We start from the raw sequence: 122,701 nt of genomic DNA, 5'->3' as shown, positions 1-122,701 counted from the left end.
ACTGTATTGCATCTGTCACCCGATTATTCCGCCACCGGTTACTTGTATATTTATGTACAGGGTACAAGTGTTTCGCTGGGCATTCTAAGAAACGGAAGCAATGTGCATGCCATGCCTGGAAATCATGTTTCGTACAACCAAGCAGGAGCTTCGTTGCAGAGTGTGTGCATTGACTAAAATCAAAATCAAGATAGTGGCCATTGAAGACATTACTATAGTGTTCATTTCCCAGTCCATGTTATGTGTCATGTCTCACAAGGATGTGAAGATACAGCCATGGATTGCTAACATTCAACCTTGCCAACAATAGCATCAGTGTGTTTTAAAGACTGCCCAATTAAAAACTCTCAGCAAAAATCTGCTACATTTTCCCCTCTCTTGCACACAGATGATTGATATGAATTTGCTGCACAAAAATAACTTTTCCACATCAGTTGCTGCACAGTGTTTAATCCTCTCTTTTTTGTTGTTCTTTTAGTTTGTTGTGTATCATACACAGTTGTGCTTTCCTCCATTTTTGAGGGATGCAACTTAATCTTTTCTAGTCAATTGAATCTTCTGATACCTCAGATAATGAAATCATTTTAGAGTAACTGCCAAGCACAATAATTGAGCTACTGAAAATATTCACAAACTTCAATATCTAGTTACAATCTTGGATTAGCACATTGCACCACAGGATGTAGTTAATGTATATTTTATATCCGGTTTTTGTTTGTTATTTTTGTTTTTACTTTTTGAGAACCATCACCATCCTATTGGAATCGGAACAGCAGCATAAGATGTCAGAGACATGGTTTCCAGCCTAGACACAAGGAAATCTGATCAGTAGGCAAAAGTCACATGACAGAATCATGTGACTTAGATTTATCATGGAAAGGTGTTCAAGTCACCAGATCCAAGAGAACAGCATCCAGATGGAACAAGATGGTTTGTGCTGTTTGATGATGCTTTGGAAACAAGTATAAGTAATGGTGTGATGCCGTTTGCTAAATTTGCCTTTGAAATCTTGTGCATTATATGATGGGAAGTTTGTTGTTCTTTTTTTTTTTGTAAATAAATGTTGTGACAATGAAATTCTATGAAAATTATGAGGTGTAAACAACTCTTGCCAAATGTAGACAATGATTTTCCAGTTGTGATTTGATATGTCCATCACGTGCACTCTTGAAATATTTCTTATTTTTGTGCCACCAGTTTAAAATTTGTTACGTGCGATGAACACCTATCCTTTGTTTCCTTGTTTCTTGTGACAAATTTATTTTCCCATTTATCGATGGTGTTGTTTCTTCAGCGACACGTCATGCATTTGTAAAATATATCACTGCAGTGTCCAGACAAAAGCGAAAAAGAAGGATGTACTATGTAAATGCAATGTACTTACGCATGTGTGAATGATTTTTATGCTTTTTATACAGTCTTGTGGTAGAAAATCGCTGTAATTTATTCACTGTTGTTTTTAAGTGGTCGGTACTTTGTTGCCTACAACGAGGTAGTGGATAGATATCTCCCGAGCAGGATATTTTATCAAGGGAGTTGTGACATTACAGAATTCAAACTTTTGCCCTTTAAAGGGATCGTACAGTTTTGGTTGAGACCTAATTTCAGGTTTCTAACATTTTTGGTGAGATAATGAGAAACCTCTTATGAAATATGAAAGAGGATGTAATTTTATGAGGAATTCAACGTTTATTTGATGAAAATTGGTTTTGAAATGGCTGAGATATCTAAAAAAGAGCGATTCTAATAAAGTGTGGGACCCACACTTTATTACGATCGCTTTGTTTTACTTTGTTTTTGGATGTTACAGCTATTCCAAACCCGATTTTCATCAAATAAACTTTTAATTCCTCTTAAAATGATATGCTCTGTACTATATCATAAGTGTTTTCTTGGTATCTCGCAAAAAGTTAAAAGCCCAATTCTCATCTCCACCAATACTGTACTATCCCTTTAATAGTTGTTGCATCAGGTTGGCTCCATTTATGTGACCTTGCATGAAATAAGCATTATACAATATGATATGCTTTGAACATGCTATATCTCACTGTTAAAGGGACCGTACAGTACTGGTTGGGGTAAGGGATTCATGTTTTGAACATTTCTAAGTGAGATAATGAGAAACCTCTTATGAAATATGAAAGAGCATGTAATTTTAAGAAGGATTCAACGTTTATTTGATAAAAATTGGTTTTGAAATGGCTGAGATATTCAAAAAAGTGATTATAATAAAAGGCGACATGCCACAACTTTATTAGGATCTTTTTGTTTCACCTTATTTTTGGATATCTCAGCCATTTCAAAACCGATTTTCATCAAATAAACTTTTGATACCCTTTAGAATTGCATGCTCTCTGACATCTCATAGAGTGGTTTCTGAATATCTCGCAAAACGTTAAAAGCTAAATCCTTACCTCGACCAGAACTGTACACACCCTTTAATCAGCTGTCAGGATATGGTGATATTTGGGAGCTTTAGATTTTCGTGACGCGGACGTTCAGAGGAAAAAACACCCGTTGTGCGCATGCGCAAAATCGCTTATCAAAATTGATCTCGTGTCATCTGAGTGTTTACGGTTGGTTCTGAGCCATTTTAGCGTCCGCTCAAATTCATGACGCAGAGAGCTACTTGATGCAATGATCATATGGGGGTGTCATTTTACCTTGTATAGGCTGCATCCTTGCATAATCTAGCACTACTTGTAAGATGGCGCAGGGAGAGAGGAGAACGGCCAATGCAATGGTCATCCTAACATCCGTGTCGCAAATCTAAAGCTCCCTCAGATCAGCAAGTGATATATGCGTGGCTTTCTCTCATTTTCTTGAGTGGAAAATGTGTTCACATACCATTGTGCCCAACTGATATGGGATGACCCTCGGATAGTTGGATTCCTGACACCTGTATCACACTTTCTAGTGTGATGACAGAAATGGGATTAGTTGCCTAATGAAGGTGAATATGGATCTGGTCACTAATGTATGCAAATTTATGCATGCTGTTTGTCTCTAAAGTTGCATGTGGCAAAACCAACCAGATTGGTCAGAGACTTGCCCCTCCAAGCAGCAACTAGGACAGGCATGTCAACGCTGTCAACATGTCAAAGGTTTAACTAAAAGAAATATTCTTTTTGAACCAAATCGTCTATATTAGAGCGATTTAATTTATAAAATCCCAAGTTGAATTACATCTGTAGAACAGATGAATTCCAAAACAGCTGAAATGTCCATCTCATTCTGTTGCCCAGGGGTTTCTCCATGCTTAGCATTTGTATGCCTGGACACTGTGCCTACTGTCCACTGCCTACTGAGGCAGCATGCTACTATTGGACAATATGAAGTGTTGGTGATATTCTTTTTTCTTCTACACCCAGGGCCCCGTCTTATGAAGACTTGTGATTGATTCAAATCAATTGCAACTTTACGATTGAATGCAAATCCATCTTATAAAAAAGTTATGATTGAAATTAAGACGGAGAACTGCAATCAATCAATCACGGGTTGCGATTGATTGCAGCTTTCAAGAGATTTGTGATTGATTGATTTCTATCACAAGTTTTATAAGACAGGGCCCAGAAATTATCATGTTCTTCTTTTACTTCATACTAATTACCTGGATAAATGGTTTATACTTTCATTGACCTTGGAGTAATGCACTTAAGGTAAGATAAATCTGTAGTACTTGACATAACACTGCAAGCACACACACACAAATGATGCAGGAATACAGTTTTGTGTGTTGGTCAAGTATTTATAAAGATTGTCATACAACTTCAAAATCTATACTGATGTAGAACAGTTTGGATTTTATAATAGGTTAGGGCACTCGGGGCATCCAACTGGAATACTGCAAACCATGTTATAGTCAATCATAGATTATCTCATTTCAGAGTATACAAGATGAATTGATTTTGTGTAGATATTTCTCCTGTTCTATCCCTTTCTGCAGTTCTTTTTTATTTCTTCTGACTGTCTGTCTCTCTCTTTCTCTCTCTCTCTCTCTCTCTCTCTCTTACATACACACACACAAAAAAAACATACACACACAAACAGAACCTTTTGGCCTACAGCACCTACAAATCCATCTGATTTCATTCTGTACATATATTGCCACATACATTTTATGGTCAAAATTATTACGACACACGTCACCACACAGTATTTTGGATTTTACAGACACTATATTAAGAAAGCTGTTTTTATGTATACCTGGAAAGATCTATCTCATTAACTTTTTCATGTGAGTTGTCCTTAGAAAAAAGGAAAAATCTCCAATATGGCACTACTTCAAAAGTTTTCTTGAGCCTTGATTGCATAAACAAGTTAAGACTAAAAAAAGGACAAAATAAGGAAGAAAGAAATGAAGAAAACCCCAAAGCAACTACATTGTAGAAGAAAATCATTCTCATCATACATTTTGATTTCTCGAGCACTTGGACAATTGCAAAACTCCTCCCTCTCAAGCTGTATAAAGCATATTGAATCAGGAATATTTACTTGAATATTTGCACCGGCAAGACCAGAGAATAAAAACCAGAAATTGGCATCTTGGAGAGGATAGAATATTTAGTTGTTTTTGTACTGGTGTGACTGACCCCATTCAATGTTCCTAATGTACTTTCTATAGCTATTCAAGAAGCTGGTATTCATTTTGCCTATGTATTAGTTATTTGTGTGCGCTTTATTCTGGTCAGATGGCAAGGGCAGGTTAAAGGGGACCTCCGGATGATTTTCAGACTTTTACATTTAAACAACTATAAATTAGTTAAACTGAGTACAGAGTTTCAGAATTTATAGTGATTGGGATGAGGAATGAGAATGTTTTCAAAATTCATAACAAACTGCAATGAACAAGGATGATGACATGGCAGCCTCACCATAAGAGTGTATGAGTTGGGGCTCAAGGAAGCAGAACAAAAGAAGAAGGCATGCATAGATTTTTCACAGGTGAACTTGTTGAGCAAGTGGTATTATAATGGATTACACTGCTACATTTTTGAAATATATGAGGCTCTGATGTCATCAACACTGTTCAGTGTAATTTGTTTAAGATTTTAAAATCATTGGTTTCTCTGCTCAAGGGCCACAATAAATTCCACGAATCTACATATGGAGCTGTCGATTTATGTACTGCATGATGTGAAATTATGAAAATCGTCCGGAATGCCCCTTTAAGGTTAAGGTTAGTCTACAACAGTGACAGGTTACTGTGTTTCTCATTTAAGCCGAATGCCTGTTAACCTGTTGAGGACAAGTCCCGAGTATACTCAGGCAAGCGTCTATGGGAAATGCGTGTTGTGGCAAACCCAGCCCATCCTCAACAGGTTAAGTGTAAACTTAGGAAAGCATATTTTTTTGTTGTCTAGTTATTTCATACTCCCTTAGATCAAATTTCTCTGGGCCAATGCCTGATAATGCTGTCGCTAAGGTATAAGATACATTGTAGTCTTGCCTTCTGCCAAGACAGGGTTGATATCGAAGCCAAAACATATTGGGAGATATATTATATTTACCCAGTAGATAAAAATCTAATCAAGAGCCAACTGAAAACAAGAATAAGCAATTATACTCAGAAGAAGGGTGCATAATTTTGTCCCATATTTTGTTGTAAAAGTAGCAGTAAGGCCAAAAGTCTGGAATGGAAACAAGCATTTAAAGTAGTACATCACATTCTATTGTATGTTGTGTGATATGCAAAGCATTTAACTTCAGAGCAAGTGAAAAAGTAGCTATAATAGTGGATATTTTTTATCAATGCTCCTCCAGTGATGATCTAGTAAGGTATGCCTTTTTGATTTCAGAGTATATCGATAAAGTGTTGTAGCTGTATCTGCGCTCACACTGACGGCAGTATTAGCTCATTTGTACTTCAATCACTGTCTTGTACATTGTAATTATGCTGCCTCGTTCTTTTTTTTTTTTAAAGACTAAATTGTGAACTGCCGAGAAATTCTCGTTTGATTGTGACGTTGCGTTGCATGGCACTGTTCATCAGTCCAACCCGAGGCTGCTCTGTAGTGTGTACTGTACATATCATTTGTCAACGGTGGTGATCATTGTGTTTGAATTGTACAAAATCAAAAAAGAGTGAAATATATTCTGTAGGTTGGACCTTGTACGGATCGATTTGCGTCCCTGGACTTTGAGTGTGTGCGCGTGCATGGCATCGAGTGGTCAGTCGTGCTTGAGGGGGTGAGTGGATGATTAAGTGGAAGAACTAGCAGTGTTAAAGGGAACCCAAACCCGAAGAGCAATGTGGATTGAGTGAAAGTAACAACATTAGTAGAACGCATCAGTGAAAGTTTGAGGAAAATCAGACAATTGAAGCAAAAGTTATGAATTTTCAAAGTTCTGGTGTTGGAACTGCTGGATGAAGAGACTACTGGAGATTATGACGTATTAGTGGACAACAATTAAAAAGGAAATATAAAGGGAATTCCACAAAAAATTATTTTTCATGAAAATTACACATTTCATCGACTTGATACTGACATATATGAAGGGTAGCAATTATTCCCCTTGCTTTTTGAAAGCGGTTAGTCAAGTGCTCTTTCATTATGCTAGAAAAGTGAATTTTTGTTTAATTTTCTTTATATTTTCTCTATATTGTTGTCCTCACATACGTGATAACCTCTGGTAGTCTCCTCATCCAGCGGCTCCAACACCAAAACTTTAAAAATTCATAACTTTTGCATCGATTGTCCGATTTTCCTCAAACTTTCACGGATGTGTTCTACTAATGTTGCTGCTTTCACTCAATCCACATTGCTCTTTGGGTTTGGGTTCCCTTTAAGGGAGGAGAATGAAACCCAAATGATATATGTTGAGTGAGTGATCGAATGCAGCAGTGTTATAGTAAAACACATCAGTAAGTGTGAGGAAAATCGGTTGATCCGTTTAGAAGTTAAGTTTCAGTGCTGTCATTGCTTGGTTAGAAAACTGCGGCAGTTTTTGACGCCACTGCAGGACAACCCAAAAGGAAAGTATGAAGAGAATACAACATGCTTTCATTTTTGTAGCATAATGAAAGAGCACATAACTTGGCTCTTTCAGAAAATGGGGGGAATTATATTACCCTTGATATAGTCAGTATTGAGTTAGGAATGTGTAGCTTTCATTAAAAAAAGAAATGAAATTTTGTGGAATTCTCTCCATATTTTCTTTACATCCATGCATGACATGACAAACTTGTCCTCACATCCAGCGATGGAGTGTAATTCATACCTTTTGAACGGATGATTTGATTTTCCTCAAACTTCGCTGATATGTTCCATTAATATTTGGATGATTCACACAATTCACATATGCATGTATAATATATATATAATACACATATATGAATAAATATATATGTGTGTATATATATATATATATAGAGAGAGAGAGAGAGAGAGAGACATATAGATATCTACTATAGGGCTTGACATCAGTGTTGATCCGGGGCCACCAAAACAGTTATCTTTTGGGGGCCTGATCGGGCAGCTAAAGTTCGCATTGAATTGAATATTTTGAACGGATGATTTGATTTTCCTGAAATTTCGCTGATATGTTCCATTAATATTTGGATGATTCACTCAATTCACATATGCATGTATAATATATATATATAATACATATATATAAATAAATATATGCGTATAGAGAGAGAGACATACAGATATCTACTGCAGGGCTTGACATCAGTGTTGATCCGGGGCCACCAAAAAAGTTATCTTTTAGTGGCCTGATCGGGCAGCTAAAATTCGCATTGAATTGAATATTTTTGGCCACTACATTTCTTTTAGGAGCCACCAAAATTTCAGATTCAACAATTTTAGTGGCCCGAAGGAGGGCCACCAGAAAAAAAAAAGAAAAAAAGTTACTGTTGAGCCCATATATATATAATATACTAGTACACAGTGGCCACTAAAACCTGATGTCGAGCCACCAAAATTCCAAATTTTTAAGATTTTATGACGAACAGGTCACGAGAGAAAAAAGTTAGTGTCGAGCCCTGTTATCTCTATACATGTTGATGACAGAATGGGCCAGTACTCTTTGTTGATGCAAAATAGGTGAAATAATGATTATGTGCATACTATAGATTAATTCTGTTCAATATCATTTAAAATGATTTGGCTGACTCAGAGCTTGAACACTCCCTATAGAATACCCATTCTGTGTCGACAGTCTGCCAAGCACTGGATAACTTCTTGATGTGACGCGGTTATCATTCAAATACATTCATCTCGTGTCGGCATTGTGTCCAAGCGGTAGAGCCATCTTAACCTGTTAGTTCCTTTTGAAATGAATCTTTTTTTTTTCAGACATTAAATTATAGTCGGGTCAAACAACTGCAAGTATTTTTTTTTTTTTTTTTTTAGATATTGTCATGACCAGTTGCATGCAAAGACTTGATCAAGTATGCCTCAGTAACTTATCAGACAGCATTCAAACCATGCCCCTTTTCGACTTTTATTCAGAGTTGAAAGACATGGCTGAGGACAAACATATTACTTCAGCCAAATATGCTATACCAGAAATGTTGGACACATCTAGCGTTTGAAGATAACAATGAACTTTGGACAGCTGAATTACACTGAGCTATCAAATTTCCTCCAAGTGGTTAAAATCGCGCCCTTTTATTTGAAAATGATGTGTGATTGGATGAGGGATGATCCTTACCTGTATCAAAAATGGTGTAAATTAGCACTATGAAAGGTCTTCTCAGACACAAACACAGCGATGGATGTCGAAATGTGTTGTATAAACTAGAATGTTGTAAACAAAATGTGGGTTACGTATAAATTCATGCAGTGCTACAAAGAACCAGCCTTGGTATTCGATTGTAGTCTTTTTTTTTCTTTTTTTTTGTTAACACAAATGTTTGCTCTTTTTTTTTTCTACCTAAGAAAGTTCATGTTTTGATCTGCCAAAAGTCAGACATTTCATGAAGTCAATTCTGTCAAATTGACAGAAAGACCTGCTATGAAATTTGCCAATAACTGTATATAATTCTTGCTCTGTATCACAAATACACCCCCACATTTACATGAGTTGTGAAATTGAAGGCTATGGAAAAGACAGTCTATACCATACATTATTGTAAACCAATTAATTTGAGAACATTTGTTTCGTATAACCTCTAAGAAAATTTGCGGCGCACACAGCATATGCATGACTTGGGAGCAGTGTTATCAAATAAAAATTGGGCGGGGTTGAACAGATGTCGAAACAGAGGGAAGGAATACTAGTAATGGAAGAAAGGAAACTAAAATATACAGAGATGAAAGCCCAACAAGAAAGAAGTAGTTTGTAAAATGCCAGAGGTGATTGTACAAAGGGTTTTATCAGAATTTCTTGCAACTAGACAGAGCACCTGATGTTACCGTTGATCATGAATGGACACAATTACTGATTAAAAGCAGATCACTGACAACGGCATTGATGTATCGTCCGACCAATTTGTCAAACAAAAGACGCGTAATGCACAGCAAATTGTTAACAAGTTCGAATTACAATTAGGCCTATTCCCTTTATCTTTTGGTGTCCACTTTTGAAATCCTAGTGATTTCAAACACAGTTTTTGACGATAAATTCCACGCTTGTCACAAAAACCAATCAGCCGACACTATAACATTAACAAACGGGTTTCATGTCCTCTTGTCCGACGGACCATTTGAGCGTGTCAGAATCATGAGGTACGGGGCCTTCACATGAGCTTCTGAACCGAAACTGACGAGTTTCGAACCGAGTTTTCGTCATCATTTCGCTCGTCGCTCTTCTCCTGTGTGATACACGCTTGATCTTTGACGTCGGTTTGTCCAGTTTCCGACGGCGACTTTCTGCCGTCGTGCGATTTGCTGTTGATTTCATCGGAGGAGGCGGAGGGAAGAACCCCACACTGCCCCGATGGAGCCCCGATGAGGTCCGTACCCACGACGTCCCGCACGTGCTTTCGCATTCTTCCCGGGCACCCTTCCTCTGCGCACCAGTGGTGGCGTAGCTCCTCCATGCGTTCCGCTGGCCCCGTCTGCCGTTTCCACTTAGTTCTGAAAAGAAGAAACAGTTCAAGTAAAAACTAGAGACAATTCCACTTTCACTGTCATCATCAAAATCATCATCATCGTACAACCATTATAAAACAAAGTAGCCATGTTTTCTTTGATCCAAAATGAAATGCTTTCTCGTTTAATGCTTACATTGTTTATCTCCAGACGATTTCAGACTTGTGCATTTGGATAAATATAAATTGTTATACTATGTATAAAGTTTCAGAATTTATAGTAATTGGGATAAGGAGTGAATGTTTTCAAAATTCATAACAAATCACAATGAACAAGGATGATGACATGGCAGCTTGAGCACCTTAAGAATGCATGAGTGGGGACCAGGAAGCAGAACAAAAGAAGAAAGCGTTCGTAAATTCTACACAAGAAAACTTGTTAAGAAAGAGATACTGTAATGGCTGTTAATATATTGCTGCATTTCTGAAATATGTGAGCTCTTATTACATTGCTACATTTCTGAAATATGTGAGCTCCTATATTGTCATCATCCTTGTTCAGTCTAATTTGTTTTGGGATTTTCAGGTTATTGGTTTACGTGCTCAATTTTTGGACCACAATAAATTCCAAATATCTATACACGGAGTTGTCGATTTATGAACTACATGATCTCACATTATGAAAATCATCTGGACTTCGGATCGATCCCATTAACATAGTTTCTTTTCTCATAATAGGCAATATATTTCGCCTTCTGAATGTTATTTTTGTTTTGTTTTTGTTTTGTTTTCACGTACCAGTCGGTGTGCATTTTGTTTCATTGTTTCTCTTGGTTTGGTTTGTATAGTTGGTTCTTCGCGAATCTCCTTCAAGTGGGAAGGGGTCAGTTCTCGTCATCATTCACCTTTCCCCCCATTTTCCTCGTGGTCATCCCACGAGACCGACACCCACGAGTCATGCAGCCCGCGAATACGACACTATGGCCCGAATTCACAAAGGTGGTACAAATGAAACCATGGTTTAAACTATGGACAAAAACCATGGAGCGCCAAGTGTCGCACGGAATATTTCGTTACGAAATTGGTCATTTCGTCGACAAAATGACCGTTTCGTTAACGAAATGTTTATTTCGTTACAAAATGATGTCATTTCGTTACAAAATAATCATTTCATCGACGAAATGACTGATTTCGTAACGAAATATTCCATGCGACACTTGGCGCTCCACCGGGTTTTTGTCCATAGTTTAAACCATGGTTTCATTTGTACCACCTTTGTGAATTCGGGCCTATAGGTAAAAACAGCCCATGAATTCGACATGAGTGGGCCTTGTAATGTCAGCCTATCAGTGTCGAACTCATGGGCTGTATGATTCGTGGGTTCTATAACTCATGGGCTGTATGACTCATGGGCGCTATGACTGATCGTGGGCTGTATGACTCGTGGGTGTCGAACTCGTGACGTGCACCCGTTTTCCTGCATTGCATGGATGTTCTCTCTTTCTCCTTTCTTCTCCCGCTTGATCAACATTTACTGTTTTCACGGGGAGGGGTCGTTCTGTATGTTACTTGCTACGCACCCGTGACAAAAAAAAAAAAGAAATACGTCAAAAAGGGTCTGTTTCAGACATAAAATGGGGTCGTCGACGTTCTTCCTAAAAAAAAGGAGTGTTTTCGTCTTTTTATACTCCATTTAGGAGTCTTAAATTTCACATAATAGATTTTCGACATTCAGGGAGATAAATCTGGGGACCGTTTCATGAAACTTTTTGTCAGTGATTTACACTGACAAATGTTAAAAGCTACTGAAATCCATGCGTCTGATTGGCTGATAGCAAATTTGTCGGTGAAAACCTCCGACGAACTCGTTGATGAAACGCCCCCAGAAAGAGTAGTTTATATGAAGATCGCTCACTCAGTTTTATGGATTAAATCATTTAAACCTGACATCTGTTGAACTGAATTCCTTGTAGTATTTCAGGAAAGTATATCATTTTGTTATTTTCCAACTAGTATAAGAAGCATTTATTCAAAACGCCATATATAGGGCAGCCATTGCACTTGGTACTATTTTGTGGTCAAGATTATTGAGAAGATGATAGATATCAAGTCTCATGATATAAATAATGTCAGCCGGACATTATGACCGGACGAAGTAGATCTAGCTTTGATATGAAATGATATAATTTATCGCAAAAGGTGGATGAATTCAACACCTCAAACTTATTCCAACATTTAATTCAGTATACGTAGATCGTCCTACACCCGATCGTGATAATAATACATTACTCTTGGTTTCACATGCACCTTCACTGATACCCCATTGCACAAAGTTGGTATTCTCCGCAGGTTATCGCTCTCTATCAAAATGTGTCAAAAAAAGGAGCGAAAAGGAGACAATTAAGGTCAAGGGAGTAACCTTAGAGGACCACAAGCGGTCCGGGGTGGGGCAAGGGTGGGGTAGGAGCAATTCTCCCCAAAATGTTTCTGCCTGAATTGGATCTTGTTAATTTATTCTGTTGTGCTCCAAATAAGGACAACATTCCGACCACATAGAGAGGTTCCGGAGAGAGGTATGCTGAACTGAATGCTAATAGACTGTGCAAATAAACAAATTACTGGTGTTAAGGGACTGGCCCACACGTGAATGGACCAAAGTAGTCCTTTGACGGGCGAGGGCACACGCGCAGAGTGAAATACGACCATGAATGGAAAAAAAGAAAAGAAAGAAAGATGGCGCCCAAGAGACCGTCCGTCACGGAACATTCCCGCAAATTTTGGCGTCATTATCGAGCTGGCAGATTAACGCGCGACATTTATGGTTTGTTCTCCTGGCATGACTGATGAAAATTGTCGAGGGGGATACAGAAAACAGCTGGATGAGATGAGAGCTGGCTGGATGTAATTGTAGCACTCAACTCGCAAAGATGTGTCAAGGCAAAATGTGTGAACATTGATTCACCAACTCAATCTTGGGAAAGTTCTTGTCATTTATCTAATCTAGGATATTGTGTTTCTACCTACATCTTCTAAAACATAGATGCCAGTTCCTTCAAGCATTCATTGTAAAGGGGAAAGGGGGTGCTTTGAGTAAAGAAAAGCAACGGGCGGGGAATAGGGAGGGTTATGCATGAGGAGTAGGGACCTAATTGCTCAAACGACATAATACTTTGTTGATGACAAATAATTGTTTGATGACATTTATGTTTGTAATCTATATTTGTGTGTGCGTGTGTGTGTGTGTGTGCGGGGTTTTTTTATGCAGCGGTTTCAATTCAAATATAGGTTTTGTCTTTGCAGGGTTTCACTCTCAAAATGTAAAATCCGATGAACAAAATAGCTCATTGCGACTGAGAATAAAAACTTTAAACAATACGGTAGAATTGATAATGTGTATTGCAATTTCGATTTATCAGAAAGAAAATTCACAAGTGGAGATAATACTAATCTGCTACAGCTACCTGTCATAAGTCGAGCTTGAATATAATTGACATATATAATTTCTGATAACAGCAAAAGTAATTGTGGAACTTGAATAAATTTATCAATTAAATTAATAAATTAATGATTAACGAAAATATTTTACATTAATATTAGACGAAACGAAATGATAACTACAATAAAAGATAGCTAATCTGCACGTGAAATTAAGGAGATAAAGGGATGAATAACGTCTGGTCAAATGAATAGATGAATAGATTTGCATAGCTATGATTAATGATAATGATGAGGGGTTGCAGATGAAAAATTAACAGCCTTTATAAAAAGAGCGCCATCCTATATTATTCCTTTATCCCGCTATAACAGTCCTTTAGCATGGAAATAAATGGGAGTTAAAGCATGCAAAACTACAGGGTTTTGGACACCATGCATCATCACAATGATTTTCACCGCGAAAAATTGGTGTCATTAATATTCATAGTCATCTTTGTGTCCAGATATCGCAATGTATTGTTTCATTTATATTTTTATTGACATTGATCGTGTACAGAAAGATTGACGAAATTTCAATTTCTTCGCTAAAAATTATTTCAAGATATTATTCTTGGCTGAATAACTTCAAAATAAGGATCATTCTGTAATCATTCTGGGCATAATTGCACTTGTACAAACAAAAGAACCCCTACAAATGTCAAGATTTTGTGTACAAACTGTATATGGCACATTTCGAGATGACATCACCAAGTCAATTATTTGTAGTTCATACTGACCGTTCAAGAAATGTCCTGAGAAAATTAACGAAACTTCAGAATTTTATATAACTGCCTTAATTTTCATCCGATATTGATCAAATTGTTACCGTTGTGCATATAAAATTTTACTCTGTCTTATCAAGACGAACTTTTAACTGGTCCATAATTCCCCTATAACACTCAGGTTTCTGAGAAATCCGATGATACAAAGGGGGCCTACCTGCGGTTCTGGTACCATGTTTTGATTTGAGTTTCATTGAGACCAAGTCGATCGGCAAGCATCCCTCTCTCTGCGACGCTCAAGTACTTCTGACAGCGAAACTTGCGTTCCATGGCCGCCAGCTGCGTCGGCGTGAATGTCGTGCGCCTCCGACGAGGCCGCCGAGGTTTGATGGGTAGAGTGGCGGGTAGATGGGCCTCAGAGGCGGACACGGTCCGGCAGCCGGGCGGGAAAACGCTCGCCTCCACGGCTTTCCCTGGCGCCGCCCGCTGCAGAGACGGCGATGGGAAGACGCCACAGGTCGACGAGTGTTGCTTGATGGCGGGCGTGGTTTGGGCGTAGTCCGCTCCTGACGGCGAAACGATCGGAGGGCAAAATATCTTCACCGCTAAATTGGCTGCCAATCCTAGAAAAAAAACACCCCACAAAACAAAACATGGGGTTAACATTTTAATCAATACAGTATTTATGGAAACGGCTGGACTCTCGTTAAAAGACAATCTATAGACGTTATGCATTACTCAGCCATGTCAACTGAATGTCACCAGAATGTTATTTGGCTTACCTGACATAGCAACTATATTTGAAAATAATTCCAACTTCACGAATCAGGCAACAGGGATACTTCGTATACCATGGACAGGGATATTCATCACACAATGCAGTATGTGGGGCACAAACCTTTGCAAGGTTAAAAAGGGTATTGTGACGCTATGTTTATTTTTGACGCTATCAACGCCTCTGAAGTGTAAACTCAACGTCGTAACTTATTCAACAGCACAATGTTGCAGGTTCACATGCCTAAAAGTGCGAATTTATAACCCTCTCCATTGTGATGGACTGTTCTTTTATTCGCATTTTCAGTTTCTTTTTTTTTTTTACATTAGGATTTGCATTGCATTTATTAGCATATAATAGGAAGACTATGATTTCAATACGTTATGGGCAATATCCGAGTCTGTCATTGTGCTTCGTGCATTTTGTCTTTGCGACGTGAAAATAAAAACTCTCTCAAGTTTTATAGGCTTAATTTGATTTCTGTCTACATTTAGCAATATCAAAGATTAAGATTTTTCGGTTCATCACTCAAAACCTTTTGATCTATCTACATTGTGACATATAATCATCTGTGATTTTCTCATCCTCGTATTTCTTATATATATAGGCCTGTTTCTCTATGTATCTATTTTGTTCAGTGCTATCTTGATTTATTCTTTTATTTCCATGTTACTAAGTGTTTGAATGCAAAAAACAGGGGAAAAAATCCATTTTCAAATTCACTAGCCTTTATAGACCTAAATAATTTCTTTGCTTTTAAGCAGATTGAATCTCAAATTGATGAAAATGGATAAACATGTATCTGTCTTTGCCTCTAAACTTTTCATGATATATATTTCAAAATGAGACCATAATAATCTGCATTCTGAGGTATATCTCTCATCACTCTGCAAAGCTCATGTTATGCCTATGTCCGATTGGTAGGCCTCTTCCATTTCAAAACAGCAAGATCGTCTTACTTTTCAAGTTCAAGTCTAAGTTTAGTATTATTTTCTCCATTTCCAACATAATCAATAGCACATACGCAATATGTAAATAATAGAAACATATGTCAACATACACAATCCAAAAAGCAATGTTCATTATATACTTTTGATGTAAATTAAAGAAGTGAAACATTGAGTAATGAATAATTTTGGGGATGGAGATGGGAGACCCACTAAAACGCGAGGCTTGTATAGATTGTGGGTCCCATCAGTTATACGATATACACGTACATAAAAAAAAATGCGTTGTCACCAAATCCAGTATATTTCTTAATTGATCAAGTTAAATATAATCTGGTATATGTTCATGAATATAACAATATTATTGTTTAGGAGATTGGTAAAAGTATATAAAGTGTATAAAGACTTGTAATAAATAGGATACAAAAAGACTGTAACATGTAAATGAACTAAGTGTGAACAAGACAACCAATAAATATACAAAAGCAGCAATACAAAGAAAATTGGGACGCATGTTGAGAAAAGGGAGAAGAAGGAAGAATGGGAGAGAGGAAGGACAGAATGATGCAATGTCATTCAAATTCACGGAACAGAAAATGACTTAATGGTCGAAACAAATACTAACTTGTCATATAACTTTATACTTGTCTATGGAGTTATTACTCACGATTATGTTTCATTAAGATTGCAACAATACATTCACTTCAGTTTACTTTTACATACAGCAAGTGACGGGGCATTTTCAATAAGATCACTCAGTGCTGATTGATTTTGAAGTTGAACATCTTTTTTGTTTTTGGTTTTGTTTTTGGTTTTTTTATACCGTTATTGGCAACTCGTTTTTGTACAAGCTGACTTTTATTAGAAAAACAGGAGGAAAAAAAAATTTAGGAAAAGCTTAGTTAAGATCGGATGACAATTAATTTGTAAATTCTGGAATTTAAATCATCAATTGCGTTCACAAATCTGTACAATCACAATCACGATATTTACGTGTTTTAATTGGTAACATATATTTTCATACTAGTCAACTTCATCCATTCGATATGATCTTCTTCTTTGAATAAAAGTAAGATTAACAAACTGAGCAATCACACCATTTCTTGAGGGGGAAAAGCAAGAATTGAAATGTTTCATATAAGAGGAGACAAACATCTTTATAATACAAATATTAAAAGTATTTGCGCTTGAACTTTCACTTCCCATGGCGACGCGTAGTGTCGAAGCAATCTCACACGCTAGACAAAGTATATGTATACTTCTTCCGTCATGAATGAACAAAGGTGGCCATATTCGTCATAAAGGCCAAAATGTTCTCATCTCTCCCATCGGATCAGTTTGTTTTTGTAAGGATTTTTGTTCCTTCTTTCTCTTCACGTCGATGAAAGGGAAACCAAATCGATAAAGACTTGTACGTTTGTTAAGTCATATCATTTCAAGAAGTAGTTCCTTGTTTACAAATGAAAGAGGAAAATGGTTTCAGACATCGATTGTGCACGTGATTATTCATACCATATTTGATTTTGAAATGAACTTCGTAAAAAGAAAACAAAAATCACTTATCACGTGGGGCGCCTCCAACGAGCTGAAGAAACATGCCGTGTCTTCAGATGGATTATAGACACCGGATTAGACATAAATTCTACACGGACCACTTCCTTTGTTTCTAACTTTCAGAGTTAAATTGGTTACAGCTTATAATCAAATAAATCTCGCCACAGTTCCTCCATTTGTCGCTTCCATGATTTCCTTCTGTTTTCAATGGTGCATTATGGTTCCGAACTTACCCGTATCAAACTAATGATCCTGGTATATCTTGACTTTTAGGCGTCCAAATAGGCACACATTTAGAGCTCCGTGAAAAATGGCTGGCGAATGAAAGGGGGGATTGAGATGAATTGTGTGAAAACTATGCGTAGAAAATTTGATTAGAGGGGAAATAGAATGGTATGGAATACACTTTGACAGATTAATCCCTCAACACTGTTTGAATTTCTCACCGCCATTTCGCAAATCAGTCTCGATTATGTTTGTCTATTACGGGGCCCCGGTATCCGCGCAATAATTGAGTGTATCGGTGTCAGTACGATTGGCCGCCGTGTCTGGCGTCTGCGTGCCGCTTACCGCCGATACACGAATTAACGCGCCAAAATTGAATTAACTCGTTCGTAAGCGGGAAACGAAATTTGTGCACCATTACAAGAAAAACATTTGCGGACGTATAGTGAAAATAGCAATCTAAACCATTCAAACATGATGGAAACAGCTCGCTTTTTCAAAGATGCATCGTCTATTAGACGATGTGATTGAATAGGATCTCTAGAAAGCGAATGTAGTTTATTGTAGTTTTCGAAAGTGAGGTAAAAACGATACCAATCTGCAATATATTATATCGCTTGTTTATCATGTAAAATAATAAGTTTATTGAATTAGGAAAGGGGCAAAAGAGCAGATGTAAAGAAAAGTAATATATCAACTGGTTAGAGCAAAAACTGTCGAGGATTTGAAACGAAACATACGGAACGAGGAACGTTCAGAGGTTCAGATATTGAGAATGAATTAGTTAACATAATGTCAAACAGTACCTTCTGCACTATCATAATCTTGGAGACGAGTTTTAAGAGTAATATATATGTTTATATATATATATATATATATATATATATATATATTGTTTAATTTATCTATGTTATCTATGTTATCTATGTTATCTATATATATTGTGTAATGTATGGAAGTTATGAAATTGGTTGTGAATATATTCGATATTCGCAGCATTGTTGTATCTTCATTCGCTTTGGAAATCATATAATTCAAAGTGTGATAGCCTTCCGCTGTTGATTTAAATATTTTTTTTTTTACAATAAAGACGAATAAAGAAATAAATGAGGAATAAATGAATAATGAAAAATATTCATACCAACATTAGCAAATATAGATGAAAGCATAGGTAAATACAATGTAGATCAATAAATGAACAGACAAATAAAAGAAACTAATAAATGAATAAATAGTTCGCAATTAAAATCATAGGCCTACTTTACTTCATGACCACATGCAGATCTAGAAATGACCCTCTGAAAAATAGCAAAGATGTTAAGGATAATTGAGTATGAAACACATATAATGATAATAGCAGACACGGAAATCGAATAATCAAAGAGAGTTTCCCCATTTCATAATTTGTCTTGAAAAGATTACAAGAATTATTGATCTACCTACTTTAGAAGCCTATCTAACATGCCTATAACAACCTGCTTTGCTATCCCTTTGTTTTGCCTTTTCCCCCCATGCAAGATGTTGCCGTTTTTGGACTTTTTTTTAGCTGCAACAATGTTTCAATCATCTCTTGGACACGCAATACACTCAGCATGATAAATCGCTCATTACGCTGTAGATCTACATGGAAGTGGTATAAAAGGCGACATAGATCCGTACAACATGAAGTATTACTCTCTCATCGTCTGGTACAAAGTGGCTGCACCATTAAACCAACATCTCTTTTGGCTTTTTCTTTTTCTTTCTTTTTTAACAACGAAAATTGTGGATGACATTTTACGACCCCCTGGTAGAGACGCAAAACATGACGTCATAATATATTTTACAGAACCTTTTGCCCTTCTATGACGAGTACACAGATGTATTACTTTCAACCACGAACAAAGCAGCAATTTATCTTATTTACCTCGTTGTTGGACAATTACTGGTCAATCAGTTGCAATTTCCCTGAGGTCAAAGGTATCTCTTCCCACCATGTCTTGGTGCAGTTCTTTTTCCCCTCTCTTTTGTTATTGTTGATTTGTGGTTTGTTTGGTTTTTGTTTTTGTTTGTTTGGTTTTTTTTTTTAGAGATATGCCATATCAAATTGGCTGCAGCGAAAAGGAGGAAAGGACAAAGCTAAAGAAAATAATAAAAGCAACAAATGTATACAAAGAAAAGATGGTGGTGTTAGCAACTAATGAATGGTAGTGCCTCTCTCATTTTCAAAACAGCGGGGAAAGATGGTCTGTTCATGTTCAATATAGCTTTTGGAAATCACAAGAAAGCGTTGTAAATAAGATAAACGTGAAGTATAGTTTAGCCTCACGCTTATTAATTCACAGTGAGAGACGAAATCATGTTCCACATGAGTCTATATATACGTAACTACGTTTTTGACACGAAATCCGTTTGGATAACCTTGCACTTTCTCTTTTTTTTTTCTTTAATGTATGGCGATCGATGGATTGCTACATGCATGTTTTCAAGAAGAAGATAATTCATATCAGTTTAATTCAGTTATACTTTATTTCTATCCAATAAAAGGTAATATTACAAAGTGTACGTTAGACGAATCATATCGTTTAACTTTGAATTCATATAAGAAGTAGGCCTACTATATTATCAGGTATACGTAAGGTCACATCCAATACAAGGCCACACCACGGTATAGAAGACCACACCCAAAAATGCATACCCTCTCTCTCGATGCAGGAGTAGGCAGATGACATCATTTCCAGAACCCTGTCCCCTTTTCCTTCCTTTGTAAATATATCTCTTGTAAATATCAAAATAAATGTGATTAGTTTTTTTGTAAATAATTTGAAGTAGTATAGGTTTTGTAATTGAATTTAAAGGTATATTTGAATAATTATATTTTTTGGAGCAAATTGCCCACCCGGCAGAGAGTTCCATCAAATCTAAAACAACAACAACATACCCACGTGGTGATCTTCAGTCTTACAGTGTCCAATGCAAACGTCGATATTGTAACAATTGCATTAACCTTGATACTCAATAAGGTTTTAAAAAAAACAACCCAAGGCATTCGCATTTTTTACAGAAGAGTATGTCAGTCTCCCTTAAAATTGCTTTACCAGTGTGTACCAATATATACCTGCGTTATTGACTTCATCATTAACCAATGTGCCGATATTAGAGTGTAGATAATAGATTGCAATTCTTTCCAGTGGCCTTACTAAAAAATTTAATGTTTGTTTGCATTTTGTGCATTGCGCTTGGTAAAAGGCCTGGATATACAAAATGATCTGCGCGAAGCTTATGATAGGGACAGTAAATAGTCGTACTCGTGCATGCATCAATAATTTAATCAAATTTACAGAAGCCATGATGATGAAAGCTTACTCTTCATGATTACATTATCTTTCTTTATACAAGATTGATAGGGAGATTATTTGAACGGGCAAGCTTTCAGAATAGAATCATTCCCCCCCCCCCAAAAAAAAAAAAAAATATATATATATATATATATAGATGTTTCTTCTTTAACTCTTTACCAAAGATTCGAGCTGACCATTTATGACACGTGCTACTCCATTTACAAACAGGCCCTTTATACAATCTTCAGATTAAATCAACTGGAAAAAAAAAGACAGATATATTGTGAATATCTTCTGACATTGCAAAATTAAGTGGGTGTTTTTGTAAATAATTCAACAACCACTTCCCTTCAAGGTAATCATCGGGAAGATGTTGCAACGTTGAATGATGGGAAGAGTTTGATTTCTTCTTTTTGATAAAAAGATATAGGGCCTAAAGGAAATGGGTATATACTTGTCGAAGTGGTGCAGATTCGTATGCGGTTTGATGTGACGCTTGTGTGGTATTGACGTCATCACATGGTTCTCATCCGATACATGTAGGCCTATAATGTGATGTTAACACACACACACTTACACACACGCACACACACGCGCACACACGCACACACACACACACACGCATACACACACACACACACACACACACATACACACCAAAACCCTGTTTCGTGAAATCTGGGAATAAAATAACTTTTCTTTTTTTAAGATAGACAAGTTCACCTTCATAGACATGTGGATTGAATGAATGCAGCAATAAAAATAGAACGTATCAGTGAACTTTTGAGGGAAATCGGACAATCCTTTCAAAAGTTATGAATTTTTAAAGTTTCTGCTCAGTCACTGCTGGGTGAGAAAACTGCACAGATTGTGATGTCACATGTGTAGAACGGTATAAAGAAAATATAAACAAAATTCAACATATTTTCACTTTTCTCGCATAATAAAAGAACACTCGACTTACCTCTTTCAAAAGGCAGGGGGAATCAAGTCGAGAAAAAGAAATGTGCACTTTTTTCAATATCACTGTATTATAGTAACTCTCCCTGCAAACAGAGCTTTTCTTAAATTGCCCTAATCTACAACAACCGAGGTCCTCACGGTCATTTACTCCTATTCCGGTCATTTCATGGATACCCAACTAATGTTCCTCCAATGATTGGTCGTTTTTGGTATACGGCAATTAATCCTTCGCGTAGAACTTCACTCGACAGGTCACACATCACGATCCAGGACAATAGTTGGGAACACCGTGTCTACCCGGCCTTGTCCACTTTATTGCTGTAATTCCCTACTAGGACCAGAACCCACCCATCCCCTCACACTATACACCCACTCATCCACGTCTTGTGCAAGCTAGGAGGTTTCCCGTCTACTAAAGCTTTACACCTTTACACAGAATGGACCCGCCCGGTCACCATGATGTATCAAAAATATACTACAAGTAAGTTGGGATACTGTCATAAGACACGAGGAACATAATTTAACTCTTTCATCTTTAGGTACTAATCAGCTGTAGTTGATGAGGATGAATTCCTCTACAAAATGCATTCTATATTCGAATCATGGATAGGTTTCCCTTAAATTAAGAGGGACCATTATGTTTTTTGGTTTTTTTTTTGGTCTTTTTTATACCTCTTTCATCGAACTTTTTACCCAAGAAGGGTCCACACTATACAAGCTTTGTCTTTCAGTGGGTCCCTCCGTTTTTTCACACAGTGCATATTGACAATCATTTCACTTTCGTTACTTTAGCAACCATTGCAATGTATCCCTACTGTAAGTTTTCAATTATTGCTTTCTCTGTACAAATTTACATGCAATATTTCTGTCACTGAAGAAAGAGAGATTTATGTTTATGTATTATTTTACTGTGGAAAAACGAAATGAATTTGAACTTGAACTTGAACTTTGTCTATCTGTTTGTTTGTCTTGGTTATCGGGAAAGGAATATCGTTGTTTGCAAGAATCTAGCAATGGCGATATCTAACATCGTCGAGTGGGAAAGGGTTGTACATGTATTATTGCCACACAAAATACCCGAAAACTTTTGACATCTTTTGTGGACAAACAAACTAGTGAACTATAAATAGATGAAATCAATCAGCTATGTAGTGTAAGCATTGTACATAGTTAACATAGGGAACCATGATTATTGCATAACTTTGTTTTTGACGCCATGCCCGAGTCGGACCAAACTTTTCCCATTCTCGTCGTCTGATTTGACTCTCGTTACCATGGTTACTCGTTTCAATTTGAATATTGCACTTCATTGGACCTCTCAGAGGAGTTAGGGCCGAAAAAAATAAAACACGTATGATTATTTCAGAGACTGCTGACACAATACTTTCACACCAAACTTGAAATATTTTTGATTTAAAGATACATTTTAGAGGTATACCATTTATTGCTGAGGGACCTCACGTTTTGTAAAGCTATAGAAACCGGGGCATCTAAGATCCTGAATCTTTAAGCATTAATTAAGTTTTCTTCAAGGTGCACACAACCACGCAAAATCCAAGAAGAATTAGCTGTCTTCCTATAAAGGATAACAGGTTTAGTTTACACGTATAAAGGTAGAAGCTTTTTGGAAAAAGTACGTATACAGAATTGATCGAGGATATACGTCCCAATTCGAACTCGTGGCCTTGAGTATATACGGCAACTTAAAGGCGAGCATGACGCCAGTTTATAGGCCCTTTACCAAGTTCCAGATGAAAATAGCTCAGCGCGCCAATCTATGTAAATTTCTGATTGTAACTAGTTGAATTAAGTCATTGCTCTGTGTCTTTATCTAAGAATTCGTCATGGATTCTTTCTGTTTTTACATAAAAAAAGGTTGAGGGACAGGTACTATTAGCAAAGATCAAAGTTGATTTAACCGAAGGTCCCATTTTCAGAGTTATACATGTAACAGAAGAAATAGTAAAACGCGTCTATGATAATAAGCACTGCATAATAGGCATGGAAATTATCACTCATATATAAATCCGTAAAGAGCTATTTATAAGTTAAAAAATAACAGAACCGAGAAATGTCACAATAAAAAAAGACAGGTGATTTGCAAGTATATCCGAGAGGACGCGTAGAGTATTTCAGGCACATAATTACGGATAAGTTTTGAGGAGAAATCTTTAATATCAGTGACTCAACCCAATTCGTCGAACCAATTGCACTATATACCATAAACATTAATTTTTTCATGCAACTGATAACTGTAAAAATGTTAGAAATTCCAGAAAGATCAAAATAAATGCCATTATTACTTAAAACTTGTAAGATGTATGAAGACGTTTGCCCATTTGTAGAATGTTATCTATATCTTCTTGTGGAACATGTCGCCGCCTCCTTTTAAGGAGAATGAGTTGAATGGGTTTTTGGTTCTACAGAGGTAAACAATTATTGTGTCACACCGTGCACAATCATTAATTTTCATTGGATGAATATCGTTAAATTTTATTGCTTGGAGTATCAGTTTCTTTAAAGAAAAAAGAGAGAAACAACAGCAACAATAGCATCAAAACAAAAACAATCTCATCACGCCGGAAATGAACACACTGGGTTACAGCTTTTGTAAAGTGGTTGTAACAACTTCTTCACAAGCAATCCAGTATGCTCGCTTTTAGAACTCGTTTATCATCAAGATATCCTATAACACAATCAACAGCGTTCAGTGCATGCATTCATAATCATAACAGGAAATTGCTGCGTTTTCTGGAAGACTGCCATATTATCTTGCCGGTCATTAAACCCGGTTTTGCCGCAAATTTAACAGGTAATTCTTGCAAATGGACATTGAGGATGATGATATTTAGGCCTACATCTGGGATAAAGTTTCAAAATGAATACATATAGTAAGTTGAAATTATCATTTCTTATAGGTGAAGAATGTCCTTGTCTGATGATGAGACTAAAAAGAGACACCTTATTGCAAGAATTGGTTGTCGAGTAGCATGTTGTCCTCATACAATATACACACAAAGAATTGTGGCATCAGAAAACAAACAAAACAAAAACAAAACCTCAAAGCAAACACCTATCCTATTATAAAGGTATACACTGAACATATTACATGCTAAATCATTGATGTCAAATTCATATGACTGTCAGATTTTCATACCTGGGTACAGAAAAAGGATTTCGCTTTTACACTGGCAGCTTCAATAGCCCCTAAACACTACAAAGATGTGAATCTTGGAAAATTCCTACCACATTTTTCACTCTGGTCTGTAGGTGTTGAATTGCAGCTTCTGGTAAGACACTCAACAGAAGCTGTTAACAAGACATGGATAAAAAAAAGTAATAAATCTAAATTGAACTGAATTGAATTGAATTGAATTGAATGTATCATAGTCAGAATTAAATTCAAATGCTTGAATCTGTACCGTCCAAAGACCTTCACATATTAAAAAAAAAGAACCAAAAGAAAAGAAAAGAAGAGCATACATTGGTGAGAAATCGTCGTGATTACCTGCCGGAGTGTGGTATCCAGCGCACGTCTTCAGCCAAGAGAGACCCGCAGGTATCGGACCGACGTGAGCATGCCCGCCCGTCAGTCCCGGGAAGCTTTCACTCAGGATGTCGCAGATGAGGAAAGACTTACGTTTGACCTCCATCATCCGTCCTTATCCTGCTTTTTTTTTCCTCTCTTTTATTTTACAGCAGCAGGGATTCTGTTTTTGGGGAAGTCTTCTCCTTTAGATCATTCAGTCAGCTCTTTTGACTGATCAAAACTGTTGATTTCTTCTGTTTATTTCAAATTGTGCGTTTGCTAGCCATTGCAAACCTCAAAGAAACGCTATATTTGTGATTAGAGATGAGAATGGAAGTATTGTAAAGAGACAAGTTAAAAAAAGGGATGACAACTGCAGGTATACAAAGACGGATTAAGTGGCGTTTTGATAAAATTTAGAGGCACCAATCAGACGTAGAAGCACAACATGTGACTGAGTATGCGGAGTCCATTCGCCTTCGGGAGTATACTCCGGACAACTGTATTAGGAAGGTTTGCACGTGATGCAGACTTGGGCGACTGTAAGCCAATGGTCTCATTTGATCCGAAAGGAGACAGGCCTTGCAGAGGTGTTGAGTGAAGTCCAGAACACGTCCTCTTCTTGCGCCGATAATCGCCCAACTTTTGATCGATAATGCTCGCCCCGTTCTCTCCGACTTTCTTGAACAAGCGAGGGGAATTTTCATGCAACCTTGACTGATGTGGTTACCACGGCAACGGTGATCGGATACCACGTGATGCCTTGCTTATGTCGCTCATCAGCCGCATCAAAAATTTCCTTGGCCGATTCTTGCTCCAAGAAGTCGAGATTGGAGTCTGTGATGTCTCATCACGCTTCGTCCAGATAGAGACCCCAAAATCACTTTCTAAATGTCCATCAATACGAGCTTCGTAGCGGCACCTTTAATCTCTGTCATTAGATCTTATCATCAAAATGATAATAAATAAGGGTGGTCAATACGGGCTTTGTTTGTTTAATCTTTGATTCAGTTCACGACAAATTTGCAAAGTTCCCTTTCCGACGCTCTGAGGAGTGACGATATCGAATCTGCCTCCTCTCCACTGACTGACGAGTCATAATGTTTGTTTGTACTCCTGTTCTCGTTGGTGTAGACGTCGAGATTTTCGGCACAGATTTGACGCCGAATGTTGAATGTTGCCGCTTTTTTCCCCTTCTTTTCTGGGCACCGCGAATCACTCCCAGTCCCTCCCAGGCGGCGTGTGTCGTTCCTGGTATCACCTAGATGGGCAATTTGTCAGGATTTACGGGGCAAGAAGTCAAGAAGTTTAGCATGAAGGTCACCCTGACACTTAACCGAGCTCGCAGCGAGATTCCTCTCCAATGGAATGAAAGCTATCGCCCGTCAAAGCCCATACATTTTTTTTTTTTTTTTTGTGAAAGAGATCTCTCTAAACCACCCATTAATATTAGTTGATATTGTTTCGATGATTTTGAAAATTGACACACGAAAGCAGAGCTGTAATATTGTAAGATACGTAGGCTCTCCTTTGTTTATTGTTACAATACTTGTATTGATGAAACTCTATTGTGACAATTTCAACATTTCGTTTCATTTAAAAATGTCGAAACTTTGTTTTCATCACACAGCAGTGAATCGCTCGAAAGCTGTGTGACATCATACAGGACTGACAAATAAACTATAATTTCCGGAGAACCGGTTGCCAGGACAATCGCATTGTTAGGATTGGTTGAGAGAATTTTCATTAGTACAAAAAACAAACAAACAAACAAACAAACAAAGAGATTGGACCAGGAAAGAAGTAATTGAATAGCAAGATTGGAATTAAATTGACTTCAGGTTCGTAAGTAAACTGGTGTATCCTTTACTAGTATCTCACTCTTTACTTAGTTGTTTGCCAAATTTGTTTCATAATATACTCATGTGTGAGTGTGTGTGTGTGTGTGTATGTGTGTGTGTGTACCCATTATGTGTCTGTGTGTGCGTGAGTGTATGTGTGTGAATATGTGTGTACTCTTATAATGACGTCATCCATCTTGACTCTCCTATGCCACGCCTCATCCGCTCCTCCCTGGTTTAGAAGTTGTTATATCCCTGGGTCATTTTCATCATCAGCTATCACACACACATCAGTCCCGATGAGGTGCATCGGCCCAGTACTAGTTAACACATTTTACACACACACACACACACACACACACACACACACACACACACACACACACACACACATTCACTCACGTTACTTACTCACTCACTCACTCACCCACACCAAACAAGATGTTTAGCCTCCGCGCTGGATGCGAATCCGTACCTCCACCAGATAAACACCAGGGGTGGCGACTTTCCGACTGCCTCCATCGATCTTCGGCCGAGGAGAGCCGCGAATTTACGATCGCCGGAGTCTCGCCTCTTGGGACACTCCTTGATCTCACACCCCTCTGTGACAGCTTTATATTTGTCTCCCAGTTTTTGACACATGAGCTCGGAGGGCAAATTAATGAAAACTCCCTCCTGAAAGAGACGATTCTTCGCGCAAGTTCTCGTTCATTCAGCTCTATGGGAAGAGGCATGAGACACGCGGAGTGCTTTCTTGCAGTGCGGTGATAATTTGTTGACGGAGCGATCCCAAACCGCCTGCTCCGATTGTCACATCCCTCTCTCTAATGACACTGACTGAAGACATGAAAACGTTGACGTGGTCCGATGATGTTCGTTATGATGAATACATCGATGAGCGCGGAAACAAGTAAACGGTAGTCGTCACAAATTGCAAGAATTGGTTGATTCCTGACTTAATTTCCGAGCTGATAAATAGACATATAGTTCAATTCTATTCAATTCAATTTTTATTTCATTTTTCGACGAAAACATAAACATTTCACTTTCTTTGAGGACAGAGAATAAGGTTTCATAATAAAACAAGCAAACTGAGAAGAGAACATACAATAATACATACATACAATACAATGCAATAGATAGATAGATCGGTAGACAAATAGACAGAAAGATAGAAAAACATATAAATGCATGAATTGATAGATAAACGAATGAATAAAATGAATAGATGAATAGATAAATGCATCAATTAAATCAATAACAGTAAAAGTAAAATGTATGCCTATTGTTATTTCTTTTATTGTTCCATATTTCACATTTTAACAAATGAATAAATCATAAACATAACAATACTAAAGCATAGATGAATTGTCAAGCATTTAAGACGATTTAACATGTGAAATATGAGGAATCTATACATAGAAGCATTGCTTGTAGGGTGATTATTGATTACAGAGTCAAAGACTTGTAAGAACTAATGGTACTCGATATGCTTGTATTATGTACAAACCATTGGAAAAGATATGAGATGATGACATAATAACCACCTGATTGAGCTCGGATGATACAAATGCCGTTGTCCGTGTGACAAAAAATCTCACTATTTCATAAAACTAAAGGTCGTATATCCCTTTTACAAACGTCACGAATTCTGGCAGGTTGAAAAATAATGTATGTCTCGAAACAGAGTATGAAATCTTACGATAATACACCTCATAGTTTTAAAAAAAGAAAGAAATGAATAACTAACTTTGTGCCACTCGAAAATTATTATGCTCCCCTTTTCTATCGAGAAAAAAAAAAGTTTTGGAAACTTTTCGGGGTCCGTGTCCGAATGAATTTCTTGGAAATCTTAAATATTCCCCCCCCCCCCCCCCCCCCCGCTCCGCCATCATAAAGAAGTTTGCAATTTTCATATTCTGAGGCAAGGTGGACCAGGCTCTACAAAATTCCAGCTTATAAAAGAAATTACATCTGCAGGGTTGCAAAAGGGATACACAAACTTTAAAACACAATGCCAATTGAGCATGATTCTAATTACTATTAATCTTAATAGTACATAGCGTCTTGACATTCAAGTGTTTCCTGTTTTTTATGAGGAATTTGTTTGTTTCGTGGCCTTGGTTAATCGATTAATTCAGTTTAGTTTGCTTATTCGGTGTTCTTTTGGACGTGATTGCAATAACAGAAAAATTATTTAGTCGACTGTTTTGTTAACGATGGTGAAGAGGCATGGATGGATATATAGATGGATGAATATATAGATTGCATACACAGGTAGGGAGAAAGAAAGAAATTGAAATGTCTTTCGGGAAATATTTCGACAAGAGTGATTTCTTTTGATAAAATCAAAGGCATGTAAATTTCAAAATGATGCATTTTGATCACAGATATTGATACAATTCCGAGCATGATGTAACGATGCGTCTTACTTTTTGTGCGGAGAAGAACAAAAAAGACCAACAACCTACATACCAAGTTGGGTGAGTGACTTCAAAGGAAAATGATATTCTTCGCTAATACGCACACCGTAAATGTCCACCGTCGATCATAAACAAAAAGCATGACGGTGATTTATGGATCATAACAACTAAAATGCACAGAAAATGGATATATTGTCCCCAAAAATGAGAGCTTATACAGCTCGAGTGCGTGAGGAAATCTGGAAAAGCTGTCGGCCCTTTACAGGTCTTCGGTTGGGGTATGTTGATTACTCGGGAGGGGTGAAGGGTCAGATCTAAATAGTTCTATAAATCTTTCTCGCCTGTCTCGTGAAATATCGAGGTGAGAAAAAGGGGATATGAGTCACGAGTGAGAATGGCTAACTGAACATCATGATCATCCCGAAGTATACAGCTCCATCCGAGCGGAGTGAAAGTGTGTGCTAAAAACCACGGAAGATTTATTCTCACTGGTGTCGCGATGACAGAATCGAGGTGACATAGGGTACCACGGTGTAGTGGTTTGTACATTTTACCCCTATAGAGATAATGGTTCCGGAGGTTCAAATCATTGTCAGCACCAGAGAAATACCCGATGATTGAAAAGAAGTACGTGCTCCTCGAAGATTAGCGCTATTGAAGCAATGGAAAAACATGGGACTAATATGATCGGAACTAAATTAAACATTAGCAAGCAAGTGTGTGGGGAGGATCGGCAAAACTGAGCAGTTCTACCTCTTATTCAAAAGAGCTATACATGTCTTTGCTTATGTTATACCAAACACCAAAGTATACACATGTGCGAGTAAATTCAATGACTGAAAATACAACGCCCTGAATCATAATTGTGTACTCACTGTGTTATAAGCAGATCCACAAACTTCATTTTGGATAATCAAGTTTGCTTCAAAGTACTCTCTACAGTATTTGCTATCGATTAAACACGCGTATGAGCATGGATGTTGTTATCTGTGCCATTTTGTCTAATGTATGTGCTTATACTTGAATACTGCAGCAAGGAAAGAAAGTAGGGCATTCAAAAGATTTTCTCTAAGATTATGAAACAGTAATATCATTTCAAACGTTCTGATTTCGTTCTTAATATAATGCAAACAAGACGGAAGGGCGCTTTTGATCGCTTCCTAAAGTACTTCCTAGTAGAACTTCGGAACTATGGTGATGATGGTGATGATGATATTGATGATGATGACGATAATGATAAAATATATAGAACATAAAAAGACGTAAACGTGGCAATCCTTTGTTTGTTGCCTGTTGTTGGTGTTTTTCGTTTCGTGATTATTAATCAAGTACTATTATCACTATTGTAATTGTCAGTCTGTGGAAATATACAGATTATATCTTTTGAAGTACTACGTTTTGTTTGTTCGCATTCCCCCCTTGAAATGTCAATTTCTGTCATGCCTATTGTGACGGCGTTTACACTGGTAAAGATGATGTTGATGAGAGGGAAGATGGCCATAGTGATAATAATGACGATCACTGTATTGTGGATGACGTTGTTTTTGGTTTCTTTGCTGTGCATGATGGCAGTGATGATGATGGTTGCGGAATTGACATTTACCAGGGCAACGTTTGTGACGGGACGCAATTGAAAATCTCCGTATACTAGTAGTTGCAATGGTGATAATGACCCTGATTGTTTTCATTTACGATGCTATGAGAGTGCGCGATAACGGTGGTTTCCATGGAGATAACAACTAGACGCCGATATGTTTGTTACGGCACATTTTGGTAAATTGCACATTTTGGTAACTTTCTGCTCCTCCACAATCATCACAAAAACAAATTGTAAGTGCAGTTGTTTTTTTTTGTCCCCACCGAATGAGTTCGGCAGCCTAAAGGCCGTGTCACACCTGTCCGGGCAAACTACGCGGGCTTGTTGCGAGTAAGGTTTTTTAGCACGCAGGAAAATTTTCTGCTAGACGCGTGCTACTTACCTTCTACTTGCGTGTATTCCGTTTGACCTGCGTGAGAACTTTGAAACCGTTTTCTGTTACGAGCGACTTACGGGTACTGGGAAGTACCTGCGTTGGAGTTGTCTGCAAGGTGCTGCCGGTAAGGGTCTCCTACTGGTGTTCTGCGTGTACTCCCGCAACTCACTCGGAACATATTTTGAACATGCTCAAGGCCTTGTCATACCGTATCTGGGGAAGTGTGACTTGCGAGGAAGCAAATTTGCTACCCGGAGCTCTCCGCAGTTGGTCCGCACCTGACAGTACCTAGCGCGTATCTCGCCTGTATTTGCCCGGAGTTTACAGCATGACCAAAACTTTTTCCGGGTGAGTCGTGGGACTTGCCCGCAGAGGTACTCGCAGAACGCCAGTAGGAGGCCCTTAGCGGCAGCACCTCGCAAGCAACTCCCACGCATGTATTTCGCAGACCCCGTATGCGGCCAAATTAATGACATTCTATGGTACTTCTGCCATTCCTTCAGAGGAATTCCTTCACTGAGTTGTCAGACCCACGCACCTGACACGCAGGTCACACAGCATACCCGCACGAAAAGCAATCGCAATAGCTTACTCGAGCCTTCAGCTCGGGTGAGCTAAATAAGTGTCTTGCCTGTCTTTACTGCAGGACCATATCACCTTAACTCCTTGACCGTATTATAAGTCTCAAGCCCATCCATGGGTTTTAGTTCAGTAACCAAAATGTGCAGATTGTCCAAAATGTGCAGGCAAATCTACTTTTAACTGCACATTTTGGTAACAGTTGATCCCGTCAGGTATAGGTGCACTATCGGCACATTTTGGTAACTTACCAAAATGTGCAGGTACCAAAATGTGCCGTGACATAGTGACGGCACATTTTGGTAACTTGCACATTTTGGTAATTTACCAAAATGTGCCGATTTACCAAAATGTGCCGTAACATAATATGTTTTATGTTCAGGAAGTTTTCACTGCTGTGCGTCGATTTGGCTCAGCACGTGTATTGTCTGCAGGTACAAAGGACCCAGGCTCGATCCCGGGTTCTATTTCCGAGTCCAACTGTGTAATGTTGTGTGTAATCAATACCGTCTCCTCTTGAAAGACAAAAAAACTCTGTCCCTTTGGCGGATAGGACATAAGATGGAGGTTCCGAGAGCGAGAGAGCTCCAACTCACATACACGAAAAAATTGCAGAACAGGAATGCATATACTGTAACCCGTTGAAATGGTCCCGCCTAACATCTTTGCAGCTGGACCCCATTGAAGACCAACTAGTGCAGATGAATAATTATGTGCTATCCAACCATCTTCTTGTCTGATGGAAAAATAAAACAAACAAACCGCTAACATTTAACATCACCATCATTACCATATTTGTCGTCGTCAGTTCATCGTCATCAATGTCGCCACCTCCATCATCACCATCATCACCACCACCATCACCATCATCATGAATATCATCATTATCATCACCAGTGGATTGGTTCTTTCACAGTCTTATCTCAAGCAGTTATAATATAGCATGAAAGCACTTACTCAGAGTCCCTATATAATGCAAGGGACTGCACTCCCCTGCAAGCAACACTTCAGTCTCTCGACAACCACACATCGATGAAAACTTTCACATGGTGGAAAAGGGCGCCATCTCAGGCAATTGTTGAGCCATTGATTACAGAGGAGGAAGTCACTCTACGTGGACCTGCGAATAGCGTTCTTCTTGTATGTTTTTACGCCATAACATGTCAACCAATATCACTTATAGGCAATTAACGATATCATCAGTCAAGCGTCTCAATAATTAGTCTGTGGTGAAACAGTGCATAACAAACCAACGGATTTGTTTTCTCTTTTTGTTCTTTTTTTGTGCAAACTTAGGGTTATACATCACAAAAATCAATAATCCATCACCAGGTGTTGAAAGCGGTTATCATTACAATATTTAGACATTATGCTTTATTTTAGATCGCACAAATTCACAAAGGTCAACTAAATTTTGACCATGGTTTGGATTAAAAAAAACCATAGTTTGATTTTAGACGTACTTTTCTTGAATAAGTTTAGGTTCATTATAAACAAGAGTTTATAAAGGTCTGGAGGAAGAGGATAAAGATAGATAGATAGATAGATAGATAGATAGATAGATAGATAGATAGATAGATAGATATATGATAGATAGATAGATAGATAGATAGATAGATAGATAGATAGATATAGATAGATAGATAGATAGATAGATAGATAGATAGACAGACAGACAGATAGATAGATAGATATGTAGATAGAGAGGAGGGATAAAGATCAATTATAATTTCTTTATTCTATTTAGTCCTTTCAGGAATCATCATCATCATCATCATTTAAAAAAAAGTGACCGCGTCTTTTTTGCATTTCTGCGCATAACATAGCTATTCTAACGCCATATTCAGATTTTTTTTTGTTTTTGTTTTTAAATTTAGGTAATCTCTTAAAGACTAACTCACTTTCATATTCATATTCACATTCATATCCAACTCGCAATGCTAGAAATTTTCATCTTACAAATCCAAAATTGTTAGGTATTACGACATTATGGGCCTGACTTGTGGAAGAGTCTTCCTAATGGTATTGAAATATTTTCTAGTCAATTCTCAGTCAAGGCAAAAAAGAATATGAAACGACATTATTTTGTTATCGTTGTATAACGTAGGGTTAATGCCGATTCTCTTTGTTATTCCATGACAGTTATCAAGTTTGACAGTCTCCTGCTTTCCTCTACTGGATTGTTTTTATTTTCTGATGCGTTATATCACTTTGATTTGAAATTTATTCATGAACTAGTCCTGGATTGATATGTGAAGCCTTCTGAAGGGACCCATGTCTAACAAAACACAGTGTGCGGACACAGTTATAATTGCCAAGATATACTTTACTCTTTCCACCACAATGTTACCTATGACTCGTGTCAATACAGAATATGTATACATAAATATCATGTATATAATTTTTCTATATGAAAATTAATCTATACACAGATTAAAAAGATAGCATTAACAATACTAAAACAACAAAACTGCACTTATGCACTTACACCCTAGCTTACCCTTGCACTTATGCATTTTGTAGCTATATCCTATTCGGTTACACAATTTAATATGTATCAAATGATTTGTAAAGAAATATAAGCCATATACTTTTCCAGAGGCCGCCATCATACACTCAAGCTTCAGCTTAAGATGACGGCGGCTCCTGCATTTTGTATGTATACATTCGACTGAATAATCAATGATTTTCCAATTGTTCTTTTGTGATTATAATTCACCAATTTCATTATTGGTACGTTTACATGACTATAATTATATTCATTTTGTGTTGGATATTATAGGTGAATATAGTATTGGAAAATTGTTATGTTGTATATACTTTGTGAAAATGCAGAAATAAATCAAATTAAATCAAATCAAATCAAATCAAATCAAATCAAATCACTTCTTCTCGACTTAGGGCCTATACATTGAGTGAAGTAATGCGATCACATGCAGGTATAAAGTTTTCACTATAAAACTATACTGTATACGAAAGCATTATGTAAAATGTCACGTGATCATTATTATTAACATAATTTTGTGGTTACGGATGTAATTACCAATATCCCCGTTAAAATTCAAACTTGTTTATTATAGATTAGTTCGTCGGGACAAACATTCTTTTGCTGTTGAATGTATACTTGCTCAAGTTTACGCCTTTTCAAAATAAGTTTGATCATGTTGTTGAATGACGATTAAGTCACGTGATGATGCTTTGTCTTCTCATCTTAAAGGACAACTTCACCCAGTTACACTGTAAAAACATCGGTGTTAGATTTAACACCACAGGTGTTAAATCTAACACCGATCAAACTTCAATAAAGGACCACACCCACAGGTGTTAAAAATGCACTGTGATGGTGTTGAAAAGTGTTCACCTGACACTTCGTGGTGTTAATTTGACACTGTACCTGGTGTTATTTTGACACTGTACTGGTGTTAATTCAAAAATGACACCACATGGTGTTGATTTGATATTTATTGGTGTTGATATCAATGGTTTAACACCCGTCCAGCTTCAATAAGAGACAACACCAGCTGGTGTTACTTTGGTGTAAATTTATTTTCACATTTTTTCAAAAATCTAGTATTTTAATGTAAAATTCTTGATCGTTTTGTTTAAATTAAAAATCAACAAGAAGTGCAGTTATTAAGAAACTCTTCAAAAAACAGTTTAAAATTTGGAAATGACACCCGGAGGTGTTAATTTAACACCATAAATGAGCACCGAAAATTTAACACCAGCTCGGTGTTCACTATCTAACATCGGACTTTTTGCAGTGTAAGTGTGTGAATTGACTAAAGTGATTGCAGCAAAGAGTGGATGGTATAGTGAAGTTTGAAGAAAATTGGAGGATCAATTCCACACTTATATTACACTTCGTAACATAACAACGCTACAAAGCAAATCGAAAAAAATAATCAAAAATTCAATTAAATATTTTGAAAGAAAGTATATTCTCTCAACTTGTTATATCATTCCCCCTATGCTTTCTGAAAGAGATGACAATGATTTTAGGGAAAATGTGAAAATTAAATCTGTTCTCTACGTTTTCAAGTTATATCGTTGTACATACGTGACATTCGAAAGAGCTGTTGTAGTCTTCTCATCTAGCGACGGCAGCACCAAACAATTCATAAATTCAGAACCCATTGTCGATCCGATTTTCATAAAACTTTCACTGATAATGCGTTTTACTAATATTGCTGCATTCACTCAATCCACATAAATGTATTTGGGTGAACCTGTCCTCTAACATTATCACGAACTTTGTTTAAAGAACTGAAAATGAAAAAAAAAAATATTGTGTGTCTTCATTTGAGTTTCATTTTATCGTTTGGGCGTTTCTCCTCGCTTTCATGCAAACGATTCATTCAAATCTACTTCATGACACTCTATTTCCTGTTGTCAATTTAACGGCGATAACAAAAAACATAAAACTAAAAAAAAGTATATAAGATTACGGTTTAATGTTGACAATCATCATTATCATCATCACCTAAATGACAGTTCTTTTTTTTTGTCTTAAACACCGAAATGATTGATGATGATCAGAAATATACTGTATAGGCCTACTCTAATGGAAAGAAGGCAACGGTATAATAACGACGATTGAGGACAATCGTATACCGCATATTATTTTGTAGCAGTGGTATATTATGATAATGAGTTCTCGTCAACATTTTGGTGGTGATGCGAGAAGTTAAAATGGAAAATCGTTTATCATGACAGAATAACTATATAATAAAATTAGAAGTTACTTAGATTTGGTTGTTATCATGATTGATGGAGGAAATTGAATTTCACTCTTCTGTAGTGTGTCCGCAAAATAACAGAATTGCCATTCTTGAAGATTTCATTTTCACAGCAATCTGCCTCTGCATTGTTAAATACAGGACATGTCCCAAATGGAGACATCCCTGTGCATGGAATGAAAAGAAAACAGAAGTGAAATCAAAAGCTATGACTACAAGTCGGACTAATTGAGCAAAGTTGATAGCATAGCACAGAAGCTATGAAAGTGATCCGCCTATTTTGACGTAATTTTCTATGATACACATACTTATTTGGAGTAAATTTAGAACTGTGCTCACTTGTGGTTGTATGCTGTGGAAGAATCGAGTGATGTTATTAACTCAAACGCGCATGCGCAGGGGGAGGCGGCCATATTACATGGGCTCGTCTTATCGCCGAACCCACACCGTACACACACACAGTACGTTCAGGGATCGAACGACCAAATTGCATAGGAACTCATTGCAATTTTGATGAACAGGGAGGATACAGCTAGACAAAATGTCTGGAAATAGGGGAATGGAAGATCTTATTCCGGTTGTAAATCGGTTACAAGATGCATTCGCCGCTATTGGAGTAGGTGGATTACTAGATCTGCCACAAATCGCCGTCGTTGGTGGACAAAGTGCGGGCAAAAGTAGTGTTCTCGAAAATTTTGTTGGACGGTGAGTATCGACTCTCAGTTTACCAAACACTGCATTCGTTGATCGGACAATGTTTGAATGTGTGATTTTCGAACAGATTTTGGGACCCAATGACTTGACAAATGTTTCGATATTGATATCAAGTATATTATGTAAATGAATACGTAAGGTAGATGTGTATTGTACGAGGTGAAATTCATTTCTGAATGGGTAAAGTCATGTTATGTTCCAGACAGTGATCCTTCCTCCATTTGATATAAGGCCGCCGTGCGGTGTAACCGTGTAGTGACGTGTGTCGTACGGGGCGGTCTCGGGGTGCAAACAACGAAGCTACATATTGATCGGCGTGTGACATGCAGCATTCTTCCCCAGCGTATTACTTCCGGCTTCCGGGATTAGTAAACCCTTTACTATTTAGCGCAGTTATCCCGGCGTAATAGATGATTTGTGAAGAGTATTTGTAGTTTTTAGGCAAAGGTTGGATGACAGAGGAATTTGAAGCAAACCTTAAAACCAGGAAACAACTGTTCTGTTCTCTGTAAAGAAGTTCTTATTCTATGTTCCAGTATTTGTATGTAGGCCTACGATATGTACAGTGGCAGTACACAGTGCAGCCTACAAAAGTGCAGCTCCGGCCCCTCAGCTCAGCCTACCAGGGTCTACACAGACACAGTCTGTAGCCTTAATTAATGTGTAACACCATTTTCTCTGCTATGCCCTAATAATACATGTATGATGATGAAGCTAAATATACTAAAAGCTGTTGATAAGAAAATTAGGAGAAAAAATGAGATTATTCCAAAATGTGTAAAATTAAAAATGTCAAAATCAGAAAAAATTAGTAAGAATGGCCATAGCAAATACAATTGTACAGTAGTATAAAAGGACCTCCCACATAAAGTCTGAAGGAAAAACTACTTTCCTTTTTCTACTTGGCCTTTACTGAATATGAAATGTAGACTTCCAATGGCTGATTATTTTACAAGTATTCTGCAATCAGGAAAAGAATTCTGCAAGTGCTTGGTGCGTGGACTTTCTGTTTCTGTTCCGTTGGTATACTCAGAAATAGCTGAACTCCACCAATGTGTTTACAAATAGTATGATTGAGTTTATGTGCGAGGCAGAAGAGATGTTTTAAATTTTGAAGTCTCTGAAGACTGCACTGGAGGTAGACGTGACTGTTTTCTTTACCAAGTAGGTTCCTATGCAGTGCCGTCCTGTGGAAGAATAAGTACTTGTGTACGTCTTTCTTGGATTTCTTCCTACTTGTCATAGCAACAAATACTGGAGACATTTGCATGCGAGCAGGAAAAATACACACACACAAAATCTTGTGTAAAAAGGAGTGAAGAATACACATGTACTACAGGTGTAGCTTAAACTGCAGATCATGATTGTACCTACAATGTACACTGTATTCTTAATGTAAAAGAGTAGGTCTAAAATCGACTGATTTGTTGTAGTTTTTTTCCCATTTTAAACTGAGGAAAATAGTATACCAGGTAATTTAAGAAAGCGAAAAATCTCTTGATCATGAGGTCAATGTGGATATTAATTTACACGGAGAGGTCTAATGACAGAGTTCTAATGCTCTTTTAATGTCTCATGAGATGTGAATGTGAAATAAGACCCTAGAAGTTAAACCGAGTTGTGGGTCATTTAGTCCACCTCAGTGGGATATTAACAATGTTAGCGCTGGAAAAATGTGTCACAGTGAATGCATAAAGGAATTATTAATGCCTTGTAATTTGTTTTTGGACAGTTTGATTATGTTGTAGGTAAAGGCAGGAATTCACAAGGGTAGTTTGAATTTAGTCCGTGGTTTATGCGAATTTCTTCTGCGTAAATTTGTGTGACAGATCACATAAATGCTATTTAACAGACATCCAAGAATTACAGTGCACTGATAGTCGTGAGTAACAGTTACCTTGACATGCCTATTTTGCACTTTTTAGTCTGTTGACCATTCATTCATTCGTGGTATTTTATAAAAGCTACCTTTTTAGTTAGGTAATACCAATAACATTTCTTGCGACTATCAGACAATATCAAGAATGGCCATATCTGACAGTTCCAAGGAATTACGAATGCAATTTTGAAAGAAAAGTAGTTAATTTCGTCCCTGAAATTCAGATTTTTTTTTGTTCCAATCGCCACTGAATAAGGGATAATATCATGTCTGACAATGAGAGTAGCTTCACTACTCAATAGGACTCACAATTAGCCTGCAAACAATGCAATGCATTGTAGAAGGTACCTCGCTAACTGGTTTGTGAGCTGTGAAAATATACAAGTTTGAACTTTTATTGCCTCACTCACTAGTAGGATAGCCGATAGGGGTATACTCTAAAAGTAGAAATTTTTGTGGTGTTGAAATTTTCGTACATTTCGTGCAAGTAAAAAATAGCGCAAAAATAAAAGCATGCAAGTATTTTTGCTTGCCATATGTTCCAGTAGTTGATGTCTTGATTTTGTGGAATTAAAGATGTGCGAAAATCATCTTACATGTACCTTGCCCAATGAAAAATGTCTTGCACGAAAATATCCACTTTGACCGTACTAATGTAAAACAAGGAAGGTTTGTGTACACTTTAATTTTGCGAATTTCGCGAGAGACAAGATGCATGAAATTTAAGTGCACACGAAAGTTCTTGTCTACACTACCAAATATGTGCACAGGCCCGTAGCCAGGATTTTTCAAGGGGGGCTGCGGTCACTAAAAAAACGGACCTTCGGTACCAATACCAATGATGACACACATACACACACACACACACACACACACACACAATTATATATATATATATATATATATATATATATATATATAATTCTTTGGACGACCGAACTACAAAAGTTGTATAAGAATTTGCGCGCGAAGCGCGCCGCAAATTGTGAATTTTGACTGTTTTAATGACGTTTTAAAGTCTCGAGGAAATTTGTATTTTTGTCTGTTGCATGCAATCGCGTTACGGTATTTCATCTAGGAAATAGTAAAAACTCATTTTGCTAGGAAGTTGCAAGGTTTAATTGTGTTCGAGACTCTGCGCGCGTAGCGCGCCGCAAAATTGAGAATAGTGATTTTCCGGGTGTTGTTTTAACTTTTATTTTTTCTATTGTATACCCGCGTTAGCAGGCCTGAAGCCAGGATTTTTAAAGGAAGGGGGGATTGCGTTAATTAACAAAACGGTCCTTGGATACTGTCCCGGGAGGGGTAGCGACAATAAGGTGGACACCATGCTCATACATGGACTTTCAAAATGGCCCCTAAACGAGTAATGATCATATGATTTTTTCGGGCCTTAAAAACAAGTATTCCTTAAATGTTTCCTGCACCCTAAAGAAGTACTTCATCATGATTGAACAATATACCATTTTCCCAAATTTCGGCCTTTTTGATACCCTTTGATTATACGCTCGTACATCACACTTTCCATCTAATCCGTGAGAAAAAACGACCCCTATTACGCGTTTTCTTTAGCGAGTATGGTCACGGTGTCCACCTTTCAGTTGGAGTTTTCCATCCCATTGGATGCTGTTTGGAAGATGAAACATTCACTTTACTATACAGTATATCAGCCGTTGGTATGCGAGTTTGTCAAAAACGAAAATAAATAAGAAAATTTTTAAAACAAAATGAATTGTAAATGTGATGAACCATTTATATTTTGCCACCTTGTGGTAGGATATTTCCAGCATTTCCGAACTTTCAAATAATCATTTTAGATTTAATATTAAAGGTAGTAGATCCGATTCGCAAACATCTCCAATATCAGTCAAATGTCATATTAACCATCATGCTAAGAAGGTTTTCTTTGTGAAATTTGGAGGTCAGTGAAATTCAAAAATTAAACGTCCGTTAGCCATTGGAAGAAGTTGAGTGCAAATTCAGACCTCGGGCTTAGTGCTCAGATGTTTTCCTATTTGATTTGATCTGTCTTACTGTGCACACTAAGATACATACTGGAATGGTTATTTCTTATTTATTAAATTATAGTAGCATATTTGGTTACTAGCTGTCTCTAGGCATTTTCGAATTTGGGCTGCAAAGAGATCCACTACCTTTAAGTTAGAAGAGAGATTAGTAAATAATGATAAAATAAACAAACAAAAAAGAATGATTGCTCGTTTCTTTTGTAATACTATCTGACAAACTTTTTACTTTACCATTTTACTTCATAGCTCAGCACTTTCCATTCTCTCTCATACCCTCTTACCCATTACATTTAAATGAAATACAACTAAAATGAGTTTGCGTGCCTGCATAATACTCTTTGGAAATCATAAGTGAAAATGTTCTTAGGTTTTGGCTCACTTCAAAATGAGAACCAATAGAACTGTCACAACATGAGAAAATGTATAAGTAATAATCAACAGTACATTTCCGAATTTGGCCTGTAAAGAAATCCGCCACCTGTAAGTTAGAAAAGAGATAATGATAAAATAAACAATAAAAAAGAATGAGTTTCTACCGCCGTATCCAGAACAGAGCCTGAAACGGTGTAGGCTCAAGAAATCATTTGTACTATAATACGTCTTGAAGTACTGTGTGATACTGTTGACTCAGACTTCTACAAAGCTGTAAGTGAGAATTGTAATCCAATCCGACTCATTACCTGAGATATTTATGAAAATATATCAATAAAGAATGTAAATTGAATAACGATGCGTCACAATGCAGTCTAACGCTCTCACAATGCTATCATACATAGGGTTTTTCACTGACTGTTTTTACTCCGGAGCTCTTGCAATATTCAGGCTTTTGTAATACTATCTGACAAACTTTTTACTTTAGCATTTTACTTCATAGCTCAGCACTTTCCATTCTCTCTCATACCCTCTTACCCATTATATTTAAATGAAATACAACTAAAATGAGTTTGCGTGCCTGCATAATACTCTTTGGAAATTATATGGTCAAGTGAGAATGTTCTTAGGTTTTGGCTCACTTTAAAATGAGAACCAATAGAACTATCACAACATGAGAAAATGTATAAGTAATAATCAACAGTACATTTCCGAATTTGGCCTGTAAAGAAATCCGCCACCTGTAAGTTAGAAAAGAGATAATGATAAAATAAACAATAAAAAAGAATGAGTTTCTACCGCCGTATCCAGAACAGAGCCTGAAACGGTGTAGGCTCAAGAAATCATTTGTACTATAATACGTCTTGAAGTACTGTGTGATACTGTTGACTCAGACTTCTACAAAGCTGTAAGTGAGAACTTTAACCCAATCCGGCTCATTACCTGTGTTTTTTATGAAAAATATGAATAAAGAATGTAAATTAAATAACGACGCGTCACAATGCAGTCTATACGCTCTCACAATGTTATCATACATAGGGTTTTTCCCTGACTGTTTTTACTCCAGAGCTCTTGCAATATTCAGGCTTTTGTAATACTATCTGACAAACTTTTTACTTTACCCTTTTACTTCATAGCTCAGCATTCTCTCTCATACCCTCTTACCCATTACATTTAAATGAAATACAACTAAATTGAGTTTGCGTGCCTGCATAATACTCTTTGGAAATTATAAGTGAGAATGTTCTTAGGTTTTGGCTCACTTCAAAATGAGAACCAATCGAACTGTCACAACATGAGAAAATGTATAACTAATAATCAACAATATATTGAGACAGGCAAGTAATCATCCAAAATAGAAAATGATGATTACATAACAGGAGTTAGAGGGGAGCATTTGCCGGTCCTTTGAATGTGCACTTGTGCAGTGTGATCTTCGCTTAGTCTTTTTCTAGTCTTTAAGCATTGTTTGAAGTTCCAGTCTTCTGGGATGCTTTCTGGCGAACAATTTCACCACCCTCTCGTTATCAACGTCAAAGTTGTAATGGATATGCATGAGTGCCAAAGCAGACAGCCTGTCTTGTGTCATGCTGGCCCTCAGATAGGTGTGCAGTCTGCGTAAGGCACTGGCGCTTCTCTCGCATTCGCAGCTGGTTGTGGGGATGGTGCAGCATATTTTTAGCAATGTAAAAACATTTGGAAACATGTCTGCATCACACTGTTTTATTGTTTCCGCTGCAGTAGACGGACGTTCATTGGGGGGTTTTGTTTGGTACTTGTGCTTCCATCGGAACAACTCCTGCGGAAACACTTCCGCTGATGGCATAATGTGTGTGTAGGCGACAGAAATCGGGTTAAATCTACAGTTGAAATGATATAGTCTATGACCTTATCATTCCTTTACAACATTATTTCAGTTGATTACCTGTGTACAACACGTGTATATAAGCGCCCGATTGCAGACAGCAGGTGGCAAGGTGACCGTTGCAACTACTTACATTACTATACCACCTCCGAAGGAAATGCACCAGTCCGACTACAGCCATCATCGAAAAATGAGATGGAATGTGGAATGTATTTGGTCGTTTTTGCTCCCAAACTTAACAGTTATGTTGTCAATAAGGCTGCTACGTATCTAGATAATGTCTCACATACAACTGTATCTGGATATTGCATTGAAAATGATATTTGGCGAGAAACAAAAGCTTGAAATCACAGGAATTCACACTGCTGACAACGGCAGACAGTGAAGGTCAACGGCTCAAATTTTCGTTGGTAGTCTCGTCACGTGATAGTTCTGTATGGATTGTACACGTTCCCTATGACAGCAATTGTGAATGGGTAGTCTAGCTTTACTGCAAATTTGCGTCAGGACTGCTCAACCAATGGACAAGATTCTTATGTCACAAAAATGGGCAGAACCTCTACTTTCTGAAACCGTGCACCCCAATTTTGTGCGATCTTCCGTTCTCGAGATATCCCGTCTGGAAGAATTGCAAGACGGCAAAATATGCTCAAATTCGTCAAATTTTGACTGTTCGCCATAGACAATTCTACTCATAAGGTACTTTTCTGATCTAATTTGCGTCACTGCTACAAATGTTACAATAAAGATATATACACATAAATAATCCCTAAAGTGTCCACTTTCAGAATCCGGGCGCCCCAAGTTTGCTTCTTAAACAGTTTAAAAGTTATGGCAGATTTTGTGGAAAAAATGCGTCGATTTTTGACCCGTTTTACATGTTGTAGCGTTCGCGCGGAAGCGCGGCTTCGCAGATGACCGAAAGTTTTCAATATGTAATAGCTCGCACAAATTGATACATAACATTTGTGTTTGTGTGCATGGGGACGATCCGATGGTTCATACAACAAAAGGGTTTCGTACAATTATTTTTAACATTGTTAAACGTACTCTTCCACATTTACGTAGCATATAATGTGTCTTTATATTTATTTGGATTGTTATCTTGAGAATTGCTAAAAACCGTTATTATGAAAAAGTGGACCTTTCAGAATTTGGGGGGGTGCGTACGCACCCGACGCACCCCCCCTGGCTACGGGCCTGGTGCATCAAGTGTCAGTGACAATTCGTGAAAATTACATGCTGCGAAAATATCTTGCTTAATAGTACCTGATGTGTAAGAATGGCAAAACTTGACTTAGCTCATGTAATTTTATCATACAATTTTAAGGAAAGTTTTTGATTATTTTGTTTTTCTGATTAGCAACTTCTATAGATGGTTAGTGTTTTATGGTTTCTTATACAGAATTTATGTGTATCATGTTGTGGGTGGAAGAGCAAATTCCAAACTTAACCAAACCTTTTTTCATATATTGTAATGTAAGGTAGGCTTTCATGTAGTAGCAAGGTCAGTGCAGCTTCTAAAAAGCTTGCCAACTGATATTTGGCAACACTACACAGGGTATTCACTTAATACAGCATGCAATATTAAATGTATATCGTTGTAGTACTGAACGTAGCAGAGTGAGGTTTGCATGAGAAGCAGATGGGGGGGGGGGGGGGATCAACCATTCAGAACCAAAGCCACTCAGTTTCCCAAAGTAAGTTTTTCATCAAGCAAAACCATGCCATTGATTTTTAGGTCACTAGGTTACTGTTCTGTCATCTGACATGCCACTTGAAGTTTCATCCTCGTCTACACAAGTACTGTGTAGTGCCCAATTTTGTAGGGTTGTCCAGTAATTAAGCTTCAGAGCATGCTGCCTAACAATCACGCATGTGATTTGCCAGTGCCATGACGATTACAAAGTTGTGTCAAAGCTTTTCCTCCAAACTCTCTGCAGTCACCCTAATTGAATCAGTATCTTTTGCTGTGCATGCAGCAAGATAGTAATGTTAATGTTGGACGCCCAGCAATTGAATTAATTGTGCATACAATGATACAAACAAGTAAAAAGATTAAACATACAATATGGGATGTACTGTACATATGTATGTCTCCTAATACTCAATTCTGATTGGCTGATACATGATGTATGTTTGATTTTACTTCTTACATTTTCTTTATATTGTTGTCCAAAATGACATCATGAAGTGTGCTTGTATGTACATTGTAGTCTCCTTAATCCAGCAATGCCGGTACCAAAATTTTAGAAATTCATAACTTTTAAATTGATTGCCTGATTTTTCTCAAATGTTCACTGGTGTGTTCCAATGACATTGCTTTTACTCAGTTCACATTGATATTTGGACTTTGGTTTCCTTTAAATTCATGCTCAATGCATGGTGTTAACTGTAACCTGACTTCAGTGCACATTGAGTATGCGATAACTAAGCAAATCAGGTCAATGTCCATTGATTAGTATTGCACTTTGCGTATCAAGCATGAGTCATTTGACCATAGTCACAGGGATGCATGAACATGTAATCCCTCAAAATAGCATTGGCTAGAGGAGCTGTTAACAAGCAGTAAATTTACAGTCATTCAACAAGCGCTGTTTACATTATTTGCATGACGGAAAAGATACTATCGTAGGATAGATAGGATCTGCTTATGCTTACAATTTGTAAAATCGATTTTACTGTTTTTACAATTAAACACTTAGGCCCGGATTCATGAAGGTGGTGCAAATGAAACCATGGTTTAAACCATGGACAAAAACTATGGAGCTCAAGTGTCGTACGGAATATTTCGTTATGAAATTGGTCATTTTGTGAAAAAAATGACCGTTTCGTTAACGAAATTATCATTTAGTTACAAAATGTTGTCATTTTGTTACAAAATAATCATTTCATCGACGAAGTGACTGATTTCGTAACGAAATATTCTGTGCGACACTTGGCGCTCCATGGCTTTTGTCCATGGTTTAAACCATGGTTTCATTTGTACCACCTTCGTGAATTCGGGCCTTAAAGTCTGTCCACCCAACCAAGAAGACACAGTCACACAGTAATGGAGACTTTAAAATCCTTGTTAAACATGATTCCATGAACATACCATATTGTACATTGAAAATCCTACTAGAAAAAAAAATAGTCACTAGTGTGATTTTTTTGTATGATATTTGAAGAAATCATACTTTAATATCATGTGGGAGACATGCTTGTACTGCTGTATGTACTTTGTACAATATGATTTCTCTGCTTGTGGCTTCCACTGATATTTACCCACGCCGATGTAATCGGCAGGGGGTTATGTAAAGGGTTCCGTATGTTTGTTTGTTTGTTTGTTTGTTTGTTTGTTTGTATGTTTGTTTGTTTGTTTGTTTGTGTACAAGATAACAAGAGAACGGGTAAACGGATTTGCACGAAATGTTCAGGGAATGTTTGGATAGTGACAGGAAAGAATCGATTAGATTTTGGTGATAATCGGTTGACCCTTGCAAATTCTGTGTGACCTTGAAGTTTTGACCCCATGGTATAGTGACCACTCCGAACATTTTCCGTTTCTTTGCGATTTTCCGCTACCATACAAATATGGCGCGCCATTTGATCAATAATGCCGATTAACTGTTCATCGCCGAAAAACACTGTTTATCGGCGATAAACACTGAAAAAACACTGTTTATCGGCGATAAACACTGAAAAAACACTGTTTATCGGCGATAAACAGTGTTTATCGAACGAAAAACACTGTTTATCAAGTGATAAACAGTGTTTATCGAGAAAAACTATGTTTATCGACCAAGTGATAAACAATGTTTATCGAGGAAAAACTATGTTTATCGATCGACCGATAAACAGAGTTTTTTGTGATAAACACTGTTTATCGACCGCCGATAAACGGTGTTTATCGAGAAAAATTCAGTTTATCAGTTGATAAAGGTGTGATAAACAGAGCTTCATCTTGATAAACAGAGTTTATCGCTCGATAAACAGAGTTTATCGCTCGATAAAGTGTTTATCGCCGATAAACAGTGTTGTTGGTCGATCGGCGCGCCATATACAAAAGCGTATCTCCCAAACGATCCGACTTCGCTGCATGCAACTCTGTTCGTAAGACGATCCAACTTCGCTGCTCAACGCCATTCGTAAGAATTTCGAAATTTACGTTTATTTGAGGAACTGTGTCCTTCTTGATTTATGAAAGTTCGGGGTTCGCTCTCCGTCGTCACAAACTGTCCCGTATTTGGTGATTTTTCAAATTAACATTGATTCTTTTTTTGTTTGTTTGTTGGAGGAGCATTCCTCAATCATGAAATAATTTTGCTCGGTCCCAGTCACACTGCACGATATGCGCACTCATTGTCAATGCGTGTTCAAGGCCGGTGAAAATGCATCGCGCTCTACGCTGTTGGCGCAAAATTGCATCGCGGACGTTGCGGCGCTCGTTGGTGACCGAATACTGGTGCAGTAGATATTTGCATTCAACCCTTGCATTGAATAATTGCCGTAGGGGGGTAATTGCCCAGGGGGTACGTAAATTTTGTTTTTCTTTTTACCCACGCCGATGAAAATCGGCATGGGGTTATGTAAAGGGTTCCGTATGTTTGTTTGTTTGTTTGTTTGTTTGTTTGTTTGTTTGTTTTTTGTTTTTTTGTTTGTTTGTTTGTTTGTTTGTGTACAAGATAACAAGAGAACGGGTAAACGGATTTGCACGAAATGTTATGGGGATGTTTGGATAATGGCAGGAAAGAATCGATTAGATTTTGGTGATAATCGGTTGACCCTTGCAAATTCTGTGTGACCTTGAAGTTTTGACCCCATGGTATAGTGACCACTCCGAAAATTTCCCGTTTCTCACTTTGCGATTTTCCGCTACCATACGAAAACATTAACCCCGTAACGATCCGACTTCGCTGCTCAAATGTTCGTAAGAATTCCGAAATTTACGTTTAGGCCTATTTGAGGGACTATGTCCTTCTAGATTTATGAAAGTTCGTTCTCCGTCATCACAAACTGGCCCGTATTTTGATGATTTTTCAAATTAACATTGATTGTTTTTTTCGTTGGAGGAGCATTTGCTCGGTCGCTGTCATTCTGCACGATATGCGTGCTCAATGTCAATGCGTGTGCAAGGCCGCTGAAAATGCATCGCGCTCTACACTGTTGGTGCAAAATTGCATCGGGGACGTTGCGGCGCTCGTTGGTGGCCGAATACTGGTGCAGTAGACATTTGCATTCAACCCTTGCATTGAATAATTCCCGTACACACTAATCATAGGGGTAATTGCCTAGGGGGTACGTAAATTTTGTTTTTCTTTTGCGCTTTTGTGGATACAATCGTACCATCAAAGATCGTACACTCATACGACCTTTGATATCATCACACTCTCGGCTTGCTATAATCAAAATATCCCGCAAGAAAACGGCGTATTTCTCGATTTTTAGCGCTTTTTCGGCGACCCGTCGCGTAGACAATACTCTTAAAACTGGACTTAATTCGCGCGCGCTTGGAAAAGTTCCGATTCTGCACTTTTGACTGTGGAATTTGGGATTTTCGATGGATTTTTGGAGGAGACTTGAGGACTTTCCTGTACGTGAATGAGTGTTAATACCGTATGTGTAATGATGTGATTTGCGTGTGATGTGACTGTAGAACCAAAGATCGTACACTTCAGTGTACGATCTTTGGTAGAACTCACTGGCTGGTGATAAAGCACACTGGCAATTAAGTGGCCGAATTCTGGTAGATGACCGAATGCACATTATGTTTACCCCGACTTTGTACTTAGGCGTGGGTCTGCCGCCTTTGACGGCCCCTCTCTAGTTATTACAAATGAATTTGTTTTTTCCCTGAACGAAACATTTACAGTAACTCCTGATTCTACCCTAAACCTCTTTTAAATGCAGTAAGTTTCTGTCAGTTCTCAGTATTAAAGACTGAGCAAATTCAAGTCTGCCTCAAATATCAAAGAAAAAAAAAGTTGTGGTATTTCGGGGCATTTGTTTTTTCATTCATGCATAAACTGAGAAGCCATGCAGTGAGCTATGCTATGTAAAATCATGCAACCTGTAAGTAGCGATTGGATTCCACGTGAGGTAACACAACCTGTTGTCAACATTAAATACAACATACGACTGTACCATGTACAAGTGTAGGTCACATATTTTGTATCTGATTACACTTACAATGTACAGTGAGGCCTCCATCCATTTCAAGCTTAATCGCTTATGATGGTGGTCTCCTGCATTCAATGATCTCTGTTGTTTACTGAAAAATACTGTATATCTTATTTTATGTTTCTGTGTATCTACATTGCTCAATGCAATCACCTATGTGTATACTATTTATGTACTGTTATCGATTTATTTCACTGCAGTTGTTATTCTTTGTCTTTGTACTTTTTGAAGTTTGCATTCAAATTGCATCTGATTGAATGCAGAAATAAAAGCAAGCAAACAAACAAACAAACAGTATGCATTGTAATTTCCATTCCCTTTATTTGACAGACCCTAGAAAAGAAGAATGGAATGATAACACATCGTCTACAGTATATTGCCACGCTGAAGTATTCTTTTGTGTATCGAAGCAAATATAAACATAGCCCTCTCCAAATAAAAAATAAAAATAAATAAGGAGAAAGGAGGGGAAAAAAAGAACTTGTATAGTAATGATAGTATTGTAAAAGATCTCTGGTACCTGTCAATAGGATAGTGTTGATTCTGAGTTTTGAATGTCACTTTTGCCATGCTGTCACAGATAGCGCCTTTAACCCGTCGAGGACGAGTCCCTGAGTATGCTCGGGCGAGTGTCAATGGGACACTGCATGTTGCAGCAAAATCAGTCCATCCTCAACGGGTTGAATACATGGTTTAGCTCAGCACGCTTTCACTTCCTCTTGTCTCGTTGTTGCAGGGATTTCCTTCCTCGTGGGTCAGGAATCGTCACAAGGAGACCTCTGGTTCTTCAGCTTAATAATGCCAAAGCAGGTAAAATGAATATCTTCATGCTCATGTACAGTATCATTTCAGTGAGCACATTTATTGTTTCGTCTTCTTCTTCTTCTTCCTTTTTTGCCCCTTCCCTGTTTGACGGACTGAGATGTCTTTGCTCTTGTCATTGGTCTTATTTTGGGGTTTGTCTTGCTTTTACATAACAGAAGAGTTGAGTCAGAGAATCAAATGTTAAAAAGATATATGCCTGAGAGAACGTGTCAGAGTCAAATTTCAAGGGTGTTCCTGTGACAGTTGGCATGTTTGTATTTCAGTTCCCCTCGGGTGTATTCTTTTACAGCCTTTAGTTTGACAGTACTTGGCGTTCGAAGGCATGTTGTATTAAATGCTATTCAACTGTCTGAAGTGTTCGCTAAACAAACAACCAAATTTTGTTTTTACGCGATTAATAATGCAACTAAAATGTTACGAAGTAAGACTGAATATTCTCTGTGGTCCTGTCCTATGTATCGCATTTGAAAATGTTTTTATTTAATGTATAATTTCTCATTCAATCAGGTAATTAATCTCATGGGGGGGGGGAAGGTAATTGTCCTGGGAATACAATTGTAGTTGTCCTGAGGTGTAATTGTCCAGAGGGTTACTTGTCCTAAGGGGTACAGTGTAGTTGACTTGAGGGTAGTTGTTCAGACGAAGCTGTTGTCTTCGTATGAGCACATCAATGTACAATGTATGCAAAGTTGTGCAGAGCACACTGAAATGTCAGCACCAAACACAGAAATAATTGCACTCTTGTGTGACAAAGCTAGAGGATGCACAGGACTCCGGCAGTGCAAACTATTTCAAGACATTACAAGTGTTTCAACTTTTGTGGTGTTAAAACTGACAGGTGTACATGATTGTATGCATGTCAACCGTAGGACTATTCATACAGTGTAGATAATTGATTGCACATGTTTGTACTTTCATGCTCAATTACACTCAACAAGCTCAGAACTACTGTTTTATGAGTAATTCAGCTCATTCAATCACTTTCTATGAGGTTGATTGTTATGATAATCAGAATTATGATGTGAATCAGAACCAGAACCAGAGCGTTTGAGAAAATAGCAATGATTTAAGTACTCATATCAGTGCACTGATTATTAGGATGACTCCTAGCAATGCTAAATAAACATGTAGATGGTAAGTGCCGTACAAGGTAACATGCATTAGAAGCAGCAAAGACATGCATACATGTCTTGTGTTGCCAAATTAAGGATTTTTAAAAGCACATCACTATTGCCAGGTTACTACCACCTACCAATAACATAAATGGGTAAAACTAATTCTTTAAAGCAAGCAAGGAATTTTTCAGTCACATTACGTGCCTACCTTTGTAATTGTTCGCTCTGCCAGAATATGGAGAATTCTTGCATTGCAAGGGGAAGAAGTTCACAGACTTTGAAGAGATTCGGAAAGAGATTGAAGCGGAGACGGACCGGTTGACTGGAAGTAACAAAGGCATCTCGTCTGTGCCAATCAACCTGCGAGTGTACTCCCCAAATGGTAAGTTTATTCTAGATTTCAAGGCCTTGCATGACTACTGTATACTGTAAAACATGATATATTCGCGGCATGAAATTTTCGCGAATTGGAGCCGACAGCCTTTTTCGTGGCATGAAATTTTCGCGAATTGCTACTGGCATTCAATGCATGTAGTGTAGAAAAAAGCTTTTGCGTGCATTTTAATTTCGCGAATTTTGGCGCTCTCGAAATTCGCGAAATTAAAGTGCACGCGAAAATTCCTTGTTTTACAGTACTCTGAATATTTCGGGAGGTTTTTATTTTTGTGAATATTGCAAGTCAGGTGCTATTAGTGAATTCAAAAACACGCAAGAATATTGACTCTGATCCTGACTTGAATGTGAAGTGCATGCGTACATTTCTCTATTCAGAACTGAGTTCCGTGATCGCGAATTTAACCACTCGCGAAATCGTCGGGAAGTCACGATTCTTGAAAAATGAGACTTGCTGAATATATAGCGTATACACTAGTATTCACTGTTCACCCCCCTCCAGTATATTTTACATTGCTCTCAAATTGAAACCTACTTTGTTTCTATTATACCATGGGATTGGTAATGCTCAATTCCTCCCCCAAGTGTTGCTGTGAAGTCCTGATCACACGCACCCCCAACTGTTATTGCTTGTGTGTGGATACACAAATTGATAACTCTAATCTCAATATATATTATGTGTATGAGTGGTGGATCTGTCATCAAGACTAAAGGTCTGTGTATACATGTATCTAGGGGCTCATGGATTAATCACTATATACAGTCTGTAGGACTTTTTTGGGGGGGGGGGGGGTGGTGACTGCATGTTTTGACCTTTTCTAGGAAAACATTTACTTCAAAGATTTACCAGGCTGATCTAAACAAGTACTGGTATCGTTGTACTTGTGGGTTTTTTTTTTAACATAGGATGTCCATGAATTTACGATGCATGCATGAGTAATATTCAGGAAAAGTGCCAAAGTGGTGTTTCTTTCAGTTTCACTGTTATTCATCGAGTATTCTCTGGCATGCCACCGCAACTTTTAGTGCAAACAGTATATGCAGGCAGGCAGTAGGAAGGCAAGTAGATTCAGACTTTCACACAACAAATGATTGTAATTTGAGCTGCGACTAGTCTGGTTTTTGTTTTGTTTTTGTTCAATGGCAAATGATGTAGAGTGTTTGATAAACTCTCCTACAAGACCACATACACAGTAGAGGCACTTCCCCGACCTTTGCTCACATATATTCAAGCAGTACACACACACACACAAACATACACACACAACACACACATACACACACATGCACACACAAGCACACTATTACCACCAGGCAGTGTGGGGACCTCAAGTGCCTGAAATAAACACTACATAAGCCATGCAGAGAATATGATGTACTCTAATGATGGTAGTACATTTATGATAAATAGTAAGTGATATGTCTGTGGCCTTTAACTTTAAGTAGTGCTGGCAATTTGGCTCCATTGTTTGCCTGTATCTCTTTCTATTGTGGATCTTTCATCAAGATTATTCACCTATTTTCTGCTTGCGTTTACCACTTGCGTTTGTATGTATTATTTTCAAAAAGTATTCCGCTTTATACTTGAGGGTAGAGCTGTCTGATGGCTGCGAATGCCCTGACTGGTACGTACTTTACAGTCCAAACAGTACAGGTACTCCATGCAAGATACTGAAATTTCCAAAGAATGCGTATTGTATAGGAAACCTACCCGGGAAACAAGAGGTACACACGCTCTGCCATGATTGAGACACTTGTAATTCACAAAGTACAGTATGTAGCAACCTACACTTCATCTGTGATCATAAATGTAGAGGCAGAGGTTAATCCTGTCTTAATCATTCCAAAATAATGTGCTAATCTATGGCAATAGATGACAAAAAAATATAGAGATTCCCATCAAGCAGAGCTACAAATTGGAATGTGCATAATTTGGGTTACTAGAACATATTTGGTCCCCTCATGCTCGGCAGCTTCACCATCACGTTGCAAAATATAGATTTAAAAAAAAGAGGCAGGAAAGTGTACAGGTAATTTAAGGTATTGTAAATTTAAAAAAAAGAATATGGCAAAAAGACACAGTGTAGATGTCATACAGAGAGAGTTCTTGTAGTTAACGAATCTGACCATGGGTTCTCAATCTTGAGGTTCCAGACTCAAGGCTCTTAGCAGCAGTTGTAGTCCAGTATAGTGCCCTTTGGAATGACACGTAATTCTCATCGCCCAGTATTTCTGCTTCCCACATTTCTTTGCTTCCTAGAGGCCCTGCAAACTAAATCAAAACTTGATGTAAACATGTAAACATTTTTGATATAGATCTCTTCATACATAAGGTGTACAGGTGGGGGGGGGGGGGGTTAAATTGTGGAAAGGAGAGAAAATGAGACATATTCTCTTTTTCTCTGTTCCTAAATCTGAGGCTTTCCGTTCATCGTGCCTTTTTGGATGTCTTCTTTTGATAGATAGTTAATCACTAGTTTCAAACGCACAAAGATAAGAGACGTTCCTTTCAATTTGACTCGAAAGTTCTCCATCTCCTCAGCCTCCTAATCCGTACTTTTCTAATTGTAAACCTATTTACCCTGGTTTCAATGGCCTGTATGAACAGTGCTGTATTACCCATTATGGTAAAGTGAACTTGAGGGAAAGTAGAGTAATAAGCCTGTCTTGATCACTTCTTACTCACAATCAATCACGATCTTCCAACCACCCTCTTCATAAGAGGAGAGAAAAGTTTTATCCTAGAGAGATTGCCCCCTCATCCTTCAAATCCTGTCAAATGAACAGTCTCAAGTTGTACTTGCATGTTAAACTCTGAATGCATTAGCTACATGCGGGATCTCCTCTTGTGACGCTTGCTTCTTTAACCCGTTCTGGATGGGCTGATTTTGCTGTAACACACATTTCCCATAGGCACTTGTCCGAGTATACTCGGGATTCGTCCTCAAGGGGTTAATATGCTTGCAGAAGGTGCAGAGGATACTCTTGAACCCCAGACATCTTGTTCATCATTATACAAAGTGTACTTATTAATCATTGCTGCACTGTTGTATAAAAGTAATGATCTCTGAATTAGAAGTTTGATTGTTCTCCCCACTCTCCTTTTTCTTCCTCCTTGCTATCCAGCCATCTTCTCAGATGGAAAATGAACAAACAAACAAACAATTCATTAAACAAGAATGTGATGCTGGCTGAAGAAATTGAAAAGTGCACAAAGTCCAGTGTATGTTATCTGTAGACTGAATAAATAAATAATACAGTGATGTAAGGTTCTCACGATTGCATTGTATGTAGGCCATTACTTTCCATTTAATAACAACTTTGATTTTGTGTAAGTTAAAAAAAAAAAAAAAAAACGCTAAAAAAACTTGACACTTAGCCGGGGATGAACAACTCATGAGAAATCACTCTGAGATACACTTTTACATGAGTACCATGTTTGCTTCTAATTCATTCTATGACATTTAAGCGATGAGCACACATGACCAGTGGGACCCATTTAATCTACATATATGTAGTTTGGAGCAGCCTGGGGGGGGGGGGGGGGGGGGGGAGAGTGCTAGTGTATAATTTTGTTCAAAGGAATTTAAAATGCTAAGAAAGGTTGCATCTTTCATTCCTTATCCAGTCAGAGGTTATAATGTAAAGTGAAATGCTATACTTCCAGCTCTGATGCCCTGAATTGATACAGATCAAATTCCACAAACCTTGGCCTTTACAGTGCAGGAAATTGTATGAGTAACCTACATATAGGAAAGGAACATGATTTTCTTCATTCTTTTTGTCATCCCTTTTTGTTTGTCTGAAGATACAAGTTACAGGTGTGAATTTCCTGCTCAGTATATCATTCAAACTGAAACACATTTCAGGTGATTTAAAAGTGTATAAGGAATGCCCTCTTAAAGATCCTGTTTACCTTTGGGAGTAGTGATTAAAAAAAAATGATCAAGATATCACTTTTGATGCACATGTATAGGTCAGTTGATTCACAAAACATCCTACCATATAACATTTTTGCAATAAAACCTACTAAGGAGATATTGTGTATCTCTTATTTAACTGTAACTGTAAATGGTTTAGTCTGGAAACACTTTTATTATAACTATTGTTCACATATCGTCACATGTACATGTATAGGTCAGTTGATTCACAAAACATCCTACCATATAACATTTTTGCAATAAAACCTACTAAGGAGATATTGTGTATCTCTTATTTAACAGTAACTGTAAATGGTTTAGTCTGGAAACACTTTTATGATAACTATTGTTCACATTTTGTATATTTAACAATACTTAACATCGATTATACATGTACTGGTTCAAATTTTTACATTGGTTATTTCTATCCCTAACTCACATTTTAGAACTATTTCGAAGCACTAGCACTGGGTTTTTGTTTCATCTGCAAATGATAAATTATGCCTTTAAATGATAACTGGCTGTACCCTCACCCCCAAAATGGTTGAATTATTCCTTGTAGAGATTGTATGCGATGGCAAACATGGTTCTGAAGTGCAGTGAATGGATTCCTGCTGCCTTCTATCTAAGCATATACAGTGTACACGGTTTGTAGACTACACATGTATGTGACCCGCTGCAACAAAAGGATCTGAAAGTCGGGGGAGGACAATTTTCAGGAAATGACATGATATTCTTCCCTTTCTCTTCTACTTTAATTTCATACTAACACGACTCACAAAAGTACTCAGTTGCGGAGATATCCATGATTTAATAAGTGCATGTCGAGTGGTTTTGGAAATCAGCATTTCGAGAAAACCACCTTCAAAGTTTTCCTTTCGACGCTATTATGATCAAGGAGAGGCAAGACAGTTTTCACCGCTTGACGATAGAATGTATGCTTCTAGCAACCTCCGCGATGTTCATTCAAGCTTACATTTAGCACCAGCAGTCTACGTATGACCAATCAGTAACCAGGATGCTACGCACTGACTAATAAGATCACTCATTCTTTGCTAGGGGCGGGGTCTAGCTGCAGCGCTAAATCCAAATCTTCGGACACGTTTGTGTTCTGTGGAAAATCGGAAAAATCATGGCCCAGAAAAACATTATTTTTTTGTCTTTCCTGTGATCATTTAGCTACGAAATTTTGGCAGATGATTGACGATACATTAGACTACAAAATTATGCCCAAAACAGAAATCTTATCGTTTTGACCGATTTTGATGATATGACTTCAAACTCGATTTTCTCGGCTCAGCTGTCAGCGACTGTAGGATCCTTTTGTTGTAGGGAGTCACATATACGCTGTGTATTTAGGAGAGCTCATTTAAGATTCCTTTCTCAAGCCATGGAGGCTCTGAGGGTTGTTTTGAGACACTAGAAACTTGCCACCAGTCATATATTGCAGTACATGTATACATCGACATCTTCATCGTTCACATTAAAGGGATGGGTATAGTATTGGTTGAGGTGAGGATTCAGCCTTCAACTTTTTGCAGGATATTTACAGGTTGTAGGAACCACTGTATAAAATGTTAAAGAGCATACAATTCTAGAGGAATTCAAAGTTCATTTGATAAAAATCGGTTTTGAAATGGCTGAGATATCCATAACAAAGTAAAGCACAGCAATTCTAATAAAAGGTGGGTCCCACCTTTTATTAGGATTGCTCTGTTTTGGATATCTCAGCCATTTCAAAACTAGTTTTCGTTCATTAAATTTTGAATTCCTCTTAGAATTATGTGCTTTTTCATATTGTTGAAGAGGTTCTTCATTATCTTAAAAAAAAAAATCAAAAAATTTTGGAAACCTGAAGCCCCATCTCAACCGAAACTGTATCATCCCTTTAATTATTCTTAGAGAAATTTGTATGTAGTACAGAGGATATTCCAGAAAAATATGTTTGCCACCAGCTGTCTAAGGCTTCGTTCACATAGAAGTATTCGCTATTCGCTATTCACGCACCGAGTACACCATCACCCGCACCGTCAACTCACCATCCCATGCATTGAGGATTTCTTCCTCCTACATCCCAGCAAATCTTATTAACAATTTCTAAACTGCATCAGAATGTCATTCTACATGCCTATTTTTGCTAAAGGGCAAATCCAGACCAAAATTGTCATTATTTCATAAACGAGAGACGGTATACACTGCAAGAAAATCGAACAAGCTCGATTCCCACTTTGCTATACTTTTCGCAGCTATTCGTTACTTTCGAATAGTGCCCTCCTATGTGAACCGGTGTGAGGAAATCCTATCTTTCGAGTCAAGCTATTTGCGTACCCTCGAAAAACGAGCCCGAATACCCGAATAGTATACTTCTATGTGAACGCAGCCTTAGGCACTCGCTTTGCCCCAGCATTGCCCCAGCTGAGCTCCCCAGATAAAACTGATGATACGTTGGCTTATATGCTGGTCTCATTATTTCTGCAGCACCTGCCATCCTAACAGCGCGTAAATATTTCATGCAGCATTTCTTGAAAAGAAATCGCTCCTGCTGCATTCCACATGCACATCTCAGCTTCATGTAATTGTGTGGATGGGCTTGTATACTCTGCAAAGCCTCTTTTTCTCTAATTAAAAATTGTGACATCTCTGTGGAAGGACATGTAAAGAGAAGAATATGAATGTACTTTGTATTTGTTAGCTTTCCGAAGCTGATATTTTTAGTGTTATTTTAAGCACAACTCAGTAATGAAAGTACAGAGTAGATATTTTAAAATATTCATAGTTATATTCTAGTCACTTGCAGTGTTCTTTCCCTGCCAGGGATGGCTGGCTGAAAGTGCATTATTGTAAAAATATCCCAACCTCTTGAGTAAAGGTTAAAGTCTCCCAGACTTTGATTCTTTTTATAGTAACAGAATGATGTAATTCTAGGGTTAGATCACTGACTTGTAATCTACCATATTTGGCTAATGGTGTATTATCAAATGGACTTGTTCAAAATCACGTGAAACTGATCAGCACAGAGTTTTGTCAGTAGTTCTGAGCTCTATCTAATATCTGTAATTCAGGAGTACAGCTGTATGTGGGGGCGTTGTCCTCAAACTGTGCGTACGGGTTTACCTCAAAACCTCTTCCAGGAAGCCATCTGTAGTACAAGATCCACACAAGGCAGGCATCTTTGTAGACTACATACCTTGCAGTTTGCCTACATTCTTATCGTTGTATTTAAAGCGCCTTCTGATTGCCTGGCTGAAATGTTGGGCAGTTGTGTTGGAAAGCACCCTGCAGCACATATATATGGGTAATTCCATGGGGTTGGGACTGAAATTGTGACATACAAGTTGAAAATTCAAGTTGGGTAAATTGAAATTTTCTTTTTCCCCCTGATTTGTTACTCCCATTCTTCAACTTATTCCACTAGAAATCTGTTTATTACTTCGCACACTTTCAGTCAACATGGGTAAACAGGTATGACAAATACCTACGTTACATGGACTTCATTTTGTGACATCCTCAATAATTTTGTGTTCTGAAATGATAACAATGAACATATCCCAGTTTTTTTCCACCATAACACATCAACATGTTATCTGACAGGAACATGAGATCATTATTAGTAAGATTGTCCATTCTGATATCAACTGCAAGACACTTTTATTAACATATTTTTTCTACAAACCATTTACAATTTTAACCAAAGGTTTAACTTTTTCCTCAAGAGTGACACAATAACAACAATCTTTAAAAAACTACAGTCGAGGCAAGTGAGTTGTATGGACATTCAAGTGAAAACATGATTTTATTGTTATCATCAGGGGTTTTCGTACTACAACCTTGTTCACAGTATACTACCTATGTTACACGGACAGTATGTCTTCGTAACATAGGTACATTACGACGTATCAACTGATTTCCTTTGTTGTGGTGTCAGATGTTAAAACCTACACACATAGACTTTATGTATGTCCCCATGAATAACACTAATGTAACAGTTCTTTGGAATTATACCTGCTGTATACCTTTGGAACAATACCTATGTTACACAGACTTCAATTCTTTGTAACTCTGGTATGAAAGAAGGTAGACTTAATAATAAGAAGAAGAATGATGTCGAGCCTTACACAATTTGACCTTATATACTCTAACAACTTCATCAACTGTCAACTCAACTATGAAAACTAATAAAGAGAAATCATACAAGTTTTCTTGTCTTCTCCATGTTCTTTGTTTGAAGTTAATTTCTGCTCTTTTCTACAATGTCCATTTTCCCTCCGTGCAGTTTTCTTTTTGTCTAGTTTGTTATGTTCGCTCTTCTTTGGTGTTGCTTTGTCAGCTTCCTCTCTCTGTTTGTGGAGTGCTGTGGCTGCGCCCTTTTCACTCTTTCACGTAGTTTAATCACGTAGCGGCGGCAGAGGAGGATCCATGGCAGATTCATCGACAAACTGGACAAAAGGTGTGAAGAGAAATAAAATGAAAGAATTAACAGAAAATTTGTGTCTGTGTACTCTTTATATTCCTGTTGATGTATCTGTGTATATGAATGGAATTAAATAATGTGGACAATTTTGCTTACCTTTCTACCTCTTGTCATACCAGTTGGCTACAGTTCCATGTGTACCATCCACCAAAAAAAAAAAAAAAAAAATATGGGTTATGCTTAAAATGATGTACAGCAGTAATGTTAATAATATTAATAATAATATAGCATGTAAAAAATCATTTTAATATTCTACGCTAATTTTTTTTTTTCACTTTCTATGTAAGTTAGCAAGGCCAAGGGCAGGGCGCTGCCCCCAGTGTCATGGCTAGGGTTAGGGATAGGGTTAGGTTTACGGTTACGGTCCTATTCCAAATAGACCTCAAACAAAATACTAGGCCCCCTTCTTTTTTTTTTACGGTACTCAATCCCCATCAAATTCAAAATTTTTGCCCTCTTTTTAGGATAGGATAGACCAATATTATAAAATGCCAATTTTGATTGCGGTACATATGGAACTATTTCCTACCAATTACCTACCCAAAATGAATACGAAACTGGCATTTTAGCTTTGAGACTTTACAGTGGGTGAACGTGGAATGGAAACAGTGAACCCATGTACTGCTTCATCAGAGCACCGTAAAGCCATCTAACACTATTAACAGGTCAGTGAAATCTTGAAAGGAAAACGCTGACATTGTAAATCTGTTCAAGAGAAAGAATCTAACAGCTCTTAATTCCCAAAATATCAACAACAAAATTGGGCAAACTCTTTCTTTAGCTCAGACGCAGTCTGGACGTCTACGTATTCCAACTTCATAGTACCGTACTAACGTTCAGCACATCTACTTGGTAGATACGAGTGACATAAGTAAGGTCCAAAATTCACAAGAATCGGGAGGTAAAATAATGTTATATTGCCGTGAAGATACACTGGACATACTTTTGTACGGTTTTCTAAGAGAGGGACACATGCTCCTTTTGCAGAGACGGGCATAAAAGGGGAAATTTGGCGATCACAATTACGAACATGAACAAGTAACAAATATCTCAGTATGTGGGACTACAGCGTGTTAACAGCATCATCGTCCACCGCATATTTGGCCAGTTTAGTGGTTTTAATATCGTTTTTTTCCTCCAATACAGTTTACAAAATGTGACAAAAGTTATTTACTTCGTAAAATAGCGTACAAGCTTACTGATTGACATCGGAAACATTGAAATTCCCGATCGGAAACATCGAAATTCACGTACCGATGTAACACGGACTACAGCAGAAAAACGGGTCTTGCGCCGTCCAGGTAGGTGTGAATGGACTGTAAGTGGTCTTCCCGCCGTTGGAGAAGTACTGCCAGTGACGTAAATACGATTGCTGAAGTTAGTAGCTCTTCTTTTTGTCGCGAGCGCGACTTTCTTATCCGATGTTACATGAAGAGGCCGGACTTCGGACGGAAGTACGGTAATATGTTCTGTGTTTTCTCTTTTATTTGGAGCTTTTTGATGCTAATTTTTGGACAATAATACTCCTAAAATATGAGTCTAATTATAGAAATCAAGTTTCTGATCATATTATGATTATAAGTGTGTGTAAAACCATGCAATACCGATGTTACAACAAAAATCGCCGCGGACTTCGTTTGTAACATCGGTATGAGGTTGCTTCAAGATGCTCTGGTGTTCTTATTTTGTGACACATGTTTATGTGCCTTACAGTCTTTGTAGAAGTCACCTTGCCTCTCTTAATTATGATAGGCATAATGCTGAAAGGTTGTGTATTTCTGTATTACATTGCCATGAAAATGGCATATATTTTTGTCACAACTGGTACCACAAAAAAACCATGAGACATCAACAATGAAACAGTCACAGACAAAATAAATTTGTACACAGGCTTGTTTTTTATTCATCAAATAATTCTTCACACATCTCTCTCCAAGAATAACCACAAACCACAAGCAATTATTTGATAAAATTTTCAGAATATGACTTTTATTCCCTGCACAACATGAAAATCTAGAGCAGGCCCAACCCCATGGAATGACCCCTATGCAAGCATTACAGATGCACACCTTGTACGTAATGATCTGCATGTACATGTAGGTATGGATGTAAAACCGATCTTTCCAAGCAGCACTCCGAGAGTCACAAACTCTCAGGCTAAACATTTACAAAACTGTAGGCATAGTGCAGAGGAAGACCCAGTTTATAGAACCACTTTTAGTCCAGTCAATCTAGCGCTTTTTAGGGGGTAACCCACCACTAATTGCAACAGTAGGAATTTCACTGCAGTGCAAGTCGTTGAGGCCTCCTGAACACCATACTAAAAGTCCCAAAAAATCCAGTGGGGCAAAATAGTAAAATTTGCATAATATGCAAATTAGCACCTGTAATCAGAGAAAATTGACAGATCTCAGCTTCCCGTTATCCAATTTTAAAGATTTAAATGTATAAACTTATATTTTGTAGGTCAAGGAACACGATGGATGCCTTTTCGAATTGGTCATACGAAAATAATTTACATAAAAATGCAAATTAGCGGTAACTGTAGGAGTACATTCATAACAACAGTACTCACGTTGGCATAATGCACGTTTTGCATATGGGAACGCGGGGTTGAGGGGGTAACTTTGGGCGCCTCCCAAAGGGCCGCTTTAAATGTGCACTCCTTTTTAATATATAAGTATTGTAAAGCAATATCTCCTGTAGTGATTACATTGCATTTCTTGGAAACAAAAATACCCTTGCTATAAGGCCCGATCGAATTTTGACAGCATGTACGTTTGGAACATATATATTCGCGTCATATGATATTATATGTTTTCTACATTGCCAGGAGGATAAAGGGCATTTTAGGAGCTCACGCAACAGGATCTCCCTTCAATAAGCACCCTCTTTATTGTGTAGATCTTGTAAAGCAAATCTTCTTCTATCATTTTCATGACTTTTCATTTATAAAAGAGTGTATTTGCTGTATTGCCGGACCTACTTTTAAAACCATTCTCGCTAGAACAACTGTATTTGCGTTGCTAATATCCATATTTTGTAATAAAGGGCGTGAGCGTAGGTGTAAATTTAGACACCTCCCCAGAGATTAACTTTGAATGTTCACCTTTTTGACAATGTAGTTATTGTAGAGCAATGTTTCCTCTATCAATTAGTTGCATTTTTTGGAAACAAAAGTGCCTTTGCTATTCGTCATGATGGCATATCGAAAACTTGTACGTTTGGAACACATATAATATTCGCGTTATATGATATTATTATGTTTTCTATATTGCCTTGAGGGTGGAATATCTTTTGGCACATCCCACAGGGTTGCCATTCAATGTACATCCTCTTCACTGTGTAGATCTTGTAAAGTTAAGTCTCTTCTATCATTTCCATGACTTTTCATCGATAAAAAGTGTATTTGCTGTATTGCCGGGACTATACTTTTAAAACCACCCACGCTAGAACAACGATGTTTGCGTTGCTAATTTCTGTGTTTTGTCTTAAGGGGGCGTGAGCATAGGTGTAACTTTGGACCATTCCCCAGGGATTGTCTTTTAATGTTCACCCTTTTGACAATATGGATATCGTAGAGCGATGTCTCCTCTATTAATTACAATGTATTTTTGAAAACAAAACTGCCCTTGATGTACGGCACGATCGAAGTTTGAAAACCTGTACGTTTGGAACATATAGTATATTTGCGTTAATGATATTCAATGTTTTCTATATTGCCATGAGGGTGGTGTACTTTGGAGCACATCCCAAAGGATTGGCATTTAATGTGCATCCTCTCATTGAATAGATATTGTGAAGCAATGCTTCTTCTATCATTTCCACGACATTCATTGATATAAAAATGTGTAGCCGTATTGCAGGAACTACTTCTAAAACCATGCACGAAAGAACGTCGGTATTTGCATTCATAGTATCCAAGTGTTGTAATTACGGGGCTTGAGCGGAGGTGTAATTTTGGACACTTCCCAAGGGATTGCTTTTGAATGTTCACCCTTCTAACAATATAGTTAGTGTAGAGCAATTTTTCTTCTTGTGATTATATTCCATTTCTTGAAAACAAAAGGGCAATTGCTGTACAAGCGTAACGACTATGTGAAGGCATGGAAAATTGGAACATATTTGTGCTATATGGTAGTGCATGTTTCCTATAATACATTGCCCTGGGGGTTGGATGATTTTGAACACATCCCACCTGGTTGCCTTTGAATGTGCCCCCCTTTGACTATATGATTATTGTAAAGCTGTGTCTCTACCATTTAAAAATCATGAAAAGTAAAGTGTCTTTATTTACCACCCGGCAAAATGACTTTCTGCATGCATGTACAACTGAGTTTGCCCCTGGCATATAATGCATGTTTTGTTAACCTGTTTTGGGACCACGACGGTCAGGGTAGGGGTGATCTGGGCACTTCCCAAGGGCTTGTCTTTGAATGTCCACCTTTTTGACAACATAGATATTGTAAAGCAACGTCTCCTATATTACCTTAATTGCATTTTACGAAAATAAAAGCGTATGTGCTAGACAGGTGGAAGAACTTTTCAGAGGCTGTGTGTACCCATGGAACATTTTTCGCGGTTGTATACACTGCATGTTTTTCATTGCCTTTAGGATGCGTTGGGTTACTTTGAGCACCTCCCACAAGGTTGTCTCTGCTAGTGAACCTTTTGGACTGTATAGATATTGTAGTACCCATTTTGTTATTTTATCTTTACCCCGGCAATTTTTATAGAAATAAAAGTATCTTGATATGGCAGGAATTCAATTCAATACAATGCAATTCAATTCAATTCAATTTTTATTTCATTTTCGACAAGAACATAATTAGACATCACTTTTTTTTGTGTAAAAGAAAATGAGGTGCGTAAACTATGAGGATGAAAAGAATGTACAATGATTGCAGCACCTTACATTAATTATACATAGTCATAAAACTCAAGTGATACAGTAGTCATAAAACTCAAGGAACGACCTTTTTGAGACATGCACTTTTGGAACGACTGTATTGCGTTGTTATTTGCGTTATAAGGGTCATGGTTTGTATGGAGGCAATTAATGTGGGCACTTCCAATATATAGTAGGCTCCCTTCGAATGATCACCGCACTTTAACTATGTCAGTGTAAGTCAAAATTGCAGAGCAATATAATCTTCTGCTAACCCCATTGAATTAATTTCATTAAATAAAAGTTGCTTTGCTAGAGGACCAGAAGGACTGTTTAAAGGCATGTACCCATAGAACATAATTATGTATTTGCGTTGGTACATTGTTATTGCATTTCTCAGACTGCCTTTGGGTGGGGTACTTTTGGGCTCCCTCCACGTGGTTGTCTTCGTATGTGAACCATTTTCACCTTATAGATATTGTAGAACAATAATTCTTCTTTAACTTCCAATGAATTTTAATGGAAATGAAACGAAAAAGATGTTAGAGATGTTTTTCCGCTTCAAACAGCTGTATTCACGTGTGTATAATTATGTTTTGTACCGGGCCGTGAGGGTGTAGGGATGAATTCGGGTACCTCCCTGCGAGTCGCTTTCACTGTGCACCACCTTTTAAAGATAATTATACACATTGTAGAAAAATGTATCCGCTTTCAATGCCAATTCTCTTTCATGGAAATCAATGAGTCTTTGTTAGACGGCCAAACGACTCTCATTAAAAAAAAAAAAAATCTTGTACGCTTAGAACAACGGAAATCGCGTTGGTTGATGCATGTTTTGTAAATGGTCGTGGGGATAACATGATCGATAGGGGTAACTTTGGGCACTACCCACAGGGTTTCCTTTGACTGTGCCATGTGCCATCTTTAATATCTCAAAACCCTCAAGGATGCAAGAGCTGAATCATCAAGATTCGAATAAACCACCCTCCAAATAGAGTTCATTAATTACAAAATTGGGCAAGTTATAGATGTTGACACTTGTTTAATTTCGTACATTGATTCTACGTAATTAATGGATAAGCTATCATTATCTGTCTGATAACAAACTCTAATTTGCATAGTATCATTCATGCTAGGTTACTAATGCTGTAAAGTTTGTTTTTGGTGAAGAGAAACTGAAATATATTTGAACACTCTTGAAATGCTCATATCAGGCACTTTTATGCATTTGAATATTCTGTTGGCTCGGTACCCTTTGCATATCACAATGCAAATGAGGCCCAGATTATGTACATGGATATATTTGCATCGCACTAACTGACATTGTCAACACTTTCGGTGTTCCAATCTGAAACCTAGAAGCATAGTCTTCATGGAAACACTATCCTTTTCATTATGGAAGCTAATTTGCATACTATGCAAATGAGGCCCAGATTATGTACATGGAAATGTTTGCATCGCACTAGCTGACATTGTAAACATTGGTTTCAACACTTTCGGTGTTCTAATCTGAAACCTAGAAGCATAGTTTTCATGGAAACACTGTATTTTTGTCATTATGGGAGCTAATTTGCATAATATGCAAATGAGGCCGAGATTATGTACATGGAATGTTTGCATCGCACTGACTGACATTGTAAACATAGTTTTCAACACTTTCGGTGTTACCAATCTGAAATCTAGAAAGTAACATAGTTTTCCTGGAAACACTGAATTTTTATCATTGTGGGAGCTAATTTGCATATTATGCAAATGAGGCCCAGATTGTGTGCATGGAAATGTTTGCATCACACTAGCTGACATCGTAAACATACTGTAAACGTGGAAATTTTCGCAGTACATTAATTTTCGCGGATTTCGCGCTACGCTCGGCTAGCGCGAATTCAAAAACGCGCGAATATATCTTCACAATTTTCTACGCACATTTTGAACGGGATGAATTGTGTGCGCTTCATCGATGATACTGCTACGTAGTACAATGTACAGGCATGTTTACACTACTAGTACTGTGCGAAGAGACGATACCCTAGATTGCTGTGTACTGTAGCATGCATGTGTGCACCGCACGCATCGATGCTACAGTCCCCCGTGACGACGGTACTAGAGTCACAGCTGTACTACGTATTTGAGTGCTTGTACTCGCAGTCGAGCCGCTCGATACGTCGCTTGTCGTACGCTGGCATAGCAAGCTATGTAGCAGAGGCTTTGGATGAAAGCAGTAAATGTGTACTACAGTAAAGTAACCCGCTGCGGAGCGCGAATTTAAGAACCCGCGAATACGTTTTCGAGCCGGTCAGCGCGAAAAATTAATCGCGCGAAAATATTGACGTTTACAGTAGGTTTCAACACTTCCGGTGTTCCAATATGAAACCTAGAAGCATAGTATTCCGGGAAAGACTGTATTTTTATCATTATTTGAGCTAATTTGCATATTATGCAAATGAGGCCTAGATTATGTACATAGAAATGTTTGCATCGCACTAACTGACATTGCAAACATAGGTTTCAACACTTTCAGCGTTCCAATCTGAAACCTAGAACCCTAGTTTTCATGGAAACGCTGTATTTTTATCATTATGGGAGCTAATTTGCATATTATGCAAATTAAGCCACTTTGCCCCACTGGATTTCTTGGGACTTTTAGTATGGTGTTTAGGAGGCCATAACAAGTTGCACTGCAGTGGAATTCCTACTGTTGCAATTAGTGGTGGGTGAAACCCTATTTTGACTGGACTATTTTGTTCATTTACACCGAGCAATTGGGCCACTGCCTAGTTTGACTTTCTCAATCCCGCTGTAGCTCACGACATGTAAATGAAATTACCATATTTGTACACTGTGCAGTGTGCCACAAGCTGAACTTCGAACAGATAAAAGTTTATAAGCCTAAATATAATTGTAAATTGTGTACTAACATAAGAAAGCTTGAAAGGGATTGGACTAAATTTTTCAGCGAAAAGGATGTTCTCTGCTATGAAAACAACAGTGCAATCTAAACTAGCAGGTATCAAAATTGGAAAAGCTTGGTGACATGGTTTGAAAATGTGAAAAGTGAGATTTGATCAGAAATCAAACATTGTATGTGTGTGAGTGTTTTTGTTTTTGCCTTATTTCGAAACCGCAGAAAAGGAGTGTAATGCCACAACACTGCGTAAGAATATGTGTGTTGATTTTGTTTACTTGTACATATATGTTCCTGTGTGAACTTTGCTTCCTCGTTCTTTAAGGGCAAGAGTAATTAAATCCTCCCCACATATCATGACAAGTCAGTTCCCAGTTTGTATCAAGTGTCCACACATGTTGATGCCAAGTGCAGATAACTCGTTCACACCCAGCCCCAGTCATGACTCACACGAGGAATGAGAAGTAATTGTGGAAAAAAAATATGAATTAAATATAATGCACTGTATCAGACACACAGCAAACTTTGTGTCTAAAAGACAACAGCCCATAGTTTACATGAGTCCTAAGCAATTCAGATCTGGCGTATAGTCGTATGTAGAGCCTACAAGTGTATTTCAGCTGTGCCATATGATACGCTAGACCCCGTTTACAGTGCGAGGCTCGGCCCAGCCCCGCTTCAGTGTGAACGCGCAAAAGGCCAAATGCGGGGCCAAAATTGGCCTCGCATTTGGCCTCGCTCTGGAGGTGGTCTCTCAGCCGCGGCCGAGCTGCGGCTGAGCCCGGCCTTTTCTCAGTGTAAACGCAAACTGGGCCAAATGCGCTGCCAATTTTAGTCTGGCTTCCAAACCCTCTGCCCGTACTATTTCGCTATACAGGATATTAACCACCTCAACGTCGAAAGCTAGGATAGTTTAAGGTGGTTTTGTCCTGCAAAGGATTTTTCCTTCGGCAAAGGCCTTTGCCCAAACGGCGACTTCGTCGCCACGGAATCCAGTTGGCAAAGGGTCTGAAAACCAGACTATACCAAATTGCATTTGTTTACAAGCAGAGCGCCACTACGACAAAATATTGAAAGGTTTGAATTAAAAGCGCGGCCGAGCCCGGCAGTGTAAACGGACAAAATTGCGGGGCTCGGCCCTGCAAATTGAGGCTGGGCTCGGCCGCGGCTCGGCCCAGCCCCGCACTGTAAACGGGGTCTTAGATGATTAATCTAGTGTAAACACCAGCTTTACATTGTATTTTTTTCCTCACTAAAAACAAAAACAAAAAATGAAGATGGCAAGAGTTGAAGTCATTTCCAGAATCAAAGGCTCAAATCCTACATGAATTATGATTTGATCATATTCAATTGTAAAATGTACACGTGTAGTCATATACTGTGTAATGTGCATTATGCGTTCATTACAAATTAACTCGTTGAGGACGGTCTGATTTTGCTACAACATGCATTTCCCATAGACACTTGCCCGAGTATACTTGGGACTCATCCTCAACGGGTTTAGGTCATGTAGTATTGATTATTATTATTTTTTTTTTATTGGCCAGAGGCAAAGTCATTTCCGTAGAATAATATTTTGGCTGTGACTTCCCATGATAAAAGCATAACCATTGCCCATTATATCATATTACAAATCGATGCCAACATCACATTGAACTGTACGCAAATGCGATATCCTGCATAATGCCTGTGCAAGCAGGCGTACATAAAGTCTGCTCGGGGAACGGCCAGGTAAAATCATTGTGTCGTATTATGGCTAGAGTCAGCTTTCCATTTCGTAGTGATCACTCTCAGTCTCTGCTTTCCTATTGCTAATATCCTGTTTGCCATGAATTGTGCATTCATGTTTCATTGTGCCACCTGCCTCCACTAAAGGCCAACCCCGGTAAAAGCAGCAGAATGCAAATTTGCCCTTCTTCCGAGAACTACAATGTCAAGATCCTGTTCCTTAATTGGGCCAATTTGTTTTTATTTATGCCTCCGCCCAGAAGGGTGCCATGGTCATTATAAATGATTTTGGGTTGTCTATGCGTCCGTCCCTCGGTACTAGTATCCATGCATTTGTATACCCCACATCCCAATAGATACAGTGATTTCAGAAAAAGATGGAAACACTTGATGGATTTTTGTTTTTGTTTTTGTTTTGGTATTTGGCCAAGGTATGCTACTTATTGTGTAATTGCTCTGAAAGTAGATTTGGAGTGAAATCCTTCAAGGTCAAAGGTCACTGAACTTCCCCCAAAATTACATTTTTTTTTTCTGCTGAAACTTCATCTAGGAATATCCAGTGGGATTTCAAGTTGATAGGAAAGGGAAAAATGAGTAGACAATAAGTCCCTTGAAAAGATTAGGGGTCAAAGGTCATAGTTACTGCACTTTTTGCAAAAAAACAAAACAAAATAAAGAAGTTATTTCCAGGCATTACTTCAGCTGGAAATGTTTTACAGTCATTTGCTTGAACATGATAGTATTGAAAGGTCAAGATCACTGCATTTGGTATCAAATGTTATTTTTGCACCATAACTTTAACCAGGAATAAATTGAAAATAGTGTGTGGTATGGATAGAATTAATTTAGTTTTTATTACATGAAGTGACAGAGTAAAAGGTTGAAAGTCAGGGCCACAGGTTACCAAATTTTTGCCTTAATGTCATTTTCTGTATGAATTTTCCTCTGAGATTAAAGTCTGACGATAGTGTCATTTAGTATACAATGGGTATTTCCTTTCTGCAGCAAAGATTATAGGCCAATTAACTTTATCAAAATGTAATGGAGGGTCATGTTTTATGACAGATAGTGATTGTGTGAGAAGTGGAGGTATCACAGCTGACAGGGCAGCAATTTAATTGCTTGTTCTTTTTTGTTGTTGTTGTTGATGGGGACCGTGTGTAGTAATAATTTTTGAAACTTTCATTTTCACTTCTTGCTTGGAGGCCATTGCATCTACAGCAGATGAGCTTCAGTTCAAGTGAAGGATTTTGCACATTTCTGCACAGTCATTATTGTGACAGGAAGTCATGCAAATTATGAAACTTGAAGATTTCTATGAAACAATGATCAGTCGGTTGCATACACCTATAAACACTGTATGCAAAGTTAATGGCTGATGGCATCAGTGACATTTACAATTCATATTTTTATCATTACCTGTACTCAGATATACATTTTAGGCCTATTACAACCATGGTATAGTATGGGATCAATTAGTGCAAGCAGAATTGTTTACTGTATTGACATTGGCAACATGTTACACACTGACTTGTGAGCGTATCTGACTATCAAAAAGGTATTATCTGCAACTGATAAATGTGAGATGAATTGTGTGCACACTCGCATCCCATCTTCATTTTAGGCTGTGTGGTCACATCCAACACCAGGTCTTCTGAAAACAAAATCCACAGTCTGCATATGTGGGGTTCAATGTCTTTTCAGTGTGGAAAGGGCACTCCAGTATCAGTCTCGCATTATTCAAATTCAGGGTCCATTGCGAATATGGTATGAGACAGTCGAACGCTTTTCTAAATGTTCTGTGTTTCTTCGACCCTCTTTTTACAGTCCTGAACCTGACCCTGATCGACTTGCCGGGAATGACCAAGGTCCCGGTGGGAGACCAGCCCCCAGACATTGAGATACAGATCCGCAACATGCTCATGGAGTTCGTTACCAACGAGAACACGCTCATCCTGGCCGTTTCCCCAGCCAACGCCGATCTGGCCAACTCTGACGCCCTCAAGATCGCCAAGGAAGTTGACCCAAAAGGTACATTAGGGAGTCACGGTGTGATGTCAAGACATGATCTCTTAAAGCCTTTTTCCTCTGTCAAGCAAAGTTGCAACTGAACGAAATGAAACAAACAAACAGAAAGACAATCTGATCATATTTCTGAAGTAAATGAGGCACCTTTTAGGTGTCTTTAGTTATCAGTCATACATATTCTTGCATTGTACAATGACTTACATTGTAAATGTTGCTAATGCAATAGCAGTAAATAGCAAAAGTTGTAACAAGAGGGCCTCGATTGAAGTTTAAAGTATTCGAGTCAAGTGTGCTTCGTGCTTCAGGAAAAAATTTGAATCTGACTTTTTGAATTACTGTATATGCTGAATATTTCGCTAGGTTTTTATTTTCGCGAATTTTGCGAGTCAGGTGCTATTTGCGAAATTAAAAACACGCAAAAATATTGACTCTGATCCTGATGTGGATGTGACGTACACATGTACATTTCTCTGTTCAGTGCATGACTCCACTATCGCGAATTTAACCACTCGCGAAATCGTCGGGAATTCCCAATTCGCGAAAATTTAGACTCGGGAAATATATGGCGGATACAGTATTCATTGGCAATATGTTTTTTCATTCTACATAAGTGTATGTTTTCCACAGTGATTATAGGTATTTCTCTTTGAAAGTATAAAATTTATAGCAGACTCACACTGAATGATGCCATATCCAATCATGGTGCGATAATTGTCCATTCCTGTTCTGTGTGTATGGAAATGATGTACATCCAGAGAGGTATAATGAAGTCTGTACCTGTCGTTTAGAGCTTGATATACAAGTGTTGTACAATTGTAGTTATTGGTGTGTTAGATAAGTGTGGATTCTACCTGGAATCACTGTTGCCATTGCTGTTTGGGTATTGTCAATGTAAATAGCTCTTCTTAGAAATTCAGTTGTGTATTCAGGGTCTTATATGGTCATGCAGAAAATAATTTACTCTGTTTAAGCGTCTGACAGGATTTTTTCATTACCACATTCAACTGCAAATTGACCCTATAAAGCTAGTACAGAATATTTCTTTGCACATTATGTTGATGGTGATTGTGTTTTACAAAAGTGAAGCATTCAAAGCTCTGCATGTGGTCTTCTTGGGATTGTTTAAACTGTGTAAAATGATTGACTCCTATGCAACAGGTGTGCGTACAATAGGAGTCATCACCAAGCTGGATCTGATGGATGATGGAACAGATGCTAAGGACATCCTAGAGAACAAGCTCCTCCCACTGAGGAGAGGTGAGTATTGTATATGCCGAATATTTTTGTGAGGTTTTGTTTTCGCAAATTTCTCGAGTCAGGTGCTATTCATGAATTTAAAGACACGCAAAAATATTGACTCCGATCGATCCCAACATGAATGTGACGTGCATGCATACATTTTAAGTGATTTCTCCATTTAGTACCGTACTCCACAAGCGCAAATTTAACCACTCGCGAAATCGTTGGGAAGTCCTGATTCGTGAAAAATTAGACTCGCTAGATATATGGCCTATACAGTATTTGATTAGGCATGATGTAAACTGAGGGTACCCTACCTGGAGGTTACTCTAAAAATTCATTACTGTTGATTGTATTGTCCCACTTCTTCAAATTTTACAGATGCGTTCTAGTGTTGCTGCATTCAATCAATCCACATATGCATACGTATATGTGGTTTTCAGTCTCTTTAATGTTTATGGGCAAGTTCGATATTACAAGCTACCTCTTGAAGTAGTGTCATACTTAATGGCACCTGTGAGTCACGGTAGAATGCTGCAAACGTGTCAGTTGAAAGGGTAGTAAATCAAGTGCAGTTGAGATTGACATTTAAAGGACTGTGGTATCTCGTATCACAGCAGGCTGAGAAATAAAATTGGTCAGCAGTCGATCAGTGCTCAGTCTTTTTAAAAGTTGTTATTGGTCTTTCTGTAACAGTATGAATGTAGTATTAGACACACAAGATGTAAAGCAAGATGTTTTCGCAGCATGAAATTTTTGCAAATTGGAACCGAAGGCCTGTTTCACGTCATGGAATTTTTGCAAATTACCACTGCATTGAATACACACAGTGTAAACAAGAACTTTTGCGTGCATTCTAATTTCGCTTTTGCGAAATTTGCAAAATTTGCGAAATCAAAATACACGCCTACATTCCTCGTTTTACAGTAGTGAAAGTTTACAAAGTGTTTAAGTTTTAATGGGTAAAGAAAGCTTATGTGACTAAAAGTGAACTTTTAAAGGTCATATACCATCATGTATGTTGATCAATGAAAGGTTAACAAGGTATTAACAATTCCCATCAGTTGATGCTGGTTTGATTGTGTTGCAGAAGTGAGCAGATCTGCGTGAAATGTGCCACAGAGTGACATTCATAATATCTATAGTGCATCATCGTATGGTGCATCATCGTATGGATATAGTATATGGCATACAGTGCATCATCGTGTAGATCTGCATGAAATGTGCCATAGAGTGACATTCATAATATAGTGCATCATCGTGTAGTGTACTGTACCATGAATTTCGTCATACTGTACATAGGCAATAAATCAATGCTTTTTCCTTATAAATAGGCATGTGTAACATGCTATTGGTAACGGCCTCATAAACCACTCTGTACATGATGCTCACTACTTCCTGTTTGTCTACACCTAGGTGATTTAACACTTCTGTTTGAACTATTTTACTAGCAGGTATTTTTCTTTAAAAGGATATAAAACAAATATATCTTGTGCTGTTACTTAGCCACAAGTGAAATTCGGGGGACAGAAGTTTCGCTATCTTGTATGCCAATGTACCCCTCAGAAAATAGCGCTATTCCTGCTACCGCAGGAGTCGATAATCTCTGCTAGAGCCTGGAAGTGCATGAAATATTTGTTTGCTATGTACAGTGGCGTCTTTTTACATGATCGTTTTTATTGTTTGCTGGTGTCTGTGACACATCATCTTGAAACTGCATGAATCCCTGGCATGCTGATGTTGACACGCAGTGTATGTCTCTCAATGCTTATATTGCCTTCTATCCGATAGGCTATGTCGGCGTCGTCAACAGAAGTCAGCGTGACATTGAGGGCAAGAAGGACATTAAGGCTGCCCTGGCGGCAGAGCGTAAATTCTTCCTCAGCCATCCCTCCTACAGACACATCGCCGACAAGATGGGCACACCCTACCTCCAGAAAGTCCTCAACCAGGTACGTTTGTTGTCGCTTTTCAGTTTTAGGCGGATGTTTAAGATGCAAAATAATGTATGCTGCTTTCTTAGGTGGGCGACCAAAAATACAACTGAAAACCTCGCAGGAAATCATGCAGTAGAAGTGGGTATACAAGGAAATGATCAGCACAAAAATTTCTGCTTGCTTTTACATCTATGAACAAGAAATGTAATATCCGACACAAGAAATAGAGGTAGTCGGTTGAAAATTGTGTGCACTTGAAATGAAGATGTGGAGAGCTAGTTTCAAATCCCAAGTCTACGTCAACCCTAGTTTAGAATCAACAGACAAGATGCAATGTCAATCTTGTGAAATTACCAAAGACAAGATGACTTTCCCTGATAGTCCAGAAACAGACCATATTTATATTTTCTTGCTTTGTTTTGTTGCTGTCATTTTCCAAATCAGAGTTGGCTGTTTCTCTATCAGATTCAGAAGTAATGCTTCCAAGTCATGTCACATTTTAAAATAGAGGATTTTATAATCAAGCTCAAGAACATTTCACTGAGCACCAAGCCACCCCCTTTCTTTTGGACTCTCATACTTCTGCTTTTCCCTCCTACAGCAACTGACTAACCACATTCGAGACACGCTGCCAGCCCTGCGTAACAAGCTGCAGGCCCAGGAGCTGTCGCTGGAGAAAGAGGTGGGCGAGTACAAGAACTTCAGCGCTGATGACCCCACCAGGAAGACCAAGGCAATGCTGCAGTGAGTTGGGAAATCCACTGGGAATTTAAGAGTCATTTTGTCAGTGGAGGGAGACCGATATAAGGAAGTTCTGTACACAACATACAATCTCCTTCTTGTGTCTGTCGCAGGACTTTATCGAAAGTGCATTAGGATTACCAAAATGTCTATCAGAATGCAAGTGATAATTTGTACACACATATTTGAAGCATGAACATAAACGACATTATTTACCTTTTGCAGATTAAACCAAAACCCAGCTTTAGAGCTTCAAAATAGTTCTAAAATGTGAGTTAAAGATAGAAACAATCCATGTAGAAATGTTAATCAGTGTAATCAGTGTTACGTATTGCTAAATATACAAAATGTGAATAATAGTTATAATAAACTTGTTTCTCGAGTAAACCGTCTACAGTCATGGTTTATTGAGAAAAATAGTGATGTCTCCTTATATTTTAGGCTTTATTGCGAAAATAAGTTTTATATGGTAGGATGTTTTGTTATACAATGGACCTACACATGTGCATCAAATGTGATAACTTGAACCTTTTTTGAATCACTGCTCCCTATGGTAAACAATACCTTTAAGTAAAATCATAGCTGTAAGTAAAATCATAGCAATGTGTATGATGTGACACGCCCCCATAATGAGACTGGCACCCTCTTCTTCCAGGATGGTCCAGCACTTCGGAGTGAGCTTTGAGAAGCGCATCGAGGGGTCGGGCGACGAGATCAACACCAACGAGCTGTCGGGCGGGGCCAAGATCAACCGCATCTTCCACGAGCGGTACCCCTTCGAGGTCGTCAAGATGGAGTACGACGAGAAGGAGCTGAGGAGAGAAATCAGCTTCGCTATCAAGAACATTCATGGTGTCAGGTGAGTGGTGCCGAGTGTGAATGGGGCACTCTTGGAATGACCAGATGCAACTGTGTTTCACTGACCACTTTCTGCAGTTCATTGGTGCCGAGTGTGAATGGGCCACTCTTGTAATGACTAGATGTAACTGTGTTTCACTGACCACTTTCTGCAGTTTATTGGTGCCGAGTGTGAATGGGGCACTCTTGTAATGACTAGATGTAGCTATATTTCACTGACCACTTTCTGCAGTTTATTGGTGATCTATCACTTGGTCTACTCCCACTCCGTCCAATAGCCATTTAGTCTCAACCCACATGGTCTAATCCCGTTTCGTCTACAACCAATTCGTCTAATGACCGTTTAGTCCAGTTGCCACTTAGGCTCATTACCAGTTGGTCTAGTTTCAGATGGGCTATGCCCATTTCATCTAGTACCCAGATTACCCAGATTGGTCATTAGACGAAGTGATGTTAAAGGGCCGTTCACATTGGAGCGGTTTTGCGGCAGCGGCAGCGGCGGCGGCGTGCCGCAAAAATCCCTCGCGTGTTGTTCATGTACAACCGTTCACACTGGAGCGGTAGCGGTGACTTTTCAGAGCGGCAACCGCAAGCGGTTTTCTCGAATCGCTCCGCAGAGCGATTTTTCTAGTCTGCCGCTGCGGCGAGGTTGCTATTGACCAATCATAATAGAGTACAGTTCGTGACGTTATTATGTGGGTGGGGTCATAAACTTTAGCTTGAAAAAGAGTCTCGCGAAGGTGCAACACGTCGGTCGAAGAGCGGAACGAAGACGTCCAGAAAAGACAACTTTTGTACAATAAACTCAATTATGTTCACAAAAACACTCCTAAGGAAAATATCGAATTGGAGACCATTGGTGATGAAATCGGGCTAAATGGTAAGTTGCTCGTTTGGTTTTCTCAAGGTTTTGCCATTTGTTTCGACCCTTGACAGCGGTCACTCTCTTGCAGAGGCTACATCGCAGATTGTAACTTTCCACGTATTTTGCCATAGACGCAGACTCGCCAGCGAAAGAAAGCAGTCTATCAATATCACAGTCCCATATACGCGTATCTATGTCTAGAGTATTCTGCCAACGTGGTACTGAAGCCTTGAAGTCTAGAGTAGATCTAGAACTACTAGGTCCAGTAGGAGCACTCCTACTATCCGACTAGTCCCACACCTACTAATGACCAGTAATGTATGGGTCCATAGATGGGAAGGGCTTCTCATATGATAAATGGACCACAATATGGTCGATTGTATACCGGTAGGCAGGCGGTAGGGCCTGGCCCTATTACATCCTCATTAAAAAAAAAAAAAGTTACGTAGGCAGGTGTAATATATTCAACGTCACAATGCTTCTTATTACGCTAGTAGACTAGACACTCTACGTGAGATATATTTGATATCATAGAGTGTTTTTGAATTATTTCTAACAACGGTTGACAGAATTAAAATAATGTAGGCCCTGCCTAGAGGGAAATTTTTTTTTGAATTAGAAGGTAATTCATAAGTAAAAATTTGGCGTTAATTAGAGCTAATACGGGGAAAAAATGGTCAATAAACGGCAAATAAATTCAAATAAAAACAACAACAGAAACACCTAGCCGCTAGGCCTGATACTGTTATTGTTAACGTTAGACACAGTTCTAGACTCTAGTCTAAAGTTTCTAGACCTACTGTGCATTAGGCCCTTTAGGTATGTTCTGGGCATTGACTCTGCCTCTATACAGGCCTAGATCTAGGTCATGTACTACGTAGGTGTTTTTGTGCTGCCATACTGCAACCGCACTGGTATAAATGCATACACATAACCACAACTTTGTCCATCGGCATTGGCATGACAAAGACAATCTACGGTACTTGAATTTACTTGCGTTCAGTCTCGCATCATCAGACAGGCAGTGAAGTAGGACTGATTTGTCTTGTTAGAAAGTGAATCAAATCCTCTCATGAGTCTCAGGCTGAGTCTGACCAAGTTAAGGGTAATGTTTTAAAATCACTTTAACTGTAACTGTACTGTAGGTGGTAAGCATACGTGTGCATTATCTTGTCTTGCCTTTCCAAAGATGCCCACATTTCCCACAATCAATAGGCTTGGACGGTTTCTTCAATGTATGGTAAGGGTACCAGCTATCGGCAGGGTACATCGACACCCTGCGTATCATGGCTGTTTGCGTATAGAACAAAAAGGTATGCGTGGGATTAAGTGCCATTTTATAGCTATGAAAACAGTAACAAAGAAATGAAAATCAAGCCAACAAAACAAACTAAACACGTTTCAATTACACATCCACACAGTAACAACACATGACTATGAAATTCACATGTATTACCTGTGGAGGGAAGGGGTGCAGATCGAGAGGTACCCTTTTTCAGCCACGCGAAGAAAATGCATCGCACGTACTAAAATTGCATAATTTTACAACAGAGATTTGGATATCAACAGAACGGTCACAGGATTTGAAACTGCAGTATTTACAGCTTATTTGAGGAAAAACTTTGGTGAATTTGTTTTATACTTTTGGAATAAATGAGCTGCAAATTCATAGGGTGCCGATAGGTGGTACCCTCATTCATACAATTTAAATGCTAGTGATGCAGTGGTTGGTTAATTGCTGACCCTTGACATATTGTATCAAGGGTTGAAGCAGCCATTACTTCTTCTGGGAGGCTGTGCCAGTCCTTTGTGTTCCTTGGTAGGAAAGATGACCCTCTGTATTGTGTTCTGCAGGTAATTCAGTGCGTTAATTCATGTTGTTAGCAATACCAAATGTCTATTTTCATGAATAGTTTCATGAAGCACTTGGCATTTTAGTAGCACTTACACTGTACTGCAAAATGAGCAATTTAAGAGCAAAAAACAGATATCAAAAGTTCAGGCAATCAATTCCTGCATGTGGTGTTGGTTATGGGAGTGAAGGGCTAAGGTGCTTTTTAAAAGAGACCTGTTTATATTACATTTTCTTTGTGCTGAGTAAAAAGTTCCCCCATTCATGTAAGGAAATAACATTATAATGCATTGTACATGTATAACACATCATTTGTGTAACACCTCACTTGTATGAATATTATTTACCCTCAGGTAAACAGTGATTGAATCTGCTTCCCTCCTATTCAGCGAATGCAGAAAGACCATGCAAAGGAGGCTGCATCCCTGACCAGGCTTTGATGCAAACTCACTCATTGACTGGAAAGCTGTGAGTTTCAGCTTTCAGGATTTACTGAAAGTGCATTATTCAAAAGATTGACATTCTAGGTACATTTATACCATAACCATCATTCAGAACTTGACCTTACTCCTGTGGGAGGAAAAAACAACAACTTTATTTTGGAAGTGATGGTACATGTATTGTACCGTACCTGATAATTCTAATGACAACACAGGTACATTATTTTGTATGTCACCTAGAACTAAAGAGTGAACTTAAATTAAGAGTGAAATTTCTGTGAAGGCACATCTTTTAATCTTTACCCTGCCCCTTCATTCAAGGAAATGTACATGTATGTAGATTCTTCTCTTTCTTTATAATGTATATGGCAACATCCCATACATTTGACAGGTATGACAATATGCAGCATGCACCAATCAATCATTTTAATAGTGTATATTATAGTGTGCCATAGGTGCCTAGGTCTAGTAATTGGCCCATACCAATTTAATCAGTTTCGGAGGACATGAAAATGCATGTCAAATATAACTTTGAATGTAAAATTGTCTGTCACTTTTATTTTCATTTTTATTTTATTTTATTTTTTTTTTTTTTTGGGGGGGGGGGGGGGGGTTGGTCCAAAAAAAAAAAATTGACTTAAGACAAAGTTACACTTCTTTGCAAAGACAGTTCTGGTTTGTAATTAAGCTAGACATGGGAAAAAACAAACAAACAAACAAACAAACAAATAGCACCATGAAGGCCAGAATTGTGTGAATTGTTCTGTTGTGATCTGTAGCTTTCTTACAGGCCTGTACTACCTCCCCATTCCCTTCTGAAACAATTTTGTCCCCTGTTTCCAGATATCATGTTTGACTCACTCCTGCATGTGCATAGTAGATCTTCAGCTTTAAAGAATGACCTTCTGATCTTGGTCACTCTTGCTCCTAGTTTGCTGGAGTTGCTAGTAAATATATGGTACAAAATTACTGGAAATATCATGTGTATAAAGGCATAAGAAAATAGTGCACATCAATATGTCTTAAATTTTTTTACACTGTTTCCATATATGCCTGCCTTTTTCGTTCTTCCAGGAAGGACTGTTTTAACTACTCATATGTGGTCGACACAGAACATCCGCAGTCACAGCCCTTCATCCTTCTTATTGGAGAAAGCAAATTATACACTCTTCAGGTACATGTATCTGCAGTTGTGGAGCACAGGGCATAGTCCTCAAGGCATTGTGGGTGCAGCTGATCTTGTCTTCAAGTTGATCTTTGTTCTAAATCGCAACTACTGGCCACATTGCATGGCGGTGAGACCATTTTAAAAGGGACTCCTGTACAAACAAGGAGGATTTGAAACTTTGGCATCCATCCCTTATTTTCTAAATTTGCCGAGTCAACCATAATGCAACCATTTATTTATCATCTCCACCCTTCCCGTATCAAGTCTGCATAATAAAACAGCATTTGCTTGAGAAGTACATACAATGTTATAGGGAAATAGGCACTGACCCTTTAATTGTGATCTCCTCATAACAGTGACCATGTTATTTCACAAGCCATTTGCCATTTGGATATTGTTGTATTTTGACTATACACCTGTACCATAAGGTACCTTTATATTGATATTATTAGTGCTTAATGTTTCTTTGAAACATGTACATGTATTCACTTTTCAAGGAGTTAGTTTAACTTATGATAATGTAGACAAGTATCGAATATGTGAAAAGCTGCTAATTCCATTATTACACACCACGCCCACACATAGTGTGTACAAGTTGACAAGGGATGTATAGAGCACCAAACTGTGACATTGCCATGGAGACTACCATAGACCTCACCTGGCCTAAATATCTGTCAACAGTATTGTTGCTAACCATGCTTGCACCTGGTTCCAACCCAAGTTACAACAACTCTCTTGCTTTTTCAGGAGTTGACCTAGAACTTGGCATATGTGGCCACTATTACAGGTAAATGTGGTATGTAATTAATGTGTTGCCATGGTAATGTAAATGAATAGGAGAGCATGTATTTGGGGATTTAAGAACTTTAACTTGACACTGACCATTTCATAAGTTTATGCACTGAGTAATTTTCAAGGTATGGAGAAAAAGCGCAATTTCTGTATTGAACAGTAAATTGTTATCATTTTCATCTGGCCTTTGATTTATAAGAGAAGCACTGTCAGGCAGAACATACATAAATTCAGTATGTGCTAAGTTTCAAGATAACTTGAGCCACTTCCGAGATATGGAGAAAAAAGTAAGTTCAGCACTTTCACTTGATCTTTGACCTTTTGACCTTTGACCTTCTTGGCAAAAAAAAAATCCCAGAGAATCTCTATTGGGTTAGACAGGCATACATCAAGTTTAAAAAAATATATATCCTGCTGGCATTGCATAAATATAAGGAAAATAGTAAGATTTTGAAGTATTGCCCTTGACCTTTGACCCCTGACCTTTGACCCCATGAACCCTAAATTCCCTAGATAACCACTGCCAGTCAGTAGATGCAAATCTATAGAAAATCTAACCAAGATATTGTGGATCAAACTACTTTCAGTCTTTATAGTGTGAATGGTAATTTGAAAACACAAGATATAATTGTCTTCAACTGGCATCCTTCATGTATCACTTGAGTAGTGAAGATGTACCCCACGCAATTTCATCTATGTTCGTAAGAAGTGATCAAGTTCTTCATGATTATCATACAAGGCAGGCTAGTGTGCATCACTTCGCAGTTAGAAGTCGACTCAGGAGAAATGTGATAGCATAATACATGTACAGGTCCACAACACAAGAATTCTTTGCATAGCTCCCAGGTAGGCCAGTAGCCAACATACTATTCAAAAATGTGATGAAATTCCACCTTTTCACTATGTACCTACATAGTACCTGTCACTCATGTGTGTATTTGACTTTGGAGTATGGATGTAATATTGTATTATGCTGCATGGCAATGAGTAAAATGATTAGCAGTAGACCAAGCACTTTATAGTGTACCTGAAGCATGTTACTACAGATTTTTGAAAGCTTCAAGTTTATCTTGAAACCCAAATCTATGAATGTTGACATAGCATCGAATATTATTTTCATTACATGTATAATCTTGAATACTCAGTTTGTACCTTCCTTGCATTAAATTAGTATTTGATGTCAGACAACTCATAGCAGGTCATTGCATTGGATATGCGTAATATATTGCTATTCTGTTTGCTACTTGATTTTGTGATCTGACTAGCTAAATTGAACCATGTAAGCACCTAGGTGCCCATTTTTGTTGTATTCCTTTGCTTATCCTGATTTTCTTGTGTTTGTGTTTGTAACTTCAATACATGTCCATATCATTGTAAATCTCAAGCCTCATCCATCCCTATGTATCCGCTCTTTCTTGCTCACTTCATTTGATGAACTCTGTACTGCTCTTTTCTCTCAATCCTATTCTCTCCTATATTTTTCCTGTCCTACATGTATGTACATGCGCATCCGAGCAATTGCCCCAGAGGGCAATTACCCCCTGGCTAAATACTGGTTAGTGGTAAGGTTAGAGTAAAGATTAGGGTTAGGATTAGGTCAAGGGTTAGGAGTTTGGGTTAGGGTTAGGATTAGGTTCAGGATTAGGATTAGAACCACGGGAAGGGTCCGGGGTAATTGCCCAGTTGGTAATTGCCCTAGACCCATGTACATGTAATACAAGTACTTTTTGTTTCTTATTATACTTAGAAAGATTGGTCCTTATGAGGTTTGAAAGTGAAATGTAAACAACTGATTTGTTTTATGTTGTTAAGTATGCATTTCTGCTAGGAATTTGCACTGTATTAATTCTTCTTCTTTTTTCAGATGTAGGAGATGAGAATAATATGCTTATAGAAAATTGGTCCAAGATACAAATTACATTGGTGTTAATTATCATACATATACTTCAATCATTCATAAAATCCAGTACCATACTACCGTTACAGTATTGTTTTGACAACTCATGTCTGTCCATTCAGATTTACAAAGTTGCTCATACAGTGTCAGATCTTGTGAATTTTCATTTTACATGTGAATGTGTTATATTACTTCCCTTCGCAAATGTTAACAGTATATGTATACACTGTACTTTATTTCTGCAACAGACTGCCATATTAGATCACATCAAATGAGATTGTATGTTGGAACAATTGTCCTGAATTAGTGTCTCAAGTGCTAAATTTGACATGTGTGGTTTGTATTAGTGTATGTACATTGTTTGATGTGTATTTCGAGTGATGTTTGTCATTTACCGACATAAGTTGGTTAAAATTCCTGTTAACTAATGTTTTCATTCGGTGGTTAAATTTCGAAAAAAAGATTTAGTGTAATTCCTCAAAACTTGCTTAAGATAAAACCGACCTCAGTTGGCTTTTGGTAATCACTTTACCCAACAGTTGTGTGGTTCACTTGGAAATCGACTGTCTGTTAAAATGCTATCCAGATTTCTGAAAGCGTAGATTTGATGGTGTAATGCAGATGTATGAATATGACATCCAAACTGACATCGTGTATGTGTGTGTGTGTGTGTGTGTAGTTTTTGTTTTTGTTTGTTTGCTTGTTTTTTCTAAGAGGATGCAAAACTGCCATTAATTTCTTCCCATACATAATACAATAACACATGTTGTGGAGAGTGAAAATGCTACTCTTGTTTTTCCATAGCTGGGAGTACAGTATGTGGGTGAGTTTATTATGGGCCGTTTGTTGATTACATTATACTCTACATACGTAGATCTAGTAGGTGTGAGTAGGAGAGTGAATGGTAGGCATATTCTCTAAAACATCCCCTCACCTTTGTAACTACACTTCCAAAAAGAGCATGAACTGACATAAATCAAATCAAACATTAACATTTCATCCATATAGAGTTCATCGGTAATAATGATAATAATAATACAGCATACATTTAATGTGCCAATTCCACATGACTAACGTGCTCAAGGCGCAGTAGGAAAAGTGAGTTATGAAGTACAAAAATCATTACACAAACATGCACATGAAAATGAATGACACAATCATGATGATCTAAATATATATATATATATATATATATATATATATATATATATATATATGTATATATATATATATATATATATATATATATATATGTATATATATATATATATATATATATATATATATATATGTATAGCAATAATAAAGTCACAACAGAGGAATGCAGGGAATGCATTAATAGCCAATCTTGATTTAATGAATAATCTGAATTTTCGAGGATTGGCTATTAATGCATTCCCTGCATTCCTCTGTTGTGACTTTATTATTGCTATTTCTAGTACTGCCAATACGCGGAACAACTACAATATATATATATATATATATATATATATATATATATATATATATATATATATATCATAATACCGGTATACTATTCTATGGTAAAAGATTGGAATGACAAGTAAAGAAGTATGTTGCTGGGTTTTTTTTAAGAGCTCATCTTTCATACAGTTGACTACTTTACCGACACCAGAAAAAAAGAAATACTAGTCATTTTCTCGTTAACATGAAACAAGATAAGATATCATTACTTTGGATGCTGACTAATTTTGTAGAAAGAAAAAACAAACAAAAAACAAACAAACAATAAAACAAGAACAAGGAAAATGTGACATTCGCAGATCATATTTGAGATATTGAGGTGTTGGATGTACACATTTTATGAACCGCCTTCTCAGTATATGTAGCAGTGGTCCGATGCAATAATTTCTACGTGCATACCAATATCAGTAACACAAGGAATATTTTGCAGTTTCATTGAACAGTCTGTGTTGAAAGTGTTCTTTTTTTTTTAAGCAAAAAGTTGAAAAGCTGAGATTCCAGTACTGATTGTCCAATAGTCTTCTTGCATGTTACTCATCCTTGATTTCCTTTATTGTTTGTTTCGTTTTGGAAAAGTTATTTTGTAAATTCTCAGATCCATGGGGAATGTATTCACGGTATACATGTGCGTATGATAATTATGTAATTGATTACTAGGCCTAGTAAACTGCAGGTGCCCAAGGGCAACAATCTAATTTGCATATTACGCGCGGCAAACCGCTCCAGTGTGCACAGCGTGCCGCTGCGGCAGAGTTTAGCGGCAAACCGCCGCCGCTGCCGCTGCCGCAAAACCGCTCCAATGTGAACGGCCCTTTAGCCAGACTGGGCTTTAGACCAAGTGAGAATTGGACCAAACGGGAATTAGACAAAATTGATAGTAGACTAAATGAGTTTGGCCACAATGGTGTTAGACGAATTGGGAAGTAGACCATCTGATAGTAGACCATGTGGCAATAAACCCACAGAAACAAGTCAATAAAACATGTATAATAAAATACCTCGATTTTCCCAAGTATTTCCAGTAAAACCCATATCACCAGGACTGGTTGCTGGGGAAAGAAAGACAGCAGAATCGTCCTGAGAAATGTGTACGCTAATTCCAACAACACAAGGATGTAAACAGACGCTACCTAGTACTACTCAGTAATCAATCAGTAATGTCTGTGAAATGATGTGTAATTAATAAATGTTGAATTGTCTGTTGTTCTTTCTTGATTTCCACTATTATTATACCCCCGCCAAACGAAGTTTGAAGGGGGTATATAGGAATCAGCGGACGGTCGGTCGGGTGGTCGGGCGGTCGGGCGGTCGGTCGGGCGGTCGGTCGGGCGGTCGGTCCGTTGCAGATCTTGCGTCGCGAACTACTTCCTCAGTTTTCAACCGATTCCCATAAAACTTGGCACAGATGTGTGCCTTGGGTTGTAGATGTGCAAGACGTATTTTTTGACAGTACCCAAAAGTACGTTGCCATGGTAACGGCATATTATGGGCAAAAATGGGTACAAATCTTGCGTCGCGAACTCCTCCCACAGTTTTTGATCAATTTTTATGAAATTAGGTACAGATGTTCATATGAATATGTTAATGTGCAAGACACATATTTCCGCAGTGGCAAAAAGTGCGTTGCCATGGTAACGGCATGTTATTGGTAAAATATAGGGCAAAATGCTTCATGGCAAAACTGCTTCATCAGTGTTCCTCCAATTCTCATGGAATTCATATTGAATGTTTGTCTTAGGATATAGGTCAGCATGACACATTTCTTGACAGTGACAAACAGTATGTTGCCATGGTAACAGCTCACATATTATGAGCCAAAATGATGGAAAATTTTGTGTTGCAAACTACTTCCTCAGTTTTTGCCCAATTTCCATGAAACTTGGTACAGATGTGTGCCTTTGGTTGTAGATGTGCAAGACGCATTTTTCGACAGTACCCGAAAGTACGTTGCCATGGTAACGGCATATTAATGGCAGAAGATCAAGGAAAGATCTTGCGGATTTAACTTCTTCCTCAGTTTTTTGACCAAAGCTTATGAAATGTTGTTTTGACCAAAGCTTATGAAATGTTGTTTGGCGGGGGTATAACCAGTCGCTGTAGCGACATTTCTAGTTTTAACCAGCAATGCCAGAATTTTGCCCAGTGCAAGGGATCTGAATGTTTGTCGACAAGTCTTTGATGGGCTCTTAGAGCATTTCATCAGGTTCCAGTAAATTCTAAAGAGTAGTGCACAAACTCTTTGCCCCTTAGAAACTGTGCAGGTCGACTTGAATGATGAAGGGTGGTGTCCGAGCCCCGTGACTGCACACTGATTTCATCCATTCTCTTTCACTTCTCTGTCACAACAGGGTTGGTCTGTTTACACCAGACATGGCGTTTGAGGCCATCACCAAGAAGCAAATCAACCGCCTGAAGGAGCCATCTCTCAAGTGCGTGGACATGGTCGTCAATGAACTCAACAACGTCGTCAGGCACTCTGGTGAAGGGGTGAGTGCTTCCTTTTGCTGGTGGTCATCAACATCTGCCAGAGAACGTGTCTCTGTTTTCGAATGTCTATGATGGAGAGTAATCTGAAGGAAAATGAAACATTATGTTTTAAATCCATTACACCAATTCCCACATTTGATTGCACCTTTGTGGTCATTTTGTGCATTCTTAATGCTGCACTAAAAGAGAGTGATGCCCATCCTCTTGAATGTTCCTTAATGTAATTTCCCTACCTATTCACACATGAAAAACGGGCAAATGGTGCCGTCCCCTCGTGGTTCGCCCCAGGTGACTAGCAATAGTCAGCAAACAGTATCAACCAGGCACATTGTGCCATATGCTTTAATGAATGAATGAACACCAGTATTTACATCTGTCCAGTAAACCATGTACTGTATACTTCTTTTATAGAGAGTGGCAATGTAGAGTCACTTCTTTGTGCAGGGACAAAATTGATGTAGATTTAAAGAGACTTGAACCCACAACTCTCTGAGGGAGAGTTTGATGTTTGAATCAAATGCCATGCTGCTTTTGCAAAGGTCCGATACACCTGAGTAAGTGTGTTCAAAACACAGTGCAAAGTTAGCGATTCTGGCAGCTGTTATACACTTTTCCAGGTTTATGACTGATGCTTTGGTGAAGTATAGATGCAGTGGATTAAAAGCATACTGTAAAACAAGGAATTTTCGCGTGCACTTTAATTTCGCGAATTTCGTGAGCGCCAAGATTCGCGAAATTAAAATGCACGCGAAAGTCCATGTTTACATTATATGCATTGAACGCCACTGGCACTTCGCGAAAATTTCATGGCGCGAAAAAGGCTGTCGGCTCCAATTCGCGAAAAATTCATGCCGCGAATATATCGTGTTTTACAGTAGTTTGTTGCAAGTATGATAATATTCCAGATTCTGGGATGCTTGTCATGTATGGACTGGATTTCCTGCACAGAAAACACTGAAAAGTATTTGCTGACAATGAATATTTCTGCACTATTTCTCATCTATTCCAGGGGACACATCCTACGTATGAAAGAAAGAGTGCCAGTGTGACGGGAATATCTCCCTTTAATAGCATCTGTACCTTTGTTTTCATTGTTCGCACCCCAGATGAGCAGGTATCCACGACTACGTGAGGAGACCGAGCGCATCGTCTGCACACATATTCGTGAGCGTGAGGCCAAGACCAAGGACCAGGTTCTGATGTTGATTGACATCCAGCTGGCATACATGAACACCAACCACGACGACTTCATCGGATTCGCCAAGTCAGTATCTTAGCCCTCATTCTTGATGTTGCTTTTTGCCCTTTGGTTTCCTTTCTGGCGACACATTTCGGGTGGGGCTAGTTCCTCAACCTTTGTCCTGTGTCTAGCCGTGATAGATAGTCATGATAAGAAGCAATACCTGATCTCTTAAACTCGAATCTAATGTACATCATAGAGGGATGGCCATAGCAGGAAGTAGCTGTCAATGCAAAACATTATGGGTAGGTCTCAAACTATAGTTGGCTCATAAGTAGCTCCAAAGGACAGTTCAGAATCAAATGATTTCTACACTTTTATGGACACATAAAATATATACATATTTCGCTCACCTCAAGTCAAGTTTCAAAAGGATGCAAAAACCTTGAGGAAATGCTAAAGATGTCCTCATTATTCTTTTCCAAATTTCTGGACAAATTTTGCTATGACTCATTCTGTTCTCAGACCACTTGATAGACGAATGATTTAAACATAGCAACAAGTTTGCGTGGTAGCAACTTCCCATACAGCGTATATTTCAATATGTGTTGTGCTAGCCAGCAAGTTCAAAGTTAGGATGATCTTCATGGGAATAGAATAGATGCAGCTCCATATCCATATTTTGACAGTATGAAAAAAACAGAAAACTTTGATATGATAAAAAAGCTCATCCATAAGTGGCTCAGTGGATATTAACATGTGACTGAAAAAACCCCAAAAGCAAAACGAAATAGGATATCGAGGACAACAAAATGACCTCTTACGATGTTTTGATTCCATATTTGATATGTTTCTTCTTTGAGATGCCATATTCTGGAAGATATTTCAGAGGGACCTCCTCATGACCTTTCCCATGATCCTCCTTGAGGATGTGTCATGTGTAGTAGATCCTGCAAATAGTGTGTGTTCATCCTGTTATGCAAGTTGTGGACAATTTAGGTAATGATTTTGCATTTATTAAAACAAAAAAAGAAAAGAAAAAGATGATCTTTCATATTATGAGACATTGCTGTTATGTGACAGAGACATTGGCAATGAATTTTCAAAAATGGGACGTAAAGTATTCTCATTTTTCTGCCTCAGGTGTATGGTTTCAAATATTTTGAGCTACAATTGTATCTCTTGAACTGTGTAGTCATCTTGTGTTATTTCTGTTATCTGTTACATAGTCGCTCCTTGTGAGCACTCTTCCCCTCGTAATCCTTATGAGTCCATACATGTTTGTCATTGTTGTGATTGTTGATCTTTATGTAAAGTTTTTCTCTTTGTTTGTGTGTTGCTTTGAAATACCCAATTAATCATTGCAATCTGTCTAACGCAAAGAAATTCTTGCTGTGGGAATAGAGGCTTAATTACATGCATTCCATTTTGGTGAAATCTTCAGGGACCTCTTGTTGTGAACATTGTAATAATCATATTCCTCTAATATCATTCATCCATTTTCTATTATGATTAAGGGTCCATAACCCTGGGTAATGTCTTTTAACACAATGGCAAACAACATTCCCATTTCAAACGTAACATCAGACGATAAGTCAAATGTTTCTTTGTCACGGAAGAGTGGAGGATCTAAATCATGGGCAGTGGCATTTTTTGTTCTTTGTCATTAGTTATCATCTTACCTCATCGTGGTCAATCATTTAACTTTGTTTTCATGATTAGTAGATCAAAATTTTGCATGATGAGGAGTGGACACCCCTAATTACAGTCAGTGGAAACAAAATAAATGATAGCATTTTGAAAAAGTGTATTTATGCAAACAAAAATAGCGGCTTGTGCATATCGATAATTGAATAACTCTAAACTGTAGGTGATGATATTGCAGTCTGTTTGAGCAATGTTTGAAATGTATGTACAAATCCAACCAGTAATCACAAAATATGCTGCTGTATATATTATGTAGAATTGCGTCTGGCATTGGAAACATTAATTAATTTTACGTTCTTCATCATCCATGGGATAATTATCAATAATGTTCATATTTTTCTTTTCGTCTCTTTTTCATCTTCTACCTCTGCTAACACTACTTCTACTACTTTTATTCTTTGTATTTTCTTTTCGTCTTCATCTCTGCCTATGCATTCACAGAGCTTCCAACTCCAACTCGTATGTTTTTACCATGATTAGTATATTCTGTTCATTATGCAAAAGTAGAAAATAAGGGCTTTTAGCTAATTTTAAACTTTCATTTAAAGCGCATGATGAGGTTCTCACCAAGCTTAGCTTGACTTGTTCGTTTGGGCAGGTTGATACAGAAGTGATGAAATTTTACAGTTGACCCTACTATGTAGGAGCCTTGGTATAGAGGGCTCCCAAAACCAAATCTGTGTGAATTTCAAACATTGCCTATTCTTTAACTCCGGAAGTTGTACTATATTTTAGTACTTTTAGAGGTAGATTAGTCAGTTGTGACCGTAATAAGAGCCACCCACTTTGGCTCCTTAAGAGGATAATATTTCTGGAAAAGGCAATCCATGAAGGAACAATTTTATCCGCAGCAATAAAACAAAAGACACAAACAAACAAAAAAACCTTTCATGATTGGTTTTCAGAAGGGATCATGAATGTGCTGGGTATGCAAACTTACATGTGTGTATCCCACAGTTTTGCTCAGAAGTAGAGTTGCAAAACAACGCTCCAAAGATTCAAAGCACTGGCGGTAGGTAAAGTCTTCCTTCAGGATCATGCAGAACATCTCCAGGTTGTTATATGTAGATTGACTTTTAGTGAAAGGACAGCAACCTTCACTTTATTCTCAGAGGTTATAAACTTATTTATTTTTTTCTTCAGGATATGCACTGATCACACATGGCACTCAAATTATCCATAGGGGTTAGGAATGCAGGGTTATTTAAAAGGCACATATGGTCAACATATTAGCCGTAAGACAGGACTCCATGGAGTAAAAACACTCTATTTCGATCATTTACCTCTCCATCCATCCTGGTAGATAAAATAAATTGCTTCATGTAGAGATAGCCTCAGAAGAATAGACTTTCCTATTGCCATTTTTTTTTTCCTGAGGTCCCTGAAAAGGTAGCCAAAAATGCAGTAGATGGGCTTCTGTATACCCGGTATATTTTGAGGCATTTTCATTGTTTGGATTCCTTGAATCAGCCGATGTCTGCGAAATTGACGGCCTGCTAAAATGCTGCTTGCTGTGACACGTGCCCTGTGTAAAATCTTGAAGATGAGAAATCACTAAACTCTTCTCATTGAAGGGGATATTACTCATTCCATCACTGGACTTTTTGATTGCAAATTCAACCACTTGCGGTATTGTCTCACGTGTCCCAATTTTAGAAAATCTTAATTCGCAAAATATGTGGGGTATACAGTACTATCATAGGGCACTACTATGAAATTGCACCAAAGTTGTATTTGCCCTGAAGCTAAGCTGAGGTTTTGCTTTTCAGTTATTAAAAAAAAAAAAAAATCTTTTCAAGAATTTGATAAGTAGCAGACATGGTATATAGCTTATCACTTCTTACTGCTCCTTCTAACGCTGTTTAAAGGGACTGTACAGTACTGGTTGAGGTAGGGATTCATGTTTTGAACATTCCTAAGTGAGATAATAAAAAGCCTCTTATGAAATTTGAAAGAGCATGTAATTTTAAGAAGGATTCAACATTCATTTGATGAAAATTGGTTTTCAAATGACTGAGATATCCAAAAAAGTACTTATAATAAAAGGCGACATGCCACAACTTTATTAGGATCTCTTTGTTTCACCTTGTTTTTGGATATCTCAGCCATTTCAAAACCGATTTTCATCGAATAAACTTTTGATACCCCTTAGAACTGCATGCTCTTTGACATCTCATAGAGTGGTTTCTGAATATCTCGCAAAATGTTAAAAGCTAAATCTACACCTCGACCAGAACTGTAAATACTGTCATTTTTCATACTGTAAAAGTAGAAATTACTATGAGTAGTTTGATGTTACTGGTAGTGCTTAGCCACTACTAGTATTACTACTGCAACTTCTAGTACTATTTCTGTTAATACTTCTGCTACCAATTCAACTACTAGTTCTACTACTACTACTACTACTACTACTACTACTACTACTACCCCTGCTGCTGATACTTCAACCATTTCTATGACTGCTATTACTGCAACTGTTCCTTTTGCTTGCTACTTATCGTACTGCTACTACTGCTCCTCCTCCTACTACTACTATTCTATTTCTACTCCTACTACCACTACTACTACTACTACTACTACTACTACTACTACTGCAGAGACTCCAACCCAAAGCACCTTCTGATCTGGAGATTCTCCCGCCTGAAACCCCTAGCAAACGGGAGACTCCAACTTGATGTGTGCGTGTGCGAAGCGCGAAGTTCCGACGGTTCTAGATGCTCTCTGATGCTATTTAAGGCTTATTTTTTTCAACACACGATAGAAATGAATAAGAAATCCTTTCCAACGGGAGGCAAAGAGCCAGGGCGGGAGGATTAAATCTCAAGCGGGAGAACGGGAGATTTTGCAAAAATGGGTTTTCGGCGGGAGATCTCCCGTCAAAAACGGGAGAGTTGGAGTCTCTGCTACTGCTACTACTACTGCTCCTGCTACTGCTGTTACTACTGCTTTTGCTACTATACTACTACATGTACTTCCGTTACTTCTTCTGCTTCTACATCTGCTATTACTTTTACTCATCAGTACTACAACACTTCTGTTATTATGTTTCTGAGTCACATCATCATTTTTATGTTTCAATATATAATTTCCCCAACCTTATGCAAGGAATTTTTTTCCCTTTCTTTTTATAATTTTGTTATTCCAGCTGTGGCCAGACTTTATGTGAATTCTTTTATGCTCTTAGCAATATCTTCAGAAGTACTTTCTTCAGTTCTGTACTAAACTGAACTGACATACACTGTATGCGTGGTCGGCTTATAGCATTCATTTAGCTTATGTCTACCCCCAAAATTTCTTCTGCCAGCAATTTAATTCCATTATTTTGAATGCAAATGTGAAGCGTGATCGCTGAAGGTGTCAATTCTGTGTGACTGCAGATATGATCAGAACAGAGAATGTGTTCTCTGTTTTTTGTTTTATTTTGTTTTTTGTTTTGTTTTTGTTTTTGTTGCGCATTCACGTTCCACACTTTGTACTTTCTCTTTGTGGATTTCATTCCTGTCAACGGTTTGTAATGTGCAATGCATTGTACATTTCATTCACAACTGTGCAATATTACGAGACTTTATCCTCTTTATTTGGGGAGAAAACCTCTAAAGAATAAAAAGAAGATGAACTACTCCTTTCATTCCTCACATAAGTTGAATGAGCTGTAGTTGAGGTATTACATTTAGTTGTCAAAAGTAGAGAAAACATGAGAACAACAGAAATATGGAATTTTGTAAATAAATATAGTGATTTGCGTAGACTCTTGCACATGTTTCTTTCTTTAGCAGCAGACTGAAAGAAAAGCAAACAAACAAATTCCTTATGCTATATTGGTGTATTGCAAAATTTAATTGCAGAAAGCACAAATTCATGTCTCCTATTACATTTTCTCTTGTCTTCTGGTGCACAATTTCGGACATTCAGTTAACAAACTTTATTCGAAAGGCACAAATGCACTATTCATGTTGACTTCAGTGGTATTCCAGTGATAATATCAATGTTTATTGATTATTACATATGTTCAGTCATAATTTAATTATTTTTTCTTCTTATTCATCCATTCATATTTGAGTGTGTACAGCAAGAGACATCTCACAATCGTGTCACTTTGTTCCAATTTCAGGAGCGCTGTGTAAATGTATATGTGTATTCTTTTTGAATTTTTCGTTGCTATTTTCATCTCATTTTTCTGTTGATGTTACATCAGTGCACAGAATAAAAGTGATGGTCATCAGAAAAAGAAACTAGGAAACCAGGTAAAAGCTAACAGTAGTAAGTGTTTGCCAAACCATCGTGTTATGATATGTACCTGTTCACAATTCACAAGTGCAGTGGCTCTCACCAAGTTTTATCACACTGTTGTTGGCCTACGTGATGTCTGCTTTGTCCTTTGCTGTTTTTGTTATTTTGCCTAATATTCTGTGCTGTATTTTTTTTCCTGTTGTTTTTGCTTTTACTTTTCAATCTTTTTCTAAAAAGTTCTAAATCAAGTTGCCCTAAAGCTTCAAAGCTTCACAGTATCTTCTACTACCATCCACGTATTGCGGTTGTAGGTCCTCACTCTCTCAGTTTTCTCACATCAGCCTTCATCCTGTCATGCTTCAGCCGATTCTGTATGCCATTGCTTTGTCATAACCATCCATCATTGTGCTGTGCCATTAACAAGGGAGAGCATACTCGTATGAGTTCATGTTTCACGTTCATTTCTCTCTCTCTCTGTCTCTGAATATCTGTCACGTCTTGATTTTTAACACAATCACGCCCGTGAGATGACTGTGCCATGTGTATGCTCAAGCTTGACCACGGGGGCGCCATTTCTCTGTCAGCTGCACTCTGCATTCACTCTAGGTCTTGAGTTCACAAACTTGAATCCATACATACATACATACTGAACAGCAACTTAGTCCCATCCTAGTGTTTTGCTGTGACCTCCCGTGTAATCTCCCTTGCTATATCCCTCTGCATGTTTTTCCAGTGCGGCTAAAGCAAAGAGGACGGGCCGTGATCAGCAGAAAAAAGTTCCAAATCAGGTACCGTGACTGCCCCCAGTAGAGTTAATCATGATGATACATTGCACACTTACTGGATATAACAACAGTTTAAGGGGAATTCCAGACCAGTAAAATTTTATTCTGATCAGAAAGAGTATATTTTTTTTTAGCACAACAGTGGAAATTTGATAAAGATTATAGTTAAGTTAAAGAATTATGATGTTTCACAAATTTTCACAAATCAGTTCTTGAACAGCCTGAATGAACATGCCATGAGTGAGTTGTTCATGTCATCACCTCACAACTTGCCATAATATAAAGTTTGTACACAAAATCTTGAAATTTCCAGTTTTTTGTTCAAACACAATTATGCTCCAGTCTTGATTTGTAATGTATCTGACTGATCATAATTTTGCAGTTATTTAGCAAGGTGTAACATTTCTATTTTACACTTTTGAAGCAGAAAAACTGAGTTATCATCACTTTTTTTGTTGTTGCAAGATTAATGGAAAATTGTGACATGATGACATCATCAACTCACTCATTTGCATATTCTAATTTACTATTCGAGAACTGTTTCGCAAAAATTAGCTAAACTTCACAATTTTAGAACTTCCCTAATTTTTATCTAATTTTTATCAAATTTTGATCAAATTGTCACTACTGTGCTCATGAGATTTTACTCTTTCTTTTCAAATGAATAAAATACCTGGTCCGGAATTCCCCCTTTAAAGTCCCCCCTATGCATTTTGCAGCCTAGATGATATCGATGCAGCCTAAATGATATCAATAGGACTCATTCACAGTGCAGCTAAGCTCCTTACAGTGCATTTTGTCGCTTAAATTCACCAAGAGCTGATGGGTCAGACCAACACCAAAAGTTAAAAAGTTAGTGCATGATTTTAAGGATTGACAGTGTGCGTCTTGTCATCAGTTTGTGCATTTTTTTTTTTCCCCCAGTGGAAGAAAGATGACCATCTCTACTTCTCCCCGACTGGGGAAATACTTTCGGCTGAAACAAGAGGACACCCATTACATCACAAACAAATTCATGTTGTTGAAAAATGCTTTATTGAGTTGTCAAAATTGCTTGAAGACAAGAGTCATAATTTTGCACAATAACAGACATGCTTGTCGTCAGTTTGTATCACTCTGTTTATTCATTTTTTTCCCCAACCAAACCTACAGCTGTATAATGGGATACTCAATGATTTGCGGGGCATGACTGTCGCTTGGCTTGTGTACTAAACAAATAGAAAAATTGAACTGAGATGGCCATCTTTTGAACCATGGTGAAAAAAAAAAATGCAGATGAGTTATTCTTCTGTTGTATTGTTAATTTTAAGCCTACTAACTGCTTACTGTGAATTGTATTCTCACGAGGGGTTGGCGGTGCTTTCTCGCACATAGAAAGCAGCCTGACCGCCCCTTTAAAGGAGAGTTCCACACCAGTAAGAAGTGAGTCTGAGAAGAAAGAGTGAAATTTAAATAGGCATAAGGGTGAAAGTTTGGTAAAGTTTGGATTTAAAGGGGATGGCTAGTAACTGATCAGTGGGAATCAGTGGGAATGCTGGAGGATGATTGTTCCAAACCTTGTGGGATTCATTTAAGAGTACATTATTATATCTATTGTTGTGTGACAATAATTTGCTTCAGAATGATCTCATATTCAGGTAATGTGCAGTTTAATGTTTCTAGGTTAGCGTGCCTGGTCAGTGACGGGGCATTAATCTGCACATTACTTGAATATGAGACCGTTCTGAAGCAAATAATTTTCACACAACAATAGATATATAATGTACTCTTAAATGAATCCCACAAGGATTGGAACAATCATCCCTCAGCATTCCCACTGATTCCCACTGATCGGTTACTAGCCATCCCCTTTAAAGTAAGGAAGTTAAGAAATTGTAAACATTTGCAAAACATCTTTAAAACAGTTGATATGAATATGCAAGTTAGTGAGCTGATGGTGATACCACCTAGCAACTTTCCATTGATCATATAAAAAAAAAAAGAATATTGTAAATTCAGTTCTTCTGATTTAAAAGTGTAAAACATTCTTGGCTGAATAAAATCCAAATATTGATCAGTCAGTTATATGAGGATTTGAAACTGGCGTATAATTGTGTTTGAGCAAAAAACATGAAACTTTAAGATTTTATTGACAAGTTATATGGCAAGTTCCGAGGTGATGACAGCAACAACTCACTTCATTTGCATATTCATATTGACTGTTAAAATACAGTGTCCTGAAAAAGGAGTGAAACTTCACAATTTTATAGCCCCTTATTTTTCTCAAATGTTGATCAAATTGTCACAGTTGTGCCTGTAAAATTTTACTCTTTCTTTTTAAACTAACCTACAAATGGTCTGGAATTCCCCTTTGCTGTCTTTGTGTGTGACTTGTCTCAAATAACGTAGTGGTAAATTAGAGTTGCCCCAAATTGATTCCTAACACAACTTCCATTATCTATCTCCACGATCTCCCATAGGCATTTAAATTTAAAAGTAATTTCATTTGAAATATGCCTTAGAAATGACACCTGCCCCTTTGTAGTGCTCCGTGAATATTTAAAGCTGATTCTGCAAGTAACAGATGTGACAAAACGTAATTCACTTCTACCTTACAATCATATCTGTTCTTCTCTCTCTTTTCTAATCTGGGTGAAGGAATATGGCATGAAGGTAATCCCTATGCAAGCTGTTAGTTTATGAGTTTCTTCTTTAAATCTCATTTTTTAAGTTTCTTTTGTTTCTCATCTTTTTGAACTTGGTGGGAAGAACAGGTACCACTGTGGCCCAGAGACATATCAAGAGCCATTCTAAACAGAGTGTAAAAAATGCTTTCCAATATTGTGCACCGCATACTGCCTACTAACACAGACAAAGCAAATAGGTCCAGGAGACTCAGATACCCACCAAAGCCTAGAAGGCTTTCACCCTTGGTTGCTGCTGAGTTTCATGCTAAAAGGCATAATATTCTTTAAAAAAAAAAAAAGGTTAATAAATGGCGGAGTACATCAGTGCACCTAAATGTATCTCATGTACGTAGAAAGAGGGAAATTGTTTTATTTCTCTTCCTCTTTCTCATGTACAGACATTTATTTAGAAGTAGAATACTTTCAGAAATGTAGAGATCATGTGTGTTAGTGGTGCAGTCATTCTTTCAGAACACGTCTCAATATAAGTGGTCAGAAGTGGATGAAAAATTATACACTTTCTCTTTTCCACATTTTTAAAACATCTTATTGATTTCGAAATATTTCTTTGATTTCCTGCAACAGCAAAAAATCATACTGTAGATATTTGTTCCTTTTGTCCTCACCTGTTTCATTCCTAAGACTCAACAATTGTTAAATATTCCAAATTACCAAATTCACCAAATCATCCATATTTGTATTCCCCCCCCCCCCAAAAAAAAAAACAACTTTAATAATAGTAAGAAAGCTATCTCTGAATCACCCTTATAAGCACATTGTACTAACTTCCTTATTTTTTTTTTTTTTTTGAAAGAGAAGAAAATGTGAGCACCTCGAAGGTATGGAGCAAAACTATCACCATTTTAGTCTAGAATCATTTTAGTATTGTCAGAATGCTTTTCTGAAAATTACTTTGTTAGCTCACAAAAGCATTTATGTGCACAAAAGTCAATATAAGAGCAAGCCTCTTTTGCAAAGACACACAGCAATCACAACCTAAAGGTTTTCCTTGCATTTTCATCGAAACTGTGATCATGATTTGACGAACCATGTGACTGGGCTGTGACTCCAGGATATAAACCCAGTAAGTTAGAAAATGACCCCCACCCCCATATACCCACATTATCTGAGATTTTTCATGGTAAACCTCAAGAAGATGATGAAACATGGCAAAATAAATAAATGAATAAATAAGATAGATAAATAAATGAATAAATATAATAATAATAATAATCATAATAATAATAATAAAAATGATAATGATGATGATGATAATAATAATAATGATAATAATGATGATAATAATAATAATAATAATAATAATAATAATAATAATAATGATAATAATAATAATAATAATAATAATAATAATAATAATAATAATAATAATAATGACAGTAATAATAACAATAATGATAATAATAATCAAACCTACGGAACAATGCCAAGAATGCCTAGCAGGGCCCCGTTTCATAAAACTTGTTATCAGTGACAAGTTATCATAGTTGTTATAAGCTACTGAAATCCTTGCATCTGATTGGCTAGGAGCAAATTTGTCATAGAAATGTGGTAGTTGTCACTGATAAAAAGTTTATTGAAACGGGACCCAGATGTTGAGAGGTAAAGAAGTTCAGGATAGATGTAGAATAGACAAGGTTCCAATGACGTCACCAGGCCGTGCTGAGGGGCAAAAACTGTGTACGGGGTCCCCCATACCCATGGGCAAGTGTGTAAGCATTACACCCCATGTGGCATTATTGCATGTGATTTTTATCAGGCCAGCCTGTATGCGGTACGCACATTGTGTGCTAGAGCTTTGCACTTATTACACACATGATTTGTTGTTTGCCCCTCAGGCAACACATCATTTGACATCACGGAACCTCGTCTGTAGTATAGGAGCATGTGAAGGTCATGACCTTCGTGAAGGAGGAAATAGATTAAAGAATGGTCACATTGAAAGGGGCAGGGTGTCATCTCTCAGTCAATATTACAGAAAAAAACAACCCAGAATCAGATATACATGGCCACCTCTGAATTAAAAGAACAAGTCCATTTCTTCTGGCCATCGAGTCCCTTGGTCTTGCCTAGTTGCTGTGATATCCCAATACTCGTCACAGATATTTTGGCTGTCAATTAAAGAAAATAATTGTGAAGAAGAGGCTGATGATTCATGCAGTCGACTTCAGTTTCTGTAGTTGTTTGATAGAAGATGGAAGGTCTAGTAAACTATAGCCTAATCTTTGCCGTGGGGCAGACTGTAAACTAATATGTAACATTTCAGAGTATACCTCCTAATTCAAACCAATGAATACTGTATGTCTGTGTGTGCATATCATATCAGAACTGTTTCTAATATCTGTTTGCAAATTCCAGTTCCATCGATATTGGTTATCTTTAAGTTGCCTTTTCCCATGAAATTGTTGTGGGCGGCATTATAATTATTTTGCATTTTTGATAACGTCCCAACAAATCCTCTGAATGAAGCTCAAAATGCATGCTCACACTGAACAGGGAATGCGGAATTGATAATTACAATTTGGTACACCCCTTGCCCCACCCACCTCCATCCCACACCAACCCCCCTCCGCTTCCCAATGCCTCATAATACCCCTCAACCAGAGATACAGAATAGATCCCCCTGTGTGACATTTTGAAATGATGCACTCTCTTCCGATTGGCTGCCGCGCAGGTCATCAGAAAGGGCTGGATAAATCTACACAACATCAGCTTCATGAAGGGCGGGTCCAGAGACTACTGGTTTGTGCTGACCGCCGAGTCACTGGCCTGGTACAAGGATGATGAGGTGAGTTTCCTCGTGGCTGACCGGTCTTCCTGATTTCTGCAGGAGTCACTCTGGGCAAAAAAAAAAAAAAAGAAACAGAAAAGAAATAGAACAACTTCATGATAATAATGATAAGGTCTTATTTATCCAGGGTAGCCTCTTCAGTGTTGCCACTGCTCTACCAGAGGGCCCTGCCATTATAATTACCCTAGCATTGCCAGGTACCCATTTATACACCTGGGTCGAGAGGGACATAGTGGGTAAAAACATCTTGTCCAAGGATGTAAGCACTGGACGGGAATTGAACTTGGGTCCTCCGATCGGGAGTCGCAAGTTTTATTCACTGTGCCACAGCGCTCCCACACATGTCTTGACAAGAAAGTATAAAAAAATGTCTCTCTGACTCGGGGAATGTCTTTTTGCTTAAAGTGAGTATCTCATTGGCTGTGAGACTAGATGGGGACCTGGTCGGGACTCGAGTCTTGCTGATGGCGGAATGGTCACGGAGATGTTTCTTAGAGACTAGCATGGTTTCCAGATTGAACATGTATGCTTTTTGTGGAGATTTTTTTTTTTGTCTTCAGCTGGTCTCTCTCCTAAGTCATGGCCAAGTCTCGGAGACTGATATTGTCTCTGAGGTCTCGAGACATCTCCATGACCTTTTGGAGGCACATTGGTGACCAACCATAGATGTTGTCGTAACGTTGCATTGCGGTCTCTGTGACCTACGGGCAAAAAATTAAAAAATAAAAAATCAACACCTTCTTTGGAGACGTCTTGGAAGTTGCCCTTGAGTTGCCGTCTCGTTGAGAGAGTAAGCCATTTTTACATCTTCCTGAGTCGCACAAGTCACGACAGTCGTGGCGATGTCTCCTCTAGTGAGATAGGCCCATCAGGCTTCTGTTACTCACACAAGTTCTTTCTTTCTCTCAACTCTTTGTGGCTCTTTTAGGAGAAGGAATTAAAATTCTTGATGCAGCTGGATGGACTCAAGCTGAGGGATGCCGAGGGAGGCTTCATGTCCAGGAAGAATGCTTTCTCAATCTTTAACCCAGACCAAAGGTAAGAGACAATTCAGTGGTTTCATAAGGGGGGGGGGGGGACTATTTGCAAAAGTGCACTTTACTGTCATCTGGACCCCCCCCCAAAAAAAACAAAAACAAAAACAAAAACAAAAAAACAAAAACAAAAACAAAAACAAAAACAAAAACAAAGAAAAGAAAAAAAAAGAAAAAGAAAAAGAAAAAAAAGGGGCCCTAGCAAGTTTAGATCGTGCGAGCCATAAGGCCCTTCTGCCGGGTAGGCAACGATTTCTCTACTGGTTTTGGTGCTATTGTGCTGTGTGGGGCATTTCTTGCAGCAGTCATTTCAGCTATCAACCAACATCCTCAAAAACTGTTTCTCCATTTACCTTAGGCAGTATGATATTAAATTGTCGTATTATGAGTCGCTGTTCTCGTAGAAGTTACTCAGCAATCAACCACTTTCTTTGTATAGGAACATCTACAAAGATTACAAGACCCTTGAGTTGTCCTGCCAGACATCGGAGGAGGTGGACAGTTGGAAGGCATCCTTCCTCAGAGCTGGTGTCTACCCGGAGCGGAACAAGGAAAATGATGACGAAGATGAAGTGGTTTGTATCTTATTTTTTTCATCTCTTAGTGAAGTTGTTTGCATAAATGGGCAATTCCACGGTAACTCGCGTTACAAATAATGGGTACATTTTTGGGATAATGTGCCAATATCTTTGTAATTGGTAGGATCTACAAGTTACTTTTTTATGCCTCCGCCACGAAGTGGTGCCGGAGGCATTATGTTTTCGGGTTGTCCGTCTGTCCGTCCGTCCGTCCGTCCGTCCGTCCGTCCGTCTTTCCGTCCGTCTTTCCGTCCGTCCGTAATGAATTTTGTGGACAAGGTAACTATCAAAACCTGTTGAGGTATCCTAATGAAACTTGGCATGTATGTGTATTAGGGGGTGAAGTTGTGCCTATCAACTTTTGGGTGCACGTGCTCAAGGTCAAAGGTCAAGGTCAAATACATAAAATTTCACTATTTCCACCATATTTATGCAATGCCTGAAGATATTTTCTTCAAACTTAGTGTATACATGTATTACCCAATTTAGATTCTCTGGTGAAAGTTTGGGTCATGATGTCAAAGGTCAAAGGTCAAAAGGTCGAGTAAAAGTATTAAAACTTCTTTTTTTTCTCTGTAAATTGGAAAATTGTTCAAGGTATCTTCATGGAACATAGTATATACATGTACTGACTGGCAGTGATTATCTAGAGAATGTAGGGTTCATGGGGTCAAAGGTCAGGGGTCAAAGGTCTAGTGCAACACTTCAAAATTTGACTATTTCCCTCATGTTCATACAATGCCAGCAGGATTATTTTTTTTTTTACACTTGGTGTATGCATGTGTAACCTAAAAGAAATTCTCTGGAGAGTTTTTTTTTTCTTTTTCTTTTTTTTTTTGCCTCAAAGGTCAAAAGGTCAAAGATCAAGTGAAAGTGCTGAACTAACTTTTTCCTCCATATCTCGGAAGTGGCTCAATTTATCGTGGAACTTACTGCATATTTATGCATGTTCTACCTGAACGTGATTATCTTATGAATTTTAGGGTCAAAGGCCAGATGAACATGGTAACAATTTACTATTCAGTACAGAAATTGCACTTTTTCTCCATACCGGTACCATGAAAATTACTGAATGCATAAATGTATGAATGGGTCAAAGTCAAGTTAAGTCCTTAAATCCCCAAATACATGCTCTCCTATTCATCCAATTAAACCAAGGTCAAGGAAGGTGAACATTCAACACATTTGTGACAAACTTGTCATTTCATTATTTTGCCAGTTTTGTGAAAATGTAATCACACATTCTCCATATGTACTATCTAGACCTATTAGGAGAGTCATGCATTATGGCGGAGGCATACCAGTCGCCAAAGCGACATTTCTAGTTCATCATGGGTTAAGTAGACATACACCAACTAAATGAATCCAAAAAGAAAAATAAAGGACAAACATGTTGGGATTCTTGAATCATTTAATTTCGGTAACTCGCGTTACACAAAAAGGACATGGTCAATTCTATGAAGACCTCTTTTTGGAAAGTCTCCTCATACTAGACAATCTTGATAAAAGTTTTCCTACCTTGAATTGATAGTGGGTTAGGACTCATAAATTAACAATATCAAAGTTGAATAACAATGACCTGGAAAAATGTAGGGAGCCTTTATGTCGGTAACTCGCGTTACGGTAACTCGCGTTACATTATGTCCACTAACACAGGGTGACACAAATTGATGACATACAATTGTTCTGATGGCACTGAATCTTGTGTTGAATAATCTGAGAGATGCGTATTTGTGTAGATAGTAAAATGAATAAATGTTAAACAAATATTTTACTAATAAACCCAATAGAAGAGTGTGTTTAAGACTAATAAGAGCTTCACTCCTCGTAGAGACCTTGAATATGTTTGAATATATACTAGATGATATAGGTGTATTATTACATTGTAAGTTTCAGAGTGTAAAGATGAAAAATGTTGAAAGTCTTTTTAAAACAAAACATAAGTATCAAACCCTATATACAAGTTTACGAAACAGCTTACAATCTTTCAAAAATTCAAATCCTATCTTTGTGAGGAGTGAAAACTAGTACATTTCTTTGCAACTGATTGACAAAAAGACCAGTTCGTAATTCCACTTTGTGCATGAACAAAAAAAGATCATTTGTACGAACAGGCATTTTGGTTTGTAAATTCACTGACATACAACCCGGTAAGCATCTGTGATGCGATGATTATTCATGCGATCCTTATCTAAATGATGCTTGCCAGCACATCCACCTGACAGCAAGAATGGTATTTTGCAATATAAACGGAAATAAGCTGTTACTGCATTCAATACAAAACAATGAAATGGATGCCTGCTAAATTATAAACTGATGGGAGTATTCTGATCCCCTGATCTAAATGCAAGTTCATTCTTTTTTTGAACAGAAGTTCCATAAATTGTTATGTCATGCAAGCTTATGCATTATGCTGCTTTGAAAACAAGTGAAGTGCCGAACCAACTGAGAAAAAAGAAAGGTCATTTGTACCAATGTGTACATGAGCTACAGTGTATACGAACTGGCTTATTACCCTACATCGACGTAAATAAGCACTGAATTGATCAGTGTTTTCGTAGTAGCCATGATAAAAAAGTCATGGGCGTACATACTCGAGCAGTATTCAAACTTACGACCTCCTGATCACCGGACAGGTGTCATCTCAACTAGACCACCGTGCTTTCGCCCGACAGCAAGTGCTGGTTCTAATCCTTATAACATGCAGTGGGTACTGCATAATTATTCAAATTCATGAAATTCTTCCGTTGAGATGTTTTCATTGCAACTGATTGACAAATTGCCCTACATCAACTTTAATAAGCTCACTGAATTGATCAGTGTTTTATTAGTAGCCATGATAAAATATCATGGGCATACATACTTGAGCAGGATTCGAACCCACAACCTCCTGATCTCCGGACAGGTGTCATCTTCAGTAGACCACCGAACAAGGATTAGAACCAACACTTGCTGTGCTTTATAGCATTCTGTAATAAAAGTTCTGTAATACTGATGCAGGAAATTCAAAAGATAAATCTAATGGTCTCATTCACTGCTGGATACATGTACAGTATGCAGTGAAAGCCAGGCTAGACTCTTCAATGTGGCATGTAATCAGTGGCCTTGATGCTAATCACAGTTTATTAGGCTGCCCTCCTTTGTTTCAGACCAGCATAGTGTGCATAGCACTGCATTTGATTGTTTTCACCACAATCTAGCTCAATTAAGTGCTAAAATTTGCTAATGTTGGGGGAAACTTGTGTTTATAGTTGGTAACTCGCGTTACATGCCGGTAACTCGCGTTACATGGTAACTCGCGTTACACTTTTCATTGACATTTTTTAATGTGATAACAGTGTTTATTCAAGTCAACATCCTGTGTACAGTATCAGGGTGTGATGAATTTAGAAAATTATGATTCCCAACAAATTACCTCCACTGCTTCCTTCAGAATGAAAAATATTTCTTGTTTCGGTAACTCGCGTTACATGGCTCAAGGGCTGAACTTTCATGTGGTGATTAGAATTTTTTGAAGGTGGCATAAAAATTTCCTCATGGGAGACTGAAGTAGAACCAATTTGCTTCTTTAAAATAAATTAATTGAAGTGCTAGCAGAATTTTTCTATTAAAAAAAATTATACCAAGTTAAGCATGCATTTTAGCAATTTGGATGACTGAAAAATTGTCTTCAACATTTGTAGCTGTTTCTCGGGAAATATTTGACCGATTGATATAATTCTTTGAGTTTCTTTAACTTCAATATATGGGTAATACATAATGAGTAATTCTTTTGCAATATGATAAAGTTGAAATTTTAGTGCCATGTCCACATTCCCATGGAATTGCCCAAATGAGCATGTGAGATGCGTATAGTTTCGGGAGTCACTGCTTTTCTGGCTTCAAATGACTGTTTAATAGCACACTTCATTCATTGATACAAGTGATTGCGTTTCGCTAAATGATTTTGAACTGTTTCCCCATCTTGCAGTGGAATGAGAAAAAGGCAGAGGAGATGATAAGATTTCTCAATGATATGGTCCCATTTGTCTGGGGTGGCCTATGTAGTGTAACCCTTGTTCTCTGAGAAGGCTCATACATTTACATTACCTCATTGTCACCAGGTACATGGTCATTAGCTAAGGTCAAGTCAGACTCAGGGGTAATGTGTAGCATCTCCGTAGACTTGACGGCCACAGTGATCACCCAGCTTACTGCTGCTATAGTACCTGCTAATACTGATTTACAAACTAGACACAATAAAGGTGACTTGTGTCTTCCTATACAGTCAAATCTTAAAAAGTTCTTGTCTTCAAGAAGAGTTAAGTTCAATCTGGATGAGTGCTTTGCATGTTCTTGTCCATCCACCACTGCATAGCGTAAGAAAAAATAAAAAATAGCTTCAGTTCTACTTTTCCATTTTGAAGTCAATGAGATGCAAATAAGCGTCTAAATTTACGTCCGAAGTAAATCCAAGGTGTCCAATGTGTTTTGGTGGTGTTTTACTACAGAAAGGAAGTGACAACCTGACGTCCATGGATCCACAGCTGGAAAGGCAGGTAGAGACCATCCGTAACCTGGTTGACTCCTACATGAGCATCATCAGCAAGCAGATCCGGGACCTGGTCCCAAAGACCTGCATGTGCCTCATGATCAATGACGTAAGTTGTCTCACCGGAATATCTGTTGACAACCAAGACTTTGAAGAAAATGGGCTCATTGCACTTGCATTGTATATGGCAAACATGCTAGTTCTTTTTTTGTGTGTGCAGTAAAGCTCCACTAAAGATGAGGAAATATAGAGAAATATGTCTTCTCTCCTACTGCTCACAGGACAAAACAAGCAAAATTTCTTCTTTTGAAATGAGATTAGTAGTTCACTGAAATAGGGTGTTACTATATTGAGGATTTTTTTTTTCTTACGATAATGAAGTCTAATGCACTACCTGAATATAGACAATTAAGTACTAATTGCCCATTGTGAATAACCTAAGAATATTTTGATCTGAGCAGAAATTATGAGAAAACAGACATTTCACATCAGCAGTGAAGAATATTATGAGATACCATTCATGCTATAATTTGGAATGATTCTGATTGAAATTCCAAAATTCTTTGAAAGGTTAGACAATGCATGCAGCCATTTTAAAATTTTGTCAGAAAATTATAAGTGATGTGAAATTTTGTCTGACTCTAGTGTACTAGCTCATCATTACATCTTCTTGTATTGTTTTTGGAGGTAAACCTACTGATTAATTTGATAAATTGATTTTAATGTACTTATTCTGTAACATCTTTATCACCTTTGATTCACTCAAACATGTTCTCTCATTCTGTTTTTATTTCCAGACCAAAGACTTCATCCTTTCAGAAATGCTCGCTCATCTGTACTCGACAGGAGATCAGGTAACAAAACCAGAGTGCAGGGATCAAAGAACTTACCATGATTGCTAGATAACACAAGAACAAGTACTACACCATCACATGTAATTTCTTTCATTCATTTGTAAGTGACTGTGTTTATATTCATTTTATTAATGAAAATTACCCCCAGAGTAAGGCTTGGAGGCAACGACGGCCTGGTCATTTTAGTCTTTGGATGCCTCAATTTAGGACAACTTTACGTAACAAAATAATCTATAGGATGTGGTTGTACTTCAGTGAGGGGAATTCCTTTGTGCATTATACTGTAAATGTTTTAATTCTTTTTTTCATGTTTATTTTTTTGTTGTGTGGGATGTTAGCACTTTGGCAAGACATTCAATACAGCAAACTTTTCACTTTCAATCAATCACTACAAATGCATGGTATCATATGATTTCTAGAAAAAAAAATACTGTAAGAAAAGCATGTATTGCTTAATGGATTTGCAGATAGACGAAAATTGAATAAGAGGTCAGTATGGTTATCCCTCCCCCCTTACTTTTTAAAGTGTTTGCCACATGACAATATTATGTATTATCATCTATATAGGACGTTCTAGCGGCTCATTAAAAAAGCGTATTGTTGTCCGCTCAAATTTTACTGTTCAATATCAGAGCATATTGAACGAAACGCATAGGCCAACGTATTAATTCCCATAGACTACCGTTGTTACTGACCGTTCAAGATCACACCATATCCTGTCTCGTGTTGTGCGAGCGCTTGCTGAGTGCGCAAACGCTTGCAATAGTGCGCGTCATTTTGTTACAATTCACAAGCGCGCAAACGTCTTGCTAGTTGCTTGCATGCTTCATACGCAGTTTTAGGGGCTTCCCCTTTTCAGGGCTGGGATGTGACCGCCAAGTCAACTTCAAAGACGAGTAGAAGCCTGGTATTTTTGTGCAGTTTATGCCTTTCTCTACTTGATTGTAGATGATAATAATTATATTGGATGGCATTAATTCATGGAATACCAGGGAATATTGCACTCGTTAGGGTCAATATTGCACTCATCTTCGATTCGTGCAATATTGGCCCTAACTCGTGCAATATTCCCTGGTATCCCATTCATAGCCATCCAATATGATATAAATAATAGGTAGACTGTTGTTTACCCTGCGGCAGTGCTTCTCCTGCCTCTGGATATTGCAAGGAATATTGCGTCTGAGCCAGAAACATTGCATTTTGAGGCATGTTGTTATAATTTTGTGATGTCCGTTTCAGGCGTCCCTCATGGAGGAGAGCGCAGACGAAGCGCAGCGGCGAGAGGAGATGCTGCGCATGTACCAGGCCACCAAGGAGGCCCTGCGCATCATCGGCGACATCAACATGTCCACCAAGTCCACTCCACTGCCCCCGCCCGTGCAGAACGATGACCTCATCAAGCCGTTCAACGGGTGAGTACAGCCAGAGAATGAATGCCGTGATACAAAACGTTCCGTGAGTCAAGTCTTTTTGGGACAATGATGTGACATAATAGGCTAGACTTTGTTCTGGTAGAGTCTCTGTTTATATACATATATATGGGGTGAAGGTCAGTCATATGTTGGAGAGAATTAGATGGTATTCATTCGGATAAGTATTACGGAAGTTGTCAGGGAAATCTGCTAGTTTGGATGTATTTTTCTTTCTTTATTGCTTAGATTGATTGAGGATCATTCATACGTTGCTCCCAGGACAGTTCTAGTTTAGTCAATGACAGATTAAATTTGTTGTGGCTAGGATTATCTCATAATGTAATACTGAATTTGTAAACAAATTGTCTGTTTGCCAAATACTGTTTTAGGGGCATATGATAACTGTGCTGTGGTACATACATAAGTTACTGTATCCCAGGTGACTAGCAATAGTCAGCAAACAGTATCAACCAGGCACATTGTGCCATATGCTTTAATGAATGAATGAATAAGTTACTGTTGATTTTTTAGTTAAAGGACAAGTTCACCTTCATAGACGTGGGTTGAGTGAATGCAGCAATATTAGTAGAACACATCAGTGAAAGTTTGGGGGAAATCCAACAATCTGATCAAAAGTTATTAATTTTTAAAGTGTCTGCGCAATCACTGCTGGATGAGAAGACTACTACAGCGTATGATGTCAGATGCGTACAACGATGTAAGGAAAATAAAAAGAGAATTTCACAAAACTTTTACTTTTTGAAGAAAGTGCACATTTCTTCAACTTGTTACTGACGTACAAACTGTATATTAAAGGTAATATTATTACCCCAGCCTTCTAAAAGAGAGAAGTCGAGTGACCTTTGGTTATGCAAGAAAAGTGAAAATATGTTGAATTTTCTGTATACTTTCTTTATATCGTTGTACTCATGTGACATCACAAGCTATGGTAGTCTTCTCATCCAGCCATGACTGAGCAGAAACTTAAAAAAATCGTAACATTTGAACGGATTGTCCGATTTTCCTCAAACTCTCACTGATGTGTTCTATTAATACTAGCAGCACCCGTGGAAATCCACGGGTCTGAGGGGTTTTATTTTTTTTTTCTCATAATACGATTTTGCACATTTTTATTGAAGAAATAAAAAGAAAAGTCTTCTCATTCTTTCGTTAATTGTGCTGTCTTCTAAATGACCACCCTTCCCAGAAATTTTATAATACATTTTTTGTAGTATATGCCAGGCGATCCGGTCCATTGGTAGGGATCATTCCCGCCACTACTTGCTTTTATTATAGAACTTGAGTTTCGAGGGGTTATTTGCACCCGTTGAAGTCCAACAGTTGTCTTGTTGCCCCTCACCCCTCCCCCCCCCCCTCACGCACACACACATTTCCACCTCCGCAGGGCGAAAAACAAAAACATTCAGGGAAAAATTACCAAAAACGCAAATGAGATTCCCCGAAAGTTCTGCCCACAGGTTGTTCCCGTTGAAACGGGAAGATATTAACACTATGACTTTGATTACCCCGTGCTCTTGCATCCACGCGGGCACCCGCGGGAATCCACGGCTGGTCTCAAGGCCTCGGTTTGTTTTGTGTTTTTTTTTTTCATGTTTCTTTTCCCCACGTTATGAGAGAAAAATAAGATATTTTCGTCTTCATAATTTTGCTCCCTCCTTGTTGTTTTTAATCACCAAAACTTGGCTTGATATATCATATCAATATAGAACTACATCTGCTTCAGATTGTACATTATCATAATTAATATTAGGCCTACAATTATTGCTCCTATTATTGTTATTATTATATCATTATTATCATTATCCTTGTCATTATTATTATTATTATTATTATTATTATTATTATTATTATCATCATTGTTATTATTTGGGGAGGGGGAGATCATAGTCATCAGGTTTAATAGGCACCCGTGGGAGTAGGTTCTCACGACCTCGTATTTTTTTTCTTTAATATTTTTCCCATGTTATGGAAGAAAGAAGAATATACATCACTGCATTCGTCTTCATTTGCTCCCTCTTTTTTTGTCACCAAAACTTGGTTTGATAGACCATAGAACCACACATTCTATTTCCACTTGCAATTTTAAAAATAGGCGGTCGGCAAAGCGAGGTTTTCCTCTACGTCCGCTCATCTTATGAATATGTATGATTACAGCAGCTCTGCAGTAAACGAATGGACACAGCTGCGCGTGTAATCTGATATGTAAGGGTACGATCGGCAAATATATTTAGCCGCGTCCTAAACAGTCTGCGTACAATGACACCGGACTTGAGAGCAAACGGCGAGCAAACTAAATGACGTACCTGAGCTGCATATAGTATTCTGCAGTTGTGCAAAATACAATTACATAACCAACGTTCGTTGTTTTCATTTGGGGACGCCAATAATGGCGAACTGTACGTAAATGCCCTTGTAGTCCATGTCACGCACACACAGATTCGTGAAACCATCGTCAATACATTCAGTACACGTAACAGGCGGAGGCAAAGGTACATCACAGAACTATATACACACAGTGTAGAGTGTGTATAGAGTTCTGCGAGGTACATTGTGTGTGTGCGTGCGCGTCCGCCGGAAGATGTCAGAGATTTCGCTGCACCATCATCTGTAGTATCCCCCAGTGTCTCTGCAAGCTAAAAGATGGAAGATCGAGAAAGCAGGAGGCCAGCGCAGGTTCCGTGAATATTGAAACGCTCGGCTCTTTCGTCACGCACAAAAATGCATTATGCATGTAGCTAATTAATTTTTCTTTTTCGTCCTCGACGTCGACACGGAGGCGGAGAGGGGACGAAACCCACGCCATTCGATGTAGGATACTCTCCTGCGGCCGACGGCACCGGTCGCAACTGCCCGGAGCCGACGGCTCGGGAGGAGATAGAGAAACCAGCAACACCGAAATAAAACAGGAAATACATAAGGCCGCGACAACAACAACAACTTCGAGTATTATAGTATAGGATTGCTGCATTCACTCAACCCTCATGTCTATGAAGGTGAACTTGTCCTTTAACTTGGCAATATCGTCAATGAAAATATATTCAGCATGTGGTGAGGGTGAAATGAGAGAAGGACAGTTCATTAACAAAAAGGGATTTAGCACATTATGCTATGACATGATGCTGTCATCTAACAAGTCATGTTATCATCAGTAAGGTAGATGAAAGCAGCATAAGGTCATAACAGCCATTTTGATAATGACACTTACTAACAACCTTATATTTTAGACTATAATTGCATGGTAGAGGATTACATAACTCCACATAGTAGCATAGGGGATTCTCTGGGTGAAAAAAAGAGAGCAGTCATACCCGGATGTGTTGGTTATCACGTGGTATGTAAATCTTGATGAGACCGCCAAATATCGATCATCCGATTTGTAGATTTTAACATTCTCCAGCCACCAAGCTTTCCAATGATACGTATATGATTTCTCCCTCTAAGATAGCATGCAAGCATAGAGACCGTGGACTCTGCACTGAAAGATTGCAGCTGTGTGTTCATATGGCTTGCATAGCATGTGTTGCATGGCCACAGCACGCATTAATGCTCGAAAGTTGCACCGCCCCACAGTGGGCCTTGGCGACAACAAATAAAGCGTGTCAATAGAGCTGGTCCTATTACTATCCTACAATTGTATGTACACTTCCCTTTAAGTGCACAAAGTAAAACGTGCATCAGGTAGGGTTGAAAGATGAGCCTTTGTAGCACATAAAATATACACAAAGCATTACTACTTTTATGTTCATATATAACATTATATTGTCTCTCGCTTTGAGAGACAGAGAATCATCCAGACCGCTCTTTGATACCTGTGCCGTTTTGTCTATCTAGTCCCAGCTACCCGACACCGTCAAAGAGGTAAAGAAAAAAGTCCAAAAAGTCCTTCCTCTTCATCTGTCCTCACACATCTATTGTCGATAAGCTCTGTTATTACATCCTCCTGTACAGATTCGAGACTGATATCCTTTCTCACTCAGTCACGCTTCATCTTGTGTCACTCACTCTCACCAAATGTACCAGTTACTTCAAATGTAGATAAATATCCACTCTCATAGTATAGCCACTTTTTGCTGTACACTAATTGTGTGCTGTGTTCTGATTGTGCGTGCCAGCATCTAACTCTCGTTGGAGCTAAGCTTTTTCTTCACCCTCACCTTTTTCTCATCCTGATCACACAAGAGACCCTGTTGGTCACCAACAAACATCTCGAAATATGTGTCTGTTCCTGCAAAATCTGCTGCCACCAGCTTCATAATGTTTCATGTAGGCCAGAAAGTTAGATGTCAGTGCAGTAGTTTTGATGCCTCAATAAAAGTTTCCATTTCACGTCACTCTTCTGAAGGTACCAGAGGCTGATGCCTTGAAAGTGCCCCTCGTAGTTTAACAAATTTTTTTTCAGAATATTTCATACTTTAATTTCTAAATCATGTCCAAATCTTGATGCAAATTTTACCTCATATTAGTGGCCAAATTGCTAGTAGCAAGTGTGAAATGCATGTAGGCACCATTACTATTTTTAGCTAGTTTCTTTCTTTAGTACATTTAAAACGAGGTACCAGTTATAACAAGGTAAAATTAGCAGTCTTGGCGACCATATTAAAATGAGCTTTCCCTGTAATTGGGTTTGATTCTATCTTCCACAAACATGCACACTTAGAATCGGCCGAATCAATTTTCAGAGTTTAAATATTTCTTAAATGAGGTGTTTTTTCTTCATTTTCCCCCAAACTGGAATGAATGGAAGAACTCTTTTCCTTTTGATCAATTATCATCATTATTATTTTTCTTTTTTTAGGGGGAGGGGATGGGGCAGGTAAATGAGAAAGTCAATGGGGTAGGAGCATAAATGTTACCTTAAAAACACTTATGACACCACAAATGGATCATGAATTCTCATTCCGTTCTTTGTTCATCTCATCATGTGAAGATATTGTGGAAAGTTTTATAAAATCACCAAGGTGTTACTGCATTCACCATTCAAGAAAGCTTTCTGTTTTTCACAGTTTCTCATTCTGACTCTGTATACTAGACTGCATTGCAATACAACTTCAAGTGAAGTCACATTGTATGTTTACATGGTCTTCACCAACAAACTCTCTGAGTTCCTGCAAGGGCTTTTAATGGATTGATGTGGATTTTGAATCATTTGCATCATCACAGGCATTCATGAATTCATCAGTAGGAGCAATCCTGCCTCATAACATTGATCACATCAAAATAATTGTGCACCTGTTGAGTCTAACTGGAGTAAAATTGCTTGTGTCTTTCTGTTAATGGTTGAGTGAGTGGAAGGTACCATTATACTTTTTTTTTTTTGACATTCATCAAGTAGCGCATTTTGAATATCATAATCCTCTGAAATCAGCTTATGATTTCTGACCATTGTAAGCAAGAGGAAGTGATTCCTGTCAGGAATATGAAAACTGAGTTGTGAGGCATTACTCAATTTAAAGGTGTTGAACAGTTTAAAATAAGAAAGATTTAGATCCACTTAGTGTATAATACATGTCACTTACATACTTTAGAATATTGTTGTGCACTGTAAGTGGTACTGGGGAAGAATGTGTGGGGAATTAACAGAGTCTTTGAAGTCAAAGACAGCCATGCACTATCTGTCTGAGTTATTTTATGCAGTTAATCTATCAGCAAATGTGGTTATTGGAATAATCTTTGATCACTTGTAATGAGTTGTGTCTTTGAGATATTCTGCCCTGCATTCCAAATGGCAAATTTACCTATTGGTGAGAAATTGGGACTGTAGTATGAGTAGGCTAGAGAAGAAAACGTGACCATGGGTCTTTTTGTAGTAGATGAATGAATATTTGAAAGTTCTTCTTACGGGTTTATCTTATCATGTAAGTAGTATGTCTTGCTAATTGAAAACATTAAGTCACTGTGCATTTGAAAGTTATCCTCAATTCAGAGCCAAGAATTCTTCTAAACTGTGCATGCTGTGATGACCTTGTGCAGGAATACGGAACACCAAAACCTCCTCAATGTTTTCATACATCTACAAATGTATATAACATTCTTTAATCCAGCTGAAATACCACTGTACTATGCTTGTTCACAAAGTAAACAAAAGAAACAACCGCATTTCATACACACATTTTATTTTCATATTATGTAACATTGCTAGTGTGTAAATGCAGAAGTGGTTGTTGACAGTTACATTGCATGGGAAGAGTACCATGCAACTTAGACTGCTGACATAGGCATATGTGCTTGGTGGAGAGTACATTTCAGAAATGCATTTGATTGCTCGCTGTTTGGGACAGCTTCTCGGAACTGCCAAATATCTTTCATCTTTGTGGCTTTGTATAATGCCCCTTAATGAGCTCAGGAAAGAATTTGTGCTCATACGGGGCTGTGTAAAGATGATATTGTACTCCATGGTATTTTCTCATTTTTCTATATTGAAAACAATAAGCATGAAGATAGGCATAGTCCTAAAATAATCCCCAACCCCTCCCCCCTTTTTTCTTGGGGGGGGGGGGGGATAATTAGAATTTAAATCGTATGCTGTATGATCTTAATCCAAATTCCAAAATTATCTTGACTTTCAAGTCTGTGGCACCTGACATCATTTCCCAACTCAATGTGTGCACCTATGTTCATGTCATCTCACTCTTACCGACATATGAAGATGCACTACCAGGCAAATCCCCTTCTCACCAGAATTATGTGTCTCACCTTTTACCAGGATCTCGGCATATTACCAAATAATTGTTGTATGTTTAATCAAAGTTAGTTTTGCCACCAAGAATTCAAACCACTTGTAATGTTTCCTCTTTAATTTATATATTTCTGTTTTTGTAACACCAACATTTGTGCTTACAGATCCTCAACTGCCCCATCATCTGGGAACATGCCGCGCAGACCAAACCCCCGAGCGGCAGGTAACCACGCCCCTGCACCGTCGGTGGGATCCAGACCCGCCCAACCCAGTATACCAGGTAGACCGGACATGCCATCTAGACCAGCCCCGTCTGTTCCACGGTGAGCACTCATGTTGTCGACATCCTCTGTCTCTCTTACAAACTGGCCAAATCTGTCAGACATGTCTTGTCTTTTCGACATATATCAGAATGTCTTTAGAAGCTCAGCGCAACATCTCTGACTCCAGGGAGTAAATTTGTTAGCTAGTCTAATTCTGGTTTTTAGGGCATGGAATTGTTTTTTTTTTTGAGGGGGGCTTAGGGGAGGTTTCCGCTCTCCCTGGGTCAGAGAAATTTCCTGATTTTGCTATGATCTCCTGATTACTAGACTGGCGTTGTATCCGTACCAAGCTTCTACCCAACAGCCAAAATTGGTTCTTATCCCTTATAGGTGTGGGCACTGCATAGTTATTCAAATTAATGATATCTTGCATAGAGTTATTTGTATTGCAACTGATTTGACACAGTCCTCCAATTCTTTGTTTTATGTTGCACAGACGTCCTGAAGCTCCATCCCGACCAACTCCCCCAATCCCCGACAGACCCGCCGTTCCATCCAGACCATACTAGGCTGCCATGCAGACAGCCGCCGATAGGACGGGGGAGAGTCGCACAGCACTGCAGACCAGATGCTTTTGCAAAGAGGGCATCGTCCTGACATTTCCATGGCAACGGGAGGACCATCCCTCAAAGAGTATGTGCAGCTGGCCTGCAGTGGAAGTGCACCACCAATTCTGTTAGGAAGATGAGCCTGGCAGGAACTGATGTAGACATGCAATCCCCGTCTAGCTCCGCTTCTGCTGCGATAACACTTCCATGCCACACTTCCATCCCATGGAGCCACAAACGAGCCACCGGTAACCCAGTTTTTGCATGCCACCCTCACCCCATCCACCAGAAGTCGACATGATGATTCAACTCTTGTCTTTACACCGTAGTCATGTGATCAACGTAGATGCGTCGGCTGCAAGTTTTAACACTGTATTTTCTCACGATCAGGTCATACGGATGAGAGGCAGGCCTGTTAGAGCTGGAACATCAATTGAAACATTCACTACAAGTTGATCGCCTTCCTTTACAGTTTAACAGTATGACCGCTAGCAAGAGTTAAACCCTCAGCGATGACATTGGTGTAAGTCGGCAGAAATTCAAGGAGTGGCAACATCTGGATTGAAATGCCGAGAACTGAAAAGAACCTCTGATGTCCCAAATGTCTGTGAATTCTGTAGAAGCTCAGTCGATTTATTGGGAGAAATAGTTGCTGTCAGGTTGAAGAAGTCACAAGTGTCTTGCAACTGTTTTTTCTTTTCTTTTTCATATTTTCAGGAGCAGCCATATCACCTCATGAGGCTCACAAAGCGTAGTACGAAACCAAAGTGAGGCATTATATACTTAACCTGTGTTTCCCCAAGAATACTCCATGTGTATATACACTCACACTGTTTTTCCAAGTGTATGACTCCAAGTAATTTTTTGGGACTTTGTACAAAAGCACCATGCAACAATTTTTTGCTTGAATGGATGGGGATGAGCGCTATCAAGTCAGTTTTGTTTTTTTCCTGTTGTCTTTCCTCAAAGATTTCTAGAGCTCGATGGTTTTATTTGGAGAGAAGTTAAATAGTCTGTAAGTTGCTTGCCAGACTTCACAAACTTGAGAATAACAGCAAAAGTCCAGGTGATGTAGAGAAGCACATTTGCTAATACTTTTTGCCCTCTGGTTTTAGATCAATGTAGAGTCTCGAAGATTTTTGTTCAAAAGAAAAAGGTGGCATAATGGAAGTGTCCCAGGTAAACCTGCTGTATGCAAATGAAAATGTTATGTGATATCATTGTCAATTGTAAATATCAGATAACTATTCATGGGTTGTAAAGTTTGTTTCATAAATGCTTTTTATCATTCATCCCTGAAAACAGTTACATTTGTCAATGTCTATATGTAGGACAGTACAGTAGCCAAGTAGTGTGTAAGATTTGATGCGTTGAATGTTAAATGTACTGAGACACTGTTCCAACTGAAAATGAAATCAATGATTAATGGGAGTTGTTTATATGTAGTGAACCCAGCCATGTTAACGATGTACATATTCCCTTTTACATTGAAAAATTTATATACAGGTCATATTGTCAATGCCCATTCTGGAGAATTTATCATTGAAAATTTTACAAAGACTCATGTAACTCACTATCCTTTGTGGTTTTGGCAAACTTTTATCAGTGGTAACTTTGGGAGTTTGTTTGTGTTGGATTGTGTGCAGCGTAGGGTGGCGAGGATGTTTGTGGGAAGTATGAGCCCTTTGCTTTCATCTTTCCAAGCAGTAGTAGTCAGGGTCTGTGTGTTGGAATAGTGTCTGCTTTCCTGTTCTCAGCAATTCATACTTCTCCATATTCATACTTTGATATTATTGATATACAGAGTTATTAAGTGGTATATGCTGTATTAGGCATGTCATTTTTTATTTTTTTCATAAAGAGCAGAATGTCCTGTAATTGTAGTGATATATGAGGCTCGTAACGCACATTTGTTTAACTCTTTCGTGGGTGTAAGATTGTAATACTCAATTGGTTGTGAGGTATGGAGAAGCAGTGTAGGATCAGTGAGTGAGATCGGAGTGGAGATCAAAGTAATAGATTGTGCTTGTCCGGGGAGGGCGAATTTACAGTGTCGAAATGATGTGAATGTGGCGGGAGTGAGAGCTATGTGTATGTCAAGATACACAAGAGATATAATATGTGATGACTATAAAACTCATTCCAGGTTCCCCCGTGTTGTGATAGAGTGATCTTGTCTTGGGGATAGCAACTACAAGGTACATAGAGAAGAGAGGACTTGAGAAAATAGTAACCATAGTAAAGTAAAATGTCCAGTGCTGATGATTCCCTTCATCTATGTTTAATTGGGATATCTAATTTTAATCTTATTCCTGATATTAGTATTTGCATAGGAACAAGGATGATTTTTTTTTCTGCACCACAGATGTAACCCATAGTCCTTAAAGTAGAGGTATATGATACAGTTTTTGTTGTTTTTATAAAAGCAGAGAACGGAGCATTTGAATGAGTGTGACTCCTAAAGTAAGCCTGAGATCCCCTTGTAGTGAGTTCGGAGCTGAAAAGACACCAGCTTGACTGGATTATGCCATGTTATCACATCTTCAGCCTCCAATTTACTTACAATATCTATAATGACTTATTTTGTAGAAGAAGTGTTGTGGGATATTGTCAAATCTAGTGTGATGAATGTATATGTATTTAAATAGCACATTTTTCGGAGCCATTTTGTAGCCCTTGTCGATGTTTCCCCTGCATTCTTGTGTCCAGCGATGAATGGTCTGGCTATAGCTTTCACTCCATGTGCAATTCCCCTCCCCATTTGACCTACCTTTGTGGCTACCCAGTGAAAAATAGTGCCGTAGTTTGTACCTGTGCATGTAGACTTTTGGTGCATTGGAAAACATTGTTAGCGATCTTTTCAATTCTTTCCTTTACATATAGGTTACTTTTTGATCATAACTTTTGTTTTATTTTTCATTTGGAAAGAAGGTAGTTGTCTGTGTTTGCACTAATCATCACTGTCTGCAATGTGTACACACAAAGCATCTATGCTCAGAAGGAGTTTGCAACTCCACCTCTCATGAAATCAGTAGGATGCTTGAATGCGCATGTTTAAATAGTAATATTTGAACCGTGGTTGAAACCATGCATTTGGTGTACGCGTGAACGGGCCTGAACTTTGCTTTCACATTAGCGTACCTCTTGAGTTTGTATCAAATGAAGCCTTCCACGTGTAAATTTTCACTTTGTTCTTTGCCCATTCCATTAATCCATGTTTGGAATACGAATTCTGTGTTTGAGCGCAAGTTAGTATCACTTTGTGCTGTGTAGGGCAGCTTATATTATGATTATCTGTGGATCCCATGTAAAGTAGAAAAGACAAGCATGTTTCATCATCCATGATGTACTGCAGAAAATTCAGTGCTTGACAATTTGCTGTCTGTCCAGGAATAAATGACAACGTGTTTACTGCCCACAGGGTTTGGAATTGCTGTTTGCCTGCTGGTCGAGGGTTATAATGATTAAACAACAAAATGTGCTTGGGTAGCTTCTGGTTTGCACATATGACCTCTCAGTTGCCTGATTGGAAAACCAAAAGTGTGCACTCCTGCAACATTGATGAGAGAAAGGGTCAATTCCTAAAGGGATGGTATAGTTTTGGTTGAGATCGAGAATTCAGATTTTGATTTAGGCAAGATGATTAGAAACCACATACAAAATGTTAAAGAGCATAAAGTTGTAGAGGAATTTAAAGTTTGTTTTATGAAAATTGGTTTTTAAGATGGTTGAGATATTACCCCCCCCCCCCCTAAATAAAACAAGTGGTCCTAATAAAAGGTGGGTCCTACCTTTTATTAGGACCTCTTCATTTTTGGATGTTTCAGCCATTTTGAAACCAAGAGTGCTCGGCGTTAAAATCCTCTCTGTTGGTTTCATTCTCCTTATTTGATACCACTTATGAATGACTAGGGTGACCAACATGTTTGTTTGTTTATTTTTACTGATCTTTCATGACTTCACTCAATGTATTTGTACAAAGGCGAGTGCTTTCTTTGAAAGGGAATTTTTGTAGACTTATCTTTTGAGGGTAGACTTTATGTAAGAAAGGCATCATTATGTGAAATTGGCACTCCCCACATGTATGAGTATTCAAGAATATGCATTCAGCAGTGCAATTGCGCATGAACTTGGCACACGTAGGGCTGGTAGAAATTACGGAAGATGAGGCACCTCTATTTTCTAAGTTTCACTTTTCAAGTTTGATTCTAATTTTTTTCTAGGAGAGAGGATATTTGCTTTGTTGGAGTGGGACAGTTTGGTCATTTTTTCACATGGCTTCTCATTCTCCTCAAGATGACGTGAAAAATAATGTCTTTGAGATGCTCACTTGATTCTCATTTGTTTATGTACTGATGCATTTTCTTTGTTTTGTTTGTTTGTTTTTGTTCTCTCTCTTTTTCATTCTGAGCATTATATCTCACCATATCACTAAGAGTGTGTTTATCTGACCATAAAAAATTTGGGACGATGTGAGGTAATGTGCGTTGATGCGAGGTAATGTGAGATAATGCAGGTAACACCTCAAATTTTTCCTCACCAGGAACAAATCGGGTAATTGACGATGCAAGGTGATCTGTTGTCAACATCTTAGGCGGTTGATGCAAGTTAATGTGTGGGAAGATTTTCAGTAGAAACAGAGCAGGTAACAACATTTGTGATGTGCTGGATGTCTTGAATTCTTACCAGGAGACTCCGCATGTTATTCAATTGATTATGAGGCAGTGCACAAGTGATGTGATCAGTGACCTTGTAATACGCGACTCTCCTGGTTCACTACGTTTTGCAAGTTTTTTCGTTATCACCCTGCATTACTCACAGCATCACTGTGTACAGTCAACCTTGCCTGAGTCGAATTTATTTGGACTGAGGAAATACAAGCTTCGACTTAGAGAAAATTCAACTAATGAGGGATTAAAATCGATAGAATATAAAGAGAAGAGGGCTGGCAAAGACCTTCGACTGAGGCGGGTTCGACGTAAGCAAGGTTGACTGTATCTTATTGCTCAGCAGAAACAGTTTGGGTAGTAGTCAAATCCGAGATGATGCAGGTGACAAAAATTTGTGGTAATGCGAGTTAAAGAAAGTATCCAGTATAAACACACTCTGAGACAGAAAAGTCCATGAAAATAGATCTTAAGAGAGGGAAAGAGAGCCAAATATCAGTTGGACAAGCAAATGAAGTGAAAACTTAATCATCAACACATGCAAACAAGTATCATTGCTAGCTAATCAAAGTAGGTTGTGTTTGT

The 122,701-nt window shown here is 38.1% G+C and overlaps 1 protein-coding gene across 1 annotated transcript; it reads left to right on the top strand.

Moving 5' to 3' along the window:
- The first annotated feature begins 37,531 nt into the window (after positions 1 to 37,531).
- Positions 37,532 to 121,110, top strand: LOC139740363 (dynamin-1-like). Its single transcript, XM_071650956.1, has 21 exons — positions 37,532 to 37,751; positions 50,801 to 50,874; positions 52,237 to 52,386; positions 72,134 to 72,337; positions 73,493 to 73,591; positions 75,365 to 75,525; positions 76,112 to 76,254; positions 76,907 to 77,110; positions 87,957 to 88,095; positions 89,202 to 89,359; positions 91,424 to 91,441; positions 95,946 to 96,000; positions 99,736 to 99,747; positions 101,356 to 101,469; positions 102,401 to 102,510; positions 102,946 to 103,081; positions 107,575 to 107,724; positions 108,413 to 108,469; positions 109,709 to 109,881; positions 116,743 to 116,901; positions 117,338 to 121,110. The coding sequence occupies exons 1-21, from the start codon at positions 37,588 to 37,590 to the stop codon at positions 117,408 to 117,410; spliced, it is 2,553 nt and encodes an 850-aa protein (XP_071507057.1). The 5' UTR covers positions 37,532 to 37,587; the 3' UTR covers positions 117,411 to 121,110.
- Positions 121,111 to 122,701: the final 1,591 nt, after the last annotated feature.

Source organism: Diadema antillarum, unplaced genomic scaffold (genome assembly GCF_040938485.1).
Source record: "Diadema antillarum isolate AM-2024a unplaced genomic scaffold, OU_Dant_1.0 seq00000850_RagTag, whole genome shotgun sequence".
NCBI classification, from domain to species: Eukaryota; Metazoa; Echinodermata; class Echinoidea; order Diadematoida; family Diadematidae; genus Diadema; species Diadema antillarum.
The sequence above is the reverse complement of the archived record's forward strand: the minus strand, read 5'-3'. Positions and strand labels throughout refer to the sequence as shown.

What these genes read in the sequence shown, in the direction of transcription:
- LOC139740363 (XM_071650956.1), top strand. Translation starts at nt 37,588, where the DNA reads ATGTCTGGAAATAGGGGAATGGAAGATCTTATTCCGGTTGTAAATCGG. An exon ending in CTCGAAAATTTTGTTGGACG is followed by an intron (nt 37,752 to 50,800) that starts GTGAGTATCGAC and finishes TCGTTGTTGCAG; the next exon opens with GGATTTCCTTCCTCGTGGGT. An exon ending in CTCATCAAGCCGTTCAACGG is followed by an intron (nt 109,882 to 116,742) that starts GTGAGTACAGCC and finishes TTGTGCTTACAG; the next exon opens with ATCCTCAACTGCCCCATCAT.